At 44.2% G+C, this 144,179-nt stretch overlaps 1 protein-coding gene across 3 annotated transcripts; it reads right to left on the minus strand.

The window, feature by feature from the left end:
* Positions 1 to 6,862: 6,862 nt before the first annotated feature.
* On the minus strand, positions 6,863 to 115,076 carry PPARGC1B (PPARG coactivator 1 beta). 3 transcript variants are annotated; one of them, XM_053376564.1, is made up of 13 exons: positions 114,487 to 114,571; positions 53,570 to 53,621; positions 34,730 to 34,903; positions 26,229 to 26,441; positions 22,392 to 22,508; positions 18,070 to 19,228; positions 16,914 to 16,950; positions 16,169 to 16,233; positions 14,853 to 15,624; positions 13,896 to 13,965; positions 13,171 to 13,292; positions 12,167 to 12,321; positions 6,863 to 10,694 (listed from the first exon to the last, which is right to left on the minus strand). In XM_053376564.1, exons 2-13 carry the CDS (start codon positions 53,606 to 53,608, stop codon positions 10,591 to 10,593), a joined length of 3,027 nt encoding a protein of 1,008 aa, XP_053232539.1. In that variant the 5' UTR covers positions 53,609 to 53,621; positions 114,487 to 114,571; the 3' UTR covers positions 6,863 to 10,590. The 3 variants fall into 3 exon arrangements, with proteins under 3 accessions (XP_053232539.1, XP_053232540.1, XP_053232538.1); XM_053376565.1 differs by lacking the exon at positions 53,570 to 53,621 and adding an exon at positions 99,312 to 99,461 and having other exon boundaries at positions 114,487 to 114,549; XM_053376563.1 differs by lacking the exon at positions 53,570 to 53,621 and having other exon boundaries at positions 114,487 to 115,076.
* Between the last annotated feature and the right edge of the window lie 29,103 nt (positions 115,077 to 144,179).

Genomic DNA, 144,179 nt, shown 5'->3' on the forward strand with positions numbered 1-144,179 from the left:
ACTACAATAGAAAATAAAAGAAAGCATAAGGCACTCAAGCAATAAGGCAGCATACAAACAATTCACAAAACAAATCCAGGAAACCTTGCATCTAAGACCCTTCATTAAAATCAAAGAGAAGAGGTAGATTTTAAAGGATCTAGTTTTCTCTTTGTGTGGTGCTACAGAGTAGAGAATCCTATGCATGTTTTGAAAAATAATACTTTGTGCGGGCACCTATGGTCCTTTTATCAAGATAGGAGTATCAGAACCTCATTTTTGACCAAATATTATTAATTATAATTGTATTGTATTGTACTGTGGCCCTCCCTTCACTGTAAGATCCCGAGGTGTGTTACAGCATCTATCTATCTATCATCTATCTATATCTATCATCTATCTATCATCTATCTATCTATCTATCATCTATCTATCTATCTATCTATCTATCATCTATCTATATCTATCATCTATCATCTATCTATCTATCTATCATCTATCTATCTATCTATCTATCTATCTATCTATCTATCTATCATCTATCTATCTATCTATCATCTATCATCTATCTATCTATCTATCTATCTATCTATCTATCTAGCTAGCTATCTACTATCTATAATCTATCTATCATCTCTCTATCTATCTATCATCTATCATCTATCTATCTATCTATCTATCTATCTATCTATCTATCTATCATCTATCATCTATCTATCTATCATCTATCTATCTATCTATCTATCTATCTATCTATCTATCTATCTATCATCTATCATCTATCTATCATCTACCTATCTACTTGTTAAATTTGTATCCCACTTTTTCAATAGCATGCTCCAAGGCAGATCAGAAAATAAACTATACAAAATAGAAAATTGAGGGTTGGCACTTCGTGACCTCAAGTGCTTACAGCCAGACATGGCACAACAGAGTAGTCCTTGGGCCCTCCCTCTGTGTGAAGACAAGTGTAGAAGACTGCCTCTACCTTTGGATCATTGCCCAGGCTGCTTTCCTGGATGCCCTTATTTTAATGTGTCTGCCCATATAGAGTAAGGCGAAACCAGCCACCCTCATCTGAATGCTAATAACCTTGTCCCAGAAATCCTGATTAGGAAGCATCATGCCTAGCAGAGCCTGTGGGAGCTTCACCCAGAGAGACTGCAGAGGTCTGCACACCTGTAAAACATGATAAGTGCATATGCAATCCCCATACTGCATTTGTTTTGCTCTGTTTTTTAAAAAAAACATACACTATACGAGAGAGCAGAGGTTCCCAAACTGTGGTCTGTGGACCACCAATGGTCAGTGAGCTTCATTCAGGTAGTCCATAGTATGTCTGTAAAAATACAATTAAAAATACATTTGAAAATCACACAGTGCTTGCAATAAGCTTCCTGAACTGGGGTGGGTGGAAATAGAAAGGCAACCCATTTTCCCCCTTTCTGATTCCTTCTCTTTAGTATCTACTTGTTGGCACAGTAGATCCCTTCCTTTCAGGCTTTCCTTCCTTCCTTCTTCTCCCAATTCAAGCTTGTTTTGAGTATGTGCTAGTGTTCACTTCCAGGCTCCATCCTGTCCACATGCAAAACCTATACAGTACTTAGAATGGCTTTGTTTGCCACGGGTAATAACCAGCAGTCTTAATGGGCTACTCCTTTCTGCACATTGCTGCAATATATTTGCCAGTCTCCAAGGATTTGGAAGTGGAGCAGAGGTGTGCAGGGGCACCCTGCTGTTCAAGCAAGAGTCCTTATGCTGGCTTCTGCTAGCACACCAAAGTATTTGATTCTGGTCTTTAATGCCTAGAGAGCAGAGGGGTCTGAAATGAGGATTTTTGCACATGAACGGCATTTCTGAAAACATCTCTCACAATCGCAAATAAGGGCAGGGACCAGAACATAAAGAGAGTCCTGGTAAATAGGGACACTTGCAAAATACAATTCCGCACATTTGAATGATCAATTTCCTTTCTACCCAATGTTACTTACTCACCTAGAGGTCTCCTTAAGCTTTCTGCTACATTTTCCTTTCCTTTCCTTGCTGTTCAAACACTTTTATTCTGCAAATAACAATTGGCTCTTTCTTCCCATGCCCACACACCTCCAAAGTACTCTTTCGTCCTGTTAGCAGAATAATAAATACACCAAGTTCCAAGGCTCTGAGGGCTGTGTGCGTACAGCGACAATCCCATCCCCCTGGGGCTTTGTGGCATGACTGAAGCATAAGTGCAATGAAACCTAACTCTGGGCTCATCTAAACATACCTTTGCTCTGCATTTCTAGAGACAGGTCCCAGCTTTCCAAGTCCATGTCCAAGCACTCCCCGCCCTGCAGCACCTCCCCCACAAAAACCTGAAAGCAATTAATCAGAAAACCCAAATTGCTGAATTATGGCTGGGTCAGGGAGAAGCAATGACCCTGAGGTGGTAGGAGGAGGATGAAACAACTGGAGATGGAGCAGTTGTCTTGGCGCTTTTGAATTAAAATGAGCTGTGTTTGTGTCTGTTGCTTTCCCCATTAATGATAGGTTTTTTAAACACCTGGCCCTGCCTCTTGTGTTACTTGGGAGATCAGTTAATACTTGGGGGTCAAGGGAAAGATCCCCAAACAGTATTATGGGGAACCAAGGGTTGCATGCTACATCCATTGCCCCTTTTGTCACAGAGTGCTATCTTTGCCAACAAAGCATGTGAATAGTGTAAAATCATCCTAATAATAATAATAATAATAATAATAATAATAATAATAATTTATTATTTATACCCCACCCACCTGGCTGGGTTTCCCCAGGAACTCTGGGTGGCTCCCGACAGAATAATAATAATAATAATAATGCAACAAAAAATCAAACATTAAAAACTTTCCTAAACAGGGCTGCCTTCAGATGTCTTCTAAAAGTCATGTAGTTATTTCTTTGACATCTGATTGGAGGGCATTCCACAGGGCGGGTGCCACTATCGCGAAGGCCCTCTGCCTGGTTCCCTGTAACCTCACTTCTCGCAGTGAGGGAACCACCAGAAGGCCCTCGGAGGTGGACCTCTTCAAAGCAGTGTCAGAGCTTCTGCATGGGGCACTTAATCTGGATCTCTATTAGAAACCAAAGACTACAGCTGTTCCATAAGCTGGCATCTTTCAGAAGACACCTCTGTCTTCTATAGCTGTAAACAAGGCCTACGATAGGTGTGAGGGTCCCCAGACTCCAGCCGATTCATAGAGAGGACATGGGTGCAATTTAGGAGCAGAAAGCCTCCCAAAAATGTACACACAATTCCACACAGAGTTGCAAGCAAGAAGGACGTGTTGGACTTCATAGTATATTTGTTATGATTTATTTATTTATAGGCAGATCACTTCACTATTTACAGTACATGAATGTAGAGATTCTACAGTCTTTGTGATGTAAACAAGTAACTCCACGGCAGGGGAGTTTCAAAAAGAAGCCAGTTCTGAAGTATTTACACAATTTAAAATAGAACTTTTATATACCTACCAGATAGATATAGAGAATACATTGAGCAATTTGGTTAAATCATCTACGAAACTATAGAATCTGACAATGTAAAAATACAAGAAAACGTTCTCTCATTTAGAAGGTAGACATTGAAATCACACTAGAAAGAAATATTTCTTTTAAAAAATGACAATAACAAAGGAAAGGCATAAGAATCTATGCCGATTAAGGTTAAAGTATATTACATAAATAAGGACACAACAGAACACAACTGGGGGGAAATTAAGTGAAATATAAAAATCTTCTACTATTTTTTTTAAAACAGTGAACTAAAAACTTGATTTTATTGATTACAAAAGGGGTCAATCCTGCTGCTTTTACTTACCAAGAAATAAGTTATCACTTAGTTAATACATGTAAAAGAGAAGCAGAATTGGCCCCTTCTAATTATTAGCAGTGTCCTCTTCAAAAAACAAAAAAAGTAAAATCTAGTTTTTATTATAAATAACATAGCAAATGTGCCCCTCTTTTAGGTGAAATTCTTACACCTTTCTTAAGAAATGCATCAATTTAGTCTCCTTCACTCTCTCTGGCTCACATACACTCATAAACACACGCTGCAAACAGTGGTATTAATTCACTCTTTTTCACTTTTCCAATAAATAATGCCACCTAAAGCACCAGTGGCTGCATTAAAACCAGACTCTCCAGGGGTTTGCCTTGTTATCCACATCAGACATAGTTTCCCCCATGAGGAAATGGGAAACGTTTTGATTTTTGGGGGGGGGGGGCGGGGACCAAAAACCTTCAGTGTAAATTGACCCTTCAAAAATTCAGTAGGCTAATCTAGTAGTACAGGTGCATTTTTCTGCATATAAAACTGTGTGAAAACTGGCCTACCCATTCTCTTCAATGTTGTGTAAAGCTTTGAAAGACAGAATTCTGCCATAAGAATATGGAGCAACCTTATTTCTTTCTATTTTTTTGAGCTCCATTTGCTCATTGGATCACAGCCTAGGTAATGGATTGGGGAAACCTGTGACCTTTTGAATGTTGTTGGGCTCCAACTCCCATCAGCCCCAGCCAGCATGAACCATGGTCATGGATTATGGGAGCTGTACCCCAATAACATCTAACAACACAGGCTCCTCCATCAATGACATGTGCTATGCATTCCAAGGCTAATGCATTTGATTTAGTCTGCCTCACTGGCACAAAGTTTAGGGTGACAGTAGGATACCATGATAAATTCACCCAAACCAGATTGGATAGCTTGCTCCTTAACACTAGGGCATAGCCGAGTTTTCACTGAGATTCTGCACATAACCTTTTCCCACGACATGGTCATTTTTTAGGTGCAGGGAGCGTACGGAGATGCGTTCAATCATGTGAGCCCCGCACCTGCAGTCAGGTGGCAAGCTCAGTTGCAGATTGTTAGTGATAACCTCAGTCACAGAGATCCCGTCCCTAAGTTGCATGACATGCAGCAATGCTTGTGTACTTGTTTTTGTAGCATCTATCCTACAACACATTAATTTGTTAGAGCATCATAGGTGCTTACCTCTAGTGCATTTCTGTTGTCCACTATTAATGGTAGACTTCCAGCTATAAAATGCAAAATGCATAAGCCCCCAGGTTACTTTGGGGGAGGGGGCGCACTGCCCCCTTAAGTGCAAGGAGGTACCTGCAATCATACGTACATGAAAATGTTATGGTTGGGCCAAAAGTCACGTTAAAATGATGCATGGGCATCAGTGATGTGGGGGAAATGATGCCAGGGGAAATTGTCAAAAAGCACACAAATGAGAATGAGGCCTAAACAAACAATTATTTGCAGAACGTTGATGGGAAAGCAGAAGGCTTTGAATGCTCATATTGCTAAAGTGTGTCACAAATAGACTACCCTGCTGTAAGAACAAATTGAGGAAATGCTCAGCTACAGATTAAGGACTTGCTATTTTCATCTGGCAAATGAAAATCAAAGTGTCCTTGCTCTCTGATTCCTCTAAGGCTTTTTGACATGGGCTACTGAGAAAATTGGATGCTAATCATGGAAACACATGACCAAGCTGACATGAAAGTTTCATGGAGGTAGCAAAGCTCAAGACAGTCACTCTGAGAGGGAACGTGGGATGAACATTTCCATCGACTGACAATGAAAGTGACGTTTGGGAACCCAGTTCTTCTGCACGCATCTTCTTTTTCTGATGCCTGCATTCACTCCTTTGTCTGGTTGCTGAATTTAGCAGGAACCATTTGCGTTTCACATAAAAGCATGGTTATTTAAAGGACCAAGGGCAAGGAAATGGCTTATGACTTATTCCTATCGTTAAGGTATTTTTCCTAATTAAGAAGCAGTTAGGAGGGACTTCTTTTTCACTCACACATACCCACCCGCACACCCCTACATATAATATAGAGATAGTTCTGTTTATTTAAAAAAATAAATGTCTCCCTCATGATTGCCTTTCTCAACACACCCTCTTATTCCGAAACACCCTGGAAAATTGAATTCTTTTAATTTGCTTATTTGGTTTCTCACCTGATCTTGCAAAGGCTTGGTTTGTTTCTGCTGCTAAACGTTGTTATGGCTAGGCCTACCCCTTGGGCACGGGGTCCTTGGCTTTATGCATATTATTAAGAGAAAGAATATGGGAGAAAGTTAGGCAGACTTCGCAGAAGTATACAGAAAGCACAGGAGCCCAAGCTCTTTCTAAACAGGGCAGAGGAAGTAACCATTAAGGTAATTAAGGTCCTTCTTTAGCTAATGGGGGCAGGGGACCCTCGGCTACTCTTCTTAGCCTCAACGTGCGGCCACCTTGGGAAATCAAAATGAGCTGAACTGCACCAAGGTTTAAATCTGCCCAAACAGGTTGGCGGCAGTGATGGCTATAGCAATGTGTAAAGCTCATTTTAATTCCCCCAACCTAAATAAGGAATAAACTTCCTTTCCCCCTTTTCATCTCCAACCTGTGCTTCGAACTCAGCAAGTGAGGGGCTTCAGGCTGAGGAAGTGAGCCTTGTGAGGGACTGCACCATGGAACTAGCTCCTCACACACTAGTGGTGGTGACACTCAACTGCTGATGGCTTTGCTGGTTCCCTTGTGCACCACACTGACCCCCCACTACTGCCTCAACCCTCCTGAAAGCAGCAAGCCACCCAGCTGGCGGGAGGTCAGGGGAGGACTGCCACCCTACCACTGTCCTCACAGTATGAGCAAAATGCCTATTCTGTATTATAGGCCAGGACTGTGGAACCCACCAAGCCCATCACAGTATGCCAGCCATCTACGGAGGCCTGCAAGACACTTTGACCCCTGACCAGGCCTCTGGCAGGCTGGTAGTTAGGCAAGCCACAAGTTCTGTAGATCTGTTAAAAAGGTATCCACCCAGCTGCTCTGATTCGTGGAGATGAACTAGGACCTCCAAGTGGTCCTTCCGATTCCTGTGCCATTCTGAACTGAGTTTTGGGGTTTGTTTTTTTCACCAGCAGCAGCTCAAACTACTTCTTGCAGTGCATGTGGAGCACAGCAGCTTGCTGCTCTATGAGGACCCTCCTGGAATATACCCTGAATACAGGCTTGCTGCCTAAAATTCTCCCATCGCATATGGAGCAACTTTCCAAGCTTCTGATAGCCAAGGGTTTTTGCACTGTTTGTATCCCTGTGGCTGATACAGCTGTGCTTCCAATAGCCATTAAAATAAGCCACAGGTTACTAGTGTGCCACAACCAGCATTAGATGTCCGTGCTTTTCAAACCATACCACTCAGGCTCTACATTCAACAGTGGTGGATTTACAGCTGCTGCTGCTATACCCAGCAGCAGTCAGAGGGGCTCAATGCCCCGCCACTACCTTTTCCCTATACATGTGTGCGTTTGTGCACATGTGTGCATATTGCATAAAGTCCTAGTGAAATTTCTCACAAAAAATTAAAATAAATATTTTTATAGGCTTCAGGCAACACAAAGACCACTTATTGCACCTCTCCCTATATCTAGGATTGAGAGGCCATGTGCGTTACAGGACCTTCTTCCCTCCTCAAAAGAGCGTGTGTGTGCATGCTCTAACATCATTGGTAAGTCCAGCCTCTTAAAAGTAACTTGAGATAATAATAATAATAAAAACTGATTAAATACAAACCCATGTTTGCAAGCGATCTGCACTGAAGGCAGCTCTTTCTGGAGAGCAGAAGGAGTCTTCCTTCTCCTCTGCAGCTGCATTCAACACTTTCAGCATGCTCAGAAATTTGATGCATTTTCCATCTCTCTGACCAAAGCCAGCGGTGAACTTTGATCTACCCTTGTAACCAAGCCAGGAGATGGAAGAATTCCACTTAACTGTTGTAGGGGTGGTTACTTATTTTTCTTCTTCTTCTGTTCGATTGTTCTCTGAAAACATCAGCACAGCACAGGACAGGACAGTCCTACCCACCCTAAGTGTGTCGCTATGTACATTCTACAGTAAGCTCTATAGCAATCACATGTAAACATCATTGTGGTGAGGAAATACTAGGACAGAAAAAGGCAGAGCTACAATGAGGCACTTGTCAACAGCAGATGCTTTATCTGGGCCAGACTTTGCTCTGGGCTGATCATGAGAGGATCTTGCAATCCATCAGTAAGTTCTCGAATGGAGGTGGTGCAAGCAACATTGAAGAAGCCAATATCGTGAGGTTTATTATTATTATTTTTTTGGCCAACAACACGTGAAATTGTGACATCAGTTACTATATAAAATAAGCACTGTTGTTATTAAAGCTCCACATTAAAAGACAGAAACGATCACATAATTAGTATGGGATAACACATGAGCCGACGCCTTGACCTCATTCATGGTGTTTCTGATGCGTGTGGTCCTTACTGGGTCAATGGAATTACTCAAGACAGGCAAGCATGAGTTAGACCTAAGCCAGGCAGTTGCCAAGGTCTTTGGCAATTTGTTCCTTTTGATTCAGATTAAATAACTGCTGGCCAAATTAAGGTTGTTGCATTCTGTATACATGGGGTGGCTAAATGCCAGAGATCTTGATCCTTTGTGAAAAATGAACCAAAGACATGGTGGCTGATGAAGGTATTAGCAAGGTTATTTGGTCCCCACTTGAAAATGCTATCTCTTGATGCATCTGCTGGTTTCTTGGTCTGCCTCTCATGTTCCTGGACATGGCTTCCAAGTATAGCACGAGAACAACCATACTGCATGAGGCATTAGCATAGTATATTGTGGCAAGTCCGAGCTATGTTTGAGTGAAACAATTGCGGAAGTTAGATAGCGACTCCTTCCCACTACTCGGTCTTCTGAGCTAGAGGCTTCTACACTGCCTCTGTCCCAGCATCCCGGTTCGTATCAAAGAGCCCCTAAACTAGTTGCTTAAATCACTCTAAGACTTCCTTTGTAATGACTCCTCAAACTTCTGAATCTGAAAGAAGCCGGGGAAGAAATAAAGGAGGGCACAAGATCGTCGCCAAGAGGAAGTCAAAATGAACATCAAATAGGCAGTGACATCCATGCCTTTCTTGACAGGGAGCGGGAGAAAGAGAGAGAGGGGAAGTCGCTTCACAAGGCTTCATAGCAATGACACTATGCTTTATGGCTTATTCCACTCATAAGGAGAGTAGTGTTCAAAATGGAGCAGGGACAATCAGCTGATGAGCCATGTGCTATGTGCCAGCTGTAAGCACTGTGAACTCACTCAGCCCAAGGTGTGAGAATTCCTTTGAATTTTTTTTCTGTTGGGTGTTGCCCACCAGGCAGGAGATTTTGCTTTGGTTAGATGACCAGATGGGTAAAAAACTATTCCTGAGGCTACTGGTGATGTCATGTATGGCCTTAAATGAATTGCTTCACATTCCTCTACCTCAAACTCCCACATGGACCTGGCAAACTGCAGCTGCTATCATTAGATGGTAGATGTAATGCAAAGAAACCTCTGGGCATAATTGTTCTGGGATTGGCTCTCAGACTTTCTCAGTCTTGCTGGAGACTTGTGCTCCTGCACTACTGGTCACGATGGCTATACAGAGCTTTCAAGTTTAAAGACAGAACGCCTCTTGAGTAACAGTTGCTGGAGAGCAAACTACTGCCTTCATACACTGCTGGAGAGCATCAAAAGGAGAGGACTATTACCTTTTAGGAATCTAGTCGCCCATGGCACAAAACAGAATGCTTGACTAGATAGGCATTTGTTCTGATCCAGAGGAGCTTTTCTTTGTTCTGATCCAGAGGAGCTTTTCTTTGTTCTGATCCAGGGGAGCTTTTCTTACATACCATTTCCCTGGCAGGTGGGGCTTCACTATCTTGTGACCACTGCCAATCCATCATAGACAGCGGGAAAACACACACTCTCCCCTTGCTCCTTTTCCCTCTCTCCCCTTCCTCAAAAATGCACCACCTGAGAACGCCATTCCTATCCACCCAGAGCCAGCTCTGGACTGAGGAATCACAATGTGCCTTGTGCCATCAACAAACAGGGCAGTGGTGATCCCAGAATTCAGCCCAAACGAAACGGAACAAATGGCTTATATAGCAAGAGCACAACATCAGTTGGTCACCCCTTGGTTCGCCATGGACAGGGCTGAAGCCAATTTCAACTGAGTGGCCAATTGGAGGGCACCCTTTGGGGAGGGCCACATCTGCTGACAGGCAAGTGCCTCATTACAGTGCATAGTTAAAAATCAAGGAAGCGGTACAATAAATCTGAATTACAGTACATCTGAGCCATAAATACATTATAAGTATATATTTCTTTCTTCTATTAAAAATTAGTTTACAATCCTGATTCTATTCACAATTAACAATTTCATCATCACACACTACAGACAAAAAAAAAGTTATGGTGAACACAGCTGCAAATCCACGGCGGAAGTGGGGTAACGGGGGGGGGGGCAGAGAAAGGGGCCGGACAAGAAGGGGACAGGAGGCTTTTGCAGGCTCATCCTAACACAACCAGTCAGAAGCAAAGATACTAATGTGTGGCAGTGGAACATCAACACCATGGGGACTCACAGACAGAAGCAGCTTGTTCAATGTAAACATCGATTTAAAGGGACAGCAGTCTCTCTCTCTCTCTCGTTGTATACTTAATCATTTCTTTGAAAACGTAAACATATTGGAAGTGCCTTGACTGAGGTATTGAGGTATTCCTCAAAGGTTAAGGCTGTTACCGATGTAGGCTTTCCTGGGCCTCCTGCAGCAGGCTGTCGAAATCCATGGTCTCATATTTGCTTTTTATCAGAGCTGGGGAGGACTCTTCTGTGTTGGAATCTGGTGTCAGGAGAGAAGAAGTACACATGTTGGTCAAAGGAAAAAGCAAAACCTGTTAAGCACCCCCCAAAAGAGGCAGAGAAGAGCCATACTATGCATTCTCTCCCTCTTGGTGTTTTTTTTTTTTTTTAATATTAGCCCTCAGATATTTGGTGTGGAGGAATTACGTAATTACTACACAACAGGAACTAAGGAGAAAGGAGAATTCCCTTTGGCCTACATTTTTAAGTGGGTTAGTCAAACACACACCTTCTGGACTAATAATGTGGACTGTAGTTCAATTATCCTTCAGGTTACAATTCCCAGCTCAGCAAAACACCAAAATGTGTGTTTATTTAAAAAAAAACTTTTCAAAAATACTTTTTAAAATACAAGTGAGGAATAGGAAATTCGATTCCTGATTTATTCCTGCTGATTGTGTTTTGCAATTCATTTTTGTGCTGCTGAAACTTTTGTTTTTGTCACTGTTTATTGTGTTCTTTTTAGAAAAATAGTATTTTTTTTAAAAAGTAAAACGCCATACAAGGTTCAGCTTCATAGCATATATTAAGATAAATAAGAAATACATACACAATATATATTTCAGTATATAATTGTGTTATTGTATTAAATACAGTCTTTCCTAATCCTAAAATAACACATTGTATAAGGACCTATGATTGCCTGATGAATGCACTCTACCATTCCATTAGTCAATGAATAAGCTCCAGTTCTGTTAGGTTTCGGCCTACATTCTTTCATTGTTATATAGCTTGTAAGCTTAGTTATTCCTGCAAATTCAATACATTTTTGCCTCCCATTCTCAGTTGGAGCAGGAGCATAATCTCAGGGTCATGGGCAAAAGATTCCTGCATTGCAGGGGGTTGGACAACATGACCCTCACAGTCCCTTCCCTTCTTTTTCCTAGGATTTGAATGTTTTTTCCAATATTTTGAGTAACATTTTACAGTGTCTATAATAATGCAAGACATCAGTTCTCCTAGCTGCTTTTTGTGTGTTTGTCAATACAAATAAGGTAGGTCCTAAATATTGCGGTACTTTTTATTTTCCCTATTATATTCTTAATCTGGGATGTGTTTGGGGTTGGTTTGTTGGTTTGCCTTTTCATACAACCATAAAATACTTTTATTGTATTATATAGCTGCTGTATACTGCTTTGGAGGCCCTTCCAGTAAAATAAAAAGGCCTATAAATTGGAATATAAACAACTACAACAAAATAGTGACAAGCCAGAGAAAGTGAGCAAGCTGAAGCTCCATCGAATGTCTGTAATAACTCAAGGTATTCCCCTATTAGCTAAAACAAACCATCAATGATAATAAATAGAAGTGAACCTATTGGGCCGTCAATGAGCATTATGTACAAATGATAACAAACACAACGGGAGACAGCACAGCAAAGAAATCATCACCACTGAAACAAGGGATGGAGGAAGACGTGGACCGCTTTGGAGTGACATGGGGGTGGCTTACCCAAGTCAGTGTATCTGGTCCAGAAGAAGTGCCCAAAGCCACCGTAGCTCAGCTGGAACAAGGGCTCATTTCTTTTCCTTAGCGAGGCACCATTCTTCAAGGATAAGGCGGCATGTTCTGAACACCGATACGTGATGAAGCCATATTTATCTCCCCTGAGAAACAAAATGAAGAACTTAAGCATAGGCAACAATTTACTGCCATTTATTTGTGTTACGTTTTTTGTAAACCTCCAAAAGGACACAGCGTTTTCTCCTCAAAGAAGGTAGGTAGAGCTGGAAGGTAATAGACATCCCAGTGAGCCTTTGTGGTTAGCCAGGGATTAGAAGCCAGGTGCCTACACTGGTCTCATTGAAATGAATGGACATGACTAAGTGAGGTCCAATAGTTTCAACAGATTTACTCTGAGTAAGGCTTAGCTGAATACCACCCTCTAGTTCTCCTTGCATGCCACACTTTATAGGTCATTAGAAACCTTGAGTCCAAATATATAGGCCTCCACATTTCTCTTTATTTAGGAGAAAGGGGGACTCGTTATTTTATAATCAAGCAGATCCCTAGAACAAAAAGGATTTCAGAGGGCAACAGTCCTATGAAATAACACTGGAGAAAGCATTATGTCTCTTTAAAATCCTGTGAAGCAGCATCTTCACAGGGGGGCTCGTTATTTTATAATCAAGCAGATCTCTAGAACAAAAAGGATTTCAGAGGGCAACAGTCCCATGAAATAACACTGGAGAAAGCATTATGTCTCTTTAAAATCCTGTGAAGCAGCATCTCTTCAGATCACCATTGTACCACAGCAGCAGACACTTTCCCAAAGAACAGACATCTCCAGAGTCGTCCCCACAAAAAACACTCTCCAGCTTTCAATCCCCAAATAAGACCAAAGTCCTGCCTCTCATGTCATGCAGGATAGACAGGCTAGGTTCCTGGTGCTCAGATCTCCAAAAGTTCCTGCTGGTTCTAGCAGCGAGGGAGGGGGAAGCATAGCTTTGACCCACCTTTTATTCCTGGTCAAAACGCAACACTCAACAATCTCTCCGAACACCTCAAAGCGCTTCTTCAGTTCAGTGGAGCTCATACTGCTGGCAAGGTTTCTGATGTACACTACGCGGCTTTCTCCCTGTTCAGGGATGAGAATAATTGCTTAGGCCTGTCCTGATACAACTCTTTCTTCTTCCGACTGAACTCTTCCTATCCCCCAACCTGCTTTAACAACAAGGCAGCATGATGTTGTGTAACAAATGCACAAACTCTATCTGCTGAAACGGCTCTTTGAGGAGTAGCTGCCTGCTAGCGCTTCACGGCTAGCTTGCCTATCGTGCACCCTTTATCGTCTTATTTTATGTCTCTCTTTCAAAAGCTGCAGCTTTCCCCCATTTCAGCTTCACTACAAAGTTGCCATGGAATTACAATTCCCACTGCTCTTTGTAAGTGCCTGTTGATGAATTCAGCACCAAGTTTCTCCTGGGTCAAGAACTGAATCTGTTGCCGGTTATGTTTACTTTATTTCTTTCTAATTCATCATCTTAAACTGGTGTTGGGCCAAGAGATACTGCAAAATGTACTGTGCCACTCCTACTTGGAGTGGGAGTCAAACCAAAATTGCTTTGTCCCTAAATTCAGATTAATTTTCAAAAGAGGGAGTCAACCGATCTGGTTGGAAACCGCACCATTCCCACCTGATTTATTACAGAAGCCCCCCCACAGCAGACAGGTCACTTACAATGGCCTTTTCTCTCCTCTTCTCCATCTGTCCAACAGTTCCATCTTGACACTGCTTGCCATTTTCGTATCTGTTTGATAAACAAGAAGGCACATGAATTTAGTCCTGAATGGACTCTGGCTGGTCTGAGCGCTAAAAATCACAAGAAAGTAGAGGCACACTTGTTGCTTGCAGGGACAGGCTCACAGCACAAAGAATGCTGTGTCTGCAACAGCAGGCTTTCAAAGACAAACGCCAGCATCCAGCATAAAAAGGAGAAACAGCAAGGCATCAAATACAGGGGGGAAAGGGTGGACAGAAATAAATTTGCAGAGCCTAATAGGTTTCAAAATTTTTCTCCATGCTTAGGTACAACCAATTTGAGTCTTTGGCTTCCAATTCTGATGCAAAAGGTCTTAAAACTTATTTCTGCCCACCTGGATGTTTCTTCCCTCTTTTCCCCCTTCCATCAAGAGTATTTCTTCTGCAAAGGGAAAGGCTTGAGACATTCACACAAGGGGCTGGCAATCTAGTGGGGCAAACTGCTAATGGAAGGGGGAAGCAGATTGCTCCCTTCAGTCTCTTCTGCTACTGCCCAGGCTGTTCCCGAGGGTCCTCCAATTTTCCAAAACAGATATTCAGGGGATGCAGAGGAGAACTGGCAAAAATGGCTTCTGCTACTTCTGTAAGTGAGGGGTCCTGTGAGTGAAACTTCACTCGCAGGGATCTCTGGACCCACCCAACCCAGTCTCTTTCAGAGTAATTGTATTATCTATAAAGCAGCATGGATGTGCATGGCACCTCCTGGAGAAACATAAGCAAAAAGTCAGCACCTCTGCCAGAGGCACCTGTAAAGCAGTAGGTGCCTTTGTGAGAGAGCCGGTAAAGGCCAGCCAATGCAACCCACTATAATTTTGCTCACTACTGGTCTCCCTGACCCCAGACCCTGTGAACTCACAATTGTGCAGGGAAGCCCACCTGCTTGCTGGAGACCTGGACCTGCAGCACGAAGACTCAGAATCAGACCTGCTTCGGGAGCAATAGTGCAAACTGGCCCTGGAAAGAGGGTTCTTGTAGGGGCACATCTTGGATTCCAATGGACTTGTGCAGCACTCTTCCTCCTCCTCGTCTTCCTCCTCCTCCTCCTCTTCCTCCAGCGGGGAACCAATCTCACTGCAGCTGTCCTCAAAGACGGTGTCATATTCAGGCGTCTTGCAGAAGGCCGCCTCCCCGGCATCGAGGGCACTGTCCAAGAGGCCAAAGTGTTTTGTCAAGCTGGCCCTGATCTCCTGGTCCCTCAGCTGCTGGCTTCCCTCCTTCACTGAGGTCACACTGACGCCCTCTTGACTCTCGTGCTGGTAGTGCACATCAGGGGCTCTCCGCTTGTGTTTGTTTTCCACATGGCTCAGGGGCTCCCAGGATTTCAGGACCTTCCTCTGGAGCGAGGCCTCGGGCTTCAAGACCTGGCAATAGTCGTGGTCACCGAAAGAGCGTGAGAAAGGGCGCTTCAGCACCCCATGTGGCTCGGGGTGGGGCAGGTGGGGGGTGGACCGACTCAGGTGTGCATACAGCTCTGTCCGCACCGGGTGCTTCTTCTGCTTCTTCCCAGAGGCTGCCCTGTCCCCTATCATTGGCTGTGGCTCAGAGCTGGTGATGATGGCAGTCTCCTTGGCTGGCCTCTGGTGAATGTCTGGCTTATACAGGTCCTCCTCTGAAGGCTTGTATGGTGGTGTAGTTGGTGGTGTGAGACCTTATCTCCCCCAAGGAAGCAAAAGGATGGTCTTTCAGTACAGAAGCAGGAAAGTTAAAACAAACAAGAAAGCTGCCTTGACTTGTTAGACTTGTTCCCTCATTGTACACCGCCACATCTGTCAAACCAGAGTTTCCCAAACTTGGGTCTCCAGCTGTTGCTGGACTACAACTCCCATCAACCCTAGCTAGCAGTACAAGTGGTCCAGGATGATGGGAATTATAATCAAAAACGAGCTGGAGACCCAAGTTTGGGAAACCCTGCTGCATAACTGATTCTGGGCCAGCCGCACTTCTGTTTACAGCTAGCTTCTTGTCTTGGGGAAATGGTAATAGCAGTTCTCAAGGAGTTGGTGAGGACACAGGCACTTATGTTAGATAGCTGCCATTTCAGATGAAGGGGGTCCCTTTCCTTCAAGTCAATGGCTTTATGCAGAATTAACATCCTGAAGTCACTAGCTGACCATGAGGTCCTTGGCACTGGCCCACCTTCTCTTCACATTTTGCAGGATGTGGCAGACTCTTAAAGCGAATTCCACCCTTACCTGCAGTGCCACACAGCTCTACGGTCAGAACTTGCTCGAAACTGCGCTTTCCAAATGTTGGTTCTCTAAAGAGGAGGAGAAAAGGAGAGTGTAGAGGTCATGGAAGAGATAAGGTGTATGTTAAAGATGGAGACATCACAATTCACATACTAAACCAGAAACAAGGAAGCTGTAAAGATAAAGTGACTCTGGCCAAACCATCAAGGGTCAGTTGCCATGTTTCTAAATGGCCATGCAACTGGTAAGGACCAGAGAGCAGGGAATAGTTCCAGGTAACTATGCAGTGAAAGTTTTGCAAACTAGAAGGAAACTGCTCTCCATGACCACCCTTATATGCTACTACAGTGCCACAAATGACCAGCATATGCTAGTAAAAAGTGTATATGGGCTAATACCATTTGTGGATTTATTTGCACACAGTTATGTTATATTTTCATGCATGCATTAGGGCACAAGGGAGAAACGTGCTAAGAGGAAGGCACGCTTGGCAAACCCACACCGTGATCAACTCCTGCCCGGAAACCAATGTCCCCACTGTGGAAGGACGTGTGGATCCAGAATTGGCCTCCACAGCCACTTACGGACTCATTGTTAAAACTGTGTTTATGGAAGACAATCTTACTCGGCTACGAGTGATCGCCAAAGAAGAAGGGCAGCAAAGTTCTGAGACAGCCATGTGCCAGGTTCCTGACACCTGAGGCTATCCTCCTCCACTAATAATATGTATTTTTGGTATTTCACTTACGTTGTTGCCAAGGGCAGCGACAGACACCTTGGTGCTTCTGAAAGAAAAACAAACAGGAAAAAGCAGAATGACTCAGTGAGCCACATCCGTGCCTTTGAACTGGACTAGGTTGCTCATGAGAAAGCAGATTAAGATCAAACAAAGCAAGATTGGATCTTCTGAATCTGACATCTTTTTTTTTAACACTTAAAAGGCAGTAGGGAGATAATTGGATCAGGGTTGCAGGGCTGGGAGAGCAGGGGTTAGTCCTACCTGCCTCTGCAGTTTCCCTGATTTAAATCTGCCCTCCCCACAAGCTGCTATTGGGAAAAAGAGAGAGGCCTGTAATGCCTGCCTTTAACCCCTGCCCTCAATAATCAATAGCAGCCGTTGGGGGAGGAGGAAAGAGTTAAATTAGAGAATTGCCACAGGGAAAAGGACTACCCTCCCCCCGCCCAATACTGAAGCTCTGATCCAATTCAGGACTCTCTACTGTTGTTTTAAGATGTAAAAAGAGAGACACTGAGGGTCTGATTCTGGGTTTCCCACACCACGCCTGGTTTGCTCCTTAGTCACCTGGGTTGTAAGAAGCTGGAAGCTCAGAGTTCTAGTGTCCTCTGCAGCTCTGACAGTATAAGAGTCCCTCCACAAAGTGTGTGTAACTTCTAAAGATATTCCTATCAAACTTTGCCTGTACAGTCATACCTCAGGTTACAGACGCTTCAGGTAGCGTTTTTTCAGGTTACGGACCTGCCGAAACCCGGATACTGGAACGCTGCAGGTTGTGAATGCTGCGGATTGCGGACATGCATCCCGCATGGATCACATTCGCAACCCGAGCGTCCACTGTACTGAATTCCTCCTTTGCCACAACACTGCCACAACCCACCTTCTCTGTGCTCCATGAGCTTTTACAGGATATGTTCCCTGTGTTCAACTCAAAGCACGGGCCTTCCCTTACAGGAAGGGACAGAGCTCAACCGAAGAGCATGTGCCTTGCTTGCAGAAGGAGCCAACCCACAGTATCTCCAAGTAGGCCTGGGAAAGACCTGGAGAGCCACTGCCAGACACTGTGGACAACCCTGAGCTGCATGGACCATTGGTCTGGCTCAGTATAAGGCAGCTTCCTATGTCCCTTCCCATGTTCCCCATAAGTCCAGACTCTTACTTAGGGTACCTGTCTGATGCAAAAGGGCGCAGCACGGGCTCTCGCTTATCTCACATGCTTCGCTCTCCCCAGAGCTCTCTGGTGAGGGGGTTTGCAGCTCCATCGGGAGACTCTGATACCTGTCCTCTGCCTCTCCTGCACCGCTCACTTCGACCTCTGCTGCTGGTGCTTCCCTGTCAAAGTTCTGCAGAGTGGAGGAGCACAGGGACAGTTCTGGGGAGGCCACTTTGTTTTGAGGGGCTGTGGCCGGATCAGGGGGAGAGTCATCAAGGAACGAAAGCCAGAGACTGAGCTCAGGGTTGAGTCTTTTGGAGCGCCGCACGGCATAAATAAAGCTCTCCTGCTTGCGGCCTGCCTTCCCAAAGGCCAGCTGGGGCCGCTTTGCACAGTCCTCCTCCTCCTCCGCAGGGCTGCCGGTCTCTTCCTTCACCTCGGGCTCCGCTTTGGGGCCCTGCCTGGACTCCGTTTTCACCTCTGGTGGCATTCTGCCCGCGGACTTGCACGGCTCCGTGGATCCCGCAGCAGCCTCGGGTGGCGGAGCTCCTGGAGCCTTGGGTGGCTGCAACCTGGTCAAGGAGGCGTATGCAGGTTTGGCCAACCGGTATGGCTTGCTCACATCACACGGGAGGTCCCTGGCAAGAAGCTCCTTCAGGATGGAGAAACTGGCTGCGGGGGCTCTGGGCTGCTTGCAGCCCGCTGAGAGCTGCCAAGAGCTGGGCGGGCAACTGTCCTTGCTGCAGAGCGGAGGCCGCTGCAGGGGGCAATCCGGCTTGGCCCTCTTGGAGGGGCTGTGGAAATGCTGGTGTCTCGCATCGGCAAGGTCTGTGGGGGGCAGCTTTCTGGGGGGAAGGCAGTAAGTGTGCATGTAGCGGATGAGCTCCACAGTAGCGTGCAGCTCCTTCTCTCCAGTGCCTTCCTCGGAGGAAGACGGCGGAGTCGCTGCCATGTTGCCGCAGGGCAGCAACTCTTCACCGGAGTCGCTGTCCTCTCCATGGTGGGCGCAGTATCTCTGGGGCTCCGTGCCACCACTGTGGCACTCGTCCGGCGGCCAGTTGTCCTTTGTGTGTGGGCAGTGGGCAGTGATGGAGGTGAGGTGCTTATGAAGCTCGGTGCAGCTCCGGCTCTGAGCCTGGAGAAAACTCGGCTTTCGGTCTCGGACACTGTCCACCTTCAAGAGCAGAGGGAAAAGAAAGTTAGGCTAACCAAGAATGAGTTTCTTCCCAGCCACATCATATACAGAGTCCTCATCTCCTCATCACATTCCATGTTTGGTGGTTACAGTAAGCAACTGCAGCAGTTTCTGTAGAAATGTTTATACCCCAGAAGATTTTATGGAATCAATAATCTACTGTATATGAAGAACTATTCAGCCTCTTCTGTGGTTACCCTGGTAATTTATCAGTTACATTTCATTAATGCCTATAGGATCTGTCTGATGTAATTTTATAAAGCAACTACTTTTACCCTTTGTGTAACTTATTTGTTCTCATCTACTTTCAGAGAACTTGCAGAATTTGGCTTTTTCGTGTCAGATTCTAAGGTAGTAAATGAATGCCCTTGCATCCAAACCACTAAACTGTATTTGTCGTCTTCTTCTTCTTCCTCCTCAGCAGCCAGTTTTTTGGTAGCAAGCAGCAATACTACTTTCCAGTAAAGGTTGCTGCTTAATGCAAGCCTCACTCTGCCCTGTGTTTCAATTCCTGTTACGCTGACTGAGCAAATACTGTGAGCATTTATCAGATGATGCCTTTGACACCACTAATAATGAGGGGAGCATTCCTTACCACCATGGTCTAGGAGGCCCTTGCCCTGCCTGAATCAGAGAAGAAAATGGATGATGAAAGCTTATCTACCTATGCATGGATCTCTGCTATCTCTCAGCACAAAGCCTATGGCATATGTACACAAGCTAAGTAATGGGAGGACATGCCCGTTCTCTAAGAATCATATATAAGAGTCATCTGTGCACAACTTGAAGAGAAACAGCAAAAGCTGGGTGGAAGTTTAAATTGATCCCATCCTTATCCTCCTATGTTTGTGTATGTGTAAATATAACAGAAGAATAGGAGGGATATAACCTGTTGAGATGCAGAGCCTTGTTCCTTAGTGAATGCCCTGGGTAGGAGAAATCAAATGAAGATTTGGGGAAGCTGCTGGAAGCTAATGCAGGGTTTAAAGAACTGGGAAGGGGAGATGAGAAAGGAGAGGATGTATATACACTTTCAACAGCTCCTTTCAAGAACTGCACAGAGCAAGAGAGATCAAAGGGATTCTTCACACCCCTTGCATCAAATTTCTTTCTAGCTGCTGTATGTGGCAAATAGTATTGATTTGCCTCCCCTTTTTTCCAGTTGGCATGGAAGGGTCACTGTCTCTCTCTTTCTCCACCCCCCTCCCCACTTAGCCCTGCCTTTCCCATGCAATCTAAATCCACTTGCCTAATGCACTGCACAATTTCCATCACCCAAGTGGAAAATCTTTAATGGCATCTTGTGTGGATTTCAGGGGATTAGTTTAAATGACTGGACTGGTTCTGCAACTTTACGTGTAGCTCTCTGCCCAGCTAAAGTCAATTCAGTCAGCTGCTGGGAAGCTCCATTCTAATTTGGGGTCAAGGATGAGAGTGAGAGAGAAGAGGGGAAAGATCATCATGACAAAATTTAAAGACGAAGGGAATCTGGGGAAAATAAAGAGGCTCTTTGTACACCGCACTCCAAAGGGCACACAGATGAAAGTCTTCTTGTTTTGAGAAGGCTCACTCTGATATCACTACCAGTGTCCTGTTTTTTCTCTCTCATCTCTCCTTTAACCCAGGTATGGCCAGCTTCTGTATTCATGGCTCTTTATTCCTGCTACGCAACCCAAATTCCTCAAGGGTAGACAAACCGTACAATACAGTGGATTCCACCTGTCAGTACTGGTCTCACAGTTTATGGAGCATGTCTGCCTGGACACCGTAGCTAGGGCACTACTACAGTGGCCCAATGTGAGAGGACAGGGCTCCTGCAACATCCATAAATGTGCATGACAAACTACACTGGCTGAAATTCCCTCTCCAACACCACCATTAAAGGGCACAGGAGCCCAGATTTCTTTTGCATCTAGCTGCCCTAGCTGCTTTCTTCAAATCCCCACAGAGAGATATAAATAACGAAAAGTTTTTTTAAAAAAAATCCCTTGCCTCTTGATAAATTTAGAAAGAAAAAATCTCTATGAGTGAGACTAGGGCAAGCTTTTTTAAACCACCCCTTGATTAACATTTGGTATGTTCACAAGGGACTGCATAAAAATGCATGATGGTCTGTCAATGGATGACATTTGGCTAAATAATAAAGATTTGAAGATCCAGGGTACCACCTCAATTTTAACGGACAACAGTGACAGTAAAAAACCAGATTTAAGTCAACATGACCAAGATGCATTGTTTTTGCTTAAAGTAGTAAGCAAAGATCTTGCTTAGCTAGGCCAGGGTTCCATCATGCACCCTAAGTAGGGCTACTCCAATGGCTCACTTGGATGCTCCAGGTAGTGCAAGATGCAACTGAGTCACCTGCTGGCCCTCTGGTGCCACTGCCCCAACAGCTGCCATAAGTTCAAACTGCTCTGATGACACACATAGGGCATGGCCATCTCAGCCCAAGTTCCACATGCATTCAATGTGAAATCAATGCCACCCTCACTTTGGGCAGCATGTCATGGGCTTTCAAGCCCCAACTTCTGAATGCATCTCAATTAAATGATTGATGGAGGCTCTGATGTGCTTGAAGCACTGTGGCCAAACATGCACAAGAGGGCCTTTTTGACTGTGGCACCTTGGTTGCACAAAAGGCCTGCTTGTCTACCTCACTGCTCACCTCCTGGCACACAACCAACCCTGGGCTTATTCAGGAAAGGTTGTGAGCTGATTAAGGCTGTAGTCCTATATACACTCATCTGGAAGTAAATTCCACTTTCTGAGTAGACATCACCATGATTACACTGATAAGAGTGGCCATGGGAACTATTTTTGCCTGCTACAACCTTTTTTGTTGGTGAAAACGTTGTCACCACTTTCTGGTTTTATTGGTAAAGTTAAGCCATTACTACAAGCAACCTCAAGTGTTTTAAGGAGAGGCAAGACAGAAGTCATTTAACAAATAAATAAAAATTTACAAAACACTTCTAACAATACTGATGGGAGTGTGCCAGTGCTTACTAGGCCCTCCTGACCATACTTCTGCTGTTTAAAATGGGAGGTGAGCTGTAATGTACAACTTAGATTTAATCTTGGGTAAATATAGTGCGGTGTGCTATCTTAGGGCAAAGGTTAGGGTTGCTAAGGCAAACAATACCTTTGTACAGGGTCGCTGGGGTCTGGATTTGGGAGTTCCTTGACGCCATGTGCTCCCCTCTCTCTGAACCTCGTAGCTTGGAGGCACATTGGATGGAGAAAGGAGCAACTTCTTCAGCTGGAAAGGGAAGCGGTGAAAGAAAGAGTCGGAATTCCTACATAAATGAACAGCCACGTCTGCTTAAATTATCCCAGGTCAACCCTCCTGCTCTCCTCTAAGCAGTTGGAGTGGAGATTCAGCTCTCCCACTCCCACAACATGAGTTTTGGAAGCCACAGATGTTCGAAGAGTCACATGAATCAGGGTCATGGGGAGGCTCCAACACACGCTGAGACTGAAAGCAAACAGGGGCTTGGAAAAGACCATTTCCAAATTTATTGCCTCCTGAGTTGGGTCTGGCTTGCAGTTCCAACTAGCATTGGATACTTACCAAGACCCAGCTCCATGGAGGCTCACTGCCTTGTTGTTAAAGCTCATCAAGGTGATGACAAAAATTCATTCATAGCTACGTGCAGCGAAAAAGCCTGCATGCGTGACCATCACACATGAGGATCTGCCTGCAGGTTTTGTGCCATTTTCCTACATGGAGGTGCTGTTCATGTAGCAATTATATAGCATATGAAGAATTCCTGAAAGAGCCGCACAAAAAACAAATCATTTTTGCAAAAAACCAAACATCTTTCTGGAGAGCTCTTTGGCTGCAGGTATCAAAAGTTACTGCATAGGGGAGGGGCAATGGCTTATCAACAATACTCATCACATGTTATACAAAACATTTCACAATCCTTCTCTGGGTACTCCTCCTTAACGTCACTGGAGTATCTTCCAGCGAAACCAAGGTATGTGCCCCTTACTACCAGCAGTGGTTGGCAGGGTGGAACAGGCAATGCCTAATGTCACTGCTGCTTACTACGAGGGAGGGAGGGAGGGGCACAGAGAGCTGGTCTGGTGTGGGTGCAGTGGCGGGAGCCAATCTGATGCTCCAGCCACCATGCCTACACCATGCTGAGCTCTCCCTGCCCTGCCCTGCCCCGCCCTTCTCCATCTTAGTTCAGTGTCAGGAAGTCAGTTGTGCGGTGCTGCTCTGCCAACTGCTGCTACCTCTGTCGCCTCCTCTAAGGAGGACCAGACCTGTCTTGGCACTGAATAATCAAATCAAGTCTGATTGTGCAAAATGAACATTCTGTTGCCATAATTAAACGGTGGGACACCATGTGTGGAGTTAAGTGTCCTTCGATGGCAGAAACCCCCTAGGTACAGAGGAAGACGTGTGTGAGAGTGTGAAAATTATCCTGCCAAACCTTAAAAATTGGCAGGTCTGGGATTCTGCAAGCATGCTGTCTTCTGCAAGCATGCTGCCTTCATGGCAGCAGAGATTCAGGCACCTCCACCCCAGGCTCCTTTAAGTGAAAAGTTGGAGGGGGAGAGAGATAGCTCTCTGCAGTTTGCAGTTTGAAGAATCATGGGTGTTGTTGTTGTTGAACTGGCTTCTAGATAGTGAGGTTAATTCCCACCCACCCTTTAAACCCTAACTTGTAATATATATTTTTACGGACATCCAATTTGTGTCAAGGAAGCAAGTGCATCAGCACCTGAAAATCAATCAGTGGGATGTAACATTCCAACATGGCCTTCGATTGATTGATTGATTGATTGATTGATTGATTCATCAGCTCGCCAAGTCTTTTGAAGATGCACGTTCTGTCCAAATACCAAGTATTTACAAGGTTCTTTTTTTAAAAAAAGAAATAAATATGAACTTTGGGACAAGTGCTATTTTAATTCTATCAAGGAAGTTGTGGGCAAAACAGAAGACTGAAAAATTATCTTGGGGTATCTGGTATCATGACCCAAATGTTCCTGATTACATGGTTAGAATATTTCAGTTTTGTTTTTTTAAAAAAGGGGGGGAGGCGAGGTTTCACATTCCACACTCTCACACTGAAGGCAACATGGGATCCGTTAACATTAATGCCAGATTTGACTCTTGTGGGAACGTGGCAGTCGGGGGAAATCTTCAAAGGCAGTCTGGAAACTCAAAAAAGCTCTTTAACAATTAAGCGTACGATGGAGATTCAGTCAGTCAGTTCCCACGGTCAAATGCCTGCTTTCTCCATCACAATATTAAGTGAAAATTTCTGCTGTCCAATATATATAAATGAAAAGTTTATTTCCTTCTCCCCTGCAACGTATACATCCTATATATACACATATGGATTTGTGTGATATATATATATCTATAAATATATAAATATTATACACCCACACACATGCACACTTTTGTGTGAAGTGAAAATGCCATACATTTCACCACTAGATGCCGCCAGAACACTTTTAGAAATCATGACATTCATTAATGACAGACAAGGGAAGGGGGAGGAGGGGGAATAGAGAATGATAGGCAGGAGTCTGTGGGAACATATGGAGTCCTCTAAAACCAACACTCTTGTATGATGATTTAGAGCATGGCCAAGTAACAGAAGGGTGGAGGGTCAAAGGCTCTGTAGCCTCCAGCTCTGGGCATGGGCTAAGTGAAAACAGGTTCTGAAAATGTGGCGTTCTCCGTGAAGACACCATCCACAGTGCCCTCTTCCCCTTCCACCACTCCTTGCAGGTTTGCTAAGAAGGGATCTCTGACAGAAGCCACAGAGAACTCAGAGTAGCTAGGACTTCAAGCTTCGCCAAGCCCCCAAGTTCCAGGAGTCATAGAAAGGGTGTTGTGCATTCTTCACTTCTGTGTATCCTCAAGGGAGCAGAGAGCAGGGCAGGGGCTGGAATATGGTTCTAGGCACAGAATTTAGCTTTCCAGAGAACCTCTTCAGTGTAAAGGCAAGCTTCGGGTTCTTGAAAGTGTGTGGGCAATACCAGATGAAATCTCAAAAGTGTGGGAAGTAACTAAACTTCAGGTTGTTGGCTGGGTAGGGGTGGTGGTAGTCCTAGTTCCTAAGACTAGCCAAGGCAGAATAAAATTACGCCAAAGGAAAAATATGCATAATGCATAGTGGTCACAGACTCCAGATTTTCAGTTATTTATTTGGAAAACCTGGGCTGAGCTTTCAATTTGCTATACATGCAGAGATTTCTTTTCCATAAGTTTATTCAGGATTCCATGGTGCACAATACTGTTTCTTGTTTTTTAAAACAAATAAATACTAATTTATTTGCTCATTTTCTCATGTTCTTCTATTACAGAACACAGGGCGACCCAGCCATGGAGTGTTGTCTTTGTGTGTGTCCCCCCCCCCAGGCCCTGACAAGACCCAGACCTGCCTAAGCTTCAGCAAGGTGGTGCAGATACATTCAGCCCTGACCATAAGGGGATACAGCAGATCAGCGACACCAGCCAACCTCATAGCGGGGAGGGAGCTTTTCTCACGCCTCTGATCATGCGAGGGATCGGCACTTGGGAGACTTGGCGGCACAGAGAGTGGAGGGTGGGAGTGGGCGAGGAAGAACGGGGAGGGGGGGGAATGTTGGGAAATGAGATATATCAAAAAAGAGAAAGAAACAGCAGACAATGAGGCACCACTGGAGTGGGGCTTGTTTAAAGATGATTGCAGCTCTGGAATGCATCTGATGCCATTCACACGCCTGACCCGCACTCGATTCCCCCTCCCCACAACAGTCACAGCCTTTCCCCCATGAGGATGGCAATGGAGTGAGAGCAATGGTGCAGCACATGTATACGTATACAATAACAGGTATATGCTTTTTGTATTGTTATAATTGTAAGCCTATAATGAAAAAATTCAGACCTTTGCTTCCTATCATACCCATGCAGCCGGCTTATCAGAGGCGCATCCAAATCCACCTTAAACAGTAGGAAGTGGGTTCTTACTAGAGACAGCTCATCAACCTCTGGGGCCAGAGGAGGCCCCCTCGGGAGAGGGGCGGCAGGTTTGGGAGAGGGGGTGAGTGACGTGCAGCCGCTGTTGGGCATGTCCCCCTCGTCCATAGGTCTGAAGGCGGCCAGGCCCATGTCGTCTCCCTGGATGTCATCCAGTGTCTCGGTGAGAGCCGCCAGCAGCGCTTCATTCTCGCTGTCAATAATCTGGTGGGAGGAGTCAGAAGAATGAGAGAGAGAGAGAGAGAGAGAGAGAGAGAGAGAGAGAGAGAGAGAGAGTGTTACCCAATCAAAATGCCTCCTACAGGAGAACAACTCAAATGACATCACATTAAAGCACAGGAAACACCATGCAGATGAAACCATGGAGGCTGAATATATCGCTATACAGTGGTACCTCGGTTTAAGAACAGCCCTGTTTATGAACTATTCAGTTTACGAACTCTGCAAAATCAGAAGTAGGGTCCCGGTTTGCGAACTTTACCTCGGTCTAAGAACGGAATCCAAACGGTAGAAGGGCACCGGCGGCGGGAGGACTCATTAGGGAAAGCGCACCTCGGTTTAAGAACGGTTTCCGTTTAAGAACAGTCTTCTGGAACGGATTAAGTTTGTAAACTGAGGTACCACTGTATTGCAAAAACAATCTATGAACCCTAAGATGCATAGGGTTGTATCCAACGCTAGTCCTACTCAGAGCAGATCATGGACATGACTGACTTTCACCCACCAACTTGAATTTGTCTATTCTGAGCATCCTTTAATTGGATAGAACCCACATGGAGTTTATAAGAATCCAAAATGTAGTAACACACTTCCATTTGTACATCATCATATAGCATCCATATGCAATCCCTCTGCTACGGTTTTCTTTCCTTCTTTCTCTTTCTTTCTTTCTTTCTTTCTTTCTTTCTTTCTTTCTTTCTTCCCTCCCTCCCTCCCTCCCTCCCTCCCTCCCTCCCTCCCTCCCTGTGAAAGCAGGCAAGGAAAGTTCTGAGAAGCCTTTAACAGTGTAACCCATCCATGAATATAATTTCCACCATTAAAGGTTTTATTTTTTAACAGCATTCACCTAGGTTTGTTGAGATATGATTTGATTTGGAGGTGAGCTTTATTTCTGCAAGAGCTGAAGATCTTATCTCTAGCTATATTTCTGCTTCCAAAAAGGGTTTATGTTGGAAGGATTTTGCTGTCTGACTTACGGCTGATGCACATTGTTCTTAAGAGAAAAAAATAAACTACAAATCCCTATCTTAAAATAACAGATGTCAGTGAGGATTCCCTGATTTTCCTGCAGACATTTCCCATCTTTGTTGTTTCTGGCCTCCTATTCTGCGGAGGTTTCCTTGGAAGCAAGTCCCATTGAGTTCAGTAAGACTTACTCTCAGGAAGGTATGCCTAGGATTGCAGCCTTAGAAATGTTTCAACCGATACAAATGGCACAATAAAGGAAGGCTGTAAGTTTAATGAGAGAATTGATCAACTAGCACACTTGCAAGGGCTAAGCCCCACTGAATTCAATGGGATTCAGTTCTAAGTACGGTAAATACGCGTAGGACCATACTGTACAGCTTTTATCTCAGATTAAAATTTGCCCCTCCATTAGCTGCTGGGTCTGAAGCTGAAGGGTACAAACTTCACGCAGACTGAACATGCATAGCTATTCCCCTCTTCTCTGTACTAAATTTGATAGGGAAAAACCCAACAACTTACATCCAGCTTTTCCTCCCAGTGTATATTCATATCTATAAGATATTTTGGACTTGATGACAAAGTTATCTTTTAGCAATAAAAATCACAGGCAACTGAAGCACTCAGTTGGAATCAGTGGACACGATCCAACCACAGGCAGGTATTGTAAAATCCTGATTTCAATGAAAGCATTACTGTATATGCATGTGCTCAAAACTCTGCCCCTTCAATCCGTGGGGCTTTAAAATTGCTTAACTTCAGCTGGGTTGTCCCCACTGTCTTACTGGGTTTTACTGGTATGTTTACAATCAGCCTGATGCACACAGGTTTATCACAGAAGCAGCTTCCCACGTGATTTGCCTTCCCGGTGACAATTACGCTGTAAAGGTTGTAGTAGAAACTGGCCTTACTTTGGCTTGGGCTCCATAGCAATGAATGATGGAATTGGTGAATTTGAGTGTCCAATGAAGAAAGAACTCAACAGAGGGTGGAGCATGAGCAGACAGAGCCTATGGGGAAAACTCTCATACATCCTGCATCTGTGAAAAGCTTGGGCTCACAGTCAATTAACTTGCTGCGCTAGTGGAAGCCAGTGCAGGGATTACCCCTAGTGTAACGGGACTTCCCCTCTTTCTTCCCCCTGTGCCCTCCCCAAATTTGCTCCACAGGGCCAGGGAAACAGCCAGAACAGAATGTGGGGAGAAGGAGAGGAGAGGCTGCTCTGTAGGACAAGCAGAAATGCTTCCGCTGATGAAAGGATCCCCTTAGCAATATGATGAATACAACCCTTGGTGCGATTACAATCTTAGAACTGGAAGTTAGCAGATGATAATGGAATCTAACCCTCTGTTTTAAAATGTGTTTCTCCATGCACTTTGCCACACCCCACCACATCTTGCAGATTAATCCTTGAGGTCTAGAATTGACTCTATGCTGCAATGAGGTAGAATCAGCAAAGTTTAGGTAGAATCAGTACAGTTTAAGGCATGGTTTAGCAAATCACCTCTGATGACTCAAGCAGAGGTGCCGCAGTGGCCCTAAAGCTATTGGACATCACTGGTAACCGCTAGGAAAACCACTAGGAAAACTGGTTGAGGGTGCCTAATCATTTCAGGATGCTACCCATTTGGAACATGACAGTACACAGGGCCATGTAATCTTGCACCCCATTATTTATGTACTCAAATCAAGCAGTTCCCTAAACTGCGCAGTTGCAGATATCTGAGTATGATGAACACTGGAATCATTCCTGGAAATCCAAAGAGTAGATAAAAAAGAACGCTGTTGAGTTCAGATTATAGCTAAATGGTTCAGGGGAGGGTGAGCCAGTGGATTTTAACAACCAGATGTTTTGAATAACAAACGTTTTGCTGCTATTCCTAATTTCCCAAGCTGAATTTGCCATGCAGCTATTTTACAGTTCTTTGATTCTGACCTGTCACAGCCAATACGTTTAAACTTTGCAAAAATCAGGTCTGAGGCTGCAGGACTCCAAATGTTAACTGAAAGACAGTCATGCAGCATTTTGCTCTTGACAATTTCAATGTTATGATTTGCTTTAGCATTCCTTCCAACATAATGGAGTATTGTATCACTTCTCTGTACCTGAGGTTATCAAGAGTTGCTGAAAAGAAAGAAAGAAGGAACTTGTTTCAAAAACAAAGTTCTTTCTTTCTTTCCTTCCTTTCTAGAACAACAGCTTTATAAAGACAATGCATGCTATGAGTCTGAAAGTGTCAGGACTTGGCAAGGTCCAAGTTCCAGTATATGGGATCCTGGGACCTGCAGGAGCTGCCTGTCACTCCAAAGCAGGTGCAGAGCCCAAATCAAAAAAGTGTCTATTTCCACAGCAGAAAACAGGGGAGGGAGCAGGGCAGGGTTCTAAGGGCCTGAAGGAAGAGAGAAATTTTGGAGGCTGGGGTGGGAGAAAGCTCCCTCCTCCCAACCCCCTCCCCCGAAAATTTTAACAACATTTAGAAAGTGTCCTCATGCTAGAGACGGGTTACACAAAACATAGGTGCCAGCTCTAAAGCTAGGGCTTGGTGGACAGGGATTGGCCCTTGGAGTCAGCTGGTGCTGCAGCTTAGAGGGTACCTTTGAAGCACAGTGTTCACTCTGCCAGGCTCACAGTGAAAACTGCGCATTGGTGGCGCAGGAGGTAAGGTGCCCAAGCCTGGCTGTTGAATTTTATTAGACTTTGTTGTTGTTGTTGTTGTTGTTGTTGTTGTTGTTGTTGTTGTTGTAGTAGTAGTTTAGTCGTGTCTGACTCTTACTGACATCTTATTGAGAACCTTGCCCTGATGCCTTATTGGCTAAGGGTGCAATGCAAACCCCCTTTGTTGAGAGCTGTGTACTAGTGTGTGGATTGGATGGAGGTGCTCCTTTGTCCAGCCCTGCCAGCTTTCACCTGTGGAGGGACACCAGAAAGCCGCCTGTTTTACTTGCCAAAGATGTGGGAGGGTGCAGGTGCTGCCAGCAGGATCCCTACACACTCCAGTGTCAACCAAGGCCCCCAAAGGGGGCATTCCAGAACAGGGAGGTGCTGAGCCAGAGCCAGCTGCAATCACCTAGGAATGCCAGTCTATCTTGATTAGAAGCAGGCATGGGGAATTGGAGGCAATTCAGGCTTTACTGCGGTAATGTGGCACAGTCTCCCACACTCCTTTGTTGCCTCTTGTGCTGGTATTGCTTGTTTCCTAACTCCCCCCCCCCCATCTGCATTCTCATGACGGAGTCCTGCATCAGGCGCTTGCATGAACATTTGAATTGGCTCTCGGAAACAAAGAGATGTACCTAACTTTGAAGAAACGAAGAATCCCCACTGACTGTGTGTATGTGCTTATTTGGATTTGACTACAGCCACCATTAACCCCAAATATTCATGTCAGCACCACAAGAAACTATGGCGGAAACAGCAGCACTCAGAAGGAAGGGCAGCAAAGGGGGCTGTGTTCTCCCAACAAATTTATTTTCCTTCCAGCATTGGTGAGATACTTCTGCAGGCAGGAGGACATCAGCAGGGTACGTTTCATCAGGCTCCGCTCATTCCTAAAAGACCTGCCTTTTACTTTTCAGTTCTGTTTATCTTTTCCTCAGGAAGTTCAGTGGAAAATATGTATCCCGCAATGACGGCCTGTCAGTCACTCTCGACCTTTTGCAAGAACAGTGTAAAGCTGGCATGTGAAGGTGTCACTGTGGGGAAGGAATTCTTTAAAAGTTCATCATGAGTGGATAATTCCACTACAAAATGCGAGCTGGCAGGCAGTTGTAACCTGGAATCCAAAATCAACCTTATGCTAAAGACAAAAGGAAAAGAAAAGAAAAGAAGAAAGAACACCTTTTCTTCATATACAGCAAACAATCTTTTCCCCCTGAAGCAGCAGGTATTTAATGGAGGAGAGGCAACAGGAGAATGGTTTTTTCCTGCCAAATAGCTGATACTACATCAGGCCAGGTATAAACTCATACCCCACACTGTTCTCTCCCCACTCCTCCTGCCTCCTTGATTTCCTTTCTCAATTACTCTGGCGAGGCACTTCAAAGAACCTCTTCAGACATCCTCCACCCCTCCAACCCGGCCAAAGATCATCACAGGAATCGAGTGTACAAAATGATGAACTATTCTTTTATTACAGGAACTAAACAGCAATAATATTAGCTTTTTGCATAATGTGCAGGACTCTCCCAACATCCTGGTTCCTGCTGAGTCAGTCAGTGGGGACGGTGCTGGGCCAGCCGACAGAGCCTGGAGCAGCCAGACCAGTCTGCAGGGCAGGATGCAGAAATAGAGCCAAGCTCCTTTGTTGCTCAGCTTTCGGAGGAAGCAAAGGTTACCTGGAAGGCTATGCTGGGGTTAAGAAGGGAGCAGGGGTGGCGGTTGAGGCACCATCATATGAACTAGCTCTGGACTCTTGGAAATGCTTCTGGCATTCGACATAAAAGGCAAGAGCAGGCATATCATGTGCATGTGAACACAATGGGAAGGGCTCTAGCTCAGTGGTAGAGCATCTGTCTTGTAAGCAGAATGTTGCAACTTCAATCCCTGACATCTCCAGGTAAGGCTGTCGGAAATGTTGAAGAGGTGCTACCTACCAGTCAGTGTAGGCAATACTGAACTAGGTAGGGCAATGGTCTGACCCGCCACAAGGAAGCTTCCTGTCTTCCTAAATTAACAGGGGGAGAACTGAAGCCAAGAACTGTTCACAACATATCCTGGTTATGGAAACACCACCATGAATACCTTGTGCCCTGTTGGGAGATGGTGTGTATTTTGTGGGAAGCCAAGAGCAAGGAGGGGGAGGCGGCGTGGGGTGCGCCAAGGGAGCTGTGTCACCCGCAGGTAATCTGTGCGCCTTTAATCTTCCTCGCGGGCTCACGGCTCCATCCACCTGCACCGCGTCTCAGCTCGCCGATTGGTATAATGGGACCACATATATTTAGAGAGCACGAGCAACACACTGAGAGGGAGCCTCAGCTAAAAATATCCATGTGCACAGAGAGATGCAGAGGTGACGCTGAAGCTGGAGAGTCAGATAAAAGGGAAGCTTTCTGTGCGCTGGAAAATTAAAATTCCAGGGCCACGTCACTTTGTGTGCGGCTTCCTATGAGCTTTCCCCTCCCATCGCCACCCCCCTCCCTGGCTTGCTGCCTCCCTCCCACCCACTGCTGAACAATCCGTCAGGTTTGGAAATCAGGCTGGATGGCACAAGGCACCATCCTGTAATTTCCTTTTAATAATAGATCACAGGAGGATGGGCTCGGCAGCCTTCGCCTGCTCTTCTGCCTCCTCATTAGCTTTACTACACTTGCTCCATTTAGAAACCAAGCGCAAATTAATGGAGCACTAATCATCTGCAGAAGAGATATTAATAGTGTGGACCCCCCTCCTCACCCACAGACACCTTTCCTCAGCTTTCATCAAGCTGTTCCAGAAAAGGGGGGAAACGAGCCTCCTCTGTGTGGAGGAATTAACAGGTGAGTGCTGGCAGGATACGGAACATCCTGGGCCTGTGTTGCATCTGCCGTAAGGGGCAAAGCACCAGGTAGGCAGGGGCAGGCAAAGGAGATTATTGGTGTGCGTGTGATTGTCTGCAAGAATTATTGATGTAGTGTAGCTTCTTCACTTTGAGATAGTTGCTATATTAGTTTTGTACGTTCTGTGGCAGACCACATGTTTCCTGTGCAGAAGAACACAGTCCCACGTTCAATTTTCAGTATCTCTAGTTAGAGACTCTAAGCGCTGAGGCTGAAAAAGAGCATCAGCTGAAACTCTGGAGAGTGGCTGTTAGTCAGGGGAGATACTATTCAGCCACTGATAGGATGGAGGGCCAAACCTGAAGCCTTCAGTGTGTGGTTGCCATTTACATATATTTCATTTTAAGAAGAAAAATGTGAAAAAGAAAGAAACAGCTACAGGAGCCCCCAATCCCAATTAGAACTGAAAGGCATGAGGGTGTTAACTCTGCAATTTTTCTCCATCCCACCCCCCTCGCTATTATCAGCGCTGGATTTAGGGGGTTCCCCCGCACAGGGCGCCGTGCGAAGGGGGTGCAAAACAACAAATAACAACAACAAAAAACCTATTTATTATATAGGGAGTGGCCCCCAAATCACTTCTTGGGGAAAATCACCATTTGGGATGAATTATTTTATCAGCAAAACTATGCTGGGGTGGGAGAAGAATTAGTTCCTCTCCACTGTACCAGAGTCCTGATCTAGGCTAAGGCTCACACAGGTGCTATTTTTTTATTTTAAAAAAGTTGAAAGATGTGCAATTGTGACCACACATTTACTTTGTGGTCCTACACATTTCTACTCTGCCTGAATTAAATTTTGTGTAATTCAATGGAGCTTACTCTCAGGTAAGTGGCTATAAGAGTGCAGCCCTAACGTATTATCTAATTTGGCCTTCAGCATAAGGTGGCTTCATATGTTCCTGGCTGCACTTTGCACAGGAAGCCAAAGGAAGAAGCCGCAAATCCCAACTGTAGCCCAAAACAACTGCTCTTGCAGGTAGCAGGACATATATTAGTACTTTAGATCTGAACTGTTCAGACATGCATCCCTAGATGTTGCTGGGCTACAAATCCCATCATCCCCAGCCAGTTTATCCAATGGTCACAAATGATGGGAGATGTGGTCCAACAATATTTGGGGACCCAAGGATGAAGAAGGCCACCTTAGAATAACAAGAGATCACCCTTCACCTTTCCTTGGACAAATGAAGGCCAGATTTATATGTGTTCTTCCTTCACAGAATCATGAAGGAAACAAACTGATGTTGTGGTGGGGCTTGGCTAGTGAGTCACTGCTACTTATTGGGAGGGGCACAGTGGTGGTGAGCTGCAAAAACACCAGTGGAGTTCAATTTGAAACTCCTCCCAGTGCATTTGCATGGTATTGCCCTTCCTTGTCCTTCCCTCTCCAAGTAAGCAGCAGCGACTCACCTGCCAAGAGGTCAGGTAAGGGCCTCCATCCCACCACACTGTCTGCTTCTGAATAGAAATGTTTTGTCAGAAGACCTGTAAACAGAAAACTACATTCTTCCCTCCTACCTATGGATCATTCCAGCACAATCCACATGTGCTACATGGATTCCTTCACTGTTCTCCTCCTCATGAAGAATAATGGCCATAGAATACACTTATTGCCTCTAGAAATGTGTTTCTTCTCTGCAGTGGTCTCCCAGAACCAACATATTGCCAATGACAGTATTATAGTTGGGGGAAGATACATGCACAGTTGGGAAGTTGTGACCCAGAGTAAATTTCCCACAGTGACACAGAGAATCCCACGGCGAAGTGTACCTGAAAAAGCTCGGAGTCATCTGTACTGTACTGGCTGGACTCTGTTTCAGAGTGCTCGCAACACCACTGCAGCTCATTGAAGCAACTGGCTGAGTCAAAGTCACCGGCATCCAACTGGGACAAATCTATCTCTGGGAAATCAGAGTAGAGGTGTTCCTCACCAGACACTTCATACTGTGGATGTAAAAGAGAAAAGGATGGTGAGCTTGGCTGGCTTGCCAGTCCTCGGGAAAACCAAATGAGGTCAAATATAATCACACAGGCCTTCACAAGGTGTAGATCAGATCACTGGTGTCTTTAAGGGGTGTCCAAATGGTACACAATAATAAGCCACACTAACGTGGAGCTAAGAAACCAAAGTCCAAACCTTCCTAAAACAAAGAGGATTTAAAACCACTTGAAGGCAGGCTGCCACCTGTAGAAAGCCTTCAAGCTCCAAAAGGGCAACAGTTCCACATTTGTTTATTTACCGAGGTATTTTTAGCCTGTTCTTCAAAAGAATTCCTTTTACAACCAAACAAAATTTTATAAAATAACCACACTGAAACTAAAAAAAGCAAATTAAAGATGGCAGATATAGTTCTAAATGACTCTTATTCTGACCTGACCTGGTATTACTGATGAAAGGGGACACATAAATGTTTTAAATAAATACATAACATGACTGGGAAAATACAACTGAGAGCAGTGTGTAGTAAGAGTTGTGCCTCTGAAGCAAGCATGTACTGAAGGACATGAATGCTGTAAAATGAGGCATTTCCTGCCCCTCCTCCAATGTATTAAACTAAAAATCCCGAGATTATTTCTCTTTTCCGCATTATTACCTGCTGGTGAATTATAATTATGTCTTACTGGCTTGTCTGCAAGATCAGAATTTAAGTCTATTCTTCTCATTCCCTTTCTTAAATTAGAAGTGACAACTTGTACCTGATTGTGATTATTATTATTTTTGCCGACTTTGAATATGTGCATCAATGCCATTCAAAAGAAACTGAAGGATAAAGCAAAACAGAGCACTTTCTCCACGCTCAACATCTAGTATTTCCATTTGGGAATGATGCTGCAACCTTGGCCAGCTTTCGCAAGAAATGCTTGGGTTTTGTATTTCTAGTATCAACATGATAATATCCTATTATGCAGATTCTAAGATTAACATTTCTGTGCTCTTGGAAATATCACTCCCACTACCTTCTAGTGTGCGAGAGGCCAAGCCCCCTGGAGGACAGCCCAGATGCTTTGTTTCCCCGTGGCAAAAAAGGAGGAGGAGGTTACTGGTGGGTGACTGACAATATGCATCTTTCAAGTCTGTCTCTGTTCAAAGGAACAGGAAAACACCCACCCACCTACCAGCAGATCACTCAGATTAAATGGCTGCATTTCGAGGGACAATCTTTCAAAATGAATAATGCCCGTTTCCTGTATAATTACAAAGATGTGCTTGTGGTGGGTTTTGTTTTTTTTGTTTTTCAAGTTCAGAGGAAACAGATGTTTTCAACTTTTCTTGGGACAGTTCCCTTGCTCATGGATCATCACCATGATCCATTGCTAGCCTTCCACGTCCATCTCGGTTGGAGGCGGTTGGAGGATGGATGGCGGCTAATGGATTGAGGTTGAATCCTGAGAAGACAGAAGTACTGTTTTTGGGGACAGGGGGCGGGCTGGTGTGGAGGGCTCCCTGGTCCTGAATGGGGTAACTGTGCCCCTGAAGGACCAGGTGTGCAGCCTGGGAGTCATTTTGGACTCACAGCTGTCCATGGAGGCGCAGGTCAATTCTGTATCCAGGGCAGCTGTCTACCAACTCCACCTGGTACGCAGGCTGAGACCCTACCTGCCCGTGGACTGTCTCACCAGAGTGGTGCATGCTCTAGTTATCTCCTGCTTGGACTACTGCAATGAGCTCTACATGGGGCTACCTTTGACCCGGAAGCTACAACTAATCCAGAATGCGGCAGCTAGACTGGTGACTGGGGGCGGCCGCTGAGACCACATAACACCGGTCTTGAAAGACCTACATTGGCTCCCAGTATGTTTCCGAGCACAATTCAAAGTGTTGGTGTTGACCTTTAAAGCCCTAAACGGCCTTGGCCCAGTATACCTGAAGGAGCGTCTCCACCCCCATCATTCTGCCCGGACGCTGAGGTCCAGTGCTGAGGGCCCTCTGGCGATTCCCTCATTGTGAGAAGCAAAGCTACAGGGAACCAGGCAGAGGGCCTTCTCGGTAGTGGCGCCCGCCCTGTGGAACGCCCTCCCATCAGATGTCAAGGAGATAAACAACTACCTGACATTCAGAAGACATCTTAAAGCAGCCCTGTTCAGGGAAGTTTTTAATGTATAACATATTGGTGTATTTTTGGTCTTTGTGGAAGCCGCCCAGAGTGGCTGGGGAAACCCAGCCAGATGGGCAGGGTACAAATAATAAATTTATTATTATTATTATTATTATTATTATTATTATTATTATTATTATTATTACTATTATCTCAAGGTGGTGTACAAATTATACTAAAAACAGCTAAGGAGAGTTATAAAAATAGCAGAAGACCAGTTCAACCACTGGTGATCTCCTCAGGCAAGACAAACAGTCAGACAGACACAGACACACATAGACGCCCCCGTACACCACCAGAGCAGCTGCATGGCTTCTTAAGGGACACTTAAGCTACTCCAGCCTTTAGTGACGTAATGCGGACATCCAGGGCTTATACTAGTGCCCTGATAGCCAGCAATTAGGAAGGAAAGGAAGAGGCTTATAGGGTACACCAGACAGTCACGAATCAGGTGAGGCTCTGCAACAGAGGCCTGTGTGCATCTGAAGGTGGCACTTTTGGCCTGCTGGGCATTCTGGGTCCTGACCACCCCTAACCTCCCCTTTCTTTCTCAGGCCTTCCAGCCCAAGCTCCATTCATCAGCTAAACTTAGCTCCGCCACGCTCTTGGCAGTGGCAAGCAGGCCTTGGAGCTTCAATATTTCCTCATACCCGTGGCAATCTCTCCTTATAGAAACAAGTTTCTCCAGACACCAATTCAATAACAGCTCTAACAATCCATTGTATTCTTCCCCTGCTCCTCAAGCCCAGCCAAAACGAGAGTATAATAGAGCAGAATCAATGGCTGGCGCATGTAAGGCAATCTAAGCTCTAAGAACTGAGCTAAAAATATCCAGTCAATCACACAGAGCAGCTGAGACCCGGCCCCATTTCCACCACATTCTCAAGGCATACGCAATTGCATTAAACTCCCAACACGGTCGGCGAAAGCGAGTGACCGAGAAGGACACAGTAATGCTGCACTGCACCATTACTGCTAAGCCTACCAAAGGTCACAGATATGCTGGGGGATGCGGCTTTCGAAGGTCCATGATGCACAAAGGTGGGGGAGGGGTAGGACTGTGATACAGAAGACAAGGCCTGCTCAGATTAGGGATGGATGAGGGATAAGGTAGGCTCTGTCTGGGCTGAAAGGTGAACCTCCCTACTTTGCACTTCCCCAAAGCAGTACACAAGACAGAAGCACAGTTATCCTCGAAAATTTGCACTCTCCGAATTTTCCAGTGCAATTCTGCAGCCAAGTAACATGTACAAAAATGCATATATTAGTAGAACTAACATGGGTGGTGATGGCAGGTATGTGGGGGGGGGGGAATCCATTGTATTAGGAAAATTCCTTTGCAAAAAATCTGTCTCTTAGGCAAAACCACTTACAAAAATGTGTCTACTAGGAGAAATTTGCACAGAAATGCTGGTGAATCTTCATGAAACCTTTTTAAAAATCACCATCATCACAAACTGATGTACAAATGTGGGGAACAAAACATAAGATTGGAAAAATGAGAAACCTGAAATTGACATATGGGCCCATCCCTAGCTCAAGCAAAGGTTTCTGCAAAATTGTGCCATCGTGCACTACTGACATGTATACCATGCTCAGTGTAGGGAAGAAACTCTATCTGATGTGTAAGAATTTTGCCAACGTTATGACTCCAATTTGTTTCAGTGACATGTGATTTTATTGTTCATATTTGAATGCTGCTCTTCCTCCAAGACATTCAGGCCAGCATACATGGCACTATCATCTCTTGCAATCTTCAAGTCAACCTTGTGAGGAATGTTAAAACTGAGTAACACTCTCATGGCTGAGCGGAGATTTGAATCCACAGATCCTCAGTTCACCAACTAGACTCCATTAGCTGAATTGGACAGACTTGAACACCAAGATTTCCTGCTTCTCCACAAATGCTTTTTATCTAGCAAAGTACAGCACCGATTGGGAAATTTTTGATCCCAACTTTGCTGGCATCAGTGCGTTTACAGTGTTCACTGAATTCAGCGAGTAGGGTCAGCACTCAGTCCTGCCTTTCTGAGCCAACAAACCCATTCCAGGCAAGCCACCATGGAGCTGGTAGATGATAAAAGCCTTTGTCCTCGTAATGACCAATACTAGCATTCCAAACAACCACCAGATAAATGAAAATTCATGAAGCCCTTTTATGTGAAGACCTGCTGATCTTTGGGAGCTTCCTAACAATGGGGAGAGCAAATATATTTGTTTTGCATTTAGCTCTCAACTCACAAGATCAACTGAGCATTTGAGAAGCCGTAATGAGAGAATAACATCCAAGGCACTGCTTTCAAGTTTTCCAAATAGTCTCTCTAGGACTTAACAATCAATTTTCACAAGAAGTTACAGAAACGAAAGAGACAGCATCTCCCCCTCTCCACCCCCTTCGTTCTGTCTTTATTAACTGGATAATCTCAGATTATAGGGCTTGTTTCCCGCAGGAATGGGACGTTATGTCTTCTCTGCGTTTTCCAATTTAATTTAGGACATAGTCTCCACTAACAGTAAATGGTGGGTTCTCCTGCACCTTCTGTATGAACACTAGGTGAAAGAAAGGGCAAATGGACCTCAGGTTACGAAGCAAAGGCTGTAGGGAAGGGTCAGTCTTGGGGCAAGGAAGAGGCCTGGAGACTGGCAGAAAGAGAAAATCGCAATGGAAGAAGGTTGCAAGCTGACCTCCGCCCAACCTGTCCAGGGCAGGGCAAGCTTCTACCAAGCCACATGGAAAAATGAGCGGGTAGGGACTTTTCACATTATGGAGACACACATTATTGCCAACTAACATCTGCATAAAAAGCTGCTGCTAAAAGTACTTCAGTGACCATTTGAAAAGTTGGCTACTGGAGGGGTTGTGGGGAAGCCGGTGGATCCGGAGACTTTTTCTAATCTGCTACCTTTTCACACACTTCCCTTACTGCATTGTGCATGCTATGCACACTTTAGCACTGTTATTTTCTGAAGGAAGTGGGGTTTAGAATCTGCGCAGCCCTTAAAAATTATTGCCTTTAACCCATCTTGGATTGAGATGGAATTGCTATCATATTGTTTCAATTTACAGTCTAACACAATGTGCTCATGACGAAACTCTCATATAAACCCCAAGGGATTTGCAGGAGATGCATGCTGATAGATCGGTATCTTGTAGCTTTATTCCGAACCCTTTGTTGCTCTCCCTTGCTCCATTTGTCCACAATCCCCTAGTACAAATTGGGTTACCCACCTATTTCCTATTGGGGACCTCTCACCCAGGAACAATACCATCATGGCCCCATTTTGGCTATGAGAAACTGTTCAGTAATTTGCCTGGCTTAATGGTTAATCCAGCCCCCAGTTAGATTCCGATTTCCATCAATATATCTGATTGTCCAGGCCCCAGCAAATGTATGTTTTCATCAAATGCTGTGTTTTTCCTCAAATCTTTCTCAGGGAGTAGAGGTAGACATATTTATTTTTAGAAAAACTTTGAATATGCATTTGCAATTCATAGACGAACTTCTGCAAAACACTCAGATTCCTCAGTTGTCTTTGATATGTCACTAGGGAAGAGATCCCAGCTCTGCAATCATAAGGTGCAGCTGACGCTAGCACTTGGGATGTCTTTTGATAATCTCTACAGACGTGACACCTCCCCACTGCCAACAGAATTGGGTATAAATAAACTCCTGCAATCCAATGCCTCTTTGGGCTGCCTACATGGCATGCTGAGTTCAGCAGCAAGATTCAGATGGTCCCCTGGCAATGCCATGTTGTTCAAGTCCAACTCAAGGGTCACCTGGGAGACAAGCAATAGGGCAGCATACTCCTCAGTGCATGTAAGAATCCATCCCAAATCTTCCAAACAACTGTCTGACTGATTGACTCTGGAGGAAAGATTAATGGTTCGGTTATGAGTGGATAAGTGACATAAATCATCACAGGAAACAGCCACCTAAATCTGTTAATATCACAATAGCTCTCTTGAGAACCAGACCCCACTTTAACCATGTCCTGTGATACACAACCCACTTTTCTATATTGTTGTTGTTCCTACTGCTACTACTGTATACATCTGTTCACCTCCTTGTTTTTCTCTTCTATTTGCCATTTTCTCTCAACTTCTCTGTCCTTCCCTCTTTCCTTTTAATATAATTTGAACATCAGGGTGGGGGGGGAGAGGGGATAAAATTAAATGGGGTTGGCACCACTGATGGGACCACTTGAGGTAAAGGCAAGGCCTACTTGAGAGTCCTCTTCCCCAGTGGGCTGAACTACATGCTAGTTGGGGATGATAAGAGCAGAATGCTAGCAATGCCTTGAGGTCCTCAGTTTCTGCATCCCTAGCCTAGACCTTCAGAGTTAAATAAAGCTAGTGAGTGCCATTCAGCTGGGGCAGCATAGCCAAGAACTGGACTGGTTAGTTCTGTCAATGAGGGATGTTTCAGTTGCTGGAAGGATATCTAAATACCAGTTTCCTTCCTCCATTGCTTTGGAAACAAGAAGAAATACACATCTTTGGCTGCATGCCTTGGAAGAAGAAGAACTGAAGCACTTAACAGAAGGCAGAACATCTGATGATATTTCCGAGTCTTCTTTCCACCCACAGTGGTGGGCAGGTGGATAGTACAGGGCTCCTCTTTGATAGGCCCAGCACTTACGAGTGGGTAATGGATCTTGGCTGTTGCAGTGTTCTCCTTTTCTGCATTTCCTTTTTGTGCTTGTGAAAGAAGTGAACTTTGTTCTAATTTTACCCAGGAGATTGTAAGGGAAGCAGCCATTGGACCTTGGAAGGCAGCCAGCAAAATGGCTGGGAATTCTGAACCATCTTTCATTCCAGACACCTCATTCAAGTGCGGTGGAGCAGAGCAAAACATAAAAACTAGCCCAGGAGCTCTGTGGAATAAGCCCATTCCCTGCCCGCTTTTAATCTACCAGGGGAGCCTAACTGGTCCAACAGTGAGCCCTCATGTTACTTGGATTTAGAAATAGGATTAATATTATTAATTGCTCACCCTTTACTCTAATGTCCCAATTAAAACACAATGTTTAAAAACAATTCAAAACAACTTAGAATCACAAGAATAAGGTAGGCCCTAAGAATATACATTTCAGGAAACCCAGAAAATGGGGAAGTGCCATGGGTAAGTAGCAGAGTCATCGCTTTCCCTGTTTGATTCCCCTTATCTCCATTTAAAAGGATCTCAAGTAGATGTGCTAGAAAAACCTCTGAATCTTTGGAGAGTTCCTGCCAGTAACAGTAAACAATTCTGGTCTAGATGGACCAATGATCTAACTTGTCGGGAGCTTCATGTTTTCATCCTTACAGGGACAGCAAATGGAAAAGTGTGCCCCGGCAGGCTGCCCTGGAGCTCTGCCAAGAAGATGGCCTCTGAGTTTCTAAGAGAGGAGTGGGATTTCACGTACTATTATGGGGATACATGGTGCTCCTGAAAGGTGTTGTTTTGAAAGCAGAAAGGTTGGATTTGCCCTTGCCAGATGCATGATGGAAGCATTTTGGGTCTCAAACTGTGATTTGTTAATTAGGTCACACAGACACCTAGATTTGCAGAACAGTCAGGCAATCCATCTTGGAGGCGCCTATTTCCACATCGCCCCCGAGTCTTCTTTTAAAAATGTGAATTTCCTGTAAATGTACAAACCGGCAAAGAGACATTGCAATCCTTGATGAAAACAAAACCAAAAGAGAGCAGCCAACAGATAGATTTTTGTGTGGTGCAAATCCACAGTCGACAGGCAGACAATGACTGGCTGGATGCAGCACTGAAACCACTATTTTATTCTATTATTATTTTTAAAGTATTGACACGAGTTCCCTGCCATAGGAAATCCATAATCTAAACAGAAAGTCCAGAATGAACCGTCAGGCTGTCGGGAAGGCCTCCTTCTTGGGAGCTTTTTCTTTTTTGATGTCTTCATTACAAACTGATGGGTGACACCTTATTAACAGATGTAGGATGGCAATTAGGAGCCCTGGGATAAGATCTGAAAAACAGGAGCTTGCCCAACACGATGAGTCTTGCATGTGCGACATAAAGAGCTGTGATGATACTTGCTCTAAATTGGTCACTCACAACTCGCACAGAGTTACCTTCAAAGGATAACTAACACAGTGTGCTAAGGCACTGGCATCCAGGCCTCCACAATGATAGACGGACAGCTAGATAATTGCAGAAGCGGAATTTTAGCCTCTCCTTCTCTCTCATCAGCTTGAGAGAGAAGACCAAATTCTGAGCCAGCACGCAGCATTCAAGCACATGGGTGAAAGACATACAGTCATCTGGCACCAGCAATAGAACTGTCTCCTTGAACTCTACTCTGGTTTGGTTAAGAGTCTTAAGAACAGTTAGATGATTGCCATACATCCTAGACAACTGGTCTAAGAGACACAAGTCCGGGGGCTCAGATGGTATTGAGTGTCTTGATATTTAGGCAGCTGTTGAAGACTTTTTTTTTTAATTTAAGAAGACTTTCCCTGAAGGGTGACCCAGTCATTTTATGGAAGATGAAGTATACAAATGTGTAAATCAATTGGTTGCTTTTAATTTATCAAATTTATAAACCTTTGTATTTTGTCTTATTTTACACCACTTCAGTATCTTTTGGTTGTGAAACAAGTTATACAGCTGCAAATAAAATAAAACCATAATGCATCTGTTGCTGGGCTGTATTGTTGATGGGGTTCAAGTATTCAAATGCTTGCCATATAGATGATATAGATATAGGTAGATGATATAGATATAGATATAGATATATAATATCCCATAGCATACAAAAACAGGATAGGAAGAGTCTATCCTACTTTTTGCTCTGCTCTCTTGCAGGCTTGCTTTGTTTCTGTAGGAAAGCAATGGTTGCTCCAAGGAGATCATTCCATCTCCAACAGAATTTTTGCTTGCCAGATGAAACAGGTGGGCGGGAAGTACCACAGTGCTAGTGAGACTTTTTGCACTGGCTTCTACTAGCGCAACAACTTTGTTGAATCCACTCTATTATCCTCTGGCCCTTTCAGAACATGCATCTCAGGAATGCATGCATTTGGTAAATGGAAACGAGAAACTGAGAAGTGTTATTATCATTATTTCATTTGATGTGCCACATGGAGAGCATCTCTAGGTGGCCTACAGTAAAGTTTTAAAACATACAGAATGGTTAAAAGCAGTCATCAACATGGAATGAATCAATACACAAAACATAAAACAAACTCACTAAAAACTTATCAGCATTTGCTTTCTTTTCTGAATTAAGTTTGCGCTGGCACATTTGACTGTATGGCCATTCCAGACCTTTTTCTCAAGATCCAGCTCTACTACTCAAGATCCTGGGACAATCTACGCCCTTCCCTCCTGCTTTAAAGCAGACCTTATTCAGCCAGAAGGCTGGTGCTGCCAAGAGGTCCAGAGGCTGAATGGAGTCAGACTGAAGAAGCTAAATCATTGCAGCCTTCTCTGAACAACACCCCTGAGCCAGGTGCTGAGATGACAGACCCAAAGTGGGATGTTTGCAGTTTCCTTCTCCATAAACTTCAACGTGAGGCACAGCCTGAGTTGGCAAGTCTGCTGAGGGGGGAAACAGAAGATTCCGCCAACTGGTAGCAAAAGTGCCATTTCACAAAACCTGCAAGCAGTGCCTGCCGAAATCTAAAGGAGCCAGAGGAGTAGTGCTTACTAAATGGGTTTGTTTTTCTACCGTAGTAGTAACTAGCTTTCTCTTTTGATGGGCTTCTATAATGTGTTTTCCCTTCCTGGCTTGCGTTGGATGGGGTGGGAAGACTAAAGTGACATAAGCCCCAGATCTCATTTCTCACAGATCTTTTTTTTTAAAAAAAATAATATTTATTAAAAGTTTAAAGATTACAGAAAGAAAAAAAGAGAAAGATTAAACAAAACAAATCAATACATTACAATACATAAAAAACAAAAAACAATACATCAAAACAAAAACAATTAAAAACACATCCAATATTTCCATATCTTTGTCTTTCATTTACTTGTTTCATCGACCTCCCCACACCTCCCTTTTTTGTATTCTAGTTATTATTTCAGCAAATCCTTTCCATCTTTCTCTGTTTTCTGTCATATAATTATCTTAATTTATTTTAACCTTATCTTACCATTAATACCATAAAACTTATTTGTACTTAAGTCCTTATAACATTTCTACTAAAGCCATGTAATTTCATTCCAACATTTTTCTAACACTCATTAATTTTACAATATTTCTATAAATAAATTTTAAACTTTTTTCCAATCTTCTTCCACCGTCTCTTCTCCCTGGTCTCGGATTCTGCCAGTCCTTTCTATCAATTCCATATGGTCCATCAACCTGGTGATCTTCTGTCCGAGGCTCTTAACTCTTTTCCATGTCCCTTCTGCAGATCTTCTTCATATTTATACATACACTTTACTTTATCTTCTGCTGATCTTATTCTTAATTTCCTTCCTTTGGCGCTGAGGAGTAGATCTCGGGGAAGCTCCAACCTAACAATGTCTTTATTCCTTCTCGACAGGTCAGCCCATTCTCCGTAGTCAAAACTAAAGTCCAAAAGATATTTCAGGACGTGTTTCAAAATCCCTCCAAAACTGAAGACCCCCACAACTCCAATCTCCTCCTGACCCAAATCCAGGTCCCAAAAGCCAGAACATCCCTGCATAAGGGGATCTGTCCAACTTTCCTTCTCCAATCCAAGCGGGACTCCAATCCTCAAAATCTGACTTTCTCTAAATTCAGTCATAGAAGGCAACAACTTATATTCATCAAATTGCCTCTGTAAGGCTGGGGCTCTCTCCACTTGTATTACTTGAGGTTCAACAACAACTTTCTTCCTCGCCTTCTCCACAACTTGCCATGTCAAAGTAGATTCCTGAATCGATTCCTGAGTAGTTTCTGTATAGATGTTCACTTTTTGTCCCAAATCAGTCACTTTTTGTCCCATATTATCAATTTTAATAGTCATCACATCCGTCTTCTTATGAAGCTGTTCCAATGAAGCACTTATCTTGCAAAATGCAATCACTAAGGCTTCTTCTGTCGACATTCTTACCAGTCCAAGGTCAATCCCTGATTCTCACGGTCTTTTATCTTTTGTCTCTGCAGCTGGAAAATTCCCCAGCTCCACTCCTGTAACAGTTTCAAAGGCTCCCTCTAGAGGAAACAATTTCTATTTGTATCAGTCCTTTTAAATGCAGATCCAGCAACAAAATTAGTTTCAATTTTCAGTTACTTTTGCTCCTTTTTAAGCGCAGAAGGAAACAATGGAAACAGTATATTTCTCTTGTTTAACTATCTGTCAACATACATTTTATTCACAGTCAATGAACTTTCCCAAAACGTCAATCTTACTGGCAGCCCGTTTCCAGGTTCGAAACGGTGGTAATTTATCTTTCTTCACTCTCTCTCCTGCAGGCTTAGGCAGTCTAAAATTCCCCCCCTCTTCTCCTGCTTCCAAGGGGAGTTTAACGATTTTAGCCGATGGAGATTTAATTCTTTACAGAAGACTTTCCAAGACTTTAGCTTGCAGCCTCTTTGCTTCAATCTATTTACAAAAGGGGGAGGCGGACTTCCTGTTTAGAACCTCCCCGTTTCGGTGCCAAATTAAGACGTTTAAAAATCCAATTTTCCATTCTACTCATGGGTAATTGTTTCAAGATCAAATTGTCCACAGGAAAAAGTCAGCGCTCTCCGGCAACAGCAGTGCGGCTTCACTCCGTGAAAAATGCAGTCGATTCAAAGCACCGCGCCACTCACCCCACGTCATTCCGGATCCCCGAAACCGGGTTTCCCCGCGAGTAGGGGAGGCGCAAAAGGCGCCAGCCGAATCCCACGTTCACAGGCTTCTCCTGCCTGTGATTTTTATGGGTCCTCGCCTTCGCCGTGGCGGCCATACCCTAATTTCCACGCAGCGAATTCCTCCCGATCAGAGGAATTCCGCCATTGTCCGGAGGCGCCAACCCGGAAGTCCTCATTTCTCACAGATCTACTAGGGTAAAGTGTATCAGTAAAATGGTCCTGGTGAATATCCAAGGAGAAACATAGGCACGCTTCTATGAACGCCAATGAACTGACATCTATGGTTAAAAGAAAGCTGAAACAGCAGGCTTTGGGAAATAACCCTGAAGAAGAAGCATTGCTAGACAGTGTTGACAGGACTAGACTGGATGGGCCACTGGCCTGACTCCATATGCTGCGGTTTCTTATAGGAACTTCTTTCTCACTCTCACATTGCTATGTTGGAGATGGAGGAGCGAATTTTTATCAGGATTGCAGCTGGGATGTGCAGTTGGGGTTAAATGTCCCCAGCGAGTGCAGCCCAGTACATGGGATCTGCCCTGCATGCAGAAGGCCCAGGTCCAACCTCTGGTGTCTTCAGGGACAGGTGGTAAAAACTGCCTGACACCCTGGAGAGCCACTCCAGTCAGGACAGACACGACTGGACAAGATGAGTCAATGGTCGGACTCAGCATAAGGCAGTTTTCTATGTTCCTACCTGTGTGATAGGAGCCCAATGAAAACCTGCACCCCCTCATCTGTGCCCACACACAACCATGGCTATAGTGGTTCAGTCGGTGGAGCATGAGACCCTTAATCTCAGGGTCGTGGGTTCAAGCCCCATGTTTGGTAAAAAAAATCTGCATTGCCTTGTGGTCCCTTCCAGTTCTACAATTCTGTGATTCTGTTGTTCTAACTTTGCTATTAAAGGAACATTCCCTTTGGTCCTGAGAAGCCAATGGGCTAGACGCTCTATTGGCTGAGGATGAAGCTTCACTGCCCTTTTTCAACATTGCCACAATTGATGACAAGCAAAACCTCGGTGGGGAGAGGAGCAAATTGTCCAGAAAAGTTACAATTGCAGATTAACTTTGTAAAAATATGAGGCATTATGAAATTATTTTGTTTGCACAATGTATCCAAGTCAGATAGTTTTTCTTGATGCAGGATGAACTTAGGAGTTAGAGCTAACTGGGTTGCTGTTGTTTTTAGCACAGAGCTGAATACATTAAAATGGGTACAAATTACACTTGCAAAAAATTCTTATTTTTCATATAAACACACACACTTAAGTATGAAGAATGATTCCCATTGGTATAAATTGGGTTTGCTTTTCCAACATCGCAGACAAACCACACTAAATGGTACTGAATGCAAATCTGATGGTCCTTATCACAGGATAGGTGGATTGCCAGAAACACAAAGTGCAAGCAAGTGCCCTGTGTGGATCTCAAAAAGAAGACTGTGCTGAGGGGGGTGGGGGGAGGAGTAAGCTCAGTTTGCAGTTGTGCAAAAAATGGCCCTTAGTTATTAAAGCATCTTAAAAGGATGACTAACTTTTCCCCATTCCCCCTCCCCTTTTTTTTAGCAGTGCAGCAGAAAATACAGCATAAGACATCACATGCTGGTTTGCGAAGCGGTAAGCTTCTACCTAACAGCTGCTGCAGCAACAGCTAAAAATGCCGCCGGATGGACAGGCTGCAGCGGCTTCTCAATAACCTAATCCCGTTTTAAGCCTGGAAGGCCAGATTTATGTTGTCATTTGCATAAACGCCGGCGGGACGCTTTGCAGGGGCCTTGTCATTCAAGCGCCTTCTTCCCGTGCTCTCCGTTTGCGAAGGTGGAGTCACGACGGTTCCACTTGGGAGTCTAAGGGGGCAATGGCCCCAGAAGGAGCATCTGCAACAAAACGACCAGCTAGGCTCCTCACAAAAGAAGCTGTGGCTTCTGCCAGTGACTCATTCAGTTTGATTCAGAGCTTCCCACTCATGAGTAAGTCCCTACGCATGGCATTAAGAGATAAATATAACTTCAGCACCAGCATCCAAATTAGTGCGTAGCATTTAGGTAGATGGGTCGCAAAGCAGCACAAGGTGAGATAATTTACAAACAGGCTTCGGCAAGGAAGATAGCAGCATTTCTAATGCAGGGAAGAACTTCAGACATTGGTGACAGAAGGCAACTGCACAGGCAAATGACAGTGTCCACAAATCTTTCAAAAGATAGGGGGAAATTGTTTGGTTCCCTGATTCTGCCTCTCCTCCCACCCACCCTTTAAAAATGAAAGAAAATCCTCATGCAAGGAGATTTTGTGAGAGCCGTCTGGACTTATCACGGAAATCCGTAATTACATACTGCAGGCAATGTGGATTATGGACAAGCTGGGAGGAGAGAGAGATTTTTTATTACCATGAACTGTTGACCTCTCAGACGGGACATTCTCTTTGGAGACTGCATCAGCGCAATTAGGGATATTTCAACCACTTGAGGGACACATTATTTACATCCAGTGGAGATAACCAGTGGGATTATAGGGTGCCCAGACGTGTAGCCAAGAGTTCCCTTTTGAACCAGAATGGCTTGTTAGAGCTAACATTATTACAAAAGAGAATACAAAAACTGGAACTCATTTAATGTTATTGCCCAGCTATACAAAAGTGGAAGGAAGCTGGTGGAAAGGAAGTTAACGAGCAGACTGCACCTGAAATTGTGAATGGACCCTTTTATTGTGTCTGCCATATCCAAAAGAGCAGTCAATAGATGAAGCGTAAGTCAACAATCCAAGTTAATATATTATATAACGTGGCAGCATGGAGCAGCTCCTGTCCAAGGTAATAGCCACCTACTCTTTTAGGATACTCCATCCCAGGGGAAGCCAATGTGGAGCCATTGCAATCCTACTGAACTACAACTCCCATCAGCCTGATCACTGACCATACTGGCTGGGGCTGGTGGAATCCAACATTATCTGGAGGGCACCACACTCGGCTCCATTCTACACCCCTCCCTGTTTTCTATGCCCCACCCAACAAGCACTTTATATTCTGTGCTAATGACTATGCTCAGTCCTCATTGGCTTATTCTCTTTCTACTTCTTGGAACCTTGGGGTTTCCCCTAACATGCAGATACCTCTCTCAGTGTTCCCCTTTAATTTACAATTTTCTTGGCACTGAACCAGATTATATGCAACTAGACAAGCCCCGAGGAAAGGTAGAAACAAGAAAGCCCAGGCCAGAGACCACATAACTACCAGCACCTGAAGGGACCTGGCAAGAAGTAGGGGCAGCCCCAGCTTTCCAGGGGCTACTTACTACTTCTTCTTTTAAAAAAACCAAAAACCCCACAACAACCCCCACTGGTGTCAGTGAAGTTAACTTTATCAAAAGAAACCAGCAGCTCTTCCTTGTAGGTTTTGCTCCCATGAGGGAGTTATGAGGACTGAAGGTCCCTGCCTTCCCACAAAAGCCTAAGTCCCCTCCTCTCCAGGGTTTTTCCCCAAGCAGAGACTGTGTCTGCTTGCAATAAGTCTCTCCACTGCTCTTTTCACTCCTCTACGTGTTCTGGGAGACAGGGGGTGGGGGGAAAGAAGAGCTGCTTGCAGCAGGAGGGAGAGACTCCCTGGCTTCTTCAGCAGCCTGCCTCGCTGTCTCCTGGACCCCTTCCTCTCCAGCCTCTGACTCAGCACCTCCCAGTCTGCCCTCTCTTCTCCCTCTGATCAACATCCCACCACTGCCAGCATCTCCTGAAGCCAGCCTAAGAATATTTTGTACCTTTTTGTGTTAATATTGTAAACTGTAAACCACCTTGGGTCCCTTGGCAAAAAGGCAGCATATATATATTTGAAAGAAAGAAAGAAAGAAAGTGTTCTGAGATCCAACTTCCATTACGCAGTAAGAGCTCTGCAGAGGAAGAACATAAAAAGTAGTGGGGTTTTTTTCCTGGATTGGAGCAAAGTTCCATCTATTCCTACATCATCAACTGTAGCCAACCAAATACCTCTGGAACATCACAAACACGGTATAATGGTTAGACCCATCCCATGTTGATTGGGTCCAAGTACTGGTACTCAAGTATCCTTCCTTACAACATGGAATTTCCATTTAACTATCTGTACTATTAATTTGCCCTAAATATCCAACCAAATGAGTGGCAATTGCCACATTTTGTAAGTTAATATACAGAACCATGTCCTTATTTGGGTATTGATCAAGCTAGCAGTCAGTTATATGGCCTGACCCTGATCTGGTACTGTGTGAGAAAACAAGATTTCCTTCTTCAAACCCTTTCCTCCAAAATTGTGTTCTTTTTAATTTTATATGTGCAGTATGCTGAACTTGTGTGTGTGTGTGTTACATTTTTGTGAGGTACTGAGGTGAGAGATCACCCCACCTGCATTCTGAAGTGGCATGGTCCGCGGCAGGCTGTATCACATGCTTTTGGCTGAATAGGTAACATTTGTCGCAGCAGAGTAATTAACATGATCATTCCCAGTCAAACATTAACTCTCACTGCAGCACAGGGCTCAAGAGCCTCTACTTACAACACAGCAAAGAGGACTGAAGGAATCTGGCTTGCTCTGGTTTTGGTGCTTTAAGGCAGTCCAAGCTGAAGAGCTAATAGGCTTTTATGTATGTTTGCACCTATGTCCTAAGAGCCTTAACGAGGAAAGGAATTGGTTGCTGGGAATGCAGCTGCTTGCTGGGAAGTAGCATCGCTGTGCTATCTATATAGGCATCGGCCTTCCTCCTTGATAAGCTTTTCCACCTCTGAGAACAAACATCTATGCATAAAAGCTACCTGATATCAAGAGAAAGGCCACACTCTTAAGATGCAGTTCAGAGAGGTGGGGGTTTGAAGGAAGGGCAAATCCCTCCATTATTTTTTTTTGTCTCCTGCATTCTTGGTAGCAGCCCTCCAGGACTGGTAGTCTCCTGCATTCCAGGCTATAGCTACTTTTCACTACCTTCAGGCCCAAAATCCAATGGAGTCTGCTGGGGTTCCAGGGAAAGATAGGGACTTCCTGCTTTCTGAGCACTGGCTTTATTTTACCTGGGTCATTTGCATGCACACACACACACACACACACACACAGAGGGAGCCTCAGTGGCACCCCTCTGTAGTCTTCACCTGAGGCAAAAAACCTGGCTAGTCCCCCTTGTAGCTACGGCTCTGGTGGATGTTTCCCTTTCTTCTGCAGTTCTTCCCAGGTAACCATCCTTACTTGGCCTAGGTTGAATGAAATCAGAAAAACAAAAAGTGGAAGCTTTCCTTTCGCACTGAGGCTGGATCTCACCAGCAAGTGGGATGCAAGCCCCATGAAGGGATTGTATAAACAAACACAGTGAAAGAAAGAAAGAAAGAAAGAAAGAAAGAAAGAAAGAAAGAAAGAAAGAAAGGCATCTGGCAGTCAGCATGAAGGCCGGTGCTGCCAGGAGATATGCCAACCCCTGCGATGGCATTTGACAAAATGTCATTTTAAATGGGTAAGTGTAGTGCTGACTCATGTCTTTTGTCAGGCTGCTCCTCTTGACAGTGTGATATTTATAGCTGAGGCCTCGGAAGAGATGACTGGTACTCCCAGGGAGTTACGAACGGGGAGGCGGACCAGCTTGCACTGGCAAACATAAATATTTGACATGGTGGAAGGAGAGAAGAGGAACGATGTCCCGCTGAGCTAAGGAAAAGCAAGGGTTCTCAGGGTGCCAAGCTGAGCCCCCTGCATGGGACCTCCCCACTGTTTGTTTGTCCTTGCAGAATGCGGACATTCCACCTAGGGTCTGTGCCAAGAAGCCCTCCATAAAGGGTGGGGGGGTAAGGAATTTAAAAAACAGGTAGGTTGTTGCAGTCAGAGCTCTCATTAAGTCCTCCACTGAGCTTAGCTTTTGGCCACAGAAATGATCAATGACAAAGCTAGTACTCAGGAAGTACAGTGGGGGCAAAAGTGATGTGACCTCTCCCCCCACCTTTCTACAGACAAGGCTTCTGTCTCCTTCCCCATATTGTAACATAACAGTGCACTTAATTTTCAAAGAGCTTACAATCTTTTATTCACTTGACCTCATAACAATCCTATGCAGTAGATCACGATGTGTCCCATTTCACAGATAGGAAACTGATGCGACAGCTGACCCATGGCCATGCAGTGGTATAAAACCATGTCCCATCAGTGCAATTGGACTCCCCCCCCCTCTCCTCCACTTGCACTCACCATACACCTTGCACAAATCTGCTCCGGAACAGATTCAGGAAGTGCATGGAGGGTAGGAGAATGTTCTGTTGCTCAAGCAGATGTTCCTGGGCTTACAAAATGTTCACGGAGTGCTGCGTTGCATGCAACCCTATACCTGCCTATACATCTATCACAAAGCCATTAGAATTGAGAGGCGATTAAGATAATTGCATAACTATTGAGTCACTGCTTATCATGATTCATTCTAGAAGCAGACCATCACTATGTTTGGCCTTTCATAAAATGGAACATAATCATAGTGTTTTGTGCTTTTAAAAATGCCTGTCTCTAAGAAGACCAACCAAGGTAGCCAGCAATTATATCCAGAGTGTGGGAATAAGCCTTGACTTAATGATGGGAAACTTAGACAATGTGTCCCATGGTAGGGCCTTCCTGGGACTACAACGTACAAGCGGTATTTGTGTGAATGGGAATCAGACTAGACCGCTGGTTCAGCCCTGACAAATGTATGTGGTGCTCTTGAATTCTTCCAGGTAAAAATCCTCACTCACCCAAGAAGGTCGCTGGATGACTTTGGGCCAATCAACCATCTCTCAGCCTAACCTATCACACAAGGGTGTGGTGAGGATAAAATGGAGAGAAGGGAGAACAATGTAAGCCACTTTGAGCTCCTTGGAGGAAATGCAATGTATAAGTGTAATAATAATATAAATGGGGTACAATAAATAAGAAAAGCTAAAAGAATTAGCTGGGCACTTTAAGGACTTGCCAAGGCATGTTTAAGGCAGCAGGGGGTGGGGGGAGCTCCTATATGTCACACATTTTCCATACATTACCTGGAAAGAAAAAGGAATGGCACTAGATATGGCTGCTGCTAGTGATGTGCAGAGTAAACAGAATTAAGCAAGAGTGTTATAGACAAGCATGTGGAGGATTAGGAAGGAAGCATATTTTGTCAAAGATTAATTATCTGCAGCCCCCGCACTGGCCAAGGCTTCTTAGCATTTTTCACAGCCATATTGTTCACATATCCAAACTATCTGTGGTTTAATCCAATGCTGACATGAGACCCTTGCATGCAGAAACTACTCCCAATAAAATCCTGAAGTCCCTTCTGACTTCTTTGCTATAAGGCCAGAGAAGTATGAAAAATGATGTAGCCGAATAAGTCAGCGTTCTTCATCTTAAAGGACTGAACATTCCTAACCCATCGAAGATAATTTTGCATAAAATGCAGCCTAAGAAGGAGTGAAGCACACCATCCATCTAATAATAATCATATTCCATTACAGTTTTAGGGAAACTGCTAAAGAAACCTTTTCTCAAGACAGCAGGAGAAACGTGAGGCAGAAGACAACCAAGACCAGGCTAACACAGTTTTGTCACTGTGGAAATATATATTTGGGTCCAGGATTAAACAAGTATGCGGTAATAATTACAACACTATTTGAAGTTTTGCGGGAGGTGTTTTTACATGTGATTGTTGGTACTTGCTGCTGAAACTCTGGACAGGGAAGAAGACAAATGGAACAAACTAAACAAAAACTTGATTGACACCAGTCAAGTTCACAAAAAATCACTAGCCTGAAAAATATTTACTAGCTTGCTGGGGGCTGGCAGAGGAGGGAAGGAAAGTGCTGTCTTTCTCACAGCACCTTGTGGCATTTGCATCCCGGGTGCAGAAGATGGGGCTTCCCTTCACTGGCAGCCCACTTGGGTTCTTCAACAGGCATAGGGGAAGATCCTGTCAATCGTTGACCAGCCTGTTCACTTGCCTGTGCACAATTCCTTGACACCTATGGTTACCAAGTGAGTGCTTAAATGCAAGGATAACTGAAAACTTACACAGGCCAAACCTGAAAAAGGTTCTGGGGTAGTAGATACAGGTATTATTTCTGGGTTAGCGGAGTCTGTAACCTGAAGTGTCTGTAACCTGAGGTACCACTGTATTGCCTTTTTTACCCATGGATTGTTTCCATAAAAGACCCGGGATTGTTTGCAGGGAATAACTGGTGACAACATAATTGGAGAAGGTCAGTTAGCAGCACAGGTATTTCGTGTGTTCCACACACAGGAACTGACAAAATATGATTGCCACACAACTCCACTAGTAGAACACGTGAGCAAGCACACATACATTGAAGTGTATCGAGCCACTTTTCAGGCATGGTCCTACCATAGCGAGGATGAGATCCTTTCCCACACAAATGCGTGGAATATTAGTGTGATGACATGTTGTTATGCAATTTTGAACTACCCATATGACCTGCAGCTGGGCTTGCGCTCCTACAGAAGGCAGCAACTAATAGCAAGCTCCATATCCTACCATTGCAGCTTTATTGTGCAGAGAGTCTACGGAGGGAAAACAAGCAAGCGAATGCAAAGGAAGAGGATGGTTTAAGATCACACAGCTGAGATCCCAGAGGCGCCTCTAAGCCCTAGCAATATTTTCTAATAAACTTGGTGTTATCTCCTGCCACACAGGAACAAAGACTAGGATAAATGAATAGCAATAAGACGAAGTATGTGTTGGGCATGGCACAAAAATGTGAGCGGGAAATAGGATCCAGGTGTAACGAACTCTCCCAGGCTGCCCCTCTTTGGAAATAGCAGCTGTGTGGGCAGACAGGGAAATCACTGGGTAATATCTAAGGCAGATTAAAAATAATAACGATCCGATTTTTAGAAGTTTCTTGCACTTTATAACTTGCCCTTCCCCAAATGAACCCTCTATGAAACACAATCTGAGTTCACTACACAGAATGCAGAGGCTAACTAAAAGTAACAATGGTTTATTAAAACAATTAGAAAAAAATAAACATAACTAACCCATGGGTCTCTAGAAAACATAGTAAGATAAAGGCCACGCTTCCACATCAATAAATAACCAAAGAGGAAATTGCTAGATTTTAGTCCTGTGCCAACACCACCAGCACATTGTGACATAGCAAGAAGTGATCAGCCTAAAGATAAGCACACCTGTCACCTGAGAGGCGAAACCTACTGACATGTCAGTGTACTGGTCACCCAGAGAAGAACAAAAGTCGTGGGGAGAAAATGGGTGTCTGAAAATGGCTTGGCTGCTCTAAGGCACAGAGAAGGCAGCTCTCACATTTCACAAGGACATTTCTCCTCTGGTTTCCCAGCCCCTCCCTCCTCTCCCCTCTTCCCCTCCCTCTTTTCCTTGCACCTGCATGAATGATGGATGGCTCTGTCCCCATTTGCAGGTCTAGCCAACACGCTGGGGAAGCTGCAGGGAGGGCTCCAACTGGAGCACTTGCAGCAGACTAGAAAGAAATAAAAGCAAGGAAGCTTGCGGAGAGATTTTAGATTAAGCAGGTGATGAATCAAATAAGCAAAATAACTAAGCAACCTACGCCTGCTCTCCACGCCCCCCTCTCCACAACCACAACTCCCAAGCTGTGAGAAAGGAACTGGCTCTCAGAAGCTGAGAATATGGGTGGGGAGGGATGGAGCAAAGATGCTTCCTCAATTGTCAGGATGACTCCTAGCTCATTTGTTGGTCACAAAACTCCTTGGGCTGGCAAATCTGCCATGTCAAATGGAACAAGCGTTTGGGCAAATATTGGTTAAAAATGTCATTCCACTGATTATTCTCGGGGTGCACGGCAAAACAACAGATATGAGCTTTCAGAGATACTATAAGGGATGCTTCAAGGGTATAGCTAACTTGAAGGAAGGGAACCTCTTTGCTTTTTTTGCCCACACTCCTCGTTGCATTGCTTTCTTGGGGAAACACTTTCCCCTGTGCTATGGCCTCTGGTCTTTCCTCTCTTCAGATCTAGGCATCTTTTAAAAAGATAGCAGACACTTCTGTCTTTCAGAAGCCTGTTGAGAGAATGCACACTTCCCTGCAAAACTGGCATGCCTGCTATTCTTACCCTGAACTGCATGCAAGCTTCTGTGTAATTTGTATGGCTGTGATTTGTTTTTCTTATGAAATAAATTAATAGTTTTAAAAAATTACATCTAACTGGAGAAATGGCAGGAGCATTCATCAGAAAGCCAGTAAGGAAATGCACTAAAACAAAAAAGCATAGTTAGCACCGGGGAAAAAACTAGTAGTCCAGTTCTGCTGATTTCATGCTATCTCTAACACCACCTATTATATGGTACGTCTGCCCATAGCATAGGTTTCCCCAGCCTGGTGTTTTAGACACCAACTCCCATCAGATAGGATGGCCAAGACAAGCATGTTGGGAGTCCAAAACATCGGGAGTCCCCAGGACTATTCTGGAAACTGTAGCTTTGTGAAGAAAATAGGGGACTCCTAACAACCCTAAGAACCCTTAACAAATGACAGTTCCCAGGATTCTTTGGGGAAAGCTATGACACGGGTGGCGCTGTGGGTAAAAGCCTCAGCGCCTAGGGCTTGTCGATCGAAAGGTCGGCGGTTCGAATCCCCGCGGCGGGGTGCGCTCCCGCTGCTCGGTCCCAGCGCCTGCCAACCTAGCAGTTCGAAAGCACCACCGGGTGCAAGTAGATAAATAGGGACCGCTTACTGGCGGGAAGGTAAATGGCGTTTCCGTGTGCGGCTCTGGCTCGCCAGATGCAGCTTGTCACGCTGGCCACGTGACCCGGAAGTGTCTTCGGGCAGCGCTGGCCCCTGGCCTCTTAAGTGAGATGGGCGCACAACCCCAGAGTCTGTCAAGACTGGCCCGTACGGGCAGGGGTACCTTTACCTTTACCTTTACCTTTATGACTCTTAAAGTGGTATTCCAGTGCGGGTGCAGTCAGGACAAGAATTTGTGGGAATGTTGCTATGGATCTAGCCAGCTATCTTCAACTTTTCAATACCTGTAAGCAGACTCACCTTTAGTCCAAACATGTGCTGGGGGACCAACTTCTCCTTTTTATTTTTTTACCATACGCTTGTCTGGTGGTAATGCTGTTGCTGAAACCCATTTTAGGTCAGGCTACAGGTACCTGGTAGTGAGTCCCAATCCACTAGCTGAAATCCAGTGATCATTCTAGGCCTTCTCAGGTGTATTTGCTTTTCAGATCTCAGCAAAACCATGTGAAATGTTTGCGATTTGAAGGAACATCTTGAACATATAGGGTGAAAAGTCAGGAAGTAAAGCTAGCAGCAAGGTCAGGCTCCCAAGCATGTACTGAGCTCAAGGGCCTTTGCTCAACGTCCAGATTATTTTTATCCTGCCGTGTGATCTCTTCCCAGTCCCCTGAAATCCCATTCCAAAGAAAGGCTGGGAAAACTGTGTCTGAAAGCCCAACAATTTCATATCCTGTCTAGTTTTCTCACTCCAAGGAGGGGAAACAAATTCTAAAAACAGCATGTATGATACTTGGGCTTTCCATCTTTAGACTAGAGAGTTGGGAGACAGAATTGTATGTGGCTGTGATTTCACATGGAGCGTCTACATAGGCTTGGGAAATATGTGCTCAGGTATCATGGTGCATGTCTATTATAGCTTATTCCCAAATTCAAAGAAGATTGGCAATGCTTACAACTCCACCACTCTCCCTCTCTCTTTCTAAATGTATATGGGTTGGATTTAGAGGTGGGGGATTTATTCACAAAGATCTTTCCATTGCTTTCAAATAAGGAGTGGAACTGTCTTCTGTGCCCTCCAAATCAAATGAAATCTAGCCTACTCACATTTACAAAGTTTGCCAACCACTGGCTAATGCAAATTTTCACTATCCGTAATACTAAAAAACGAATCAGGAATAAAGGACATAACAGGAGTCAGGATTGGTGAACACAGCAGGACAACCAAACGATACAGAGGCCCAGAAGATCTCAAGAGGACCTTGTTGTTTGAGCAAAGCTTAGCTGCAGGAGGAAGCCCTCTTACAGTCCTTCCTACCCAAGGGGATTTCACAGCTTGTCTGTGTGGGCAGGGTCAGTTCAGAGCCAGAAGGTAGTAAACTGCTTATGCAGAGACTGCAACTTGCAATTCAGCAGCTTACTCCATGGACACCTGCAAACAAACCCAAAGGCTCCCATTTCTAATCCCAGCAGCTTTTGACAGATGCAATTATAGAATCAGACTTTGCACTGTAGTTCAGTTATTTGCCCAGCATTTGATGAGGTACACACATAAAGCAAGAAACATGTCTCCTGTAGATGCATGGCAGGGAGTCGCAGAAAATGGTAGGTATTGGGTGAGTGTGAATGCAATGCAAACTCCCAAGTACTTAAGTGTGCAGGTATTCACTTAACAAACAGTACACATGGTTCAAACCATGGCACCATGGAAGTGTGAAGAACCTCAGTACTAACTCAAAGGCTAGCAAGGTGACAGAAGTCCAAGCTCAGGTTAAGAAGGCACAAGAAAGCTATTAGTATCCTGTGTCCTCCTTGAGCATTAAGCATGACCTTGACAAGGAATCAAAGCCCTGTTGTACCTGGTGCAATAAGTGTATCTGGGAGTGCCAGATGATCTTTGCAGTCAAGAGAAAAGCTACTACTGAGACCAAGCCCCAGTGAATGGAGACAAAGGTCTTGACATATTTACAGAAGATCACAATCCTCTTGAAGGCCCCAAGATCAGGCCAGCAAGCTCCACAGCCTATCACACCAGGCCCTGAGAGCACTTACAGCAGGTGTGGGGAACACCTTTGGCCCTCCAGATGTCACTGTGCTACGACTCCCATCAGACCCAGCAAGCATGGGCCTCAGATGATGGGAACTGCAGTTCAGCAAGGGCCAAAGATGTATCACACCTGACTTAAAGGCAGCTCACAATGGCAAGAAATCCAAACAGACTTAAAACCATCCTACCAGCCTGAGAACAAACTTCATCTCTGCTGCTGCAGTTACCTCTCCCTCGACAAAAAAGGGACCTATTCTATTACATGGATGGAAGGAGGTAGAAAATTAAAGGTGAAGAGGGTAAGAATAGCTGTTTTTTTCTATCTCAATTCTTCCAATGGGTCAAAAGCTGCTTTTGTATTATAAAAGTGGTCAACACCAGTTTCTTATCAGATCAACAGGCTACAGTTCACTGCTCTGTCGAGCCCAATGCAATCCTTCCATGGAATCGCTGGTCTGTCCCTAACTTGTCATTAACCAGGATCCCCCAAGGGCCAATTCAAATGTTCAGCTATTAAGGATGTACAGCCCACTCACTTGAATGTACTACCTCAGCTTCTACATGGGGAGTCATAAAAATGACTACCCCGTGTCAAATTGGTCCAGAAGCATCCATTAATGGCAGGCAACTTGGAGATGAGCAGCACAGAAATACTTCAACTAGCAGACAAGAGTAAACACCAAAATTCCTCAAGTGATGAGCAGCATTAAGAATGAAACCGGGTTGTGGCAACTGTCCCACTTTAGGGACTGTAGGATTTGGCTGTGGGGACGGGCAGGTACACTCCTAGTGTTCAGATCCGCTCTCACTTCTGAACCTGCTCAAGTCTCACAGTGCCTTCTGCAGTTCTGAGAAAAATACCAGGAAAGAAAGAGCAGTCAGTTTCTCAGGACAAATATGTAAGCCTTAAAAAGCAGGTATTGTTTTAAGACAAGCAACAAGACATGGCCAGGTTCCCAACAATAGAACTGCCCCTGTGCTCAAGAACTGGAGGGGCCTGAAATTTATAGTTCTGAAATGAAAGTTTGCACTTCAGGAGAAAGCCGTAACTAGATAGCCACAGAATACAGAGTCCTTCCAGATTGGTGGTTTGTTTTTTTCCAGGTGCATGCTGCAACATGTCATTGACGCAACAAAAGTGTGTTAGTGTTGGGTTTTTTCCTGGACCTTCCACACATCATTCACCTTTATTTCTTGTTCTGTGAGGCTTCCCCCATGCTACTGCATTACTGCTGTCTGGGAGGCCCCTCTTGCAACAAAATGAGGACAAATAAAAAATGCCCCAGAGTGTATGTGGTACAAAAAGTTACAGGATTTCTGCAGGAAGTTACAAGACATCCACCAATTGGAAATAAAGCAGGTGCAAAACTTATTGAAAGTGGGGTCACATATAACCACCATGATGCCATCGAAGCCACAATAGAAAAGATGTCTGGTGGTGTCCCATGCAGTATATTGTATTATCATAATCTAGGCACTGTGTGTGAGAGGCAAAAGCTCTGTATATATTTTGTTGTCTATTTGGCAACCCTACAGTTTTTTTTCCAGTCTGCCCTACTCAATGGGGTACACCTTCCAGCAACTGTATGATGTCTCCCCCCTTCTCCACAGTTCACAGTTGTGTGAGAATCTCATGGTTCTGGGCCCCCAGTGCTGGCAGCAAACAGTGAGGCCAGATATCACATTCGAACCCCCTGTAGCCTCCTGCTTTTCAGTAAGCATTCTCAGCATCATACACTCAGCTCAGATAATTCATCCAGAATAAAAATAATTTCCCAATGATATGATTATAATTGCTAACAAACCCACCCTTAAATGTTAATATAGTCAGCTATTTTTCTCCACACTGATTTTTCTCACCCTTTTAATACATGGAGGGTGGTTCTTTTTCCTCTTCTAACCCCTTGTTACGCTTTTGATCAAGGGTGCGTTTTTTACAATCACAAATGAATTTTAGGTTGGCCCTTTCAGCCTAACAGATGAATGGAAAAAGTCCACTTATAAAGAGCTCTAATAATTAGCTATGATAATTTAACAATGCTGTGAGCAAACTAATATTATCTCTAGAGCTCTCATTAAAAAAAACCAACACTAAAAAAACCCCACCACTCTGCAACTGCAACTCTGCAAAACTGTCATATGGGAAGGAACCATTCCAGGTTTTTTTTAGTTTATAAATATTTCATCCACTCCTGGGGCCATTGTGACACTTTCCTAACCCCCATTGTCCTGTAGTTTGTTTGCACCTTATGCACTTTCTACATTGCCATCAAAGGAGGACTTCCATGGAATAAGATATTAACAGATGTAAAGGAAAGGGGTGGATTTGCCCTGCCAGACTTTAAACTTTACTATGAATCAGCAGCATTCTGCTGTTTGAAAGATTGGCTGCTTCTTGAGAACACAGACATTTTGGATTTAGAAGGTTTTAACAATGTTTTTGGGTGGCATGCATATTTGTGGTATGACAAGGTTAAAGCACATAAAGCATTTAAAAACCATATTGTCATGAAAGCATTGTTTAATGTTTGGACAAGATATAAAGATTTACTTGAAAATAAAACCCCAAGGTGGTTGTCACCAATGGAAGCGAAAGCTCAGAAAAAGCTCAATATGGAGGCCAAATGGCCGAAATATTGGGAAATTTTGGAACAAGAGGGAGATAGACTGAAACTGCAGAGTTTTGAGAAACTGAAAAATAAAGTGCAAGATTGGCTTCATTATTATCAGATAATGGAGGCATATAATTTGGACAAGAAAATTGGCTTCCAGGTGGAAAAATCAAAACTAGAAACAGAACTGTTAGAACCCAAAACTAAGATTTTGTAAAAAATGTATAACTTGCTGTTGAAATGGAATACTCAGGATGAGACGGTGAAATCTGCTATGATTAAATGGGCACAAGATGTTGGACATAACATTATGTTTGCTGACTGGGAACAGTTGTGGACCACAGGTATGAAATTTATGGCATGTAATGCCTTAAGAGAAAATATTATGAAAATGATATACAGGTGGTACATGACCCCAGTCAAGCTTGCAAAAATTTACCACTTGCCCGATAATAAATGTTGGAAATGTAAAGAGAATGAAGGTACATTCTTTCACCTTTGGTGGACGTGCCCAAGGATTAAGGTTTTCTGGGAAATGATTTATAATGAAATGAAAAAGGTATTTAAATATACCTTCCTGAAGAAACCAGAGGCCTTTCTCCTGGGCATGGTTGGCCAATTGGTGCTAAAGAAGGATAGAACTTTCTTTATGTATGCTACAACAGCAGCAAGGATACTTATAGCAAAGTACTGGAAGACACAGGAACTACCCACTCTGGAAGAATGGCAGATGAAGATGATTGACTATATGGGATTGGCAGAAATGACTGGCAGAATCCGTGACCAGGGAGAAGAGTCGGCGGAAGAAGATTGGAGGAAATTTAAAGACTATTTACAGAAATATTGCAAAATTAATGAATGTTAGAATGAGGTCGGATAGAAATTAAGTGGTTTCCAGCTGTATGATTTAAGAGAACTCGGGGGGGAAAGGGTTTAGAAATAGGTGAAAATTTATTGATAAGGATTTGCTGAACTAATATTTGGAATTGGAATACAAAAAAGGGAGGTATGAGGAGGTCGGGGAAATATGTTAATGAAAATAAGCATTGGAAATTATGTGTGTTTTTAATTATTTTTTATTCTTGTATTTTTGTTATTTCTTTTTTCTTTTTGATTCTCTTTTTGTATTAATATTGAAAACTTTAATAAATATCTTTATAAAAAAAAAAGCAAAGGAGGACTTCCATGTTTCTTCTTTACTTCCGTCTATTAACACATCATTGCAACATATCTTATTAGGGTCCATCCCTTCCCGGTGGAAAATTTCTGAAGATGTTGTGGCATGACCAGACACATTCCCCATCATGGCAACAATTATCCCTGCTCAACTACAATCCCTGTTATTATAAGATTTTTTGGGAAACATAGCCAAGGGCATGCATAGGGTAGAGACACTCTTTCCTGAAGGCCAACATTTTTGCAGTTTTTCTCTCAGCACTGCTGGAGAATATAAACTGGAGTCAGCACAAAATGAATGGCTGCAGCCTTAAAGCAGCACCCATATTTTCCATTCTGTCCTATATGGGTTCCTCTAATACTCTTCCCTTACTACAGTATCTGAGTTACCAACAAGGCACCAGTGTATTGACATCTAGCAGGCTCAGAGATACAGTCACCCTGAGCTTAAAAGCTAACAGCAGATGAGAAAAACTATTATTCATGGCATCTGATTAACTCATTGGTATTAATGATCTGCACACAATGCAAAGTTATGACATTTGTTTAGGTCACAGGGATCCGGAGTACAAATTTGTTGTGAAGACACAGAGGAAATGGACTATCTAGAGACTCCAGAAATACTGTCCTCATGTCCTCAGAATGTTAATGTCCAGAGGAGAATGAATGAATGAAGATGGGTGGGGAGGGAAGAGCAATAGAATCTGTCAGGATTTAAGCAAATATTCCACACACACCCTCCAAGATTCAGACATTTGTCTGCACTGCCCAAATATTACCCTTTTTCGTCGGTTTGCCTGTTTGACAATTCCTGTTCTGCCGGAAAACCTTTTATTTGCCCTTTATTTCATCGTACTTCTATGACAAGACACTTCAGACTGAAGGTTAATAATCCACAACACCGGAAAAAGTATGAACAGAGTGTGAATTAGGTGCAGGACTGCACTGCCATATATCATGTTCTCATGGGTTGAAACCATCCGTATATCAACCAGAGGTCTAGAATCTTCACATCACCTATACGTGCAACTACACTGAAGAAATGAAAAGCTACAATAAGGGGAAGACATACTTTCCAGACTCTGAATTAAAGTTCTGTACTACAGGTTCTCCTCTTCCTCAATCATCAATCATAGAAGCCTATTGGACTGAAGTACATATGGCTGTCCAGGATGGCCAATGATAATAAATGACAGGTTGTGTGGTCCAGCAACAATATCTCAATGGCCACAGGTTCCTCTTGTTGGGAGGGAATTTTGGGTAGCAGATAAAGAAAGTGGAAGAATGGGCTAAGAAGCAGGATGGCTCTCTTACCAAGATCCGTTCAAACTCTCCTCTTTCAGTGCCAAGCATTATTCTCCCAACCATCAGCTAAAAATCCACCTATGCTACCAAGGAAGAAATCCATTCAAAGGTGAAGTGTTATCACTTGTGATGTCTCAGTTGCATTCCATGGATGTATCAACACTTAGTACCCGCACTGGTGCTGGCAATGGTAAGGCCATGTGGCTGTGGGTTTTGATGTGAGGTTGTCCATATGTGTGAGAGCACCACAGCCAATCTCATTGCAAGCCTTGCTAAGAAGAGAGTGCCTCCCCCCATCTTTCTCAATGAAGAGCCATTAAATCCAGAATTGCACTTGATTTAAAGAGTTGTGTTATGCAGGTCTCTAGCCACTCTGAGAAAATATTTAACTGGAGCAAAGCTTTTGCAGGAATATGGGCCAAACTATCACGTCTCGATATAATTTACTTTCAAAATATCAGCAAATATGGAAATCACATTCTTTGAGTTGTTTTTAATATCAGAAGATGAATTTTTAGAAGACGGGTGCAGGGCACAACTAGCCTGCTAGATCAGGACGTACCCGGCTCAGACCTGGGCTTGGCATACAAGTGTGAGTTGCGTGCTATTGTTTTTTTTTAAAAAGCAATAATTTAGAAAGGGCAATTATTCATTCGATTATGAAGGGTAACAATTATCATATTACCATTGATCATGTTATTTCCCCTTGAGTGCACTACAATAGTTCAGGATAACAAATGGCAAGAAGGTGCCAAGAACTGAGTAATAAATAATACTTTTGAATATTTTTCAGAAGGTTGACCCGGTATGCGTATGTACATATCAACACATGTACCCACTTCACCCTGTAGCTCAAATCTGTCCTCAAGAACAACCATCCACTCAGGAGATGACTAAATCATATGTCCCATCACCAGCCTGGTCTAACCAAGCCATACCTATTTTATTGCTAGAGTTGCCTAGGACCCCACATTCACCTCACTGTCTCCTTGCAAGCGACTTGCCTTGAGAAATTTCATTTCCAGAAACCTCATTTTCTGGGTCATGAGGAGGACGTGAGGGAGATATCATCTCCAGGACCCTGTGAGCCTGGAGCGTAGATTCAAAATGACAAGCAGCCAGTGCCTGACTACTGGGCACAATAGATCTATTAATTAGGAAGCATTTTGTATTGTGTTTGCCAAGGTACAAATGAAGGGAAACTGTTTGCAGAAAGCATAACCCCCAACCTACAAACCCTTTCTCCAGGGGAATCTAGAATTCCGCAGGAGTCAGATAGTGCTGTTCTCTACCCTGCACTGCTTGTTCTCCAGGCCACCAGAACCAAAATGTTCTTGGTACAAAGATAGATAGATGAGGCTATGACATTCCCCCATCATCTTACCTTCTTATCCTTGTTACTAGAAAAAAATACTTACATTAATTTAGGTTTGTTTGAGCAGTCCCTCCACCCCCATTCAAATCTACTGATCTCCTGGCACCAGTGCCTGATATGCTATTTGCCACAGAGGAAAACTGATGTTGGAAACCCTGTATTTGGGGGAAGACTGGGGCTTGACCCTTTGCCTAGAAAGGGAAAAGCATATGATCACTTCTATCCAAAAGTTCTGAAAGAACTTAAATCTGAATTCACCCTCTCTCTTTCTCTGGGGGCTTCTGGTCAAAAGAACTGCAGCCAGCGGATGAAACCCAAGGTGCAGCTTCATTTCTGGAGGAGGCTATTTGCTAAAATGGGCTTACATGCCTGGCACAGCACACAATAGCGTTTCAAGGTAGCTGCGTAATATGCCCCCTTCATAAACTTTGAATGGCTCCAGCTCTCCGGCAGCAAGGAAAGCAGCTTGCAAATGTCATGTGAGCGGCAGCTCCAGTTACCCGGGGCCCAACTGTGCTGCATCTCTACCTTGCTTTTATCTGATCCATCTCCCTGCTTGGGAGCAGACCATCATCCACTCCTTTGATACTGTTGCTTTCGGTGGCTAGGAGCTGCTGGACTCTGAATGCAGCTGGTGCCCTTAAGCAGACTCCAACGCCTCCAATGTCACCTTGGCAAGAAATGCTGCAGCTCAAACTTTGGAAGGGGGGCAGGAGAAGAAAGCAGAAAACAGATAAAGGCGGCACTGTGACTCTGCTTGAAAAGGAGAAAGAGTCATGGAGAATGGGAATAAGGGATCGCCACTGCAAAAGATCTCTGCTCTATCTGCGCCCACTGGCCTGCCAAACAAGGCTATGCAAAATAAAAATAGGTCAGTACAGGAGCCTGGACAGACGGTGCCTGTTGCATCCCCACCTTGCTATCCACCTGCAGACTTCATGCCCTACGCCCTTTGCACCTAACACCATTGCAGACACCCCCACCCCACCAACCATAGAGAATGCAAAGCAAACTACATTTCTTTCAGCAAAGAGCAGATAACCTAACCTTGGCACCCTAGGCTGATATCTGGTTCCATAGTTCTGCAATCCTGCTTTTCCAAATGACCCAGCAGATGCAGAATGTTACCTAAAGATATGCTAAATTGGCTCATGAATATATATAAGCAAACAGAGACGGTTGCAACTAGGTATATTAGTCTCTGCTACTCATGACAGGTACAGCCACTCCTGGCACACTGCCGCTACTTGGTACTGAACGGATCTCCTAGAGACGCCTTTTGATTGTCATTGTGCTAGTTTTTCCGGTTGCTCCAAATCACCTTCACACCAGCACAGAACTCTGGGGCACAGAGGAGATTCTTTGCTGTGGCAATTTCCTGTGGGCAGGAGCTGGATCATCGATACCTTCCTTTCCTTGGTATTACAAAGAGAACAAGGCACACAGTGGAGTGCCTGGTAACTGTCCCCGTCAGCAGCTTTCTCAGACCTTGAAGTGTCCTCAAAAGCTACCGTATTGATGATGCGAGGCAGGTGCCGCCAAGGGTGGTTGGAGGAAAAACCGGCTTCGTACACACAGACAGCTGATATCGACTCACTTTCCTTACACTGCTGCTAGCAACGCAAGCCAGGAGCGGCAAAGTCATGTGCAATGGAAACGGAGAGAACGGAAAGGAGGGAGGGGGAACGCCTTTTAATACCAAAAGAAAAAGAACAGCACCTGTGCCAATATAAAACTAGCTACTTCCAAGTATCTCTTGCTTTCTGCAGAACCAAGGGAACTAGAGGAGTGGTAAAATTGGGCCAAAACAAATGTGATACGGGAAGATTTGTGATTAGATCTTCCGACATCTTCAAGGCAGCTGAGAGGGGAGGGGTGTGTGCTAATTTGATTTGGGAAGTGGCGCCAGTGGAGGGGATGTTTAACCCTTTTGAACTGGCACCATTTCCCTGTACTGAACCCTCCCCTCTGCCCATTAGCTGAACAGGGAGCAAAATGCAGTTATCTTTAAGGTGCTTGTGTTTTTCTCTCTCCATGGGGTGGGAGGGTGTCTGGTTGACAGTAAGAGTAGGGGGGTTGGAAGGGTTAAAACACATCCTCCAGCAGTGCTACTTCCCAGATTAAATTAGCACACACACACCCTCCCTCACTTGTCCTCACAGATGTTTTCAAGAAAATGAGATCTGATGACAGATCTCGAACACCACGTCTGTTACTCTGCACTGCCTTCATCTCTAAGGAACTGAATTCTCATCTGGGCTGAATCCGCAAGAGAAAAAAATTACTGGTGAGCAAATCAGAGACTTAGGCAAGGGGCTTCCAGTCTGATTTACACATTACGCTATGTATGGTCTGTGCTCATGCATGAGGACACAGAGCAGGCTGACAACTGCTGCCACCCCATCAACTCTATACCAGCTTTTCCCACAGCAGTCATGATTGACATGCCCACTGCAAAATGGGAATATTTATATCCCCGTCACACTTTACACCTTTACTATACCAGTGTAAGAAGGAACCAGTTCTTCCTATGCAATATGTGTGTGTGTTTGCTGAAGGGGGGTGTTTTTATTTTTGTTCAGGAGTGGTTGTGGCGATGGCCTATCAATATATATCTTAGGATAAAAGAAGGCAGGGATGTGTCATGTTCTCTAACCAAATGTGAACCACATTCTTCTCTAGAGATCATAAAAATCCAGCAAACGGCATTGATCTTCTCAACACAACCTCCTAAACAGAACAGGGCAGTAGAACATCTGTCCACACTCTTGTTTAGGCTGGATTTAAGGCTAGCAAAATGATGTGATGGCGCAGAACAAACCGGCAATAAGTCGCTGCAGGAACATTTGTAGCATGTTATATCATGGCTCTGAATCATAAGTCATCAGACCCTCTAATGGGATATATCACATATCACAAGGAATGAACAGGAACTTTGTTGAATGCAGGGTGTGTGCAATGGACTTCCTACCCATGACTCGGTTTGCTCTCCTCTCCTCACCCTCCCAATACATGAACTACTTTATTAAGTGGATTGCACTATGATTGCTTTTCAGTTCTTACAGACACTGCTCTACCCCAGTCAAGTGCTGCTAGAGAAATCTGGCACTCTTACTAACCCTAGCTGACCATCCCTGCTGTATCAGGAAAAATGCTAATGGGCCACCATTTTTGGCATCCTGAGCTCGGTACGAATGGAGAGTGGCTCTGAGCCATGTTGGCTGTGATGTTGTGTTGTGAAGTTACTGAAAGTCAGAAGCCCAGCTGAACTAGAACTTCTACTTTCAGTAAATCCAAGGGATGGGGATAATCCATGTTCAGCAATTTGTTGTTGTTTTTAACAAAAAAAAAAGCAGGATGCCCCCAATCCCCAGCAAAAGTAATGTAGAAAATGGAGATGTCCCAGAAATACATGTGCGGTATTTACTACAAATGTTACTACAAATTTCCTTGCAACTACATGAAAGCTTTGCCAAACCAAATGAGCTGACAGCCAAACTCCTTGGATTTCTTGGAGCTGACTCTCCTCTGACCCTCCTTTGCTGAGTGCCAAACTCCCAGTGTGTTTTTGTGGCTTATGCTGGATCTTCTCTAAAAGCTTCCTCCAGTAGTGGCGCCAAGGAAGACAAGAAAAGGAAGCAGTGAAAATCATCGGTATTGTGTAGCAAAATCCACTGGTTGTGCTGCGAAACTCCTTTGGTCTGTGCATCTAAATACAGCATCTGAACTTATTACCAAGCCTACTGCTGGGCTTGGTTCTAGATGAGCCAGGATGCTTCTGATAAGACTCCCCATGTTCCCAGCAATAATGCAGAAATGAATATGCAGAGATAGATGCAAGCGGCTGGTGGGGACACCTCAGACAATAGCCACAAAAGGGGAAAGGAGAAGGAGTTTGCAACCCACAAAAAAATCTTTCTTCCATCAAGACTTTAAACATGCATGGGCTACGCTGTACACAAGCCAGGGGGGAAAATCTGAATGGGTCCCCCACTAGGTACCGTCATATCCATCTGCAGGCAGAGAATAAGCTGCAGGAGGGGATAAAAGGTGATGTCCTCTCTCTTTTTAAAGTGGAATATAAATAGGATTTAAACAACAACACCCAATTATAGCGAGTCTTTCTAAAAAATTGCTCAGTTTGCATTGTCTAAATTTAATACAAACAGGTTGTGGTCCAAAAAGAATGAATAGAAGAGTACTTTGCATGGTGAAAAACCTATATCTGTTCACATTTTAAATTTGCAATCCTATTAGAGACTATTCTCCATTTAACTCCCCCCCCCAAATAAACATGTAGAGGATTTCACTGCACACATTAGAAAGGTTAAGTGTGGATGAGCCCATAAATGAGTTGTAGCACTATAATGGAAGTGGTTGCTGCTGTATCCATTACTAGCTCCTATTAATGTAGCCTGGTTGTCTGAATTGCAGCTTCTGGAAAGGACTTTTGCACAGTGGCGGAGCTTCTGGCCCCTACATCCTGGAACGCAATAGGTCATGGGTAGGCAAACTAAGGCCTGAGGGCCAGATCCGGCCCAATCGCCTTCTAAATCTGGCCTGTGGACAGTCCAGGAATCAGCGTGTTTTTACATGAGTAGAATGTGTGCTTTTATTTAAAATGCATGTCTGGGTTATTTGTGGGGCATAGGAATTCGTTCATTTCCCCCCCCCCAAAATATAGTCCAGCCCCCCACAAGGTCTGAGGGACAGTGGACCGGCTCCCTGCTGAAAAAGTTTGTTGAGCCCTGGCCTAGGTCTTGACTCCTTGCTGGGGTCTAACAAGAGCATTACAAAGGCCCAACTGGAATTACAAGAAGCTACCATGCAGTATCGCCTGAAAATACTATGCTAGGCTCCAAAGAAAGGTTGCACGTTTGTGGGAGAGAGAACCACATACCTTTTGTTTTGCTCATGGCATTTCCCACAGCTAAAGAGGCAAGACACTCTTCAGTTGAGAAACAGCTTGTCTGTAGTGGGAAATACTACAAGGAATCCAGGAAGGAAAATTCCAGTTTTCTGGCTTTGAGCACATCTTTAGACCTTGATGTATACTTGCAAGATTGTGTTAGCAAGCTGTACAGATCCTAGCTTACTGAGTACACAGTGTATAAGTGGCTGAGCAAAACAAGCATCTTACAGCACAAAACCCAACACAGGGGCCATTTCCAAGGCTTGTTAGCTGGTCCTCAAAAAGATTTTCAAGCACAATGAGAAAAAATTAGTTTCCATCTCTTGTTGACAATAGCTTCATTCAACACACCCCAAGACATGCAGAATTTAACTGGAGTGTTTGTGCTTTTAAACACAAACACACACACACACACACAGCCAACGGGCAACAATGCTTGTCATGACAATTGCTAGTGAATCTGAACTGCAGCAGTAGCATGAGAAATCTTCTTATTCCCCAATTATATACATTTTCTTTTCTTTTCTTTTTAAAAAGTCAAACATTAGTCACAGCTGAAGAAAAAAAACATCACCAGATTGTTCTGCCTGCAACAACACCCTCAATACGCGCCTTGGCATCCTTTAAGTAATAGAGACAAGAGACAAACAGGATGCCAAATTTCCATCGACTGCAGGAGCTCCTGGGCAACAAAGGATAGAGGTGCAAGCATGATTTTGAAAAGCCAGTGAGACAAAACCTTAGTAACTAGGTTTCAAGTATGCATGTTAAAAGACTTATCTGGAGGTAGGATCTTTACAACTTGCTTTGGGCATTCCCACCATGATTCCAATCAGCAGGGTAACCTGACACAGAATCTAGCTGCCAGAGTGTATTTAACACAATGGCTCCCCCCCCCCCACCTTGAAGACCACTTGAAAATTGATGAAGGTCTTGGAGGACCACTTGATATTTTTTCTGCCTATTGTAGAAATTGTAGTGTGCTATAGCCAGGTGCTATATGATTTTTTAATTGTATTTTTATTGATTACTGATTCTTATATACTGTATTTTATTGTATTAAACTTTGAGTCCCATATGATTTGAGTCCCCCACCCTGCTTAGGTGGCGAGCCGATTTGGGCTCGCCCGCAGAGGCTGATGGACCCTGATAGATTCCGTCAGGCCTTGCGGGACCTTGCTCCCCCTGGCGACTCATTGACTGAGCTTGTTGAGGGCTGGAATATCCAGCTCCTGGCAGCCATCAATGAGATCGCACCGAAGCGCCCTCTGCGACCCCGCAGAAACCGGGCTCCCTGGTTTACTGAGGAGCTTCGGAAAATGAAGCGGGACCTCAGACGGCTAGAGCGAGTATGGCGGGGTGCCCGTGACGGAGCCTCAAAAACATCTTATAGGGTTTTTATGAAAACCTATGAGATGGCAGTGAAGGCCGCTAAGAAGTCTTACTTCTCGGCCTCCATTGCATCCGCTAGCTCTCGCCCGGCGCAATTATTTAGTATAATTAGGTCTTTAACGTCCCTTGAAGGAGAGCCAAATTTAAATAACAATCTGACACACAGCTGTGAGGCATTTGCGAGCTTTTTTGCGGAGAAGGTCCTGTTGCTCCACCATGACCTCCCTGCCAATTTGGATACAATAAATGAACTGGAGGCCCCTCGACTGTCCTCGGGTCCAGTATTGGACCACTTTGACCGGATATCTCCAGCCGATGTGGACAGACTCCTCCAAGCTGGAAAGCCCACCACCTGTCCTCTTGACCCGTGCCCGTCATGGCTGATTAGAGCGTGTCCAGACGAGGTGCAGGCCCCCCTGGGGGATATCATCAATTTGTCCCTTGGCACCGGGATATTCCCAGGGGAACTGAAGGAGGCAGTGGTGCGTCCGCTCTTAAAGAAAACATCATTAGATCCCTTAGATCTATCCAATTACCCCCCGGTTTCGAATCTTCCATTCCTGGGTAAGGTGATTGAGAGAGCGGTTGCTGAACAGCTTGGTAGGTTTCTGGATGAAACATTGGCTCTGGATCCATTCCAGTCCGGCTTCCGCGCTGGTCATGGGACCGAGACGGCTCTGGTCGCCCTAACAGATGATCTCTGCAGGCAGCTGGATCAAGGCGGGTCGGGGCTGCTGATTCTTCTAGATCTGTCAGCAGCCTTCGACATGGTCGATCACAAACTCCTGGACCACCGCCTTGCCGACGTGGGGAACCAGGGCACAGTCCTTCAATGGCTGCGCTCATTTCTCTCTGGTCGGGGACAGAGGGTGGCGCTTGGGGGGGAATTGTCATCACGCCACTCCTTGGTGTGTGGAGTGCCTCAGGGTGCGATACTCTCCCTGATGCTTTTCAACATCTTTATGCGCCCCCTCGCCCAGCCTGTCCGGAGTTTTGGGCTGGGTTGCCATCAGTATGCCGATGACACCCAACTCTATCTGTTGATGGATGGCCATCCTGACTCGGCCCCAGACACACTGACCAGATGTTTGGAAGCTGTGGCTGGATGGTTACGTGGGAGCCGGTTGAAGTTAAATCCTTCAAAGACAGAGGTCCTCTGGCTGGGACGGGACGATATGGGATTGAGGGGGCAACTCCCATCTCTTGCGGGGGTGCAATTAGTGCCAGCACCGTCCGTTAAGAGTTTGGGTGTAATCTTCGATACCTCCCTCTCTATGGAGGCGCAGATTACAGCTATAACAAAGGCAGCATTTTTTTTATCTCCGCCAAGCTAAGCAGTTGGCCCCTTATCTCTCTCGCCCTGACCTAGCCACCGTGATCCACGCGACGGTCACCTCCAGACTGGATTATTGTAACTCGCTCTACGTGGGGCTGCCCTTGAGACTGACCCAGAAACTCCAGCGGGTGCAGAATGCCGCGGCGAGACTCCTTATGGGGTCTTCGCTGCGAGACCACATTCATCCGGTACTATACCAGCTGCACTGGCTCCCGGTGGAGTACAGGATCAGGTTTAAGGTGCTGGTTTTAACCTTTAAAGCCCTATACGGCCTAGGACCCTCGTACCTACGGGACCGCCTCTCCTGGTATGCCCCACAGAGAAACCTACAGTCTGCAAATAAAGACATCCTGAAGGTCCCAGGCCTCAGAGAGGTTAGGCTGGCCTCAACTAGAGCCAGGGCCTTCTCGGCTGCGGCTCCAATCTGGTGGAACGCTCTGTCACAAGAGACTAGGGCCCTGCAGGACCTGACATCTTTCCGCAGGGCCTGCAAGACAGAGTTGTTCCACCAGGCCTTTGGTCAGGGCGCAGCCTGACTCCCTCCTCTGGCAACCTGCACAGAATTTTGCTTAATGGTTGCCATCAACTTGATTTTAATTAATTTTTATAATGAAATATTTTTAGAATGTTGGATTATTTGATTGTTTGATTATTTGATTGTTGTTAGCGGCCCTGAGCCCGGCTTCGGCTGGGGAGGGCGGGATATAAATAAAATTTATTATTATTTATTATTATTATTTGAATTACAATTGTAATTCAACATGAATATTTAATATGTGATGGATGTGCCATCTCCAGTCTTCAACCACAAATCCATGGGTGCACCAAGGACCACCTCAATGAATCTCGCAGTCCACTGATGGCCCATGAACCGCAGTTCGGGAACCCCTGATCCAAGATACAGAGGTGTTTAAAGAAGATGAAAAGGAGTGCTTATAAAAGCCACCCCTGTTGGATATCCACAAGAAATGCAGGTTAAGCAGAGCCTGGTTTGTGGCCTGAGACAAGTAGGCTATGAACTAGGCCAGCTTGACTTGCACCTTGAGCAGCTGTTGCTAACTTCACCACCTCCACCTGCCCTTGCCCCCCTCTCTGTGTGTCATTTTTTTCATTGCTGTCTCTCCTTGAAGTCCATTACCAAGGCCTCTATGGTGGATGGCAGTAAGACTCCTGTGCTAGTGATTGCTAACAAGATGACCCTCCATATACAACCCATTGTAAACATTACCTTAGTGATGAGAGAATAGTCATGAGAATTGGATCTAAGAGAGCAAAGATAGGACTTTTGTACTTTTGTACAAATGCAGTTTGCCTTTCACACTGAGCTCAACAAATAGATCCTGATAGCATGAAAGTGATACCAGACACTGTACATTCGGGAGCATTTATAAAATAATTACTCCCCTTCCTTAAACAAAAATAATATAAGAGTATAAGAGGGAAGGCAATTCTGTGTAACCTGAGCAACTTCCCCACCCACAGCTTTATCTAGATTTTTCACTTTCTTCTGGAGTTCTGCTACTTTGATAGGTTTCAGAAGCCACAAGCTCCAACAGTGAGTCAAGTCTGGTATGGTAAACACTCGTCTATAGCAATGGTCTCTTAACTTCCTAGTTTCAGCAGCCTCTTTCCCATGTTAGCTTGTCTGCAGGCTTTCATGATTGCCTCCTGTTAAGAGTGAGAACACACCTAATTGTCTCCTGTAGCTGCGCATTACAAGGGAAGATTTGGAATTGTGGGCAGAGTGCCTGTAGAGAAAGCTTGCCCATCTTTCTGGAACCTTTCCCATGGTAGAACAGCGAAGAAGAGCCCTAGCTCAGTGGTACACAACACCTGAAACCCTGGAGAGTCAGCATAGACAATACTGTACTGAGTTAGATGGACCAGTGGTTTGAATAGGTATCGGGAAGCTTCCTTTGTTCCTTACCCCTTCTGGGGGAAAAACCCTAGTTTTCCTGAACACAAGACTGAAAACCCCTGACTTAGGGGTAGTGATTTCTGTGCCAGCAACCCACATACATGCCCTCAGAACAAAAAAGGAGTTCTTGTCCATGCTCTTGTTTGCATTTTGCAGGATATATTATTCTATGAATAGTGGCAATGGCCATTTTTAGACTAATGTAGACCCCAATCTCTTTCACCGCGGTACCCGCACTCCCAACTGGAGTTGTTCTTACATCCAAGGCTAACAGAGAAGGAATTCTCAGCCCTTGGTTAGATTATGCAAAGTTGTTGAAGCAAATGACACCAGTAGGGCTACTTAACCCACCAAGAGCGCATAAATGCTACAAGGCACCATGTCAGATTGATGTGGCATCTACAACACAGGAGATTTCATTCAGTTGAAGTTAGTTAGCGGTTTTAAATTTGAATATCCCAGCCCTACAGCCATATGCTCTTAGGGCAGCTAGCGCTCAGATAAAAGCGATTAACATAGCAGAAGTTTTTTATTAAAAGAAGATTAAATTAGCAGAAGCAGTTAAAAACAAACAAACCACACATGCAAATCTTGCAGCAGTATAACACCCAATTTAGCTAATGTTTCGAAAGAACCTGGAAAATTAAGAAGGCAGCATTAAAAAGACACATAAAAGTAGGTGCCAGCTAAGTCCATGATGTGGTGCCACAGGCAGGGAGACCCTCTCCCTTAGTTGACACACACCTAACTTCAGAAGGCGAGGGCAATTAGAGAAAAGCCTCTGATGCTTATCTTCACAGGCAGGCATGTACATGTGGGAAAAGGCAGTCTTTTAGGTAACCGGCTCCCAAACCCTGTGGAGCTCTAAAGTTAAGTACCAGCACCTTGAATTGTACAGAACTGTTTCAAAACTGGCAAGACACGTTCCCTTGGGCCAGTCCCAGTTAACAGTCTAGAGATGGTTCCTTTGTGTCCTTTCCGAATTTCAGAGCCTTCTTGTTGTTAGGAGGAAAAGATAAGAATAAAAGAAGGTGAGGCCCCCTTAGAGAAGCCTCAGCTGTGGCCTGGGAATGATTTTCAGCATTATTTTGGCCAGGCAATATATATAGAGAGAGAAAGAGATCAAAAAGCACTGAATGCAGATAATTGTGCTAATTGCATGCACAAAGCACTCGGCTCGCTCTGAGCTGCTTGCTCATGGCCAGTGTCACTGAACCTACTTCAGCCAGCAATCTCCATGATGAATGAGAAGCGAGCATGATTTCATTGTCTGGCGAGGTTGAGAGAGGGAGAAGCGTGCTGTGCTTCCTAGCACCAGAGGCTCTTCCTCAAGTGCATGAGGGACACCCCAGCACAGAGTGCCCTATGCTAGTGTTGGGGGTGGGGAGCAAGAGGGAGGAAGGGAAGAGATGCTGAAAATGGAAGTAGGAAACAGCACCAAGCGACAGCACATGCATGAGCTTGCATCAAGGTGGCCAACCACTACAGTGAATTAATTAGATTAAGCAAAAACAGGCTACAATATATTTATCCCATAGAGCCCAAAGCTCTTCAACATCTTTCCAGAAAGACCCTCAAAGGGCCTCCTCTGGTCAGCAGGGGTTAAGAGTGGATGTTGTTCTTTAGGCTGCTGCATAGAAATATTCTCAAGTCAGCCCTAATTGTGTTCTCCCACCAACTGAGCATACTTTGGGCTCTCTCCTGCTTTAGCTTAGCAGGAGGCACATTCCACAATACAGGCTGTACCAAACCCCAGAAAGGAGGGAGCCTATTGCAAAAGGTTTTTTGGTTTTTTTAAAGGCTCATATTAGTTGCACAAACAGTCTAAACTGGCAGAGAATCTATCAATTAACCTAGAAGAAGGTTTCGCTGCTACTATCAGAGTTCTAGAAAAATGCAGTTGATAGAATCTAAGCCTGTGATCAAACCAATGTTCTTTCCAGTCCAGAGTTCTTCAGAACCCAGAATGCATCTCTTCCAAGGCATGAATCAAGCAGCCAACCAGTCTTTTCAGACAGACAGACAGACAGACAGACAGACAGACAGAGAGCACAGTCCCAAGAATAAAGCATGCTTAAACTTAAAGGGATGAACATTTGTTTTGAAAAGGAAGGAGAAGCCAGCACAACAAACAAGAAAAGAATAAAAATTGAGCACTCAGAGCTTATCTACAACTTACCTTTTGCCCTGCACTTTCTAGGCATAGGTCTGTGCTATAAAGCTCCATGTCTCAGTGTTTGTTTGTTTTTTTGGGGGGGAGGTGGGCTTGTCTCACTGCTTTATCCAGGAAGACCTGCTATTTAACACAGAATAGGGACAAACTGACATTTGGTTTTTTGGTGGGTTGCTGTTTGCTCCGATTCAGCAGTAAAGAGCAGGTTTTGCAGGGAAAGTGTTGTGGCAAAAAGAAACAAAGCACTTGGACAAAGTGCTTTAAAGCGCAGGCCTGTGCCTAAAAACACAGCACGAAAGTAAGTTTGGATGAGCCCTCAGTGGAATTCAGAAACTGCGCCTTCTCCTTTAATTCTAACCACATGCACCTTCTCCTTTAATTCTAACCACATGTCTTTTGCACCTGGTTGTTTGGTAGATCTTGAGGGTCTAGTAAAACAAAAATGAGGCAGATCCCAAAAACCTGCCCCCCCACCCCCAGTTAGAATACCAATACCAATAACAGCTCAAATTGCATCCTTTTGCACAAGATATATTTTGCCATGCAAGGCCCAAACAAATTATTAGGTGCGACTTTTGAAATGTTAATGAGCTAGCTCAGTCATTGTCAATGCTCCCAGCGAGTCTGGAAGTTGAACAATGGGAGACAGAACCATCCTTCCTGACCCCAGTAGGAAGCCTGCATCTACTGAGGTTTCCCTCAACCCCTTTAAACATAGAGAAACAACTAAAGAAATGCCCGAGAAAATATTGATTATAATGTGCAAGTTTTTTGCACACATCATCATAAGCAGCAGGGCACAATTTGTATCAACAGTTTTCCCCTGGGAGATTCCTTCCACATACCGGGTAGCTCACCTAGAGATTTGCATTTGGAAAGCACAATACGATAAGAAGCATGTGCATACATATGCTATATCATAAGATTCATCACCATCAGATATTTAAAACCTTCTAACAGCTTGCAGAACTATAACAAATGTTGCTCAAAGGCATTATTTGGGTTCTAAGAAAATCCCTGAAAAAAAAATCAGGGGGTGTATCTTTCACATGCTACGGGAAGGGCCAAATAAAGGGACAACTTCCTGTCTATGTGCACTTGTGCAATACCATCATTACAGCAATGAATACTGCTAGGAACTGGCTCCCTGAAGCAACAAATGGGAAAACCCCAAGCCAGAAACTGGCTTGCAGTTTGCTCCATGTCCTCACATGCAACAAACACGTTGGGCGAAAGGGTGTGGGAGATTGATGTGTTAAGGCAGCAAAATGAGATGTTCTTTGAGCTTACCAGATGCAAATACTTGTAACTGGGAAACTGCTAGTCGTATTCTGGCTACCTGCACAGATCTGTTACTGTCCCTTGGTCCCAAAATCAGCCTTCTCGCTAGCCCTGAAGTGAGGAACCTATGGCCGGTGGGCTACACCTCCCATCCTCCCTGAGTTCTGGCCATGCTGTCTCAGGCTGATGGGAGTTGGGAGTCCAATAACATTCTAGAGGGTCATAGGTTTCCCACTACCAGCTTAAGCTCTTGCTTAAGTAGTGAACTGCTACATGGATATCCATGGCTCCCGATTTATTTGTTCTCTCTAGCCCCTGGTCTGCTAATGCATCAACACTGCTATTGTAACCTAACCCACCACCGCACTGCAAGCTCCCACAGAACCAATTTCATCAGATGCATGAAGTGCTCAACAATGTGGGTAGGATACCTTAATTATACCTAGACAGCAGATAAAAGAAGGGGGGAAATTGTGTAAGCTGTTCCAGAAGGGCAGCTATGAAAATGTCTTGCAACAAGACAACAGAATCCTGCAGCATCTTTAAGGGCCAATGAATTTATTCTGACATCCAGCTTTTGTGCTTCAGAGCCCACTCCAAGTTTGGCAGAAGCTAGAATCTAACAAGCACCTGGCCTGCAGAGCAGAAAAGGTTCACCATCCCTGGACTAGAGGAAATACTGTTATGTGGCACCATCCATTCAGGTGATGACATCTTGCATCTGATGAAGTGGATGCTGACACACACACAAAAGTTTATGCCACAGTAAAGTCACTAGTTCTTGAGGTGCCACACATGACTCTTTGTTGTGTTTGCAGAAACAAACCAAACCTCTGAAGTTTCATCTGTTCTACAGTCTCTCCTATAGACTAAAGCAATCTACTCGGCATGCAAGAATAGGCTTTTCGGTGCTCTGAGAATTGCTCCAGCAATTGGGTATGTAATAGTGGAGATAAAGAATGCTATTGTCTTCACCCGCTGCATAGACACGAGCATCAACACTTCCTTCTCAACTGAAGCTGGAAATATATAGTAGTTACCGTACCTTAAACCTGCTATGTTCTGACCGTGATTTAATGGGAGCGGCCCTTTCACAGTAGACTTTGCAATGAGCAAATATCTTCCACGCGGAGGCCAGGCCTTTGGAACCTGGGTTGTTAGCTCTGGTCTATGCCCACGAATCTCTCATGAAGCTGTGCCAGCTCTTGAGGCCCTTTGCCTCAAAGGTACGGATTAAGTAGTATAGTGAGTTTCACAACCACCACAGGGCTCTGCTGTTTTTCTAAGCTCAAGGGAAACTACCCAGTTTATAAATCAAGGAAGACTGCAAGAATGGGCCACCAGTGTTGAACAATGCCAGCATTATGGAATACCAAGACAAATCTGCTTAACAACAATAGTCCTAAAATGGAGGTTGTGGGCTGGGTAAGCTCTTAGTTCAGCAGGATGGAGTAGCAGGGGGTACGATAGTTCTCTGAAGGTTTTGTGTAATAGTAAGGCCTGAGTCTTGAACCCTTCAAAACAAAAGTTCTTCTCACTTAAGAATCAGAAGCTGAACTTAGAAGCCCCCAGAGTGTCTTCTGTGGGACGCGGGTGGCGCTGTGGGTTAAACCAGAGCCTAGGACTTGCTGATTGAAAGGTCGGCGGTTCGAATCCCCGCGGCGGGGTGAGCTCCCGTCGTTCGGTCCCAGCTCCTGCCCACCTAGCAGTTCAAAAGCACTCCTCAGTGCAAGTAGATAAATAGGTACCGCTTTCTAGCGGGAAGGTAAACGGCGTTTCCGTGTGCTGCGCTGGTGCTGGCTCGCCAGAGCAGCTTCGTCACGCTGGCCACATGACCCGGAAGTGTCTTCGGACAGCGCCAGCTCCCAGCCTCTTGAGCGAGATGAGCGCGCAACCCTAGAGTCGGACACGACTGGCCCGTACGGGAAGGGTACCTTTACCTTTACCTTTTAGAGTGTCTTCTGCAGACCCTGTGAAAGTGATGTAGTGTCCAACTAACTTGTTCTGTCACTGCAAAGATTTATGCTCACACATTACAACTTCCCCCCTTCTCCTTGCCCTGCACACACCCCGTGCCCTCCCCAAATCTGCTCCAAAGAGTTGGGGAAGTCCCCAGAACAGATTTAGGGGACATGTACAGGGGGAGCAGATTGGGGGGATTTCCACTGCACAAGTTGAAATCCTTGCACTGACGGAATGAGTTAGTTGTATACTGCCCCATGTTCTTAAGTGTTTTGCTTCAAAAACAATAGCTACGTAAATCACACAACAGTTCTGATGACAAAAAAGCTGGTAGAAGCCTCTAACTGTGGATTTCTTGGGATAGTTGGTCTGGAAACATTTTTAATAGTTGAGGCACGTATTCATGGTCAGCTAACATGCATTAGTGATCATTCTAATACCTTTCAATTGGTCTATGACACTTACAAGCTTCGTGTGGAATTCAACATCATGCTCTTCCAATCATTCCACTTGCACAAACATTTCAGTTTCCCAGAAGGAACAACCTCCCCTCTCCTCACTCCATGCGCTGCTCTGGGGGTTCTCCCAACACCCCCCTGAGTCAATCTGGGGGGCACAGATGGGGGTGGAAGACATGTTGCACAAGCGGAAATCCTTACACAGGGGTTTCTATTTATGGGACTTGGTTAGGTGAATTCCATCCCATCCATGGTTACTGAGGAGTTGTAAAAAATGGTGGGTTTTCCATTGGGGGTTCTAATCTGCATGAGTGATTATGATCTTAAGTCCTGGGGTGGTAGTTTTTCTGATTAAATAGTAGGGGATATAAAAAAAGGTGATTTGGTATATGTTGTACTGGGAAAACTGAACCAGAACTCAAAAAACAAAAGTGAGTTCGCTCAGAGAAGGACCCCTCTCTCCCCAGCTACTGTCTTTGGTCACTGGCACATGTTTAATTTGTCCAGCTGGCCATTTGGAACCAGTAAAAGGTCTTTAACAAGCTTCTTGTGAACAGTGAGAAGCATAGGCAGGAATGTCAACTCAGGACAAAAAACTTCTCCTGCGTAATTCATTCCATCTCTGAAATAGACTAACTTAGTGGCACCTCCAAGCTAGATGTGTAAAGTTATGGCAGACTGGGGGGGAGGGGGGTGCGGGGAGAGAGAAGGAAAAGGTGTAAGAGATAATTGCTCATCTCTTAGAGATATGCACATCAACCCAGCCAAGGTGTTAAGCACACAGCTTCAGATTTTCTTGCTGGATCAAGAACTTCACAAACAGAATGAATCTAGATACACATCTTCACTGCAATGCTTATAAGATGTAAGAAATCCATTATGGGTTCCCCATTTGTATTACAGTGCAGGTGGAAGCATGTATTTCCACCTGTACTTCAATGTGGATGGGAATGCACATCTCCAGCTACTTTCTCAGTGCATGTGTACATGATTGCCCAGGAGTGCATCTTAACTAGGAATATGGTCTGTATTGTGGTTTCTAACTCTGAGTTTTCCGTCAGCCAAATTAATGATTTCCCAGGCATGATACAAGAAAAAGGGATTTTCAGAGTGTAGCGAGAAGTTTTCTCTTATTATATATCATGCAATAAACCAACCCTAGGTGGGTGGCGCTGTGGTCTAAACCACAGAGCCTAGGGCTTGCCGATAAGAAGGTCAGCGGTTCGAATCCCCATGACGGGGTGAGCTCCCGTTGTTCGGTCCCAGCTCCTGCCCACCTAGCAGTTCGAAAGCACCTCAAAGTGCAAGTAGATAAATAGGTACCGCTCCGGCGGGAAGGAAAACGGCGTTTCCGTGTACTTCTTGGTTTGCCAGAAGCAGCTTAGTCATGCTGGCCACATGACCCGGAAGCTGTCTGTGGACAAACGCCGGCTCCCTCCGCTTATAGAGCAAGATGAGCGCGCAACCCCAGAGTTGTCCGCAACTGAACCTAACGTTCAGGGGTACATTTACCTTTAGGCACAAAGGGGTCTCCACTAAGTTTCTTGTGCTCCATTTGTCATTCACCACTGCCAAAGAGAGCAGAGTCTTTTGCCCCAAATTCATATGTACAGCAGTTTGCATCTTCCTCCAAAGCAACTTCAGAACCCTGATCAAACTTGGCTGACCTCTTCCTTCCCCTCTGGAGTATTGGGTTAAAACAGGCTAAAACAGGGAACACTGCTGAGAATCAGCAGCTGCCTCTGCGCATTTCAGCTGCAAAACTCTGGGTGGGAAGAGGCTTTGCTGAATGTTTAGAGCAAACACTTCTTTGCTCTTGGCATGGAATCCCATTGAGACAGGGCCAAGGAGGATGGGAACTCCAGGCAAACTGCCTCGTAGTGCCAACACTTCCAGCACATTGGTTCAGTTTAGGACACCTGCTACACCACAGGCCAGAGGGAGGCTGCATTCTAATTGGCTGGTTGTGCATAGCGTTGCTACTATCCCATGGTGAATTGCTCTGAATGCTCTCACCTCGTGACTTCTGACACCAGTCAACCGGTGTGCCAGAGATACACATAGACAACTCCTCTTCCTCTGACCTCATGGAACAAATGAAAAGGAGAACTGAGAGCGGGGAAGAAGAAGAAGCAAGAATGAAGTAAAGGACAACCTATTGGTGGGCATGCAAAGAAATACCTGAAAGCACAAAACAACCCAGCCATATTTTTCCTACTAATCTGTTGAGAGAGATTTAAGAGCTTAACTCTCCCACTGAACTCAGTGGGACTTAAAAGCCACCTTATGATGGCTGGATCACTTCTGTAATTGTGCAACAATCAAGCTTCAACGATTCTGGAAATCATCAAACAGGTCCTGGTTACTGTGTATGTTTTTAAGAACACATTTTTCAAGGTATTAAATGAATGAGCAGTGAAACCGTCAGCAAAATCTGCTTTCTTGGGCATATGGGTGGATTTCCCCATTACAATATGTGACAGAAAAGCACAGGTGTGTTTGTTTGTGTGTGAGTGAGAGAGAGAGAGAGAGAGTGTGTATTATGTTTCTACTTTCTGCCATGTGTTGTCTTAGCTGGAAATGGAACTCACACAAAGCTTGCTGCACTTTACTGGGTAGAGATGCACAAGCTCCACAGATTCCCACAAGAGAGAAGCAGCAGCGCCAATCAGTCAGGTATCTGCTTTTATGTCATATAGCATATTGTGTGAAAAAAAGTTTAACATTCCACACGGATTAAAAAAGGAAGGAGAAAAGTTAAAATAATCACAGTGCAAAACAGGAAGCCTACATTTCCTAGTGGAAGTGTGCTTATGGGAAAGAACTGCTTCAGAGATGATGCAAAGACAACACAGGCCCCTGGGGAGCTTGAGCTTCCTAATTATTTGTTTTGATTTTACATCACATATCTGCAAGAGATTAGTTCTTCTATTAATTCATTGTAGTAATAATTACAGGCCTCGGTCTGCATGCATCAAAATAAGTGAGTCGCTCACGGACTACATCCATCCACAGCTGCTAGCTATGTTTTCGGGGGGGGGGGGCTCCTTTGCCTTTAACACCTGCATGACAAGTGCAAATTCAGCATGCAAAGCTGCACAGAAATACAGTAAGGGGGGGGGATCTTCACCTGTCTGGCTTCTGCGAGCACACTTCATTTACCAACTACATAGCCTTAAGAAAGTTGATGATGAAATGTAGTTTTTCATCTACCAGCACCAATAAGTGAGGTGCCCGGGACCTTTAAAATAACGCAGGACTACTATACTGCTGGCCCATCCCTTCAGTAAATATGGCTCTATCAACAGTCCTCATCTCCAAAGGAATACCTGCTTTTATAACACTCCTGAATTCTTGAGGCATTTTACACCCAGGAAGCAATAACAGAGCATAACCCTGAAAAGAAAGCTCACTCGCCCAGTATGCATGTCACTGCAAGCCACAGTTAATGGTTTATCATAGGGGTGGGGAACCTCAGGCCTGGGGGCTAAATGAAGCCCTCCAGGCTTCTCCATCTATCCCTTCCAACTCTCTCCAGTCCATCCCCCGCCCCCAAGTGTTTCTTTCTGGCTGGAATGTGTCCTTGAACTCTGGCAATGCCTCTTGCTTTTCTAGGCAGAGAACAGAGGGGTGTGTAGAAATTAGTATACTGTAAAAGGTCAAATGTACACTCATTGCTCTGCCTGTTTTTGCTTTGGCCCCACTGACCACTGGCACACAGTCCCCAGAAGATTACACAGAAGGATAGTGGCCCTTTGGCTATAAGCATGAATGCAGAGATCACTCATTTCATTCCTCTCCTAGTGAGAGCGGCAAATCATGACCCTTGGCTTACTGCTACTGGGGATCATGGTTGGTTTCACTCAAACTACAATGAGGAAGCCAAGAACAAACCTTGGCGTCATATCGTAGCTTATCTGGATTGACGCAAACTGCAATACCCAGGTTGGATGTAGCGTCAAGTCAGGAATCGTGGTTTGTAGCTCCTGCTCTTGCTGAAGGAGCAGTGAAGCTCTCTCACCTTCTTAATTTGCTGGGTCATTGCAATATGCCAAGAAGGGGAGAGGAAAGGTAGCGGGAGCTTGGCATGGTGCAGGCACAACATGGATGTGGCATCAACTTGGCTCCACAGCACACCGAGTTCCCACTGCCTTCCCTCTGTCTCGGTAAGTGGCAGTGACCTGGCACATTCAGAAGGTGGGAGAACAGCGCAGCCCCACTGGTTGCTAATGGCTCATGGTAAACCATTAACTCTGGTTTGTTGCGATGTGCAGATTCAGTCAGTGTGCCTGAATTCACCACAAGGCACCCCTGAACTCCCCACCGGCTTGCACTCTGGGGTTTTCATAGAAGCATAGAATCATGCTTCTATGGAAGGAATCCTAAGGATCATGTAGTCCAACTCCCAGCCATGCAGGAATATGCAGCTGCCCCATACAGGGATTGAACCTGCAACCTTGGCGGTATCAGCACCCACACTCTTAACCAGCAGCGTTTGCTTGTTCCCTTTCTTTGTAATGCAATGAAGCGGGTGTTATTATTTAAAAGACTGATCTTCAAAATATTAATCACTTAGCACATTTTAATCAACCACTTGCTTTAGTGAAAGGAGTGGAAAGGCATAGAAACGAAAGAATTATTTCCACACTTCCATTTTTTAAAAAAAATCTGCAGATGGGTGAATGCTAATCACCTTTGGTTATCATCAGTCATATTAGGTACCTTGGTATGCATGTGACAAAATGGGTAATTCTGTACAGGAAATAAAGCCAAGGGAGTTAAGGAGAGGAAAACAGAGGAATACTAATCCAGAATAAAAGATACTCATGAAATCAGCACAAGACTGAATATAGAGGGTGGGGAGGGCATCCCTGCAGCTGGACACATGGCCAGCACTTCTTACAAACCCTGAGCACCAGAGGGGGAATACAGGGTTAGACATTGGGATTGGGGAGGGGACCTTTTACCTCTTACAGTTGGTAGCAGACCACTGAGCTTTGAAAGCATCATATATGCCAGCCAACATTGGCAGGGAGACAATAGGCTAAAATAAGTGCTGGCAAGAGGAGTCCCTGGATCTTCAGCAACTCAGGATTCTGAAAGCACAGGGAAGGAGAGGAGGGCAGAGGAACAACCTTTTGGCTCTCATGAATGACAATGAAAATATGTGGTGCTGCCAGCACCATCTCAGCTGCCCCATCTCCATAGGGAAGGATCTCATTGTGATGTGTGCAGGATCTTGCTCCCGACTGCAACAAATACTCCAGAGGCCCTCCCTTTTCCAAGCAGCAGCAGCAGCAACACACAATATTCACCCAACTCTGGTTTGGAAGAAGGCTCCCAAGTATAAATAATACTTTGCGGAGCTGGCAAATTCAGACTACAGTGGAAACCAGGCTGTAATCAGCAGAACAGCTGTGGATCCTTCACATCTCGTCTGGCACCTTCCCTCCTTCCTCACAGCAAAGAAACAGCCACGCATGCTCCAAAAACTCTCCCACGGTTGCAAATAAACATCCTGGGACACTCAGGGATCCAGATGTCTTGAGAGGGAAGGCGGCAGTGCAGGGCCTGGGGAGAGCAAACGGAGCAGGTGGGAAGCGTGTGTTTGTTTACATGTATGCAAAAGCACCACACTCCCACTGCGATTCTGCAGTTATAACCATCCTGTGACCTGATCCACACTAACGACTGACCTCTGCAGTCACTCATTTGATGCTAATTATTCTATGGGTAAACAGGCAGAGATTCCAAGTATGGCGCAGGGGGTTTGGGCACACGTTCTCCCGCCCTGAAAACAAATGCCCAAGAACTCAACAAATGTGCATCAAAAACCATTTCTCCCACATATTTGTGTTCACACTGGAGGGTGCAGTATGGGGTGTGATGGAATTTGGGCCTCACCAAGAGGGGTCTCAGTTCTGCCCGAAACGGAGCCTGACCTTCTTTTATTTCAGATGTTGACATTTCAAGGCTGAAATATGAAGACAAGTTATTTTCCTCCTCAGCTGAAATGAAACCCCCTTAGAGACCCCGTTATACAGAACTGCTTGAGCTCAAATTGACCCCTTTGCAGTGACTTAAGCAGCCTTTTACCCTGGAGTTCATGCTGGTTTCACACTACTAGTTTGTTTCAGGCATAGGTCAACTCAGGGGGAGGAGGTGCTTTGGAAAGGTTCTCTCTAGGCTACAGACTCCCTGCTAGGCAACACACTCCTGCACTGCTTGGGGCTCATATCGTGGCTCCATTAGGCAGCAACATGTCTACTTCCATGCCACTTGTAACCTGTTATCCAGGCTGGATAATAATAATAATAATAATAATAATATATTTTTAAAATCTCTCTCTCTTTCTTTTGAAAAGCAACAAAATATTTTTGGGGGGGCAGGGAATCAACATTACATCATCTATTTTAAAACAAAATGACCTGAGTCTGAATGAGATACAGTCTAAGATGTTGAAGCCCACATTTGCAAGTTTCTCAAAACTGAAACATGACTATCAAACAAAATGAGTTAAGGCCCAGATTACATCACTCGTCTTCTGAGACATTATGAAAGATACAATAATGTTGAAATCCTAAACACCCTGACCTAGGGAGTAAGTTCCGATGCAATTTGCTTCTGAATAGTAATGAAAAGAATTGCACAATAAGATTTGCATTGTGTTTATTGTTTGTGAGCTGGCCTCAGAGGTGCCAGGATCTGAATGCCATCCTATCACCAGGATCATGGGAACCAGTTTGGCACAATGGTTCAAATCCCCACCCAGCCATGGACTTGTGCAGTAGGTGATCTTGGCTCAGTCTGCCTAACCTGCCTCACAGGGTTGTTGTGAGGATTATGCTGCCTTGGTCTCCTGAAGGGAAAGGTAGGATATAAATGCAACAGATAGAAAAGAAATCATTAAGCCTAGATCGCTTACCTTATATGCCTAGCTTAAGCCCTCCAATTACCTGAGTTATGCAATGTGCTCAAGTTCTCAAATGATGCATGAATATTTATGACTCTATTAACCAAACAGCACAGACATCTACTTTCCATCTTATGGAGAAACTTCTTTTCTTTTTTTCTCAGCCAATCCCTGTTAAATCCCTCAGCCACCTCCAGTTAAAAGGATCAGGCAGCAGATGTGAAGGGCCAATGCCACTCAGAGCAGGCCAGGTTGGGGAACCAGCCCTCCAAATGTGGTCAGCCTCCAGCTGCAATCAGCCCCAGCCAGTGTGTCAAATGGGATGATAGCAGCTGTAGTCCAGCAACATCTGCAAGGCCACACGCTTCCCACCCTTTCCTAGATAAGGAAATTGTCTGACTTGGTATCAGGCAGCTTCCTACATTCCTAAGGGCAGAAGAAATATGTGTGTTGGGGAAACGTAACTGGAGTACATGGAGCAGTCAAGCAGTCTCTGAAGCTGGACCCTTCTGCCTGAACATTTCCTCAAAGTTATGGTTGCATCTGCACTCTCTGCCCAAACACAGCAAGACGAGAAAAGGAAGAAGAAGAAGAAGAAGAAGAAGAGGAGGAGGAGCTTGGATCTGATATCCCGCCTTTCACTCCCCTTCAGGAGTCTCAAAGCGGCTAACATTCTCCTTTCCCTTCCTCCCCCACAATAAACACTCTGTGAGGTGAGTGGGGCTGAGAGACTTCAAAGAACTGTGACTGGCCCAAGGTCACCCTTGGGAAGGAAAAGTTTGGAGGCATGATATCTTATTATTGACATAGAAAACCTAGTACTGATTCTACTGTCCAGGTTGTGCAGATTCTAGGATGCCAGCAACACAACAGATAATTGTGGATTGCAGTGCAGACCTTGAAGCTTGGAGGCACAATGGATGTGCAATGGAATGGTAGCACAACATGAGCCACATAGATTGGTCACGTATCTCTGTCCAGATAAAATTATATGGTGTTGTACTTTTGGTCTCTCATAAGCATGGCCATTCCAAACACAAGAAACACCCCTGGCCCTCCTTATTCTCAGGGAAAGGGGGCCATAACTCGGTGGTAGAAGCCATAGGTTCACTTCTTGGCATCTCCAGGTACAGCTGGGAAAGACCTATGTCTGGAATGCTGAAAAGTGACTGCCGGTCAGTCTAGAGTAAATAATATTGTATTATTGTGAGCCGCTTTGCACTCAACAATTGCTGGAAAAGTGGTACACAAAACATCGTATCAAATCAAGTATCAAATAATACAGACTCAGTATAAGGCAGCTTCCTATATTCTTAGATTTCTTAACCAGCTGCTTGATTTTCCAGTAACTGCTGGATTGTGCATAAAATTCTAAACACAGATTTGCCAAAGAAGAATACCTCAGCCCCTATTCCTAGTCTATGCTGATATCATATGGACCATTGGGTCATTTCCCCAGTTTGTGACCCTATAAAAAGACGATCTCCTGGCCCAATCTCAGTTGTCCCAGTGCAAATTAGTTAATGGCTGTGAGCGGGGATTTGCTACTGTAAAAACACTTCCACTTTGTGAAGCTGAGACGCCAATGAAGCAGCCAGTTGGCATTCATCTTCAAGTGCTGGCAAAGGCAAGCTTATATCAATAAAAAAGGAATCCTCTCTCTTCCTTGCTGGTCTCCATCCGTACCCCAAGAGACCTGCAGAACTACACTATTGATAAACATTTGTCAGGGGCCATTTCCTCTCCTACTTGATTTTATTTCTGTTTGAACTGGATGGGATAGCCTTAGATTCAGGCTCTGGAAAGAAGGAATGGGTGCCAGGGCACAGAGCAGTCAGGACAACCAAAGAAGGAAAGGAGCAGGACAGAGGAGATTATTGGGCTTCCTAAGGCAAGCAGCCCATACTGTAAAAGGAAAGGGAAACAAGACTGAACGGCTCAGCTCTGGCTGTGTTAAAATGGCTGTGAATCTGCAAGCAGGGAATGAGAGACAGAAAGAGAGAGAGAGAGAGAGGAGGGCAAAGGGAGACCAAACATTTTGGACAGGTCCTGGGACAACCAGAGGGGCCATTTGTAAGGATGAATAAATAGTTACTATGACCACCCCTCATCCCAACCACTCTTTGAAGAGAACCTGTCAGTTCTAATTTACCTACAAAACAAGGAAGACTCAAGGAACGGTCCCAGACAACATTCAAAATCTCTGCATCATTCAATACTTGGAGCAGTCTCCAAGGAATCACCACTGCCCACCTGACAGATTCAGACTGGGAGCAAGGCCCAGAGACATGCATGAAAAAGAGGAAACTGAGTATTCGTGCCATAGGATGCAAATGGGGTAGAACTGAGGATACTTGATCCACCCAGTGCTCCAAAAGGAGACAGTTGGCAGGCTGAGGGAAGGGAGGCAAAAGCCAATTACTCTTGCAAAATCAGTGCATACACTCAGATCAGCGCCACACTGACTTAACTTCAGATGTATATGGGATAAGCAAAAGCATAATCCCGCCTGCTTTTTCATTCACTGTTTTCAAATTCTCAGCAACTCTTATTGAGTGCCAAGATGTCAGTCATGGGAGGAACAGCAACCAGTACAAGGAAGATCGTCTCCCTGTATGCAAATCTTTCACCTTTAGTCTGCATTAACCTGCCTTTCAAATTCTGCAATGGCTTTTGAGTTCCTGCTTGATTCTACAGAGCTAAGAGCAGCAGGTTCGAGGTGAAAGTTCAGGAGTTTTGCATTGTTATGCACAGTGGTAATATTTTACTAGGTTGTAACACGGCAGCAAATGGCCTCACGTGATTAGCTTGTTCAGTGCCTGTCTGACCTTGTCCCTGCCCGCCCTCACTCATTCATATACACACACCCAAACTTCCAAACATTTCCAGTGAGAAGGAAATGGGAAAGGAGAGGAAACTGGTAGAACTACTTTTTACTAAGCCATAGCTCCAGAGAGACTTCATTTTGTTCACTGCCTGCTCTGTCTGCCCTGCTACCATCAAGCAGAAGATAAATCTCCTACGGTTACGCTGGAAAAGATTTCTACAATACAACAAATGAGTGAGTTGCAAAAGCTCAAATTAAAATCTCAGCAATTCCACCTGCTCCTTGTATATTAAAGATCTGCGATATACATGACAAGGTACTATTCAAATTGCCAGTTTTCCCATAAAATACTTCCTGTGCCTTTTAGCAGCTGTATGACAGGCAGGAGCTACACAGGTGAAGGTTTTCTCACTGTTGTGCAGAAACTACCAGTTGGATTTCTGCATGACACGCAACTGGTCAGGAAAAAACATAGCAATCGAGCGCCAAACAAGAACAATCCCTCAGACCCATTCAACTTTTTTATTAGCCAGAGAAGGTGGCATCCCATCCAACATATAATTAGGTAGGGCCATGCTTCATTTAACACAAAGCCCATAATCTCTAGCTCAGTCTAATATCCTGTCTTCCACTATGCTACAGCTGGCCAATGGTCAGGCAAATCAACATCAGAGATAACAAGGGTTCTAGATTTGATGTCAAATCCAAGATCAGTTAGAGCTATGGGCTAAAATGGGGCATGCGGAACAAACAATAAACACCATCTTAACCAACAGATGTAAAGGATGTAACTGTCTTCCACTGCTACCAATGGAAAGGTTGAGTACAAAGGGTTAAAATGACACTATGTAGACCTGGCTGAAAGGTGTGAAAATATTACCATCTTAACTAGTGGAAATGTTGCTAGGAAAATTATGAGATCTAAGGGCAAGTTTAAATGACAGAAAGAATGGAGGAGCATATGTCAGGAATGATTGATATCCAACAGGTCCTGTCACAATGCAATAGGGATGAGACATGTTGCCTGTTCCTGTGCAAGGTGACTCAGAATTAAGTCCCACTAAGTTGAATGAGACTGCTTCCTGAGTAAGTACAGACAGGATTGCAGCATGACCATGCAGTCTTTACCCACCAATAACAACATAAGCTTTCCACAGATTTAAATAGGGTTATGATTACTGTGCTGGTGAGCTGATGGGCTATTTAGTTCCGTACATCAATCATTTCCAGCAGAAGCATATTTCATTTGCACCAAACCTGGTATGATGGCCAGATGCCATCAGGCAAAGCTTTGTTCCTGTGCCTCTTAATAGCACCCCCACATCCAGAAATGTTTGGCTGCTGAAATTTCCAGCACCTCCTAGACCATGGATGCGTGACCCTCCAGTTTTGTTGAACTTCAGCTGCCATCATGCCTGGAATTTGGCCAGGATGCCTGGGGGTGATGGGAGTTGGGAGTCCAGCAACATCTGGAAGGCACCACTTTGTCACCCCTGTTCTAAGGAGAACATCTTCCTTCAAACACAACTCCAACTCTGAACCACGCTCATCAAAAGGGAATAGCAATGGGTGCTTAAGAAGAGCAAACTTGTCTTCAGACCATTAGCTCTGTTTTCATGCAGCATGTTCATTTCATCACTAAACCTCATACCAGGACTGTACGTAGGGGTTCCACCAACAATCACGCTTTATTCCATAGACCTGCGAGAATCACCCACGCCCTTCCCTCCCTGTTACACAGCTGAATAATCGAAGGAGAATGAGAAAGAAAGCAGGTGGCACCAATTACAATGTCAGATTGAAGATGGAATTGGAACCGATTCCCAAAACTGTCCATTAAATCATGCTGCTAACTCTTACTGGCAACGTCCAAGAACGTTACTACACAGAGAAACAGAGAAATGTGCATACACGCTGCTGCATGCAAATCTGTGGGCACACGTCTTTCTACAGGAAAAATGTTCATTAGCACACCCTTAAATTCAAACATATACACTTTTGCATAAATACAAATACTTCCACATACATATTTTGCAGGTAGCTTTGCTAAAATGAGACATGGTGTGCCTGATGTTTTAACGGTGTAAAGGTGGTGTGCTTACATTCTCAGCTTGCAGGTATCATAGTACAATGTTCCCAAGTGGCAGATCTCATGCTCACATATAACATGCACTTTCTTCCCTAAGGAAATTATTCATTTACACCTTTAGTTATACTTTTCCTATCAACCTTTTTCTATAAAGCATGGTGGCTTTTCTCATATTACTATAACAAAGGCATTTGTGTGCTTCAAAATTGGGAAAATCCTCCTCTGGAACATCTAGTGGCATCATGACCAGACGGAACTCCTATACTTTCAGCATTGCAATCCTTACATGGGAAGAAATCTCACTGAAATTGGTAGAACTCACTTCCGGCTAAATGGATTTAGGACTGTGCTGTGTGTGGAAAACACAGCTTTGTCAGATGCTGCTTGTCAGGTGGGGGGGGGAGCATTTCTCTCTCTGGTGCTGAATTCCATTGGGAGGTAATCTGTCAAGGCCACGGGCCACATGTCAGAGATGGGCAGGACACCACCACCCCTCTCCTTCTCTTGCTATCTATGTTTCCACCCATCTGCCCCACTTTGCCAGTCCCATGAAATGCAGGCCAAGGGCTGCAGCCTGCCCAACCTTGTTGGGCATAGTGAGGCTCAAGATTAATCAACACTTGGTGGAGAAAAAGAGAAGCAGAAGAGCTGCACCTCAATAGCAGAGCATCTGCTTTGCCTGCAAGACGTTTCTGGTTCAATCCTTAGCATCTCCAGGTATAGCTGGGAGGGCCCCTTGTCTCAAATCCTGGAGAGCTGCTACCAGCCAGTGTAGGCAGTGGTGAGCTAGATGCACCAATGGCCTGACTCGGAATAAGGCAGAGGCCAGTGGAGGTGAGTAGGATGGAGGTAGGAAAGTAAACACAAGAAGATGAAAAAGGGATGCTCTTTGATACTTCCTGAAGTTGGGAAAGAGAAGGAAAAGGGGCCCTGCAGAATGTACTTCCACAGGCATCCCAGGAAACTAGTACTTCTCATAAAGTGAGTTGAAGAAAATACCCCAGTTAGTGGAATTACAAGTAGTTGAGAAGCTGTGAGTTGGCAGGTTGTGTGCCTATTCCTCTTCCAAAAGCAGAGAGCAGTCGCCACCAGAAGCTAGGGTTTTGTATGCAACAACAGCAGCAAGAATACTTATTGCAAAGTATTGGAAGACACAAGATTTATCCACCCTGGAAGAGTGGCAGATGAAGGTGATGGACTAGGGAGACCAGGGAGAAGAGTCGGTGGAAGAAGATTGGAAGAAATTTAAAGACTGAGGATTGTAACACCGATGTAACCTTGCTTATGCACATGTTGCAGTGCCATTCCACACTTTTAAAGTTTAGACGCTAAATCAAAGACTGTTATACATACAGACAACCAAACAAACCTGCCAAGTGATTAAAGAGGAATTTACCAGGCTTCATGCAGGGGGTGGATGTGCACTAAAACTGTTGTCTAAACTGGCTCCTGGAGCTCCCCAAATGAGCACAAACCAGAATGTGGAAGAATCGTCTTCATATGTACCACAAAGAGGTAAAAAGACACAGTGACGAACCAAGTATACTCAGTTTATTGCAAATCTTACCATTCCAAAGAATTTTTAGGAATGAGAAGTGTTTGCACTGCATGCTTGCAGAAAAAGAAGAGTTTTATAAACATGAGACTGCACTGTCTCTTTAATTACAGTTGAAATCAATAAAGTACACAATAATGCAGAAGACACCAGAATCTACCGCTTTCCTGCTTTAAGAAAAAATTGTCACAGCAAGCTAAAAATTAACCAGGGTGGAGGGAGATTAGCTCATGATTTGGAAAAAACACTGAGATTCTTCACCTTGATCCCAGAATTGGGTTGCTTCTTTGACTGAATCTGCAGATGCCCTCAAGTCAAAAGCTCCACCATTTTGCTTTCAGGTGTCCTGAAATAAAAGGACTTGCAGGGTCAGGGAAGTTCAAGTCTCGTGAAGACACTAACACAAAGCTCCAAAATTCATATCCTATCTCAGTTATGCAGATCCATCTTCCTACCAGTTCAGAGACTGCTCCTGGCACTGAGTTTTAAAAATGGCAACCTGTTTTCCTCAGAGATGTTCCGAGGAAAATAATAATAAAAGTCTCTGGTGCAGTCTGGTAAAGATGGCACCCCAGGGGGGAAAGAAGGATAAAACAAAGTCATGTGATTAATTGCTTTCAGGAAAGCCACCATGGAAAACACAATTTTGCTTCCACTTTGATAAAGAGGTCTTTAAAAGCATTTGCTTCCCACGCTTAAACGGAGAAGTTGGCAAGCCACTGAAGTGAACATTGTCTGGCAAGTGGGATGGAAGGCAAGAAAAACCTCACTTCTGCAAATTCCAGAGACTTTAGGAGAGTTGCTTGAGATTTACTCCCCACCATAACTGCAAAACTGGGCACTCTGAAGATAAAAATGAGGGGCAGTGTTTAAATTACTACACTACCTGTCTGCATCTTATGAGAGGGTATTGAAATTCCCAGTACAAGAGCAGCAGACACTGTGGCAAAGAAAACAAGCATTATGCAGGTTGCCCTATGCGACAGAGGGCAACTTGATGCATCATCACATCTGAACTGCGTATTTCCTACATTTACTCCACCATGCAGTAGAGTGTAGCAGCTTTCAATCTGGTTCCTACTGTAATCGTCCCCAGAGGAATGGTATGCTTCCTTGGGCTTCCTTGTATAGGTGGCAATGTCTTCAGCGAAGAAGATGAAATGCTGCTAAACTGTCACTGAACAGTAGTGTATTTTCCCTGCCACTTTGTCACAAGGTAAAGTTGACACCTCAAAGCACTGACAAGGTTGGGAGCAAAAAGCCAACTATGAACCCTAGCATTGGAACTGACAGAACTTTCTTTTCTTTTTTCTTTTGGTGTAAAGGCATTTCCCAACTTATAAACATCTGCTCCTCCTGTCTCAAAACAAAACCCAGATCAGCTTCTCACAGAAATGAGCAGGGGCCTTATTATTTTTAGATTACTAGTGCGTCTTGCATGGGAGCTGCACCACGAGACTGCAGCCATACTGGTTACCATGACAACATCATCACTTCTTCACAAGACGACGACAGAGGATTGTCAAGGAAAGTAAGCAAAAGGAGCAGGGATTGGAAAAGGAAGGTGCCTAGGAGTCACCTGAGCCTACATTGAGTTATCTACATACCAATCTATTTCAGATCAAACTGCCTGCACTGGAAACAGTTCAGAATATTTTTTTTAAGTCCTCATGGAGGAGGAACTTGAAGCTCAGCTGGGCTGTGAGAGTCTCATCCCTGCTAGTTTTACTGTCAGGACTCAGATTCTACCTGCAGATATGCCATCCTCAGTATTCAACTGGGCTAAATTAAGAGCCAAGGGCCTGAGAGGACTGTTGGGGCAGCCTCTTCGCTACCTTCCCTGAGGCTATGTAGGACCTTTGTGCCCTGAGGGAAAGCACAAGCAGCACAGCACAGGGAACCATCAGTCAGTGTATAACAGGGGAAATGTTTTAATGCCGCTACTGAGCTAAGTCTCAGCAGAAATCAGCCCCAGCTGGTGTATACACAGTGAAAAGTGTTTCTTATAGCCCATACCCTCTAGGAAATTCCCTCTAAAATAAGGCTGAGAAACCTGTGGTCCACCAGATGTTGTTGGACTCATCAGGCCCCAGAGGGCATGGCCAATAGAGATGTGGAGAGACGTTGTCCAACAACATCTGGAGGACCATAGGTTCTTCACCCCTGCCCTAAAGATACAGAATCCTCAGGTATTACTTCAGGATAGCAAACGCTTTTCCTTTCCAAAAGAAATTAAACCACCTGCTGTGTTTCATACAGGACCAAGGGTTTTGTTTGTTTTGCTTGTATTTTTCATGCAGTCCTTTCCCCCACAAACCAGAGACCTGCCCTCAGGAAAATGGCCACCACAGCTGCACCTTAATTCACCACCATGAACATCATGGAACCAGCCGGATGAGTGATGCTGAGCCATTTGCTCTTCTACATGCTCTTTCCATTTGTGATTTCGGGACAAGGAAGACCACGTATTTTTTTACAGTCTGTAAATCATCCAGAAGGTTTTTTGGCACCACACAGATAATGATGATACGCCAGTCCTAATGTCCACCTGCCTATCTGGAGTCTTAGAGAGGATAACAGAATCCTCAACATGAGGGTTTAAATCAGGAATTGTTGTGTGTGTGTTTTTACTGGCAGACAAAACAGGAAAATCAAACAACAGAATTAGCCCTGATGAAAGCAACCTGGAAGCAACCAAGGAGAAAGGCCCATGGGAAGGCCCCATCAATAGAATCACAAACCCATATCAAACAGACCTTTACATACATACTTGCTGAAGGACACGCACCAAACTGCATTGCTTTCTCCTCACAAGGCAGAACTTTAGAAAGTGGCACAGTCCCCCACCAACACATAATTTGCTGCACCCAGCTAAGCCATGATTTCACTTGGGCTTTCAAAGCCCATGCTCTTTATAATCCTCTGAAGAGCACAACTGGCACAACAAAATGATTCAACATAGTTATGCCTGTTTTCTGTATGGTCACGCCAGATCCCTGCACGATGAACTTCAATTGGTTCTTCTGCTGATTGGTTTCCCTCTCTAGTATGTGTGGTAACCTGCAGCCCTGCTTGTCCTGACCAGCTCTCAGTCTTGCAATTAGCCCCACTGACCTCTGAAATCCTCAGCCTCTCTAAGCAGCCATGCATTAAATCCCGGATCCAAGAGTGGAAATAGACTTCGTAAAAGGCTTATGGCCCTATTTATTGCATTGTACGCATGATGGGTTCTGATGGCATGGAATAATGCTGCAGAGGCTTACTTTCTCGGCCTCCATGACCAGACAGAGACCAGGTGGCTATAAGAAAAAAGTGGTACATTCCCAGCATTTGTCTGTCACAGTCAACACTAGGTGCTAAAGGGAGAAAGAAAAAGATAGGAAAGCAGGATCTAAGAGTTCATGACTCCCAGAGTTTTTTGGTTTTTTTAAACCCTGGGATCTTGATGCCAGGACTGAAGACTGTCTAGACATACCACCCTCTTGCCTGGTAATCTTTCCCCTTAATTCTTGCTATGTGAAGACACTCTCTAATTACTCATTGGGGAGGGGAATACACTCTGTACCTGCCCAGGGCAGGGGCACTTCCATCTATTTTCCCTTCCTGTTGCAAGCTTGGTTCCTGGCATTAAAAATGGCTAAGTCTGGGACAAAGTAGAACCTGTAACTTCGTGTTTTTTTAAATATGGAATACTTTAGATTTTTCACATGTGTTCACAAGAAAAAGGGGACAAAACCTCATTTGTGGGTGGACAGAGTGCTTGTACCACAGCAATTTTACTTTCAAGCTCTGGAATCATAAGGGTAATAAAGTTGGGGCAGTCTGTTCCTCAGTGCAGGACCACTGGGGGTAAGGAGAAGAGCCTGGGGAAAAGCTAATACAAATGTCATTCACAAAAAAGCAAGTATGCAAGCAAACAAAAGAAAGAAGTACAACCTGCCTTCCCATAGGTTAACTCTCCTGATAGTTCTGAGCATTCATTGGCTTTGAGTGTGTACATATTTGCATGAAATCAGCTGCATACTTTGTAAACACATCGATGTAGTTCAATGGTACTGGTATGTGATGCTGCTGGGTATGAATAAATGGGAGAACTAGCAACTGAGGAATCTTAACATAAAGGCAGAACTTCATACGTCTGATGTAGCAATGCTTTATTTAGGGGGGTGGGGAAGAAAGGAGGAGGTAGTGTGTGTGTGTGTGTGTGTGTGTGTGTGAGAGAGAGAGAGAGAGAGAGAGAGAGAGAGAGAGAGAGAGAGAGAGAGAATGCTCCACAAGGGGCCAACAGAACATGCAGAATCAAAACTCTGAGCATATTTTCCTTTATTAACAGACTGATGCCTTTAAAAGGCAACAACGGGAAAACCACAGAGCTAAACAGTCAAGTAACCAAGGGATCCTCTGCATCCCTGTGGAAAATATAGAGCAAACCTTATCCTGTGCACGTTCCAGTCAGCCAGAGACCAAATCACAAGACCGATCAGCTCGCACTTCAAGCAGCTTGGCTGAATAACAGAGTCTAAATCAGGAAAGCCTCAGCCAGAGTATCTGAACCACAAAGGAAGGTATCTCTCTCTCTCTCTAAACACACACACACACAGAGAGAGAGAGAGAGAGAGAGAGAGAGAGAGAGAGAGAGAGAGAGAGAGAGAGAATTGCTAGTTAGCAGGTTCTGGACAAAAACTGAGAGCACATGGGGCAAGTCAGAGTGAGTTTCACCCTGGTGCAGTGGGTTGTCTTATCATAGAGATCTGGTGCCTGCTTCAACTACTGCAGGAATAAATTGCACAGGAACACTCTATAAGGCCAAATCTGCCACACAATAAAGTCGTACAGCGTGTTGTCGTCATCAACACAACAGATTACAAAAATGAGAAAAATGACACATGCATCATGAACGTTGAATAACAGGTATTTTGCCAAAAAATAAAATAAAATTGCTGCCAGCCCCAAGGGAACAAAGGGACCAAACAGAATCACAGGAGGGGGCACTCCTCCCTCCCTCCTCATCTGCTTTACTACCTTATATGTAGATCAGGAGGGGGCAGAAGAGCAAAACGCTGGGTACTGCACAGGTAGGTTCTTGTTTCCCTCCTGCAAACATATATTCCACTCAATGATCTGTATCACAATCAATGTGCTCACTAAGGAAGGAATGGGGGTGGGAACAACTGCATTTTTCCAGCAACAAATATGGCACTTCTGGATACTGGGTAAATGCCATTTCTTCAAACAGAAATGCTATCTAAGAGAAAGACTACAGCTGAAACCACACAAGCGTTTTCAAATACTTTAATGATTATCACTCAGGAATCTTTCACCATTTCATGAGTTATGCACTTCCTACTTCAAGTGTCAACATAGCCGCTTCAGTTACTGATGGAGAAGCCCCTCCACACATACCTTCTTAATCTGGATGTGGGCTTATACTGCCCTGTTACAGACTTTGAGTGTATACATATTTGCATGAAATCAGCTGCATGCTTTGCAAACACATCAATGTAGTTCAACAGTACTGGTATGTGATTCTGCTGGGTACAAATAACACGAGAATCAGTGTCACAACCAACCAGCAGAGGAACTCTCCATTCACTCACAGGTATGCCTTCCCTGGCATTTTGAGGGCCTTTTTCAGTTGCTGCTACCACTAAACTATTCAGCCAAACAGCTGAAGGACGTAACGGCCACAAGCAGCCTTGGGAAGCCATCCCTAACTAATGGAAATAGCACCCATTGGCTTGCCTTTCTATTGCAGGCTTTTAAAGGGCAAACTGCAGATTTCCCTCCCTCCCCTCCATTAAATGAGCTGGATGTATTCTTAATGTACTCGGTGTACCAAATATCAGGGCAGTGAAGGGCACTCGCCTTGCCTTGTTTTCCTCCCATCCCCAAATGTCACACCTGCTGTGTACCCTGGAATTCATCATTCTGAGGTGTCACCACTACTCTTCCCTTTGCAACCCTGGCTGAATACAGAACCTGCTCACAAGAAGGGAGGATGCTTTTAATCACATGGCAGAGTTGTGCAATGTGTATTATTTAACATGATTATTTTATCTTCACAAAAGCAACTGCTGCTTATGGGACTCCAAATACATGTAGATTTTCTGGGAGGATGGGGGCTGCACAGAACTGCATTTCACCTTTCTAACAGTTTGTTTCATTATCATATTCATTTCAGTCCTATCTCTGAATGCTAATCAGTGTAGGGTAAAAAGAATAAAAAGAACAATTCCAGGTAAATCAAGGCCAGGCATTCCAAAATGAAGGTGGATCGTAGTGCACTCTGGTAAACCAAAGTGCCTGAGACACTTGGATGACAGAAGGAGATATGCCAACAAAATCCTGCAAAGGTTTTTTTAAAATATATATATATAATATGTGCCTTTAAGGGTCAAAAACCAAAATGAGCACTGTTCATTATTAGGTGTGGTATAATATAAAAGCCAGATGGCAACTTTGCTTTTAAGGGCTGATTGAAGAAGAGTTTTGGATTGAAAGCCAAAATAACTGAAAGATGTATCCTAGAGAAATCCAGACCATAAAAAGAAAAGAAAAAAGATGGTTTGAAGGGACTAGTGCAAAGACTATGAAGATCTGTGGCATAGGGAGAAGGCTGGCTATACTTGATTCAGGGGTCACCTAACGGACCTCCAAGTGAGAGAATACAAATATCACTGACATCAACCCATATACTGAGAACTTGTGCTGCAAATATAGGGTAACTACATGCTACCTAGATAAATTAATAATATTGCAGTCAGCTTGTTCTTTGGTGGCACACCAAGTTAATAATGGAGGTGGAAATCTAATCCAGTTCTCCTCCAAGTCTAATGGTCTTGAATCCAGTTCCTCAGTTTGGTGAGCAGTCTCTCTCTATGTGTGTGTGTCGGACAAATAGCCAATATACTGCAACATAACACTGATGGAGCTACAATAGCTGAATCCAGGTACAAATGCCATAATCAGATTGAGAATTAGTGACTGTGTACCTGAAGCTGCAGTTAGCTTACTGGACAGCCTATGCCGTGTGCCCCTGCCTCTTGCTATGTGAGTAAACAGATCCTCTCAGGCACACACACCAATTTGTGGTAATGCAGAGCCCTCTGGCAACACTAAATTCAAACATGATATCACTAGTGAAATAAGTATATCCATAGCAGCTATTGGGAAGAGAGACGCCAACATCTCTAAAACTTTGTCCCGGAAGCAGGAGCAACGAACAGATGAAGATGCTTTCAGTTCAAGTCTCCAAACATACCTGAACGAGGAATGGACTGAAGGGGAAGGGGAACAGTAATGAATAATTTATTGTAATACATGCAGACAGAGGAGAAAGCTAAACCACAAGGAATCGGTCGGAATGTTTGATAAGCTTCCTTTTAGACCTTTCCGGGTGATACTCAAATTGCTTCAGGGCATTCCTATTCTTCTACAAGCATGGAAACAGTTTTCCTTATAAATGAAACAGTCTTATCCTCTAATGCACTGATGGTGGTGGTGATAGTGGGGCTGTTGTCTCAACCACCCATAATAATTTAAACCATGGCTGCCACTAGGAAAGACTCCACTGCAAGCAAACCATTCATAAGAGATAAACAACAGAATTCACTTCTCCAATATGTGGTGATTGCCACCTACTTAGATGGCTTTTTAAGGGGGGATTAGAAATTCATAGAGGTTGCTAAGGGGACTAGTCATGATGGAACAGAGGCACCATATCTCTGAATACCCAAATAATTGGGGAGCTACATGGAGAGAAGGCTTTTGCACTCATGCCTTTCTTGTGGGCTTTTCAAAGGTTGACCACTATGGGAAGCAGGATGCTGGACTAGATAGGCCTTTGGTCTTATCCAGCAGGGCTTTTTTTACATCCTTATAGATGAGCAGTTGGCTAGCTTTCAATGTGCATACCTGTCCCACCATCATTCCATCATATGCCCCAACATTAAACGAAATATAAATACAGCACATAATGAAATCAATATACTGCTAAGGTTTGCAAAAGGGGTGGGGTGCAGGTGAATCAACACTAATGTCTCCTTCGTGTTATCACTAACTTAGATAAGTGGTGCCACTTCCTAGCATTTATACCACAAGAACTGCTAGCAGAGACGAAATCCAATCAACCCACAGTCAACCATCCACTTCTACCTTGGTGGTTGCTGATTTATTCAGATTCTGAAATGGGACAAAGTCCATCCAAGCTAGCTTGGATGTTAGCCAAAAACCCTCATTCACACTCTTGTTTCACCAGCTTCTTCTTTGCTAAACCCACTTCAGAAATGGATTCTCCAGCCAGCGATCATCCCATCTCTAAGCCACACTTTGGGAGGGGAAAGGGGAGTGAAGTTGAAAAATAAGTGGTTTTCTTGCAGTTCCAGACACACCTGTATGTTAGCTTTCTGAAACCTGATAGTCTTGTATTGACTTGGACGTGGCATTAATGTTCTTGCAGCCCCAAGATAGAACTCTTCAGATGTTGCTTTTTTGAGGACCAATACAGATACCTGCACCAGGCACTACATCATTCACCTGACTGGCCAGATTGTTTACTGCTGACTGAAATTAAGAGATAGCTTAGAATAAGGCTAGGCTGACTGTTAGATCTATTTTGTTTTTAGTAGAACGAGAGTCACATGCAAAAGACATATAATTAGAAATAAAGAAGATGGTGCCTCTAAGAACATCCAGAGTCCAGGAATCGGTTTTCAGTGCCAGAACTGACTATGCACACAGCCCTTCCACATACATGTCCCCCACCCTCACCCCACAGTTAGTTTTCTTCATTTCAGCAAGGGAAAGTCATGTTGTAGTTGCTACTATGTTGGAAACTCTTGTCGTTCTGCTGCAAGTCTCCCAGTGATCTAACTTCTGCCCACCTGCAAACACTCAGAAACTTATCTACTGTATAAGAAAATACAAAGTTCATTTTCTGATTCTGACACCGAATCTCACCCTGCTTGTATAGATGTCACAGCAGTTGAATGTGTGTTGGCACCAATTCTGCTGAGGAGAAAAGGAATCTCCATCACTGGAACGCTTTAAAACAAATAAGCTAGAGGGGCAACTGCCAATCAGCTTTGTGTTTCTTAAAATATCTAGTATGTCCCTGTGGTTGCGGCAGTGGCAGCAGGGGGGAAGACAGGAAAGAAGTATGCATTCATTGATGAATTTCAGTCTCCATTAATCATTTACATTTACGGACTTGAGATGCTTCAGAGCTTATCACTGTGCCCAGGATATCATTTAGAGTCAAAAGCTAGGAGTGGTTTCATCAACCACTCCATCAGACAAGAAACTCTGCAGTCCATTCTTTGGGATTTGAATCTGTTGTCTGAAGCCATAGTTGGCAGAGTCTGTGGTGGCTCATTTTCTGTCAAGTGCAGGCAGTTGGGAACACCCTGCAACACTACCCCTGGGGTCTCTGTTACTTCACAGAGCAATTCCCATGTGCTGAGTTTGACAGGGAAGCTGCAAATGATTTCACACAAAATAACCTTCCGATCATCTCCACCTCCTTGCAATAACTGTGGTCAGTCAAGAATGGCAGTGCCGTGGGAAAGCCTTTGAGGACCAGGATAGTTAATCTGGCACTTTGTTATCTGACTATTAATATCTTAAATTAATTTCTTTCTTTCTTTTGTAAATGCTGGTGGTGGTGTACTGAGATTGGCAGCACAGGATTAAGCTGTGCATAAAGAAAAGGCGACACATTCCAACCAGTTCATGGTAAGACCTTCCACAGTTGTTCTCCTAGGGCATAATCCACCTGACAGTTCTCCTGCACAAGCCCCACTGAAATGAATAGGAGCCATGAAAGGGCACTGTAAGTGACTTTTGCCTAGGCAGGTGACTTCAGCCTTCCTATAGAAGTGATCATTTGCCCTTGCCAAGTCAGCTAATCAAGACCACAATGATTAACCAAAAGGAATCTGTCCTCATGCCTAGAGTACATTCACCTAGTAAGTTTCCAGCGTGGCTGGGGGTTCTATTTCCCTTTCCCTTTCACTGTGAATAGCTTGAATTCCAGAGAATCAACAGCTGCCACCCAGAAAAAGATAAAATTTGAAATTTAGCCTAGTTGCAGCTGAAATCTCTCTTGATCAACAGAAAGGGACCCAGCTGAAGGCCAATTCATGGAGCTATTTTATTCTCCCATGGAATTTCTGGCGTTAACCACATTTAACTTCACACTTAAAAGGATAATCAAGAACATATGAAGCTGTCATATATTGTTAGTCCCAGTGGTCCATCCAGTCCAGTATCATCTACTGTTTGATGCAACCAGTTGGTCTCTGTCTGTCTCTCAGAAGGGAGTTTTATCCTCTGTGGTAGCTTACAGCAGCTCTTTTCCTTATATCCTGCTATGTTACTACATGTCTAACTGTTGCTCCATTGTTTATGGCTTTCACGCCATTCTAGTTGGGCTGGATTAGAAGTTAAGACCACCTCACCTGGATGCTTATATGATGCACATGGAGGCAATCCACTTGCTGAAATGAGGCACTGCTAGATACCATAGGACAAGGGAAGAATGACCCTTCACCTTCTCCACCCACACTGCTCTGATAAGATTTTGGGGCTAATTTTGAGACTTCATGCATACCTATAATTTTCCCCTATATATTTTAAAGTGTATCTAGGCCACTTACTGTACAGTCAAAATGGTATTAGTTCTCAGGTATTAGTTCTAAGTCCTCTTGCTGGAGCAATGGTGGTATGTGGCAGAAGCAAGTTACAAGGGTAGAATTGTGGAGGCGGGAGGGCAGTCTATCTAGTTGTTGTTATTACAATGTTGGGGGTCCAGGTATTTTTAACCATTTACTTGAGTTATGTTACTTGAGTTAACAGGGGTAAATATTTAGAAAATTCACTTCCAGTTTATATATATATATATATAGTTACAAGAACATCTCCAATTGTTTTTTTGGTCATGTGTTTGTTTGGCTTTCCTCTTGGCCTGCGCACTGAAAGCTAGATGATGGTCACTGAAAAGAAACAATTTGATGAAATGCATTGGATGCCTCATTTTATCTGTGGGGGCCCACTTGAATTAATTAGAATGTTTGCTTGCTGAGTGAGGGAAGGATAATGGTGTGATACAATTGTATCATCATATTTTATTGAACAGATAACTTCCTCTGTTTATGTATTTATTTATCCTATTAAAAAAAAACCAAGAAAAATATTTCAAAAAAGGAGAAAACAAGAAATGAATTCTCACACACCATTGTTACTCCAGTGCAAAGGGATTCACTAGACAGAAGGGGAGCTGTTATACAAAAAGTTACAATCCTTTCTTAATCACACAGAGACAATAATGGCAACCAGGCATTTCCTGGAGGCTCCGTACATATCAGCAAAATATTTGAAGGTGCCCTTCAGGGCTTTACAGCCCAATCCCCTCTGGCATGTTTACCCAGAAGGAAGCAACATGAGTTCAGTAGTGGTTACCTCTCCCTGGCAAGTATATTTTTTGGTCAACAATAGCATACTCTCTCACATACTTGCATATAGTCCCAGAGACTTCAAAAGGGTACCTGATAAGAAACACCTTTGACGGTTGGCAAGTAAAAAGGGTGCCCTTGGTGGCAGAAACACAAGGCCACCTTGAGAGCCTGCCTAGCTTGAACTTGTGCATACAGTGGTACCTTGGTTCTCAAATGCCTTGGTTCTCAAATGCCTTGGTTCCCAAACACCGAAAACCCGGAAGTATGTGTTCCGGTTTTCAAACGTTTTTCGGAAGCTGAACATCCAATGAGGCTGTTGGCTATTGTTTCCGGGGCGTCTACACCAATCAGAAGCTGCGCCTTGGTTTTTGAACATTTCAAAAGTCAAACAGACTTCCAGAATGGATTGAGTTTGGTGCTTTTGTTTTTGCTATTTCTTTTGTGCTTTTGAGGCTTTTTCAGTTAATTTGTTTTTATGACTGTGCTACTGATTGATTGATTGTGTGACTGCAGAAATGGATAAAAGCCTCCCATCCAAACAATGACTATCATCAGTGCAGGTAAGAAAAAAATTAATTTAAATTGTCATCATCTACAATACTGTCTTATTTATTTTATAGTACAGTACATTGATTATTGCTTTCGTTTTATAGCTCAATGGCCTCGTTAGATAGTAAAATTCATGTTAAATTGCTATTTTAGGGGTTGTTTTTAAAAGTCTGGAACGGATTAATCCGTTTTGCATTACTTTCTATGGGGAAGCACGCCTTGGTTTTGGAACGCTTTGGTTTTGGAATGGACTTCCAGAACGGATTAAGTTTGAGAACCAAGGTACCATTGTATTTACCTGAAGTAAATACAATTTTACTCCATGCAACATAATCCACTCCTAGCGTAATTCTTTCATTTTGCTATTAATGGCAGTTTCCCAATGGATCCTCAGTCCTACATAACTACAATTCTGAACTCTTGTACTCTGTTCCTGACAATGTTTACTCAGACATAGGTCCAACTGATTTCAATGGGATTTGCTTTTTAGTGAACAGGCTTAGGAATGAAGCTTTACAAGAAAGAAAGGTGAAGTAGCAGTAGCAGTATAACATCTCTCTCACACACACAATCTGAAAGAGGATCTGAATTGTCTAACCTAGGGGGTTTACTTGCAAGAAAGTCTCCTTTCCCAGGCTACTCATTGGCTGAACTGCAGGCAGCACATTCATAATTTTCAGAGGCAACATGGTGGGTGGGGGGATAGGGAGGAAATGGAAAAATATCTTAATTAAATGAAAATGGCCCTCCACTCATCTTACTGCCAAGGCTGGAGGCTCATATTTTACGTTAAGCCATCTTTTATTGCTCCCCTGAGCACCAAAATAAAAACACATAGCACTGTCCAGTCTCAACAGGAATGTAGGAGAGATATCATTTCAACATTGTCAATGCCTTACCTCCTCCCAATATAATACACAGGGAGCTGACAAATCCTCCTACTACACACCACCTCTTACTTCCTGCATCTCTTAACAATGGTTTGGTACAGCAGTTTTGAGAGCATGCTCAGCTCCTTCAGCTTCCCAACCCAGTACGTGGAAAGTAGTAGACTTTCACTAAAATAGAGTGAAGATCTGCAACTGGCTTTGGAGCTGGGGTAGCTACTCTGTGACCCTCCAGATGTTGCAGAGCTACAACACCCATCAACACTGGTCATGATGACTGGAGAGAGTTCACAGTCTGATAGCATCCAAAGGTCAAATAGATCTGGAGGCCCTACTTTAGAGAAATACAAGCATTCCTATCTTAAATTTACAGAGCATTCATTAAAATGTAGTCTGGGATTCTGCCAAATATATCATGATTCTGCAACACAGTAACAAGGCCTTTGCACAACACAGCCTCCGACTCCTCTTGCTTCTTACCTATTTGCTTCTTACCTATTCCTCCATCATCTGCAGCATGTGGAAAAAACTGGTCTATGTTTAGAAATACACTAAATCATGAAATAAAGGGACCTATGAAAGGGTAGACAGCTGTGCAACTCATGAATAAACACATCCGGGCCCTACTCTTGTGGCAATATGAAGGTGAATTGAAAGAAACTTTAGACCTTGAGTAAGGCAATGTTCATGATCAATTTTATTCACTCCTGGATCAAATATTCAAGGCCCCTTTCATCTATGATGACCCGCTCTGACATATGTAGTCGACATGTATGAGTTCGTGAGATGACTGCTGAAAATCAACTACCTGTACAAAAATATTAAAATGGGATTGGCTCAATACAATCTTGGAAGCGGTGTGTTTTGGCAATGGAAAATACTGTACTCAGAATCACCTGCTTATAAAGCTGCAGAAGAACTAATGGATCCTCCTCAGTGTTAGCAGCACTAACCCATACCCCCAACAGTCCCTTCAAGCAGGTGTCACATATTCCGTAGAGAACCCAGTTTGCCAAGAATAAGGGAAAAGCCATTCATTGCCATGAATGTCTGCCACAAACAGCAGTGCCATGAGCCAACTCTGGAACTGGCTGGCTGGCTGACATTTTGAGTAGCTTAGAATGCTTCTCCGCACATCCACAACTGCCAGAAAAACCACCCTATTCTGCCAGGCAAACACAAGGAATTTAAGTGCTATAGGAGAGTTGCCACTGTGTGGATTAAAGCCACAGAATCAAAAACATGCAGGTGGATTTTCCCCACTCCAGAGCTGTTGTCTGTGGTCAGCTACCTTATGTGAATGTGCCTTGTGCTTCGCTTTCCCCCTATGCAGCCCCATGTATTGGTTTCTAAGTCAATGTGTCTGTGACTCCCTAGAGAATAGTTGCCAGTTGATAGACACTAATGCAGGCAGTCAAGTACAACTACGTGCATCACTGTCCAGATTTCAAGAAGTTACATACGATGTGCTTCTGGATCTATGAGTCTATGAAACTGTCAGTCACTGTAGTTGCATACTCCAGACTATAAATATGTCATCTGTGTCAATCAGCTCTTAGCCAAAAGCTATCTGGACTATGTGCCATATTTGGTGCTTTTCTCTCAGCAGAAAGGTCTAGGAGCAAAAACTCCATGAAAACTACCCAGTATTATTCCTCTGGGGAATAATGGTTCAGAAAGGTCTGGAATGGCTGTGTCTATGGTGAAAAACTACTCCTGGCTGCTGCCTACACTGTGAATAAGCCGGGAGTCCAGTCTACACAGCTGTCTGGCACTAAATTCACACCTCTTTGAGTGGGATCTACACTGGAAAAGCAATTTAGATCAAGTTTCACTTACAATATAATGCCACAAAAAACAACATTATTTCCAGAGCTTATGTATCCTAACCTCTTGCCTTCCCATATCAACATGATTTCTGCCATACACTCAAAGCCCACACACATACAATTGGAAACAAATCCCTTTGATTGCACAAGAATACACTTCTATGTAAATCTGTGTAGAATTGTTTCCTTAGGCCACTCAAAAGGCTCATGTGGTTCATTATACCATTTCAGAACGCAGGTGAGGATGGAAAGTTACCCACTTTGTCCAAAGTTAGTTTGTCATGGAGAAGGCTATGAGAAAACATTGACATGCCAGCTTTTTTTTTTTTTTTTTGCAGGCAGAGCATTTTTGGAATGAGGGATATTCAAATATGCGACCCACTGCCTGCAATTTAAAGCGATACAGTCTAAAAAGGACTCTAAATGCACAATTCTTCTGACTTTATAATTCATCTTTCTGTTTCAATCCATTGATGACACTTGCCAAAGCAAATAAAGCAGTGTTAATAAAAAAGAAGCTTATCATTTCCATGTGAAATAAACATGCAAACAATAAAAACAAACAAGGCTACCATCATCACCCACAAATGACCAGGGTCATGTATGTTGGTCACAAATGTTGGTGTGAACAAGTCTGTGCAGTGTTTGCGCACCCCTGAGGAGGTGGTATGATGGCTTCACCAAATGCCCATTCAAGACTGTAAAACCTGAATCAGGTGAGAACTATCCTACCACTCCTCTTCTCTCCATTACGCCACTGAGGTTCACAAGACAGTGGAAGCACAGCAGGGCAAAATATAGAGTTCACCTCTTCAAACAGAGTGTGCTGGCCAGGTACTCAAAGGACACTTGCATGTTGTTCTACCAAGAAACATCTCCCTTATACTGTCAAGGAAAACAATACCCATGCTTTTGCCCTATTTAACGGGTAGAGAAACGGGCATTCGAAGCAATAGCTCTTGTCAGCCAAAAGGATCATTATGCAGATCTATGAAATAGATGGAAGTATGCATGTGTCTGAAAGAAGACAAACCATTTTGTTTTGGTCAATAACTGTTTGCATCTCCAACCATTAATTAATTGAGCTGTTAACAAGATGCTGAGAAAATCAAGAGGAAATATTGCCCCGGGAAGCTTGAAGCCAGCGGCCTGTGTTATCATGATGGTTATTTTTCCTTCAACAAATGAAAAACAGAAAAGTCGAACTGCTTTCTTGCTCTTCTACAGAGGCAGAAAAGTATATGCTAGTAATTCCTGATACCTTCCAACGCCTGGTGAATTAACAACAATGGCCACAAACTTGAAATGAGTAGCTCAGAATGCATCATGCTGCCTTGCACATAAATCATACATTTCATACTGCTGCACAATAACTCCATTTTGATGAAAAATCAGACTGCAGAAGAAAAGGCCTTTAATCTCTATCTGTTGCAATGCAGTCATTTTGTGAAACATCCTTTCCCTCAATACATAACAGCTATCAATGTGAATATAAAACCAAGGCAAATCAGGTTAACATTTCATTGCACCTTTTTCTCAAGATGCCTTTACTTGTGCTTGGACCGGGCTCTGGTTCACCTGTACTATGAAATTCATAGCATCATGACACGAATTTCTGCAATGCTGCTGCAAAGAGAGGAAGGGGGAAGGGGGTTCTCCATAATATATGATGACAAAAGCTGAAATCCTTCAGGGTCTCTGAAAGAAATGGATAATATTCATTATCCCATAGCCTCCTGACATTTTAGCCTCTTAAGAATAATCTGATCCTGTGCTGGAACATAGGGGGCTTTGCAGAATCAGCTTTCAGATTTCATTGAGAACTCAGCAGCCCAGCTGTAAGAAGAGGCTAGTACTGTAGAGTAGTAATGGGGAGAGACGTCAGAGGCAAGCCTAGGAACCACCTCCCGCTTATAGTTACAAAAGAAGCATGTGACAGAAGCCAAGGCTGGAGCCTTCACTGCTGTTTCATCAGAGGTTAAGGTAGAAGTACAAAGCACACTTACAACTTTTTCCTTTTCAGGGCAATCACATGCCACTCTGATTTACTCCAGACTTTAACCCTCACACACATGCAGAGGAGAAAGTGTAATCCAAAGATTAATGCACTTCCAACCAATACAGTGGGACTAACAGCAGCAAGCAAAGATCAGCCCACCACAAGTATTATGAATGCAATCAGTTTCCATATCATATATTAGCAACAATGCTGCCTATGTATGGATAGCTGCTCACACAACAGAGTCGGTGAAGATATTTCTGGACATTTTCACTCGCGTGTCTATTCATGTCCAATACACAAGGGCATGCCTCCCTCCAATTACATTTCCAACTATTTTTTATGAGGCAAGATGTCTCACTTCTCCTGACCCCCACAAAGTAGGCAATACTTTAGTTTCTGCTTTTTCAATATGGAGAAATATATAGAAAGGCAACCAGAGTATTTGATTCACTCCCCATAATACTTTTATCCCAAAGGTTTCTTCCCCACTCCTCTCAAAAGCAAACAAGTGTTTTATTGATCCAGCAGAGTTTCCTAATCCACCCTCCCAACATCCCATAAATATTTTTTGCGCGGTTGTGGTGGAGCAGACAGACCCTGCTTACAAAATATTCTGCCCTTAGTTCTTTAAACAAGCTGTCAGCATCTCCTACTTGATTCTCTGAAAAATTCCCCTTGCCAACATGTCCCATGACAAACCGGTAAGCTCTAGCACTGGCTCTGGAACGGAGGTGCTCAGACTACACGAGTCTGGGCTGGAGCAGGTCCAGCCTAGTTCTGTCTGGCACATAAACACACAAGACGCTAGGGACAAATCAGGATGATCGAGAGCAGGGCACCGCTGCTTGTTTGGAGCCCAAACACAGCAGACTTCGCTCTGTTCTCCTAGATGCAAGTAAATGAATAAACTCAAGGAAGCGAAGGGAGTGGGGGAGGAATGTGCCATGTCCCAAATCAAAGCCGTTTAGTAATCTCTGTTTATGAGGAGAGAGCAAAACGAAAAACGGGAGGGCAACGGGAGGTACTGGAATCGTAACCATGGAAAACTCTTTGCGATTGCAACAGGCTCCTGGGTTGAGAGATGCATGATGGTCTCGCAGCATATCGGCTCCACAGTCCCCCACTCACTCCTCCCCATGGAAAAGAATGCAGTCGGCTGCCTTTCCAGCAGGCACCCGCTCGTGATCAGCCGACGGCTGCCAAGAAACCCTTAATCTGATTTTAACATGTAGCCCAGTCCAAAGAGAGAGAGATCTGCAAAGTTGCTTATTTGTAGCAACTCAGACCCCCCCCTCCACTCCAGCGCGCGCGCGCTTCTTCTCTCGCCCCCTCTCCAAAGCTGCAGGTATATAGCGAGCAGCCCGCATGACTCACGCGCACAACCAAGAAATTAGAGCTCACACCAGCAAATCTCTAGGACAGCGCGACGAGTGGGGGGGGGAATCCAGCACCCATTTATTCCAGCTGCCCCACAGTCAAGCTGAATTGCTGCCAGTCCTGCCTTCATACATTGTAGAAAGGGGAGGAAAGCAACAGCCGCGCTTCCAGAGAGAACATGCCCGGAGGAAGAGGGGTGTGTGAATTAAATACACACTGGAAAGAATAACGGCTCTATTTACTGTCCCGTCCATTGCACCCCAACCTCTCTCATCCTAACAACATCCAGGAGAAAAAGATAACCCCGAAGAGAGAACTGTAGGCAGATTCTTTATTTTTATTTTGCGGAGAGGGGAGGGAGGCTCTGCAGCTCCAACCGGGAGACGCTGCAAAAGCAAGGCAGCTTGCTTGTTATCTGGGGCAGCGGCAGAGCAGCGTGACCCACTAGTCCACGTGCGAGTGGTGCTGAAAAGTGTTCGGGCTACTCGAGTTTCTTCTGTTCATGCCCCAGAAATAAGCGGGGGTTGGGGGTGGGCTACCCGCAACTGAAGCTTCGCCGTAGGAACACACTACGTCTTCCTTCCGCCGGATCCTCTGTAAGTGCTGCATGGAGAGGAGCAGCACACGCCGGCCTCCAGGGCAGTCGGCTGCTTTTGTAACTCAGCCGGGGCTGTGCTCCGTCTGCACAAGCATGCACGCTCCCTCCCCACGCTCCTCCATTCTGTCTGGTGTCTGGAGGAATCCCGGCTCATAGAGCCGCACAGATCCAGGCTCCGGGCCCTGGAATCTGTCAGAAGAGCCGTACATCTAGCTCTCTTTCATTTTCCGCTGTCGGGGCATGAAGAGGAACAAGGAAGGGATCCGCTACAGAGAAATCAAAAGTCCTCACACACACGCACTTCCCGCTCTCTGAAATATGCAAGGTGCCTCGTAGATCTAAGTAGACTATAATAATGTTTCTCTCGCCCGCCTCCCCACTCCTGTGCACGGCTGTTCTGTGGGGTCTTATGCCCCAGGCTTCCAAGTTGGGTCTGAGCGCGCGCGCACACACACACACACCGGTTCCTTCCCGGAGCCCTAAATTCTATGCAGAGTGGATGCGGCGTCCTTGTGAGCCCCAAACCCAAGTGCATGTCAGAACGGAAATCCTTGCGTTCCGAGCTCCCCGGTACATGACGGGTCTGGGTCCCGCGTCCCCCATATTTCGTGATGCATGACAGACCCGGGATCAATACCCCCCCACCCCCGCGATTCCTCGACATGTAACAGATCTGAGTCCCATTTACACGGCATTCCCGGGGGGGGGGATGCCGGTGCACGGTGGCTCTGGGGTCCCTGCACGCCGAGACCCCAGTCTCCCTCCGCTCCAGACTCAGCGCCCCCCGGTCCCCGTCCCCGCCGTGCACGGGAGCCCCCGCTGCCCCTGCTCGGAGACTGCGAGAACCAGAGGTGCCGGCCGGCCGGGCGTGCGCCTGGAGGAGGCTGGGCTGCAGCGCCCGGAGCCCGTACCTGGCTGTCGGTGAGATAGTTGAAGACGAAGGAGGAGAGCTCTTCGTCCAGAAGCGCGCTGCAGTCCGGCCCCGGCTCCGCCATCTTCCAGCTCCTCCGGCAACGGCACGAAACAGCATGCGGCAACAGCCACCACGAGCAGCAGTCAGGAGCCAGCCGAGCCGGGCGGCGGGGCGGGGCCTGGAGCCCGCCGGTTGGGACTGGGAGGAGCCCCGGCAGCGGGAGGCTCGGCTGGGTTGGGCTTCGGCGGAGGCGCGGCGAAGGAAGAGGAGGGGAGCGGCCGCCGCCGCCGCTTTGGCGGGCTTCGTTCTGGGAGAGACGCCGAGGGGGAGGAAGGGTTCGCGCGGCCCGCGCTTTCCGGGCCCAGAGACGCGCGCGCAAGTGAGGCGGTGCGCTGAGCTCGCTTAAAAGGCTCGCCGCCCGCCGTGACCTGTATTAAGCATTAAGCAGCGAAGGCCTTTCCTTTTACATTTTGGTCGGTGGCGGGGGTGGGGACGGGACTTCATTTCTATATCCTTCTTCCCTCAGCCCTCACTTCTAAAAGGAGACGTGGCGGGGCTTACACCACGATTCATGCTACCTGATCCGGAGCTTGTGGTGGTTACCTGTTGCTGGGGGGGGGGGATTCTGCGCATGCTCCCCACCACCAAAGAAAACTCGCCCCGCTTCTTACTGCTTCGTGTATTCCAGAGTACAGCTGTAATTGGCGCGGAGAGAAACTCGAGGAGGAGACCCCCCCTTTTACCTCAGTTTCCCCTTCAGGCTCATTCAGTGTGCGGCCTTTAAAGTGCTGCCCCTTCCCAAGGAATTCCTTTGGCATCCTCCCCCCCCCTTTGACTTGACAGAAATAAGGGGGCAGAAATAATGCTATGCTGTATAACCACGTTAATGGCGCTTTGGCAGTTTGAGGTTCTTTTTCGTCAACATTTCCTTCACTTTGGCTGAACAGGTTGGCTCAGCATGCACATTCAAATATTAAAGCCTTTGCTTGGTTCTTGCAACCCCTTGACAGCCCCCCCTCCAGATGAGGTAGTAATCCCCACCTACGCACCAGAGATGTGGGAGCTAAACCAGCCAATCTACTCTTCCAAGTGGGGGTTCGCGTCCCGCCGGCTCACTTGGCCAGGAACAAGCATCTGTTACTCAGGGTAAGTCAAAAGCAATCAGGTGTGATATTAGCCGGCTTGCTGTGCGGTATGAACAGAAGAGCTCCATGTTCATGGGGAAATGGAACATTTGGGTAGACCTGCTGGGCACATTGTTCTCGAAGTTGATGTGAAAGCTAAATCTGCAGGTAATGCTGCTCTACAGACTCTCCCATTACCTCAGCACAATGCCTTCTGCCCACCCACCCCACTTCCCGGCCCGCTAACTCTTTTTGAAAGGCTTGCCGAGCTGACACATTGTGGTTCTTAGGTGTGGAATTTGCACAGCAGCTGTCATTCGCTCCTCTCAATCAATATGTTAGACAAGAACATGAAAAGAGAACACAATGGTCAAAGAGAGAGAGAAATCATACGTGCAGCTTTGAGCCAGCCAGCAGCCACTCCACTGAACGGTGCAAAACATGTAATTTGAATGTCCTGGACCAGGGATAGACAGGTTTCAAGCTTGTCTGATAAGTTTTGTTCTAGAACTCCAGGATCTATCAGCCAGAGCCAGGTGCAAAACACATAGATTTAGAATTAAAAACAAACAACTGAGTGCCTCTAAACCTTACAGATTTGTTTACAGAACCAAAATTGAACCAAGGCAACATGATAGACGTGGCGTGGAGAAAGTTGATAAAGAAAAGAAATCTGTCTCATAACATTAGAACTCATGGGCATCCAATGAAATTGAAAGTTGGGAGATTCAGGACAAACAAAAGCACATGCAGGCAACAACCATTTTACACTTGTTCAGCAGGCATGCATCGCTGCAACCCAGAAGTGGCCGGGAAAGGGGGCAGGACGAGGTGGGCTTCCACCCTCTCCACCAATATGCAGGGGTTGCCTGTAGTTGAACTTTAGAGTTCACTCTGACTAAAGGCAGTGAACCAAGTTGGGCGATTTTAAAAGAGGATTAAACTTCATGGAGGTTAGCAGTGGCTCCCAACCCTAAAGGCCATGTTCCATCTCTGCTGTTGGAAGCAGTATGCTTCTGAATACAGCTGCTGGAAACCGCAGGAGGCAAGAGTGCTCTTGAGCTTGGTGCTGCTTATGGGTTTTCCATAGGTGTTTGGTTGGCCACTGTGAGAACAGGATGCTGGACTAGGTGGGCCACTTGCCTGATCCATCTGATTCTTTTGCACTCACAGTCCTTTCATCCAAGTCCATTCATATTTGTAGCCTAATTTAGGAGGAAAGGTTTTCTCCTTGCTCTTGGACAACTAAGAGTTGGAAATGCTTACTGATGTACAGCAAATCACGCAGAGATCTAACAGGAGACCTGCATATACCTTCTCCCCGGCCTTGTCCTATATGGCATTTCAGTAGCCTCAGAACTAAGCTATACTACTCAATGCTATTTCATTATTTATTTCTTATATTTCCCCTTCCCTTCTCCCCATAGGAGCTGAGGGCAGCAAACAACAAAGTAGTCAGACAACACCATTAAAAACAAAATAACAACTTGTTTTTTTTAAAAAAATACTAAAAACAATTTAAAATATTTTAAGCATAGTTGCATACCCTCTGAGCTAATACTTTTAAGGTTACTAGGAACAGTATTAGCCACAAAATGCTTGTGTGAAAAGGAATGTTTTAAAATTCTGCAGTAATGCTAACCATGAGGGAGGCAGATGCATCTGTCCAGGGAAGGCATTCCACAAACAGGAAACCACCACTGAGAAGGCTCTGTCATGGGTCCTCATCACCGTCTGGGCAGCTATGTGAACTAGCATAGGATAGCAGCTGAGAGACTTCAGCCAATTCAGATCTCTCTTTGACCAAGACCTCTCTAGGACCGCAATGCTACACTCACTTAATCTGGAGATAGTCACATTTAAATTCTTGGTGCTTGTTCCTGTTCTCACTCCCAGGTGCACCCAGCTTTATTCACTCTTTATTCCAGTGGCCCATAGGTCTTGTTTCCAGGCCAACCTACTAAGTATAGCAGCCAAGGAAGGGAAAGAATGCTGGCTCATATTTACTCCTGCACGAAAAAGTGGTGGTGGTAAAGGAGAATCCACCACAGGTACAGGAAAACATAATTAAATGAACAGGTGTTTGTTTTTATTCCTGCTGCTATAAAATTACAAAGAGGAATTCAGAAGAACTTGGTTGAATGCTTGGTAAGGATATATGGATATATATTCTTCCTGCTTTTACTAATGAAAAGGCTATTAAGTTAAATATACAGTCATAAGGTCATTCTCCAAAAGAAGTCAAGTTTAGAAAATGTATTTTACTGGTTTAAAGTTTCTTGAAGAGCATAACTAGAAATGTGTGTATACTGAATTTATTTTCTTCTTTTAAATAATGATTACCACATTTTTCTTTTCTTTCTTTCTGCACCCATGGACATCCTTTTCCCCTTTTTGTGCTTTTCTATTTTTTCTTTTTGCATATACTTCTAGTATTTGCTGGGCATACTAGCACCAAATAATAACATATCCAACCTTTTCAGGGCACAGCCACAATTTTGAACTTTTGCCTAACGTTGCTCTTCACTGCTACCACCATTAAAGCCCTATGCTGCTTGTGTTTGCTGCTAAGGAGCGTGTTTCTTACTATTGGTTGTTCTGGAAAACTTTCCAAGACATCTCTCTAATTCCACTGCCTCTGTTCATTGTACAGAGCAGTAAATAATGGGTAGGGCAATAAATGCTGACAGAGTTGGTCCTTAATTCTGAAGAGGCCAGATTTTACAGCACCTTGGGCTAAGTTGGCAGTGAGCCAGAAGTCCAAAGCTTGCTCCTTGTTGACATATAAATGCACATAGTCATTAGACTTTATTTTACAGTATACTGGGTTGTGTTGACAACCGCAGGAGACAGGGTTGCTAGATATTCTGTACACCTGAGCAGAATACATACTGAGCTAAATTGAAGAATGCAAAATAAATAAATAAAATAAAAATCTTTCTCTTTACATGGAGCTTTGTTTTACTGACTGGTTGCTCTTTGTAGTGCAGGGTATACTTTCATGTTTTATTGCACATAGATTAAATGTTTCTTCTGAAAAAATTAACAATCAGACTGAAATCCTCTTTATGTCGTACCTGTTTGCTTATCCAAAGCAATTAAAAGGGAAAGGGCAGCTTTTGACAATGCAGGCAGCTGAATAATTTAATTAGTCAATATATAATTGCTCTGAGCAGAAGCACATGCAAGCTAGATCCCCCTACAAGCCCATCAAACTGTCTATATGATACTGACCTGCATAAAAGGATTATGCTGCTGAGAGATACGTAATTACTTGTATTGTGCTTAGGGTTTCTTCATGGGGTGTGTATTGAAGTTGCTTATTGTCTAAGTCTAGTAACAATAGAATTGTGTCATTTATCTGCTCTGTCCTTGACTGTTTTAGGGCAGTCTCCAGTTGTTTTTAGAATCTTTATAGACCACATTTTAAAAACTCAGTCAGGCAATAGTTTGAGGATCAACCAAAATGTCACAAAATAGTAAGCAAGTTTTAAAAATTCTCCAGAACTCATCATCAAGTTGGAGATTAAAACAATCCAGCCTGATGAGGAGTTCTGCAGAACCCGAAAGCTTGCTCACTATTTTGTGGCTTACTTTGCTTGGCCCTAAAAAGAAACACTTAACAATGGGTTCTTCTTTTTCTAATAGAGTAACATGGCTTTCTTTTTGTGTTTTCTAAAATAATACAGGTTAGTACATTATCTTTCATTTTAAAAAATGATCTACTGTTGTGATCATAGGATTTTAAGGGAACTTCTAGTCTAGTCCTCTATTCTAAAGTAAACACATATAATAATAATAATAATAATAATAATAAATTTTATTTATATCCCGCCCTCCCCAGCCGAAGCTGGGCTCAGGGCGGCTAACAACAATAAAACAATACAAAAGTACAACACAAACAACACTCTAAAATCATTCATTATAAAATTAATTAAATTCAAGCCACTGGCCACTATTGGGCCAGAGCTCCGCGAACATTGCCGAGGGAGGGAGTCAGGCTGTGCCCTGGCCAAAGGCCTGGCGGAACAGCTCTGTCTTGCAGGCCCTGCGGAAAGATGTCAAGTCCCGCAGGGCCCTAGTCTCTTGTGACAGAGTGTTCCACCAGGTCGGAGCCACAGCCGAGAAAGCCCTGGCTCTAGTTGAGGCCAGCCTAACTTCTCTGTGGCCTGGGACCTTCAAGATATTTTTATTTGAAGACCGTAAGTTTCTCTGTGGGGCATACCAGGAGAGGCGGTCCCGTAGGTACGAGGGTCCTAGGCCGTATAGGGCTTTAAAGGTTAAAACCAGCACCTTAAACCTGATCCTGTACTCCACCGGGAGCCAGTGCAGTTGATATAGCACCGGATGAATGTGATCTCGCAGCGAAGACCCCGTAAGGAGTCTCGCTGCAGCATTCTGCACCCGCTGGAGTTTCTGGGTCAGTCTTAAGGGCAGCCCCACGTAGAGCGAGTTACAATAATCCAATCTGGAGGTGACCGTCGCGTGGATCACAGTGGCTAGGTCAGGGCGAGAGAGGTAAGGAGCCAACTGCTTAGCTTGGCGGAGATGGAAAAATGCCGCCTTTGTTATAGCTGCAATCTGCGCCTCCATGGAAAGGGAGGCGTCGAAGATTACACCCAAACTCTTAACGGACGGTGCTGGCACTAACTGCGCCCCCGCAAGAGATGGGAGTTGCCCCCCCAATCCCATATCGTCCCGTCCCAGCCACAGGACCTCTGTCTTCGAAGGATTTAGCTTCAACCGGCTCCCACGTAACCATCCAGCCACAGCTTCCAGACATCTGGTCAGTGTGTCTGGGGCCGAGTCAGGATGGCCATCCATCAACAGATAGAGTTGGGTGTCATCGGCATACTGATGGCAACCCAGCCCAAAACTCCGGACAAGCTGGGCGAGGGGGCGCATAAAGATGTTGAAAAGCATTGGGGAGAGTATCGCACCCTGAGGTACTCCACACACCAAGGAGTGGCGCGATGACAATTCCCCCCCAAGCGCCACCCTCTGTCCCCGACCAGAGAGAAACGAGCGCAGCCATTGAAGGACTGTGCCCTGGATCCCCACGTCGGCAAGGCGGTGGTCCAGAAGTTCATGATCGACCATGTCGAAAGCTGCTGACAGATCTAGAAGAATCAGCAGCCCCGACCCGCCTCTATCCAGCTGTCTACGAAGATCATCTGTTAGGGCAACCAGAGCCGTCTCGGTCCCATGACCAGCGCGGAAGCCAGACTGGAATGGATCCAGAGCCGATGTTTCATCCAGAAACCCACCAAGCTGTTCAGCAACCGCTCTCTCAATCACCTTACCCAGGAACGGAAGATTCGAAACCGGGCGGTAATTGGATAGATCTAAAGGATCTAATGATGTTTTCTTTAAGAGCGGGCGCACCACTGCCTCCTTCAGTTCCCCTGGGAATGTCCCCGTGCCAAGGGACAAATTGATGATATCCCCCAGGAGGGCCCGCACCTCGTCTGGACACGCTCTAATCAGCCAAGACGGGCACGGGTCAAGAGGACAGGTGGTGGGCTTTCCAGCTCGGAGGAGTCTGTCCACATCGGCTGGGGATATCCGGTCAAAGTGGTCCAATACTGGACCCGAGGACAGTCGAGGTCCATATATACCACATGTTAACATTCTGGTCTACAAATTAACCCAGGGTGCAATGCACTGCAGAGAGACCCACCATTTTTAATGGTTTAGTAAAACAATCCAGAGTGAGGTGTTCAATGTGATACAAGAGAAGACAATTAAGCCACCTAGATGCCTAGATAATCTGATCCAAAGGAAAATTCCTATGGTGGTGAGAGGCAGCAGAAAGAAAAACCCATTCACTAAGGCTACAGTCCTATACAGATGTGGATTTAAGCCCTGCTGACATTGAGACTTACTTCTGAGTGGACTAATATATTACTGTAAATTACCAAATAACTGACCATTTAATGAAAGATGGCCATGCCAAATATCTGCATCTGATCATGCAAAGTGCAGGGGAGAATCCTTTTAAATAGACCCTAGCTGAAGAACCAAATTTTTCTGGAGGTGATCTTTGTCTAAACTTTTGAAAAGCAAAGCGGGTATGCATGAACTTTCTGTCTCCATGGGACATGGGGAGAAGGCTGATCTGGGTCACAAAGGAGAGAAGTGACCAAAGTGGGTGATGCCCACTGTATTCACTCAAAAATTCAAATGCCCCGATGTGCACAAGAAGATCAACAACTTCTGCAATAAATGGTATTGGCTCAGCATGATACCTTAGGACAGTATTTCTCAACCTTGGGCTGGCAGCTGTTTTTGGGACTACAACTCCCATCATCCCTGATCACTGGCCCTGCTAGCTATGGATGATGGGAGTTGTTGTCCAAAAACAGCTGGAGGCCCAAGGTTGAGAAACGCTGCCTTGAGGCATGGGTAGGCAAACTAAGGTCCTAGGGCAGGATCCGGCCCAATCGCCTTCTCAATCTGGCCTGCGGACGGTCCGGGAATCAGCGTGTTTTTACATGAGTAGAATGTGTCCTTTTATTTAAAAGGCATCTCTGGGTTATTTGTGGGGCCTTCCTGGTGTTCTTACATGAGTAGAATGTGTGCTTTTATTTAAAATGTAAGATTGTCCGCAGAATCCGTTTCTCACCATGGTGACCTGAGGTGAGGCCATTTTGGCAATAACCCTAAGCTTGTAAACTCCTTTTCATGGGAGAGCTCCGCTACTTTCTCCCCGGTTTTTAAATTGTTAGTTAATGTCAAAACCCAAGCAAACAGTTTCACAGAATTAAACAATTAGAGAGCTCAAGAGATAGTTTTAGGTTGGGCTGACCCTTCTTCCATAACGCAGTTTGTGGTTATTGCCGCAGGTGGTAGGTACACCTAGGGATGTGGGAGGAAAATGGTTCACTTTGCAATTCAATGTGAACCTACCTAATTCACACTTTCTGAAATGACACATAAACTGGAAACACAGCCATCCCAATACATTCACACTTATTTGAATTTTTCAGTGAAGTTATCCATCCAAGTAATGTGTACAGAAATGCATATGCTAGGGTAGAGTGTGCATATAAATGTATATATTAATTAAAATAATGCACAAAAACACATTATATTATGAAAACTGCTTTGCAAAAGTATGTCAATGAGGCAAAATTGCATACAAAATATATATATATTAGGAGAAATTTGCATTAGCAGGCTGGTTGATTTTTTTGTGAGGACTTTTTAAAAATTTCCAAGTGTGTGGAGAAGTGTGGAGAACTGAATTTGAGATGGAAAAAAATGAGAAATTGAGGAAGCAAACTGGTACATCCTCCACCCCCTACTTACACCCCTGATAGTCTGTTTTTCTTAGATTCAGAGGACGCTATTCCATCACTAGTGTTCAAGCAAGATTCAACTGCCAATCTTCATTTGTATATGGAACAGGGAAGGCTACTTTGTCCTTTGCCTCAGGCAACAAAATGTCTTGGGCAGCCTTGTCTTCAGCAAACCATACTTGAGCTTTGGATATGTTTTTTGCTGTTCATATTTGTTGTACTAAACATCTTTTCATGATTGCTTTAATTTGTATTCTTAGAATTAAATTGTATAACCTTTAGGGCCAAAAGGAAAAGTTAAAATATTACAATAAATATTTTTTGGTCACCATACCGAACCACGATCCCACTGTCGACAAAGCCCATACGCTGCCAAATTTCTCTAGACTTCACATGCAGAAATATGACAAAACAAGCCATTTCACTAATAATATGGAATGGTTAGATTTTTCTCTTTCTATTTTTGTTCTAGCCAAAAACAAGGAGGAAGAGAGAAGCCTTTATAAGTCACATTACTATTGTGGTAATACTGTCTGCTCTGTGGGCCAAACACAAAAGGCTCAGGAGTTGTAAATGGCTCATAAAACTGAAGTTCACTGTGGCCACATATCTAAGCAGTGGGGGGAAAGCTGAGAAGAATGCTCCCAAAGGACTGTACCCAGCTACTGAGCTTCTCTCTGCTGTTATTTTTACCCTGAACTAAAAATGTGCAAGGTGCTTTAAAGGAAATGTAATCATTGGCCAAAAAAATAAAATAACATAATGTTCTTCAACAGCAGAAGGACGGGATTGTTTTCCAAAACAGTTGTAATCTAGAAAAGAGCAATAGTATTTGACAGGCCATAATCAACCATCACTATACTTCATTCAGGTACCACAAGTGTGAAATATATTGTACATTAAAGGAGGAAAAGCCAGTGCTCAGAGAAAAGGTTGTCAGGTTACCGTATACCCTGAAAATCATCCATATATCTTTTAAATCTCATGATGCAGCAAGAGTCAAAGCTAGGTTTTCCCACATGTTTCCTCCCCATGTCTTAGTCAGTGTGTTTAATCCACATGTTTTTCCCCACTTCAGATATCAGAAGAGTGATCAGGGCTGGAAACTTGCGGAAGAGGTTAATCCTTTCCCCATGCACAATGCTCCTATTGAAAATCTGCCCCCTGCCCCACCTAATTTATTTTCCATTTTCTTTCTGAATCATCTTGTTACTTTTGCTAACTGGCCTTTCTAGGGAAATTAATTTGAATTTATCCATCTTAAACTCCCTGAACTGGGTAGGTGAGGACAGAGATTTCAGTTAGGAGACAGGAGAATGATACGTAGTTATTTCATGTATAATTGCACAATTACCTTTTTAATTGCTTCCTTGCCACAACTCATTGAAATGTGAGCAGCAAGAAGCACCTGATTATTATCAACCCTTTGTTTCACAGCTTTATGTAACTTGCAAAAATGGTCAGACTGATTTCAGAAATTTACTGGGAAGATGCTTTGGGTTGTTGTTTTTAAAAAAATTCTTTTAAATTAAATTGCATTTCAGGCTAAGGATTGTGCAAAACTCAGAGAATTAAGGTGGTGGGCTTGGTGTGTGGCTATGAGAGGAATTCAATGTTGCACTATTACGATCGTTCCATCAACACAAGCATTTCTGCAGGCCACACAGAACAATTTCACCTCCCTCTCCCACTGTGGTTTTTCCTGAACCTCCCAAGCATATTTGGGAAGATGCAGGGGGAGGAGAGGGAGGGAGGGCAGTTGCTCTCAGGACTCATTGGACTGGCTCATTGGACTCTCACAGGACTCATTGCACCCACCAGTGCAGCTATGTAGTTGAATGCAACCCTATATGCATGAGGTACAGAAGTGCCAGTAAAATAAGGAAGGTATTCTAAGAGTTTTATCTTCTGTCTTGGTGAAAGGGCCAGCCTGTGTCCTGGCAACCGAATGATATGAAAAGAGATCTCTGATAATGGCCCAGTGATCTTTGAGGTGTGTGGACACTATGCCGCAGTACTGAGAAGTCTGCAGGACATTCTGACTTAGGTGTCAACTGGTATTTGTGCTTTATCAAAAACGTTCAAAGCATCTTGCTTGGCCATAATTTTATATGGTTGTGAGTCATGGATTATAACCAGAGCAATTTCCAAGAGATTAAATGGCTTTACAGCCAGCTGCTGTGATGTGATCTAGGTCCAGGGAGACTGTGTATAAAGTTACCAATTTTAAGTGTAACAGGAAAAGTCTGCCAGTGTCCTTTCAAAATAGCACAGTTCAGAGACCAACTAGTGTCACTAGGCCACTGGTCAGGAGGAGTAGCAAAGTTTATCTCTACCCTTCGCCTACCAACTGCTGAGTGTGTGACACAGAAAAGAGAGCCAATGGAAAGCAGCTGAGCAGAAGACACCCCAAATGCTGTGTAAACTCAGCGGCTCTGGTTTCAGATTTCAGATGCCTCTGGTACTTGTAAAGTAGATGTTGTAACAACAGAGATGACATGTGGTGAAAGGCAGAAATGTTTAGGTGCCTATCCAAAATTACAACATCCTCTTTTGCCCTTATCCATACTTGTCCAAACTTTTATATATTATCATTATTGCTGAAATTACCAGTTACAAAATCCGTTCGCCCCCCCAACACACTTTGTTGTCTGAATACCAGTTTCTCTAAAAAATTGCATTCCCTTACCAACATAATGTTTTCACTTATGCATATTTGCAGCTGAGTTTCTGATACTGGGGAGTGCCTACTATTGACCAGGGACATTTAAGTAGATGCCACTGTCGCATTCTATAGTCTGTTCTGTGTATAATTAAGTGTCAGGAGCCAGAATCAGGAGTAGGTCAGCAATAACAACACCAGTGTCAGTGTCACCAGTGTCAGAGAAACCAAAACAGTGCAGGCCTAGTGATCCCAGCAACTCTTCCCAGTAGGTCTTGCCCCAATGAGGCAGTTGCAAGGACAGAAGATCCCTGCCTTTCTACTGCTCTCTAAGGCGCCACCCCCAGTTCTTTCCTCAGCAGGTTAAGGCTCCATCACCTTGTATTTTGTTGCTCTGTCCTTTTCATTTCTCTCTGTGTTGGAAGACCGGGGGAAGGGGAGCTGTTCACAGCAGGAGAGGGAGACTTTCTGGATTCTGCCCCCCCCCTGCTCCTCTCCAGCCTCCTTGGCTACCTCTGAGCCTGGACTGCTCTCTGCCTCAGCCTCTTCCTGCTCGCTAACCCCTGTTGCCTCTTCAACTTCCGACTCCTCCTGGCCTGCTCCCTCTTCTCCCTCTGACCATGCATCATCGTCCCACCACCAATCCCCTGGATCTGAACCTTTTCCCCTTGGAGGTTCCCCAGCTGGTACCTCCAATTACTCCTTTGCATGCAGCCAGTCCATGACATCAAGTGGCATATCGCTGATTCATTAGTGGCATGTCGCTGATTCATTAGATGTTAGAAATCTGTCAATATTTGGGGCACATATTCCACATATTCTGGCAGAACATCAGTTGATTTCACAAGGGATTTCTCTAGCCCCCATTCTTCTCCAGCTACCCATGGGCAGAATGGTGAGTGGCATGGAGATGTGCACATTCAAATTAGTGGATGAGTTTTGCATATACAGTATTCTAGGTCTACCAGATTGGCCTATGAGGGGCAGATTGAGCTCACCGGCAAAAATTGCCCCTTTCTCCATTCTATATAAACTGCATCAGAACTGGAAACTTAAACTTCGCAGAATACTTTTATTTCAGGTAATGCCACAATGCGATTTACAGAGGGAAACTAACACAGGGAAGGAGGCCGTAGCTCAGTGGTGCTGATAGAGCATCTGTTTTGCATGCAAAAAACCCCACGTTCAGATCCCAGCATCTCCAGGCAGGGTTGGGAGACTTCTTGTCTGAAATCATGGAAAGCTGTTGCCAGTCGGTATAGCTCTTTCCCTACCTTTTAACACAAACCAGAGAATGTTGATGATCATATTTTGGTTTTTGGATTTTGACTTTTCAGGCAATCATGAATTTTGAACATTCACTGTCAACACATATAAGCAAGAGTTCGTTTTATTGCATTTAGATGTGGTTTTTTTTCTGATTGCTGATGAGCTGTTTCCAGTAGCTTATAGGCAGCAGGTATAGCTGTGCTAGTAAATTGTATAAAATATACAATGGGCTCTTGAAGTATACATTCCCAGCCAAAGGCCAGATCAATAATGCATATTTAATCTGGAGTTTGGGTATTTGTAGTAGAGCCAACTGAAGGAAATGGTACAAGGGGCAAGTAATGACCATGCAGGGAGGCTAGGCTCACTGCTATCTCATTTTAACTTGCAAGGCCTCAGTGCTGATATCAGGGGAATCAGACACTGTCTGGTTCTTTTCCATGATTTCTTTCGCTCTGTGCATTGTCCCAGGGCCAAAGAGGCCATAAAAGTATTTAGCTCCTTGCTATGTATTTCTTTAAATCTGAGATGAAATCAGGAGGCTTATGTTACCTCTAATTAGGGGGAGACTCGTGGCTTCATTGCAGGAGTTTGCTGTGTCCTTGTCTGACTCTGAGGCACTGACCCTTCTCTTTCATTCCTATTTCTATCTCTCACCTAATCCCCCTCTAAAGTGATTTGTTCCTTTGAAGGAGATCTAGGTAGATAGAGCTAGAAAGCTATTTACTTTTTAAGTGACCAGACATAGCTGCATCCCATAATACCTTGCCACACATTTCATTCAGTCTCTCACCCTCCAAATGAACTCTGCTTACTCTGCTGCACTGTACCACTGCAGGCTATTACACTCAGCTTACGTTGTCTGTCATATTGTATTGATGTCACTGTGTTGTACCGCTAAATGTGCTGCCTTGCTGTATTTGATCCTGCTGCCTGTCCTCTTTCCTCCCGGCACTGGTCCTTGGCTTCTCATGCAATCAGTTTACTTCACCCACCATCTGAGCTTAGTGGCTAATATAATATAATGCTCTTTTGGCATTGTCTGTGTGCATGCTATCTTTTACAGATTTCTTGCTCTTACGTACTTTGCATTTGTCTCCATCACAGAGTTGGCAGCTCCCATTCTCTTTTTCCTGAGAGTAGTGCTGGGTACAATAAATGATTCAAGTGGGGACATTTTTTGGCAGAAACAGAAATGTGATTATCAATATAACGCTCCCAGGGCTATCTACATGAATTACTATTACCCAAGAACAGTAGTTTCCCAGGAGCCAAATCCAGCCAACCAGTAACTTGACCAAACAAATCATATGAACTTAGGAAGCTGCATTTATACTGAGTCAAGCTATTGGTTCTTTGGTAGAAGGCCATAGTTCAGCGGCACAGCATCTGCTTTGCATGCAGAAGGTCCCTGGTGTTCAATTCCCAGATAGGACTGGGAATGTTCCCTGCCTGAAACCCTGGAGAGCCACTGCCAGTCCGTGTAGGCAATACAGAACTACCTGGACCAATAGTCTGACTTGGTATTCCTATCTAGTCCTGTTCTTGTCCCCTGCCTAACAACAACTCTCCAAGGTCTTTCTAAGCTTTGCTATCTGAGACTTTATTTTGAGATGTCAGATATTGAGCTTGGAATGCAAAACATTACTTTAAAAAAAAAATTGCTGCACTGTGGCCTGCCCTGGGAAACCTTTCTACTATAATTCTCAGCCAGCTAGGACTTGATCTATGAAAATGAAGAATGCAGTCTTTGTCCAAACCACAATCTGTGAATGAGACCAAACTAATCATTCCTGGGGGAAATGCAGAGATTGTTTGAACCAGATTGGAAGTATGTCTTATAATTTCCCCAAGGAAAAAAATCCCCCCAAAAGTAACTCCATGGCCTCTATCACCAACAGACTGGTCAAATCAGAAGGTCACTTAGCAATCTTTAGGCCAGGGATCCAGTGTTGGATGGGATCCACATTCTCATTTCATTTTGCTTTGTAGTTTTCCATAGCTGTTTCCCCCATCCATCTGTCTTTCTGATTCCTATCCTCTTCCTGTATGCTCTTCTTGGGCTTTCTATAATTGGATGTGAAATGGTAGTGTGGCATTTAAGGCAGGATACTGAGGCAAACTGATGAGCTTGGGGGAGATTCAAAGGCAACGTTTTTTGGATTTATTTTTCTAATGTAACTAAACGTGATTTGAGTTTGAAGAGGGTATTACTGGGATCACTGTGAAGTAAAATCAATGTTGGTAGAGGGCAACTTCAACGGGTTGAGTGAATTCAAGACAGAATGTATTTAAAGGCCTATTGTGACTGATGCAGGGCAAAGAGAAGTTGTACCTGAGACATCCACTGAGTTTTCAGTGCCCCATTTTCTGTGTTCATTGCATGCAAGGCTTAAGTTCCTCTTGAAAAAAGTGTGTAGTAAATGGAAGATTTTGAGAGGAGTGCCTTGTCTTTAATGATATGCCTTGTCTTTAATGATATGCATTATTGGCATTATTTTACAACCACGTAGTAGTGTGCGGTTGTTTTTCAACAAAATCCATTTGAATTAACTCTGTACTCATGACCTGGACATATGCAGTGCTGCTGTTAAAATAAAATGGTGGAAGCAAAGTAAGGGGGCAGTGGCAGCTGTCCATGAGTGCCACTAGGGCAACAAGCTACTCTGCTGCATGGCTATTTGCACTTAAGAACATAAGAAGAGACCACTGGATCAAGCCAGCATCCTTTTCTCACAATGTCCAACCATATGCCTGTGGAAAACCCATAAGCAGATTGAAGCACAAGAACACTATCTCTTCCTTTGGTTTCCAGCTCCAGAGATAAAAACTCAAATTGGAATTTACCATCTTACCTCTCTATACATTGCTATTCATATTAGGGAGTTTTGCTATTCCTAATGTAAATATTGTCTGCTCTTTTGAAATGATCACACGTAGCACTAAAACCATTCACAGAATGCCAAAGTCAACAGGACTCCGTATCGCTTAGTGCCATTATGTTCAAAACCTCCTTAGATCAGACTTCAAAACTTTATTATTCCATGCTGGGATGTTGGTTTCATGATTCATATATAAATTGTTCAGCACCAAGATCCCTGTTGAGTGCTCTACAAACATTAACTAACAAGAGTAATGCAAATATAATTCCTCTCCTTTTCTGCATGCTTAGCTTTGCATTCTCAGTGCAGGTGTCCACAGCAGGGAATGGGTCATGCATATATCTATTTGGAGAATATACCAAGTATATATAAACAGTGTTCTGTCATGCTCAAATAACAGCTCTCTGGGTCACGCTGAGAAATTCTGAGGTGTTTCTTCTCCCCCACCCCATTTCAACAGAGCAAGTGTGGTATTTGCTGATGTGGACTATCACTTGGGGATACAGACTGAAATCACTAAAGCAGGGGTAGGCAGCCTAAGGCCCGGGGGCCGGATGCGGCCCAATCGCCTTCTCAATCCGGCCCGCACACAGTCCGGGAATGAGTGTGTTTTTACATGAGTAGAATGTGTGCTTTTATTTAAAATGCATCTCTGGGTTGTTTGTGGGGCATAGGAATTCTTTCTTTCTTTTTCCCCAAAATATAGTCCGGCCCACCACATGGTTTGAGGGACGGTGGACCAGCCCACAGCTGAAAAATGTTGCTGACCCCTGCACTAAAGGATTAGAAATCAGCTTGTTTTTCCCATTTTTCTGAATGGGCTTTTGTCAGCCAAGTTCCAACCATGTCTATGTTGCAGTGCATTAAGAGGTGGAGATACTAGTGAAGATCCTGACAATGATTGTCTGAGCTGCCATAGGATGGGAGGACTGTTGTGATCCAGTGGAGATGTGGGGCAGGCAGAAGGACCAATGAAAAGAAGGGTAAAAAGGAGAAGCCAAGGAAACTGGGACTTAAAGGTATGGGCTGGAGAAGACAAAAGGCTGAGGGTGGTGAGTGATGTGGAGTAGTCCAGATAAATGACATGAAAAGAGTAGAAGGCCTGAAGGAGGAGAGGAGAGTAGGAAAACTGGGAGAGACAGCAGAGAGAACTAGCATGCCCTGAAGCTGCAAAGCTGAAATAACCAAACAAACATTTGGTTGTTGGCCTCTAGTTATAAGAATAATCAGAGGGCTTCTTTGTAACCTTGTTGTATTACAGCTATATCAGATTGCTTCCAATCCTATCTCTGTGTGCACTGACATCCATGAGGGATGCCTTGATGCTCTCGTCTTTGATGTTATTTCTATCCACATGCATTAAGATTCCAAGGTGCACCCCATATGCAAACAGACTGCCCTGAGGCTATAACATTACTCTGTAAAGTCTGCTTTCTTCACAAGGGCTTTTTGTTTGTTTGTTTTGTAATCCTGAAGTGCATAGGAGTATTTTCCCTCTGAAGAATGATGGCTTTATTATATATGTTACAGTGGGGTCCAAACTTTTTTCAAAGAGGGCCAGATTTGATGAAATGAAGGGCCGTGAGGGCCGACCAAAGTTGTTGACCTTTTTTAGGATTGAAGTTGTTGAGGTTTTTTTAGGATATTACCCCCAGGAAATGAACAAGGGCCACATTAAACTGGAGCTCACGTAGGTTCAATAGTCCACATCCCTACCTCAAAGTACGGTAACATTTCCTGGATTAGGAGTATGAATGACTATTGGTTCTATTGTCAGGAATCATGGGTATGTTCAGAGGCTGTTCTGAATGCAAATAACAGAGGATGGCTGGATCCATCACAGCTCAGTTTTTGGAATCAGCTGGTGGGGCAAGTGCACAAGACTAGATGGAGCTTTGACCAGATCCAACAATATTTTTTCATGTTTTTATCAAAATCTCATCTCTCACACCCACATAATTTCAGTACATCCGAAGATTCTGCAGAAGAACCACATTGACATGGTGTTTCAGCCTATGGTGGTCTTGTACAGAGGTGCCAACTTGAATAAATTATTGGGGGGAGCATTTGAATGACGTCCATCAACTTTGGCTCAGCCCCCTCAAATATTTTGTGGGGGGGGGATGAAGGAGCTTCAGCCCCTAGAAGTTGGCTCCTATGGTATTGTTCTAGAAATGATCTTCCAAAAATCCCAGTTGAGTGCTGCTTCACCAAACCAGGAACATGAAAAACAGGAATTAATTATCATATGGACACAGTCTGAGCCATGAGTTCATTTTCTGCTGCAGAAAGACAGGAACAATAAATGATTTAACCATAATATAAATGCTTAAGCACTGTACTTGTGAATTAGATGATAAAGACCTTTTAGTTTGAAGTGGCTGCCCTCTTTTAACCCAGATGATGCAACCATCCTGGAAACTTATCAAGAGTTTGTTATCTGCAGGTAAATTTGAATATTATACATGTCTAAATCTAATGTAATGAATAATGAATAAATCTAATCATTAATTCAGCATGGTTGTTTTGTGTGCTTTTCAGTACATTTATATCCCACCTTTCCTCCAAGGAACTCAAGGTGGCAGATACTGTTTTTCCCTTTCCTATTTTATCCTCACAACAGCCCTATAATCTGGGTTATAATCTGAGAGCTCTTAACTGGCCAAAGGTTACCCAGTGAGCTGTGTGGCTGAGTGGGGATATGAACCCTGGTCTCCAACAACCTAGTCCCATGTTCTAACCACTTCAACCATATGTATAATGAGAATAAATTGATCCTAATAAAAAGTATTATATTACTAATTCTCTGACTTCTAGATATTCATATGCAATTAACATAATAGGCATAAAAACAGCATAGGTATGTTTAGTCATACGACACATATTTTGAAATGTAATTAGCAAATTTCGCCTTAAGGTGAATTTTCTCTTAAACACAAATTATTTCACTCTACTAGGATGATCAAGAAAGCCTTGTTAGTTACAAAATCAGACACACAAATGTGACAGTCAAATGCTGTTTTGTGGATGACTTGGGTTTAAACCCCTGCTTAGTCATAACCTCTGTGGTTATATCTTATTGGGCAAGCAGCACTCCCTTCATCCATCAGCTTTCCATCTGTAAAGTGTGCATGTAAATAACCTGGATTGTTGCTGTTATTTCAATCCAACTGGGGGACCCATGTGGAAAAGGAGGTTTCTGTAGATGATGCAAATTCACACCTAGATGTGCATCTGTGTTGCCCCACTGAACTAACTAGATGCATCTGGGGTTTTGTGCATCCCTTTTGCTAGCGTTACTACTTGTTAGACAGAACTTGAACTAGATTTCTTTTAAAAGTGTTATAGAAATAATAGCAGTACCCATGATGTCAAGAACATAGTGAGGTAAAGACCTGCTGGACCAGGCTCAAGGTGCTACTATTAGTATATTAAAAACCCTAACAGCTTGGGACCAGTTTACTTGCAGAATCCCCTTGCCCCATGTATGCCCACTCGGGCGCTTCAATCTGCGAAACTGGCACTATTACAAGTGCCACATAATGCTCATTCCACAAACGTAAGAAATCAATCTTTTAGTGTGACAGTACCCACACTTTGGAACTGCTTGCCTACTGACATCAGGCAGGTGCCTTCTCTATATTCCTTTTGGCACCTGCTTAAAACATTTTTGTTGAGGCATGCCTATCCAGATCTATAGAAACGTGGGTTTTCCCCCCTTTTCTTTTAGCTAGAGTTGATTTTGTATAAATATTTTAATACTTGTTTTCAACTTTTTGTAAATAATTTTAATGTCTTATTCTACAATGTCGTAAACTGCTTTGAGGTTGTTTTTACAATCAAGCAGTATATAAATTTTGTTGAATAAAATAAAAACACATATCTCTCAATGAGAAAGTGATGTTGTTTTGGTGTCAACCTTCCTCCCTCCCAAATGCTGTGATCACTATTTTGCTTTTAACCTCTCTGTTTATCTGTGTTTTTTATGGGATATGAATACATAAGAGCAGGTGCCCTTGATCCCTTCTCAGTATACTCAGCTTGTCAGATGAGCAAGAAAAATAAGCTGAGCAGCAGTGGATTGAGTTAAAATGCCAAACTAGAGTTTAATAAGAAATCTTGAAGTTGCAATAGTTGACATTGCCACAGCTGGACACCCTCTCTTTTCCTCATTCAAATCAAGCCGTGGATTGTAGACATCTTGTATAATGCCATTGTATTAAACTGCAGGAGCTTGATGTAAAATGAAGTCTATAGCTCTCCAGGTAGGAGAGAGGTAGTTTGGATTCTTACCATAACAATACTCCTAAGAGGTGTGCGCGCTGACAATCACATAAGCATGTCCTACCACCATCTATTGGGATTTACTGGCAAATAACCAGATTAACGCTTTTACATTAATGCAAATAGCCAGTTCCACTTTGGCATGTGATTTCCCGTCCTCTGGGTGACCAGCAAAAGGTGGCCTATCCAGCAGCTCCATCTACGAGGCCTTCTGCAATCTGTTGTGTGCTCCCAAGAATTCCATCCCATTTATTTAAATGAATACACCATGCTTGGATAATTGCTTTCCAGCTCAAAGTGCTTCTTAGCAACAGCAATCACTGCAGTTTCTAGGCACCAGCTGCAGGAATGTCATTTGAATGCCATGCCTTGCCATAAGGAGCAATGACAGAGGCCAGTTTGGACACACAGGTTTATGACATTGGTCTTCCATCCTCCCCCTTCTGTCACATTAAGCATTGTACTTTATAACACAACTCCAGGTACAAGATTTGTCCCCAAGTGATTCACTCCTGGAGCCCTTTATAAATGATTACATGATCTGAATTTTCAGTCATGGATGCACTTGTACACCCAACAGATCCCATGTGATCATGCTAGCATGCAGAGTTCCCTGTTGCCATTTTTGGGGGAAAGGGGAGTGTGTATTACCATGGGAGAGATTAATACAACCACTTGATTGCTGTCTACACAGCTGTGGACAACAGTGATGTCACAGTACTGACACCACAAAATAGATCCTAGCATCTCATGAAAGCTCCAAATAATAAATAATTCTAATAATTTTTGAATACCGACTTGAATCCAAGGAACTCCTACCACCAGTAGAAGTTACTTCTATACATACAAAGGGGAGTATTTCTAATACTTGCTGCTCCCCTACTTACACCCCACCATCCCCACTGCATCCTCCTGTACAACACTGCCATTCCAAAGTACACAACACCCTTTTACCTAGAAGTGGCTTTTCTGGAGGTAGAACAAGTTGGCACAGTGGCAGCAGGAAAATCCACTTACGGAACTCTGTGTTCTCTGGACTCAGAATAAAAATCCACAAATTTATACACGTATTTATTAATAAATAACATTACTATAATAAATGAGTTGTGTCCAGTTGTTTAAGTGTTCAAACAATTGGTCATGCATTGCATCCAATCCAACAATGTGGTTATGTGAGCAGATGTGCTGCTTGTGCCATGGAACTTCTCCTCAGTCTCCTCCCACATGCCCACATTCCCCCTAATCTGTCTGGAAGTTTGGGGAACATCCCCAGCACAGATTAGGAGGGAGTGAGGAGTATATGGGAGGATGGAGGGGAGTTCTCTTGTGAAAGCAGGCGTTCTGCTCATGCAGTGACTTCATTGAATACAAAGTTTTATCATTTCAACAACCCTGCTAGGTAAATAAGTATTACAGTATTATTCCCATATTGCAGAGAGGCACTCTGTCTCCATCTCAGAGATAGTAGCAGAAATGAGATTTGAACTTCCCTACCCACAGCATATACTCTTAGCTACTATGCTGCACCATCATCATAATTGGCATGTCCTGGGTTTTTTTTTTTCCTGAGGGAGGGCACAGTTGTAAATGACAAGGCACTTCAGGGATATTTGTACTGCCAGATTGTATCTTGTGAAATGATTTTCGGAAGACCATGTAACAATGGATGGTTGCAAACTTATGTTCTCACCCGAGTTGGTTTCAGGCGGTTCTGAGCAGAAGTTCAAGCCTCATTCCATGGCATCTGTCCAATGCAAGCAGTATTAAGATTGTGCTGCAGGTTTTGAAAAAAAAAAATGTGGTGTTTCAACACAAGTGTGTGTTCCAGTGGTATATTGCCTTGTATGGACAGACCCTGCCCCCCCCCGAACCCTCCTACAGCTAACTCATGCAGAGTGGAATTGATGTGACTGGATAGAAGTTGCCTCCCTAAATAAAGCCACTCCTCTCCTGGTAAATGGTTTTTCTGGATTGATTTTTCTTCCTTTTGATATGTGAACTCAGCAGACAACAGAGCCTAGAGTTATCAAGGCCTTCCTCTGCTGTGTGCTGCTCCCCACCTGCTGCACATTCTTCACTTAGCACAACCCAAGTATGGATTTTTGGGCCAAAAAAAAAAGTAATTCTGGACTCCTAACAAGTCTATGATGTATTATGTAACTTGCAATATAGTATTGACTGTTCCAGATCTTTCCCATTTCTTACATAGATTTTTTTTATAATTCCCTTTTCTCCACCATGCTTCAAACACAAAACCTGGTGTGTGTGTGTGTGTGTGTGTGTGTGTGTGTGTGTGTGTGTGTCATGCATATACACAGGCACGTGTACATCCATATCCACATACATTACCAATCATTTACTGGGCTTTCTCCTCACTCTAAACAATCCTGACCTAAACCTCACCACCATGAGGTTCATTTCCACTGAACCTCCCTAGCATTCCAGTACCAGTACAGGAATGGCACATGGGGGCCAGCAGGGGGCACATTGCTGAATCTCATAACTCTCTGCCTCTCTGTGCCTTTTCCTTACAGATGCTGCCTGCTCTTTCGCCCTCTCCAAGTGGGCAAACTGGCAAGGGCAAAGGTAAGGAGCCTCCACTTGCTTTATCCTCAGCCAGGCAGTCTGGTGCGGCTTTGGCCCATTAAATCAGATTGGGCAAGCAAATGGGAGTGGTGACAGTGGCAAGGAGGGGGTTCCATAGAGAACGTGCCCATGGCCTGCCCCTACACGCAAATCAAGCTAACACTGACACACAAAGCTACAGAAACTTTGAGTTGATTCCATGTTCTCAATCTAATAGAAAACGGCTGAAACCTATCAAGATTTCAAAATTCAAAGACCATGCCTTTGCTTCATAACTCTCTTTTGCCTCCAAAAACTCAAGTTGTAGTTGCAATTCAAATGCATAAGGCAGGGGCAGGTTGAATAGCCTCTTGACTAGATATTTGTTGTCACCCGTGTCTGTGAGTTTTCTGGTTGATTAATTGTATATATGTGAGGCTACAAAACCCATTGATTACATGTGATTGTCTGCAGTTCATTAACTGGCAAGCTGCCCCAGCGCTGTACAGAGAGAACAAATGAACCTTTCCATCTAACTTCTCTTTTCCTCTGTTAAGCCTTAGTAAGAGACAGGCTCTGGGCTAAGGAGCCTGTGGCCCTCCAGTTGTACTTGGACTCCATGCCCATCAGCCTCAGCCAGCATGACCAATAGTCATGGATGATGGGAGTTGTAGTCCAGCGTTGCCTGGAGAGCCACAGATCCCCTATTCCTCTTGTAGGCAATTGGGCTCCAGGAGCTGGCTGGCAGCCAAGTGGGCCAGAATTAAGTATGTAGGAGCCAGCCAGGAGTTAAGTTAAAGAGCAACAAGCAAGGACCACAGCAGCCAGTCATGTGTGTAGTAGTTTAAACCAGACAGCAGTTGAAAGCATCCTTACACCAGAGACAAGTGGATAGCTCAGTTGGTTAGGGTGTGGTGCTGGTAATGCCAAGGTTGTAGGTTCTATCCCCATTTGGGATAGCTGCATATTCCTGCATTGCAAGGAGTTGGAGTAGATGATCCTCAGGGTCCCTTCCAGCTCTACAATTCTATGATGCAAAGTTGTAGAGACACAGAACAGAAACTCTGGTGCTAAGGCTTTTTATAACGCCAAGTCAGTGGACTGAAGAATTGGCCATGGGGTCAGCTGACTGAATTCTTTGTCAGGTTGGCCCTGCAGTCTAGATAGTGCCCTTGAACCTCAGAGCTCACTCTACTAGACTTTCAGTGGATACAGTCCTCTGGTAGTGAAGAATGAAAGGCACAGGAGCTTCACTAGTGGGGACTAGGGGTGCCAACTTGAATAAAATATTGGGGGAGGGCAGGTAAGTCCCACCCCACATAATCGATCACATGATACATGATACGATCACACATACTATTTGAATGGCAATGCCCATCAACTTTGAGGGAGATTTGGGGGGGGGCATGAAGGGACCCTGCCCCTAGGAGTTGGCTCCATGGGGAGACCCATGGCTAGAATCTCTCAGGGCCGCTTTCTTCATGGCATTTAGTATATAAGGGCCCCTCACTCCTCACTCCTGCATGCATTGTGTGACATGGCAATGGCTGTGCTGGTGTTCTTTTTAAAAATCCTAGTATATGTTCAAGGAATCGGAAACAGGAACTAGATGTTTATTAGTGCTTGGAATTATTTTAGCCTTTAGTCACATTTATACAATTATTCATGTGGAATAAGTCAAATATAGAATATAAATAATCACCCTGAAGTTCCCATATCAGATAATTGTGGTTAAATGTTTTTTAAAAAGATATCAGATACCAAATCCAAAGCTACTGCTAAAAAATTTATATCATTATGAGTTCTGCTGCCTTGTTTACATTTGATTGCATTTGTTAGCTTCAAAGCAATTTAACAACAGAATAAAATACAAGCAGATAAAATCAATTAAAAGTAAAATTTAAAGCAGCATGCAATATAAAATTCTCATCCAGCAATACAATAAAAAGGATTAGTCTAACCACCACCCCACCAAAAGATGAGCACTAGAGTGGAGACTAGCTTAACTACCAAAGGCCTTGGTAAATAAAAATATATTAACCTGGCACTTAAGAACTGACAGAGGTGATGCCGAGTGTGCTTCTATGAGGAGAGCCTTCCATGGGCAAAGAAAAAGCCCATTATTGTGTAGATTCCCTTCATACCAGCCTCAGCTGAGGCACATAGCTATAGGCTTCTGGTGAAGGTGCCATCACCACGTTTCTCTTTATCTAGGCCTTTGGCTGATTAACATTCTATGTCCTTTTAAATGTTTTTGTGAGGGGCGTGTTATTGGTTTGTTTTTGTTTCTGTTTTTATTATGTATTTCCTGTTCTCATTTTTATGTTGTGAACTGCCCTGTGATCTTTGGATAAAGGGCAGTATACAAATTTAATAAAGAAATAAAATAAGGACCACAGAGTCCAGGCTGCTGATCCTTGAGGTACTGGGGTCTTGAGTAACATAAGCCTTTATTAGTGAAACCCTGCACTTTGAACCTAGAAGCTAACAGAGAGTTTTCGCTGGAGCTGACTAAAACTGAAGCATTATTGTGGGGGCAAGCAGTTGCCCTGCAAATCTGAAGCAAGATTGGTATTCATGTTGCCTGGCTTTAGGAGTTTACTTAATTGCTTCCAATGGGTCATAAAGACTCCATAAGCCTCCAGTGCTCTCTCATCCATAGGAGAGGAAACTGGATCACGGCCCCTGTTTTCTTACCACTTGGGGAAAGTGGGGGCCAGCTTATGATGAGACCTTGAATATTTTACAGATAACTAGCCTTCACAGCAGTGTATTTATACCAATGATTTGGAGTGTCCTTTTCACACTGTAATGTCCAAGATTATTAATATTTCAGAGTTCTACACAAACACAACTCCTGTAGTGTTCACAGCTCAGCTTCCACCCCACTCTCTTCACCTCTCCGGTTCCTCTTTGTTGATATCCCCAGATATCCCCCTTGTCTGATTTATTCCATCAAACTCCACACTTCTTAGACATTTATAAATATTTTACTGTATAACACAACACTGTGTCAGAAGTTAGCTTCTAAGCAATCTCATTCTGCCATTCAACACAAAACAGCATGAGTGGGTGCTCACTGGCTCTGTGGGTTAGGGTGGAATTGTTGTGGATGACTCATCCAAATGCAGTGTTTTGTTCCAGAAACAGCATCACTGCAGTATGTGGCCATGTCTATATAATAGCCCATGTTTTTCCTTGTTGATGCTGCACCAGGTTATCAAAACGTTAGATAATTCCACACCTAATTTGCATGGATAATTGCCAATGAATATGCACACAGACAAAAGTGTTTCTGTAAGCAGAAGCCTGCAATCTGTAAAAGTGGCTTGATACCGACACAGAAATGCTTAGAGATCCCATAGAAAAAAGGAGGGGAGGCTTTTTTCCACGCATGGAAGGATTCCATGCATTTGCTGTGTGGCCACAAATGTGAATCATGCAAAAATGTATGCTGTGTATACCTGCAAGAAGCAAAAGCAAATTTTACAAACTGAGCTGTGACATTTAGAATCTGTACAGGAATGACAAAACTTTTTAGTTATCTTTATTATGTGTTCAGCTTTGCAGAGGTGACAGTAAGAAATGGATAAGGTACCTGATTAAGTGATTGGCATGGTATCTGATATCCGTAGCAACCACTTCCTTAGGAAAATTCATGAATTCTTTGGTCATCCTTAAACGTAACATGAGCTAAGTTGTCTTTCTAATTTGCATGGGGTGTTTTTTTTTAATGAGGTTTTGTTCTTTTTCAGCTGTTGTTTCTCTTCAAAGATTGGAAAATTGTAAGGCCCACTGTTCAAAGGTTTCAGATGGCACATAGCATATATACATATGTCCAGGGCATAGTCCAACCACTTTTAAAGTGGTTTTAACAGAATATTTGAGCACTGACTTAAATCTCTTCCATGAGATCTATGGAACTTAAGCACGTTATAACTTTGACTAGTTCGTGCACACAATAAATAATTTATTACAGAGCAGGTTTCATCTCACCACGTTGAAGACTGGCATGGCAATAAACTTTAAACTGGATATTTTACTTAACAACAAAATACATTTCTGGATACAAAAGAAGCAAACAAGAAAAGGGGGAAAGGAATTAAACAGACAGCTCAGGAAAGCCACCTAGCTTTCTGTTACTAGGTACACTGACCCTTTAGTGGCTTTTCCCTCTAAATGCAGTGGTTGTTAATTAAAAGCTGTTGCAGTTCACTTTGACAGGCCAAATGTTCCCATCCACAAGGATTAAAATCTCAGACACACAAGATATACTCTATGGGGCAAGTTCAAGATATGGAATTGCTCTAACGAGAGAGCTTTGTTACTACTGTCACAACACTGGAAGACTTCATACAACAGTTGGTTTATTAGAAAGTTGCTGGACACTTTGCAGATCCTTAGAGAAACTGTGTCTTTCTTCTCAGTAGACATGACTGCAAAACATTCCTACACTGCAATGTTAGGAGGGGCATGAGTGTGAAGCAACCCTAACCCCCCAAGAATCATGTTTTGCATCACTTCCTGAACTTCAGTAGAATGGGAAAAGATGGTTCCAGGCTGGCATAGAGTTTGAGATATATTATATTAACCCTCTGTAGAACACACTGCATTTTTTTGTCCCATTAGCAAGCGTGTTCCACCCCAACTTAACTCCTGTAATACAGGATGAGGTTGTTTTCAAATTCAGCAGTTTCCAATTGCATTGTAGGTAAAGCATCCCAAAACAGCATGGAAGCTAACGCTGAAATGTTGTTCCCTCTGAGTTGATGTCTTTCATGATCTGAGCTGCTGTAGTTGGTACCAGCTGTAGCTTCCAAATTGTCTACCTGACTTTTAGAAGACATCTAAAAGCAACTCTGTATCAGGAAAAATTTTAATGTCTAATGTTTTACAATTTTTTTATGTGCTGTAAGCCACCCAAAGTGGCTGGGAAACCCAGACAGGTCCACGGGTATAAATAAAATAATAATAATCATCCTCCTCCTCATCATCATCATTACTACTACTACTACTACTACTACCACTACTATCTGTAAGCGTAGTTCCAAATAGCTTGCATTTCAATATTATAGTTATAAGGAAATGAGCATCTATGCATACTCTGTGTCTGAGGCTGAAAGCCACTAACTCTGCAGAAATAGAAATGGGCAGGGATTATCTTGAAACAAAAGCTACCTTCTAAAAATCCAGGTGAATCCTAAAGCCTAGAATCACTCCAATGTTTTTGATGAATAGGTTAGTACAATGCTTAGAGAGATAACAAAGTAGTCTGTTGGCTGAACTGTGTACATTTTCAGAAATAATGGAATCCTATTGGTGCCCTTTGTCTCCTTGGGCAGATTGTAAAAATTGACCTCCAGATCAAAGGCATGACCAGAATGGAATTGCTAATTTAGCACTAAAGAAATGATGACTGGGTTATAGTAGGAAAGGGTTTAGATTACCTAATTCCTGATGTTGACTAAAAAATCAGGTAAGTGTATGCACAATGTGTACACTATATCTGAAATGATACAAGGTGGAAGGTATGGACACTTACAGTTGAACTGGTGGTCATGAAGCCCATATGAAAGATGTTTTTTCAGTGAAGCTTTAATCCTCAACTATATCCTGATTAACTCCTATCACTAGACTGGAAAGCAACAACAACTGTAAGATAGCTGGAAAAACTGATGGTCAGTACTCCACTCTGTTTCAAAATGAACTTTTTTTTTTTTGCCAGAACTCAAACACAAGGTGGGCACATTGAAACTAATCCCATTATCAGCTCTTCCAGAAGCGAGAGGGGGTTTTTATGGGTTTTTTAAACTGCACATCTCTCAATCACATTCAGAGTATGTGCACCAGCTCTGGCATGTCCTTGGCAGTGATGATGTTGGCATTCATACTTCGTGTGTCATTGAGCAACACACAAACTAAGGAACATTTAAATGTTATTGCTTCTGTTTTTTAGAAGTTACTGCCTAGACAAGGACTTTCTTGTGGCCTTCCCATTTAAAACACCCATCTGGTGTTCTTATAAATACAAAGCAATGCAAAGTTCCTTGTATGCTGGAGTCCTTAGTGGAGGGTCTTTCTGCACTTACCGTTTATAGGGGCATAATTGCTGGCTTTTGGGGGGATTTGTTGGCATTCTTCCAAATGTTGTTGCCATGATTCATCTGCTGTTCCGGAACAACACCTTTTTCCTTTACTGCAAAAAACCCTCAAGATTTGTGAAAGATCTGGAATGCATTGTCAATATTTTCATTTGTGTGGAGTGTGCTTTCTATGTGGAAGGGTTGGGGATTGGTAGGTGTGGTTCGGGAGGCGTCTGTTGTACTGTTGCACCTTGACCAGGGCAAGCTGCCAATTTGGGCTGGGTGCTGTTTGGAGGGAAAAACGGTAGGCAGCAATGGGAGTTCCAGGATAAGCCATAGCTCAGACAGACACCTGTAATCCTTCTTGTCTAACCTCTTCTAATCTCCTAGGCTCCCTCAATATTAGAATTCTAGAATCCTATGCATTATATCCCCCCTACAAAGGGCTATCCCCATGTGCATGCTCATAACATTTACTGGCTGGAGCAGGCTTCCTCAACCTTGGCCCTCCAGATGTTTTTGGCCTACAACTCCCATGATCCCTAGCTAGCAGGACCAGTGGTCAGGGATGGTGGGAATTGTAGTCTCAAAACATCTGGAGGGCCGAGGTTGAGGAAGCCTGGGCTGGAGGAATGAGAATATATAAGGGCTATGACTACACTCATGGAGCTTTTCTCAATTTGACTGTGCCCCCTACCATTAGTGTGGAAAGGAGAACCATCCAGTCACTGTCTCTAGTAACAGTGACATGTGACCAAAGGTGTGGACAGTCAGCTCCAAATGCACTCCTAAAAATATTGGATCCAGCCAGGGGTGTGGCGCTGTTTTCTGGCACCCAGGATGGGGGCGGGTGCTCGTGGGCAGGGGTGGGGTCAGGGCACAGAGGGTGCTCTGTTTTGGACTAGGACCTGAGAGAGTAAAGGTAAAGGGAGTCCTGACCATTAGGTCCAGTCGTGGATAACTCTGGGGTTGCGGCGCTCATCTCGCTTTATTGGCTGAGGGAGCCGGCGTACAGCTTCCGGGTCATGTGGCCAGCATGACTAAGCCTCTTCTGGCAAACCAGAGCAGCGCACGGAAATGCCGTTTACCTTCCCACCGGAGCGGTACCTATTTATCTACGTGCATTTTGATGTGCTTTCGAACTGCTAGGTTGGCAGGAGCAGGGACTGAGCAACGGGAGCTCACGCCGTCGTGGAGATTCGAACCATTGACCTTCTGATCAGCAAGTCCTAGGCTCTGTGGTTTAACCCACAGCGCCACCCGCATCCTTAGGACCTGAGAGAGATCAGGGTTCAAACTCAGCCATGCAGCTCATTGAGTGACCTTGGGACAATCTCCATCTCTCAGCCTAACCTACCTCACATAATTGTTGTGAGTACAAAATGGGAGAGGGAAAGGTACTGTATACACCACCTTGAGAAGCTTGGAGGAAAGATGGGCTATAAACATAAAAGTATAAATGTAAGTTCAAACCTCTTTTGGGGTGTGTGCAGAATTAGTTGCACAGTTTATATAGGCCCT

This window comes from Podarcis raffonei, chromosome 2, assembly GCF_027172205.1.
Source record: "Podarcis raffonei isolate rPodRaf1 chromosome 2, rPodRaf1.pri, whole genome shotgun sequence".
In the NCBI taxonomy this organism is placed as follows: domain Eukaryota; kingdom Metazoa; phylum Chordata; class Lepidosauria; order Squamata; family Lacertidae; genus Podarcis; species Podarcis raffonei.

Coding starts and splice junctions, on each gene's coding strand:
- PPARGC1B (XM_053376563.1), bottom strand. CDS start 114,570: ATGGCGGAGCCGGGGCCGGACTGCAGCGCGCTTCTGGACGAAGAGCTC. Junction 26,442..34,729: donor ATGACTCCGAGCTTTTTCAG/GTACACTTCGCC, acceptor TCCTCCCACCAG/ATTATTGACAGCGAGAATGA. Junction 22,509..26,228: donor AGGTTGATGAGCTGTCTCTA/GTAAGAACCCAC, acceptor TTCCCTTTCCAG/CTGAAGAAGTTGCTCCTTTC.